General features: G+C 40.6%; 3 protein-coding genes across 6 annotated transcripts; 2 read left to right on the top strand and 1 right to left on the bottom strand.

The window, feature by feature from the left end:
* The first annotated feature begins 1,468 nt into the window (after positions 1-1,468).
* On the top strand, positions 1,469-47,155 carry NUP205 (nucleoporin 205). 2 transcript variants are annotated; one of them, XM_062492338.1, is made up of 43 exons: positions 1,469-1,611; positions 4,454-4,596; positions 5,606-5,777; positions 6,697-6,841; positions 7,706-7,865; positions 9,032-9,260; positions 9,418-9,582; positions 10,343-10,518; positions 12,415-12,531; positions 13,705-13,842; positions 14,872-15,022; positions 15,784-15,989; positions 17,391-17,573; positions 18,218-18,268; positions 18,862-19,071; positions 19,824-19,923; positions 21,443-21,580; positions 21,826-22,015; positions 22,765-22,885; positions 23,387-23,468; positions 23,903-24,067; positions 26,108-26,232; positions 27,158-27,272; positions 28,249-28,398; positions 29,396-29,470; positions 30,200-30,357; positions 31,326-31,406; positions 32,153-32,344; positions 33,936-34,206; positions 34,650-34,748; positions 35,896-36,044; positions 36,760-36,951; positions 37,681-37,802; positions 38,932-39,070; positions 39,296-39,422; positions 40,366-40,442; positions 41,234-41,362; positions 41,913-42,039; positions 42,737-42,903; positions 43,298-43,421; positions 44,240-44,368; positions 45,085-45,158; positions 46,226-47,155. In XM_062492338.1, exons 1-43 carry the CDS (start codon positions 1,584-1,586, stop codon positions 46,376-46,378), a joined length of 6,045 nt encoding a protein of 2,014 aa, XP_062348322.1. In that variant the 5' UTR covers positions 1,469-1,583; the 3' UTR covers positions 46,379-47,155. The 2 variants fall into 2 exon arrangements, with proteins under 2 accessions (XP_062348322.1, XP_062348324.1); XM_062492340.1 differs by having other exon boundaries at positions 10,352-10,518.
* Positions 47,156-47,818: 663 nt separating this feature from the next.
* On the top strand, positions 47,819-53,761 carry ARL1 (ADP ribosylation factor like GTPase 1). 3 transcript variants are annotated; one of them, XM_062491407.1, is made up of 6 exons: positions 47,819-47,909; positions 49,739-49,876; positions 51,178-51,259; positions 52,236-52,347; positions 53,021-53,199; positions 53,388-53,761. In XM_062491407.1, exons 1-6 carry the CDS (start codon positions 47,906-47,908, stop codon positions 53,416-53,418), a joined length of 546 nt encoding a protein of 181 aa, XP_062347391.1. In that variant the 5' UTR covers positions 47,819-47,905; the 3' UTR covers positions 53,419-53,761. The 3 variants fall into 3 exon arrangements, with proteins under 3 accessions (XP_062347391.1, XP_062347390.1, XP_062347392.1); XM_062491406.1 differs by lacking the exon at positions 47,819-47,909 and adding an exon at positions 48,159-48,210; XM_062491408.1 differs by lacking the exon at positions 47,819-47,909 and adding an exon at positions 49,425-49,646.
* Positions 53,762-54,288: 527 nt separating this feature from the next.
* UTP20 (UTP20 small subunit processome component) lies at positions 54,289-117,481 on the bottom strand. The gene is made up of 62 exons (XM_062491409.1): positions 117,437-117,481; positions 116,774-116,854; positions 115,622-115,688; positions 115,297-115,429; positions 114,645-114,833; positions 113,591-113,672; positions 112,386-112,523; positions 111,840-111,995; positions 110,080-110,226; positions 109,454-109,588; positions 107,930-108,007; positions 107,085-107,263; positions 104,985-105,140; positions 104,384-104,472; positions 98,749-98,854; positions 97,419-97,569; positions 96,965-97,027; positions 96,491-96,649; positions 95,510-95,586; positions 94,579-94,658; positions 93,699-93,942; positions 92,931-93,134; positions 91,122-91,212; positions 89,285-89,370; positions 88,556-88,681; positions 87,857-88,023; positions 87,244-87,452; positions 84,381-84,524; positions 81,972-82,051; positions 80,896-81,122; positions 79,813-79,957; positions 79,295-79,382; positions 78,041-78,184; positions 77,373-77,423; positions 77,132-77,284; positions 76,459-76,614; positions 75,936-76,076; positions 74,992-75,129; positions 73,652-73,791; positions 73,096-73,175; positions 71,995-72,284; positions 71,385-71,524; positions 70,764-70,920; positions 69,890-69,988; positions 69,112-69,290; positions 68,259-68,414; positions 67,201-67,342; positions 66,788-66,904; positions 65,843-66,013; positions 65,241-65,369; positions 64,653-64,763; positions 63,323-63,402; positions 62,514-62,583; positions 61,309-61,491; positions 60,338-60,469; positions 59,065-59,197; positions 57,806-58,005; positions 57,419-57,490; positions 56,763-57,029; positions 55,947-56,073; positions 54,965-55,110; positions 54,289-54,611 (listed from the first exon to the last, which is right to left on the bottom strand). The coding sequence occupies exons 1-62, from the start codon at positions 117,479-117,481 to the stop codon at positions 54,456-54,458; spliced, it is 8,382 nt and encodes a 2,793-aa protein (XP_062347393.1). The 3' UTR covers positions 54,289-54,455.
* Positions 117,482-121,062: the final 3,581 nt, after the last annotated feature.

The raw sequence follows: 121,062 nt of genomic DNA on the forward strand, positions 1-121,062 counted from the left end.
AACACATGCATCTCCAAGTTTATCATGATACCTGCCTTTTGTAGTCGTGGGTCTTGGGGTGGCATGTGGGCAGCATAGGAGCAGAACTACAGCTTCACAGGGGAGGATGCAGAGGAGAGGATACAGGAATGCCCCACCCAGGTACCAAGGCTGCTTTGGTTCAGCTGCTTGGGGAATAACTTCACTTATTTTCTACTTTTACCTCTTGGCTGGCATTCTTCATTTCCTAGAAGAAAAATTAACAAATTAGTATCATTCTCATCATTATAGGTCCAGACTAAATCTCAGGGAAATATGGGGCCTTTGACTAAATCAACTAATTAGGACAAAATTACTGAGAACAGATTCATCTATTGAACTCTGAGAATCCCCCCCTTTTCCCTTCTTTAAAATGTCCATTTCTCTCTCCTCTTCTGACTAAAGTGAAACAGTTTCTCTCTTTTCTGTCTCTTTTTTCTTACAGCTACCTTGCCAATTCACTCTCACCCCAGGAGCTCTTTCTCTATTACCCCTTCGGCCATCCCATTATAGCTGAGATCTACAGAAGCAAAGGTAGTTATTTTGCCAATTTCCCATGGGTCTAGTTCATTGGACACGGTTTTGCAACCATGAGATACTGGTTTAATAAGGTTCAAGAGGGGAAACTATTGGAACTAAAAATGAGTACTTTTAGTGGAATCTTTTATCCTAAATGTAATATAGGAGGGAATTTCTGTAAGAATGTTGATTACTACTGGGACAGAGAATGGTAAATTGACTTAAGACACAGACTGCTTCTAAGATAATGATATTTGGTCCTCAGCTCCAGAACACGCTTTTTGTTTTCTTTTCTTAATGTCTGGTACTTTTCTTTCTTTCTTGCACATAATTGAGTTTAAATGCAGCTTTCTTCACAGGATAACTCAGATACCAGAGCTGGCATTTTGGGTTTTTTCTCCCCTACACAGGATTGTAAACTCTAGTTCACATTCAAAAATTATTTATTGTCTCTATTTTTAAAAGACTTCAATCAGAAACCAGAGAAGCTGGAGCCATACTGGTGATTCTTTTTTTTTTTTTCAGTTACAAATTAAATTAAGATATTCTAATAAATGTTTCTCCTAGTGCAGTGTCTGAATTCAGGTATATAGCCATATTCAGTGAGAATTACTTGTAGGGCAGGGCTTAGAAGGAAAGACTTACTTCAGCGTGGCACGGAAAGGAAAAGAGAAAGAAAAACGGACGGGCACGGAATCGCTGCGTTATTTAGATGGGAGGAGCGAAGGCGGGAATGCAGAAGGCCGGCGCCCTCCCTCCCGGCAGTACCGGAGGAGCAGGCGAGCGGCGGGACGGACAGACAGCCTGCAACTACAGCTCCCAGCAGCCCGGCCGCGGGGCTGCCCCGCTGCCGCCGGAGCCGCCGTCCCTGCCGGAGCGGAGGAATAACTTCTGTCAGGAATAACGCTGTTTCCAGCTGCGCTGTCCCGCGGCAGCAAGGGCGGGGGCCGAGGGACGCCTGTCCCGTCCTGTCCCGGCCCGTCGGGCTGGGGTAGGCCGGGCCTTCCTCAGGCGCCGGCGCCGTGAGGCGCCTCCCTCTCCCCAAGATGGCGGCTCCGCTGGCGGTAAATTCGGGTAAGAACCGGCTGAGCCTGCGGCTGCGGCTTCTCCTCCGCCTCTCCCCGCCCGCCGCCGGCCCCGTGCCTCTCCTCCGAGCCCGCGGAACCGGGAGCGGCGAGGAGAGGCCCGGAAGGGCTGCGGGGCGCCCGGCACTGGGAGAGCGGCCTCCCGTGCGGCGGTACCCGGGCTCGGGCCGCGCAGCGCTGCCCGGCGGTGGTGCTCCGCGGTCAGAGCTGCCGCCGTGCCCGGCTGGTCCTGGCGGGGAGTCGAGTCGAGCAGCCAAGGCCTCCTTGTTTAGAGAGGACTGTGGTAGCTCGGTGTACACGTGGTTACGCATCGCTTCGGTATTGCATTGATTTCTTAATGCTGGGTGGGGTAAGAGGCAAAAGAGAAACATATCCAGAATTTTGCCGTGCTTTCTATGTGTAGTGCCGTTCAGTAGTTAGAGAAAACAAAGCCCCAATGCCTCTTTAGCCTTCTTTTTGTAAGACTGAACCAGATAAGTTCTTTCAGCCTCTCAATTCATCCTCTTCTCTGGCTCACTATTTCAGAGTCTAGCTCTGAGAAGCCCAAAACTAGACACAGTATGGGAGTGAAGGACTCTGAGATGCTTAAATAATCACTTGCTTCTGCTGGCTACAGCCGTTGATACAGCCAAGAGCCTGTAGGCAGCCTTTGCTGAGCGTGTGCTGCTGACTGGTGTTCAGCTTCTTGTCTGCCGGGACACTTGGGTGTTTGTCTGTAAAGCTGCTCTCCAGCAGCTCCCTTGGTCCCCCGCCTGTGCAGTGATTCTGTGTTGGGTGCAAGATGTTGTGTTTACTCTTGTTGAGCTTCATTAGGTTAATAGAAGGAGAATGGAAACCCTTATCACTGGACTATAATCCAAAAGGTTGGTAAATAGGGTTTTATATGCCAATAGTGACGCTTAATAGTTCCTATTAATTCTAGCTGATAGAATTAAAACCTTCGTTCCTGTGGCAAGGAAGGAACAAATTTTACAGAGAAGATTTTTTGATCTCACTGGATGGATTGCATCCCTGTAGCCTCACGGAAAAGCAGTAATAAAGCAAAGACTCTTGATAAAAAACTATGGCTTTGTTGAAGCAAAAATTGGAGTCGTTCAAGTGAGACTCTTTTTTGAGTAACATGACAAGGGAGTCTAGAGCCTTATAATTTAAAAAACTAGGGAAAGAAGGAGGTTTTTTTACAGGAAATGTGAGAAAAATTAAAAGGAGATGTGGCACTAGAACTAGTGAAGATTTTGCCTTAGGTTTTAGTGTATGGTTTGTGGCAACAGACATGGTTGAGTCTATCACTTGGGAAAATGTTCTGGTATATAAAGTGTCAACTGCTACTGTTGCCAAGAGAAGCAGCTCAGCCTGTCGTTCCTTGCTATCCCTGATGGGATGGTCAGCCTTTATACAACTAATAATAATAAAGAAAAAGCTTAAGTGGGAAAAATATGTTTGCTGAAGTCCAACCTCTTCCTATCCCAGCTGCCTATTCCTTTCTCTGCAATAATCCATCTTTGTGCCATTGCAGAGCAAACTGCCTTGTAGATGTGATCCTGCTGAAAATAATTTCCTTTTTGGATTAGATTTTGGTTAGAGAATTTAGATATTTGATTTGTTCAAATTCCCTACAGTATATATGTTTGTGCTGGTGCAAAGCAATTATGTGGTAGGGACAAGGGCAAACAAAGGGGCTAGAGAAGTAGTTGAATAGCTTTTGGCAGGCACTGTGGTTTGCTGCTGATGTTTATGGGACTTGGTAATGTAATAAGAGTGAAAAGACGATTTCAAGTGGAAATAAATCTGTGAACTCTGAAGTTATGTGGGACAGCCAGTTAGAGCTGAATGTGAAATTATGCATCCAGTAGCAGCTATTTCTAAGTAGGGGTAACACTGTAGGAGTTAAAACACTGTTGCTCAGACAAAGCTAATTTGTCCCTTTTTACAGGTTGCCCTGACACAGCCGTACTGGCACTGCTAAGTGTGTTGTCTCAGTCATTTGTAAATTCACGTGTAGCTACTCAGCATGAATGGCTTCACCATTTAAGTATGGCAGTCTTTGATCTGACATTCTAGAGGTGCTTTGAAGCTTACAAGAATTTAATTTTGACTGTTGGGAGGGATATCAGTTTTAGTTTGATTAATCAAAGGAGTTTGTGCTCTCCCAACAGACAAAGAATGTTCTTCTCTGATTAGTGAGGCAGGATTTTACACCCCTTCTAGATGACTAGCTCAGTACACACTGGTTCATCTCTGACAATGTAAGAGCAAGAAGGGTGATTTAAATAGCTTGCTTTTGCTTAAACTGATTTTTGGTTTCCCCAGCTCAACTAGTAATGTTTGGAATTGATTGAAACCATTTTTCTTGTGTAGCTAATAGTGAAGGTAGTCCTTTTCTGGAGTGTTCTGTAGAAGTGGTAGAGTTACAGTCCTGGATGGATTTAAAAGACATGGAGATGTGGCACTTGGTGACATGGTTTAGTGGTGGCCTTGGCCAGATTAATGCTTAAACTCAGTGACCTTTAAGGTGTTTTCCAACCTAATACCTGTATTGTTAGTATTCTTGTGAGGTGACTTTCAGCACCAGAATCTAGGTGTGCCCGTCACCTTTTTTGACTCTTTACTTCCCTAAATGCAATTAAGTTTTATATCAGACCATTGTTGGGGTTTTTTTTTTTTGTGCCTTGGGAAAGGAAAATACACTCTTCTTGATGGGTGTAAGAGTATACTGACATGCCAAGAGTAACAGTAAGCTAAAAAAGAGTCTACTTATTGAAGCCAGTATATAAATACTTTGTTTCCTTCCTTTCTCTATTTCAAATACATTGTTTTATCTTCCCTTTTAGCTGCAAGCTTGTGGGGTCCATATAAGGACATATGGCAGACTGTAATGAATGCCATTTGGAAAAGGCAACCTGAAGCTGTTCATCGTCTTGATCAAGTTCTGAAGAAGCACAAATCTGACTTCATTTCTCTCTTCAGAAATCCGGTACTGGATTAATGCTCTCTTCTGGAATGAGCTGGAGAGTTGATGTCTTATATTGTTGTCTTACATGCCATTTTAGACCCTGACCATTCTTTTCATGTGACATTTTTACAGTGCGTAAAACAGATGTATTATACCAGTCTTGTTCTGCTGCAAGAATATAAAGAGTATTTAAGTGGGGAAAAAATAATACACGAATATTACTTTTTATCTTATACAGGATAATTTTATTTACAATGTATTTTTTGTCTCATTCTTTGATTATTATTTTGAAAGGAATAGTAAATGTATCTGATGATCCATCAGTCATGTATTAACTTTTTTTTGTTACTCTTGTGTGTGAAATAAAGCACAAGGCTATTTTGTCTGGTTTTCCTCATGTTTCAATCAGATTAACAAAACACAAAACTGGTGAACACATGAACTTGAAAAATACAGATTGTTTCTTGTTCAGAACGCCAGGTAATATGAAAAAAATCCCTGTTTCTTGGCTGGTGGATCATAAGGTAGTAACTAGAAGTATATCTTCTTTCAGTGGTGATATTTCTCCAATAGTAGATGGTTTTTTTAAATTGGTAGGTCAGAAGATTTAACAGTCAGTTATAGAGTTTCATCAGTGTATTTTAGCATCTCAGTTTAATGGAACAAGAATGATGTAGAGAATAGATGGGAGTAACACAATAGTTCTGATCAGCAACCCAGATGTCTTTCTGACTTGATACCGATTCCTGTGGGGAATTGTATCAAAGTTTACTTTCAACCACTAGTATTTTGAGTAAACTAAATGTCAGCACTCCTTGTATAAGATGATTTTTTTAGGTTTCCATAGAGAGACCACTGCTATCCAAGCATGAGGCATTTTTGGGATGCCTTTACTATCTGTTTAAAAACACTGCCTTTGTTTTTAGGATGACAACTTAACCTGACAGAACTGTATTTGTGAGGAAGGATTAATGTATAAAACTTTTGTTTTTGCCATTTTGAATAACTTAGATGCTTGTTTCTCTTGCAGCCAAAAAATGTTCAGCAGCATGAGAAAATTCAGAAAGCAAGCACAGAAGGAGTTGCTATCCAGGGTCAGCAAGGAACTAGGCTTTTGCCAGAGCAGCTCATCAAAGAAGCCTTTATCCTCAGTGACCTCTTTGATATTGGAGAGTTGGCAGCTGTTGAGCTCCTTCTAGCTGGTGAGAAGGGAAAACATTTAAGATCTGGAGAAATAAAGCTTAAATAGGGCCTTTTTATTTAAGTGTACATTCAAGGTGAATGTGTGATGCAGTGAAGGCCTTAGCTTCCTAACACTGAATGTTCTTCAAAAGAAATTCTCACTGTAATGTCATATGATAGCAGTGTTCTTAACTCTGATTTTTGTACACTCAGTTGTTGCAAAGGGGGTAATATTCTGAGGAGGTTTTATGAGTTATTTTCTGTATCATTGAATTTAAATGTAATTAAAACATGATTGAGAAGTGTTCCCTGAAGCAGTGTAATAGATACTGATTCTTCAAATTGTGTTTTATACATTGCTGTGTGACTGTAATAACCGATCAGTAGAAGAAGTATTCTGGGGAGTGACACATTCTTTATGTAGAAGATTGATTTTAGAATCATTAAGTTAAAATTGTTGATTGTTATTACCAGCTGCTGTTCATTAACGTGGAAATTTTGTTAAAGAAGTAGATTGCAAATTTGTCACCTTTGGAAAGCCATCTTCAAGTCACACTCACTTTCTATTTTGAACTTGAATTTTCAGTGTAATTTCAGATAGAAAATTTAATTTGAAATAAAAGATCTTTCTATGATAATCATCTCAAATTAATTATTAAGATGGGTACAGTTCAGTGGCAAATACCATTTGGACTTGGATATTTATGGACTAGCACTCGAAAAAAAAAATTGTATGTTTTAATAGTTGAGTACTGATTTTACCAATAGCACCTCATGTGGGATAAAAGTGTCTGAAACAAATCAAAGTGGCAGTGAATAACCACAGTTACTCTGAATGCAGTATTTTGTATTTCAGTTGGACATACAAAGATATAGAGCTGTTATCAAGGCATGTATGTTCAGCTTTCTTTGGCCGTTCTGTGCATTTTCATTCACCAGGAGAACACCAGCAGCCTCATTTTCCTGGCCTTACAAGAGGTCTTGTGGCAGTTCTGTTGTACTGGGATGGAAAAAGATGCATTGCCAATTCACTGCGAGCCCTCATCCAGTCACGCCAAGGCAAGACATGGACATTGGAACTCAGGTCTGTATCACGGCAATGGACTGATCAAAGCTCTTTGTTTTGAGTGCTTTTAAAACTACTTAGACTAAAGGGAATATGTTTAGTCTCAAATTTGGTTTTTTCTCGTCACCTGATGCAGCTGCTTTCACGTTTGTTTCTTAAGCATAATCATTTTTTGCACATATTTTTGTTGGATTATAGGGATATCTATTTTACTTTCAGTTCTTTCATGCTGCTTCACCTTTTGGCAGTATTTTACTGCAGACTCTCTTCCAGTTACTGTTGCTCTAACTAGTGGTGATTGCTCAGTATTTGAGAACCCTACTGTGTTCTGACTTCCTGTGTACTGTAAAACAGAACTGTGCTCCTGCCTTTACTTTAAAGGAATGTACTGTCTACTGGTGAACATTATGTGCTAGTATTTTTTTGCCTTGAAAAAGAAAGCAGTGCACTCTGCTTGCTTCAAAGTTGGCTAGAGACAGATGCAAAAATGTGTTCTGGTGTAAATATAAATTTTGAATGTGGTATCTGGACAATTGCATTTACTAGTAAGAAAGAGCCTGTGGGCTTGTGAGTTTTATGTGCATCTTGTATATACGTATGTACTTTTTCCTTTTTATGGAAATCTTAGCTAGCTGATCCCTGTTGTATTCTCATATTCCATGTTCTTGAGCCTACAGCTATCTAAAGACTGTATCCATTCAGCATAATGTTTTGAGAGGGCACTACTTACTGATTAGTGATGCACGTTTAGTTGCTCTCTGTGTATAATTTATTTGTATGTTTTTTTGTCATCAAATACATTTTATGGGATTCTTTATTTTAGATGTGTTTGTGACTTGAAAACTGTGATTAATTATTAAATTTATATTCTTTCCTTTATAGTCAAGAGTTGATTTCCATGACAACACGCTTTACAGATGACCTAATGGAGCAGGGTTTGACTCAGAAGATCCTTACACTTGTGTCTCACATTGATTTGAACAATGAATTTGATAAACTGCAGAGAGAGCGAGGATTGGGCAGTGAGAAACATCGCAAAGAGGTAAAATCCACCAAGCATGGATATTCTTCTGTCTTACTGAGCACGTTAGGACAGAGTTAGACTGCAAAGAGTCCTTTACCTTTGCACAAAGTCTGCTACTGTCAGATCACAGGCACTGCTCCACAGCTTGTGCAGTATCAGTGTGGGATTCACATTGCTTCCTGCATTTCTATTTTGCTGTTGCTCCCACATGCTAGGGCATGCCTTATTTTTAGTGAAGAATTGTAACAGTAAGAATCTAAGCCTGATATTTACACTGTGTATAAATTTCTTTCTTTTTCAAATTCAGAAGACTGTCTGTATTTTAAATTATCAGCCCTACCATTATCCACACTATTGGCATAAGAAAAGTGAACTAATTCACAAATTATTAAAACAGATTGAAACCAAGTTGAGTCAGGTGAATGAGTCTCTTAATAATTCAATTGTGTTGATATGAACAAAAGCATTTCTAATAGTCAAGTGAAAATTGCTTGGAAATACATTTTCATCTTTGTGAGTCTTGAACTTAATTGACACTGTGACTAACTGCAGCATAATTTTTCTAGCAGGAAGATCTTAAACATTATTGTTTTAATTTTTGAACTCCTTTCGAATGGGTGATCTGCCTAAAAGCCATTCTGTATAATAATAAATCAATTTATTTTTCACCGAATAAAGAACTAGTCTTACACTTTTACTATGAATCTAGAAACTGTGGAAAGGATATGTTTCTCAGTTATTTTAAATTACCTTAATTTACCTTAGTTTCACCTGAAGATTCACTTTTTGGGGCAAGGGGAAGGCTGAGTGTATCTGGAGTAACTGCCAGTGCAGTTTGCAATTAGAGACAGGGAATGTGACTTCTGTGTGATACATTTACAGCTATGTAAATTCTCTGTAGGTTGATGTCTCCTGATCTCGACAGGGGTGCTGGGTTGTGTGTATTCTCAGGTATCAACTGGCACCTCTCATGAAATACACGGGAGTATCCGTGCAATTAACAAGCAGAAGTGTCCTGTTGTTGTTTAGCAAATTAATCAAACCTTTATGTAGCTGCTGTTTTTAGACTGATTTTTAGTTTAAGCCAGTCGTCATGATTGACTGGGAAGGACAAACTGAACCTGTTACCAGAATAGGTATGTTCACCACATTGGCTTTTTTTTTTGTTGTTGTTTCTTGTAAAGGTTTCTGATCTCATTAAAGAATGCCGACAGTCCTTGGCTGAAAGTCTCTTTGTCTGGACCTGTCAGTCACCCCTGAGTAAGGATGACACTCTAATCCTCATAAGTTACCTGGAGAAGGTAACAGTGGAAGCTGATGGCTCATTGGATGGCGTGAACTTGTCTCTTCTTATGGCTCTCCTTTACTGCTTTGATGTCAGCTTTCTGGAACAGGGGGCAGAGGATCGTGAAGGTAATGCTGGCAGCTTTCCCAGAGGTCACGTTGTACAGATGGATAAATTGTTGTTTAAGCAATTTTGTTATTGATCAGTGACAAATTGGCAGGATTTCACATGCGCTTTTTTCACACTTGTTTACTGAGGACGGGTTTTGTGTTTTTGTTGTTGAAGATGTGATGCACCGGCTCCCTCTGCTAGCAGAAAGACAGTACATAGCAACGATCCACACTCGACTTCAGGAGTCTCAGCCCTGGAAATTACCAGGCCTGCAAGCTACTGTTAGATTAGCCTGGGCACTGACATTGCGAGGGATATCCCAGTTCTCTGATGTGACAGGTAAATTGCCCCCAAGTTCAGTTGCTGCACACGAGTGTTCAGAGCTTGCAAGTGGTGTAAGTCAAAGGATCTTTTACCCTTCTGAAATGTGTTTTACCATTGTGATAAAATTGCCATTAACACTTCCTTAAAATTTTTCTATATGAGTTTGGTTGTAGTGAATTGAATTGCTCTGAAATGTACACAGGTGTAGAAATAATAATTTATTAAACTTTATTGAAGTGAAAGAGATTTTAATGAGCTGGAAAATTCAAGGATTTAATTGTCAGCTTTAGTATCATTTGAATGCTTAAATCCATAATAGATTCATGATTGTTTTTTTTAACATCTGTAGATGTTAGATCTCAGTATCTTGAGATGATGAATCTATTCATAATTTTCTTTTTTCTTCTTTGAACCTCACAAACCTTCTAGCTTTTTACTACATCAAAATTGAGTCTACTCCAAAATATCTAATAAAGAAACTGCAGACATTATAATGAATGTTTAATTAAAGTTGGTTTGTGATCCTTGGTTGACTGCCTTAGATTTTTTTTGCGGTAAATGGATATGCACTGTAACATTTATTAAAACAGAAAGTTAAGGTCATTATCTGCCATTATTTTATCTTTTTTTTTCAATCTAGTTCTCCTGTACAGTAGAAAAAGAGAGAGTTGATAGAAGCCTGGAAATTTGCATGTCAGCTGTGTATCCTGAAATATATTTGTTTGGTAACAGATTGTTATTTACTTCTTCCCTTCTTGTGAATTTTGTTTCCCAGCTCTAGCAGAATTCACTGAGGCAGATGAGGCAATGGCAGAGCTAGCAATTGCTGATTATGTTTTCCTGTTCCTGACTGAATCTGTTGTGGCATCTGAAAACTTCTACCAGGAGGAATTTTACATCCGTAAAATCCATAACCTTGTCACAGACTTCCTTGCACTCATGCCAATGAAAGTAAGTTGTTTGTGTGAATAGCACTTACTGAAAAATGTGGGCATCTCGTCTGCATTTCTGTTATCTGGACAAGGTAGCACAGAGATTCAGACATGATGCTCTCAGCTTGAGTTCCCACACTTCAAAAAACTTGTTCACTTTTTAGAAGCCACAGTGTTTGGGTTGTGTTTTCCACACTGAAGTAGAATGTGGTTTTTAAAACACTTCAGTGTGGTGAGATTTGCAAAACAAGCTGGTATGGTGGCAGTAGTGTTTCTTTTACATTATTAAAATTTAAATGAATGCTGAAATTCCTTCTCAAGTGAGGTTTTTTTTTTTTTTTTTTTGGGTTTTTTTGTTTTGGCTCAGATTTCCAGTTAATTTCCAGCTAATGCCTGAAGACAAAAACAGGTGTTCATTACAAGGAGGATTTTGTAATACAAGTTATAAGATAAAATCAGGCCATTGACTTGTATTCTAGTTTGATATAGGCCAGTACTAGTTGTTTCACAGGAAATTGTTAGTAGGCAATTGGCAGATAGCTCTACAGAACAACTTTTTGTCTTAGCTGCTGATAGGTAGTGGTTGGCTTATGTCCTCAGCTATTTCTACTGAATCTCAGATTTTAGGTAAAAAGTGTCTGTTTTGCAGGATCTTTGTTTTGCTTTGTTTATCTGTATAACCTTTGTTCAATTTTACTTAAATCTCTAAGTCAGCATTTTAATTAATTTTTCTGCATAGTTTCAGTATTTATGCTGCTTGCCAGTGATGATTTAGGTAAATCTTTTGGTTGCCTGCATTATATTAGTTCAGAACTTGATAAATAGCTTTAATACCTCAAATAATTCATTACTTTCCCACATTGGTTTTTCTTTCTTGTACACTTAGTATACTGATTTAGCTAGTTTGCTTTGACCCTTGACAGTTGTTTCTAGATGTTAATATTGTTTTTGTTATTATTTTTAAACTATTTTTTCCTGATGAGACAATTTATTTTGCTGCTCATTCAGTTTTGCATGTGGAAACGTATTATAGATCATGAGCTAGTCTCTATTGACTGTCAGCATGTTTTATTTTTTATGTGTTGAATTGGTTGCTTACTTCTAATTCTGTTCTTCAATACCTCCTTAGTATTTAACAAGACTTTTAATCTCCTGTCTGTTTACTTTCTATAAGCCTCTTCTGGTGTCTCATGTCAAAAGCTTTTTGAATTTAAAATTAAACATCAGCTGTTTTTTGTTTAGTAATTAGCCTTTTCAACAGAAAGAAGTTTAGGATGCTGATTAAATGGCTACTTTTTAAAAAAATTGCTGCTGTTCTTCTTGCTCTTCTCTCTTGTTTTTCCTGTGGTATTTATTGATATGTGCTAATGCTTCTGGCTGAGACAGAGTAACTCCAAAGTTGCATCAGTTCCCAACTTTTTAAGTCATAAAGTAGCTGCAAGTGGAAGTAGTCTTGAATGGTGAAGAGAGGTGCAATCCACAGATCTGTATACTGGAATCAATATTTTGCATTCATGTTTTCATTTGCATCATGTGTTTCTTTTCATTCCTTGTGAATTATGGTCTCGCATTCTTTGAAACTAAGCTGTCTAGCTTTTAAATTCAAAAGAGGAAAAGGATCCACCTTTTGGAGCAAAACCAAAGTATCTGGTGCAGTCAGATGGGAAAATCTCCCATGGTATAATTTCAGGGCTTTTGCTATGCACTGAGGGCTTTGGCAGTAAGCAGGTGATTGACTATAACTTTGAGTGCCAGCTCTTCTGGGGAGAGAGGATTGGGAAAGTAGAAAATTGAATATTCTTTCTATGTTCATGCAAGTACATTTAATAGGCCATATAGACAATTATTTCTGTTCCATTTCATTCTCAGCTAAATATAGACCACTGTTTCTTTTTCCACTTCATAAATCCTGTAGGTGAAACAGCTGAGAAATCGTGCTGATGAAGATGCTCGCATGATCCACATGAGTATTCAGATGGGTAATGATCCACCTATTTCCCTTCGGAGAGATCTGGAGCATTTAATGCTTCTAGTAAGCCTTATTTTCTTGTAAATTACTGTGACAGATCATGGTTGTGACTTTCATTTGTCATCTGAAAACCTGTATCTGAATGATACTGTATGGTGTTGGATCTCTCCCTCTTGGGATGATTTTTTTTTTCCTTAAAGCACACACACTTTTCTATAATTTTTCATACAAAGGAATTAATTTACTTCCTTGGTTTCTGATGTTAGTGTCATGGGGTTTTTTTGTTGTTTAGAAAGCAAATACTGCGTTGCTTCTTAAGTTTGAAGGTTTTAGAGGTTTTACCCCAATGTTAACAATTACTCTGATAAATAATTCAAATGTTTAAATAGTTCTCATGCATTGATATATTTGTCATGAGAGTTTTGGAAGACTGTTTTGTATTTGCTGTAGAGTAGACTCGGTAAGATGACTCCATCAAGGCTGGTAGAATTACAAATTCCTTTATTTCAGTAGAGTTTTAGCCATAACTGTACATTTAAAAAGGATTTTCTGTCATATTTTATATAAAATAGAATGGTAATAAAATAATTATATTTGTTTAAATATTAGCTATTAAGATTACTTAACTGCACTTTCAGAAAAATCCATGCTGAAAAACAGATTTGCATTTTGAACTGAGGTGTTTTATATTTTCTGGTAATTTAAAAGCTTGTATTACTAGTCTTTTCCAAAGATGCTCCTTTAGGTTATAGGACATTAGCAGGAAATGTTGAAGTGAAATGCTTTCTTAAGCAGCTCAGATATATATAGTTAACTTAAATGAAGAACTAGACATAAAAATTTCTTCTGAGAAATTTGTATGTTCAGATAGCAGGTAAGATTTCTAATTATGATACTGGCTAACTGGTAAAATTAATGTAAAAAGGTAGGCATATGGTTGTTTAAGGAGAAGTGACATTGGTCTTTTTAGCAATTATTTAATCCATAATAATTAAATAGGAAGTTATTAAATTTTCACTGATACCTGCCATTTGAATTTTGCTGGCTGTCTCTAGTTCCAACACTGTTCTTTAGAAGCTCTAATTTTCAGAAAGTTTTAAGAACTGGAGCACCAGCCCTACGATGCTTTGCCTCTTAATATGTGTTTAGCTAATCTAGAAGCAGTGTTTATTCTTGAAGTAATCGTTTTTTCTTCTTGGAATTGATACTTTTCTAACATCTTGCTTTTTCTGACAGATTGCTGAGCTATATAGGAAAGACCCCTTTAATCTGGAACTTGCCCATGAGTACTGGTGTCCGTCGGAGCCCCTGCAGACATCCACCATCATGGGCTCCTACCTTGGAGTAGCTCACCAGCGACCACCTCAGCGCCAGGTTATCTACATTTTCTTAAGTAATCACTAGGAACTTGAAGCCAAAATAACAAAAATCCCTCTAGCAACAAATATTTCGCTCTCTTTATTACTGATAGCCTCTAAGAAGACCTTCCTTACTTTATTTCAGTGACTGATTTGTGTGTGTCCTGCTCTGCATGGCATGGTCGTTGTTGCTTGCCCTAAATGAGCTGCTGCCAGCCATTCATGGTTGTTAATAAGTTTATCAAGAAAGAGGAGTAACAGACCTCTGTGAAAATGTTGTTTGATTTGCTACACTTGCTAAATGGATTCTGGTAGTTCTCTTGTGTTTTTGTCTGATGACTTCTACATGCCTTTTTTGTGTAACTGACAAGTTAGATTCCTTAACAATATAAAAAACACTATCAACTGCAGTTGATAGCATATTAGGGATAAAAAGTCCTAAGAATATATTAATTATTTAATGTCCAAAAATTATAGTCCGTAAGAGACAGAACTTAAAATTAGAATGAAGAAACAATCTAAGCAGATAAAGTAGACATTCCTGAAACTCTTCGGATACCTGAGGTGCTGTCAGCCCTCAGTGCTTCTTGAAAGACTGTGCAGTGCTAGGCAAAACCTTGTACAGACAAATCCCAAGACACACCCAGAATACTGGCAACTTAAACTAGGGCCAGGTGCAATCTGCAAGCAGCCTAATATGACCCTGAAAGGAAGCACTGTGCGTATGTTCAGGTATATGACAAGCACACTGAGCTCTTTACTTAACTTGCACAGTGAGATGTGGAACATTTGGGAGCTGAAGTAAGTTTTATCACTAGAAATACGGAATTGCAGAGTCAGTATATTTTTGCAGTCACATGAGTTGTTTTGTTTAGTTCCTCTTTCAAGCATGTCTGAGTGAATAGGCCAGTCTACAAAAGAACTTGTCTGCCGAGCCCTGATCATGTTAGAATCTGTTTTCTGACTTGTACTGCCTAGTGTTTTCCTATAATACTCAGATTTACTTTTTTTTTTTTTTTTAAACACTGATCTTTATTTGTTCTAGGTTGTCTTGTCAAAGTTTGTTAGGCAAATGGGAGATCTACTTCCTTCCACAATTTACATCCCATACTTGAAAATGCTGCGGGGACTGGCTAGTGGGCCTCAGTGTGCTCATTACTGCTTTAGTTTGCTAAAAGTCAATGGCAGTAGTCATGGTAAGAGAAGTGACACTTCAGCTCTTTCTCAACTCCTTTTCTTTCAAAAAGTGCAAAGACTCATTTGAGATGAATTGTGGCCTCATACTTTTAACATTTCATTGTTAGTACAAAGATGAAATTGGAAGGCTTTACTTGAAACTGTAATCTGAGAAAAAATCTGACAGGTAAGGTAATTAGGTGTTTGAGCACCTTAGCAAGCAATTCACCAAGTGAAATAATGATTTTTTTTTAAAAAAAAACAAACATGTCTTAACACCATAAAAATGCAGAATGTCAGTGTTGCTTAATATAAAACAAAAAATGAGTAGTGTCTTAAAGTTAGCTGTATTTACAAAATATACAACGTAACTCTCCTGAGCTGACTTTGTTCAGAAGCACTTTGTTCAGTTAGAATTTTTTGATACACATAATATAATAGCACTTTCTCAAAGTAAGAGATGCTGGTCGGTCCTGTGTTTTGCATTCATTTTGCATTGGTCAAATTATAAAAAAAACACCCATAGTTTGAAAATATAAATGATGCTGCAAAGATTACAATTCATGAAACTTATTTATTTTAGTACCTTTCTGTCTCAAAATAAACATAAACAAGCAAAAATCCCCAAACCTAAATGATAAATTTTGGATACGGTAACTTTCCTTTGAACTTTACTTTTTCGTTTAGGCAATAAAGTTTTCCTTTCAGTTTTAGCTACCCTGATTTTCACCCTGTGAAAGAGTAGAAGGAAAATCTTGTTGCCTGTTTGCCATTTTTCTAGCGGAAAACATCCAAGGAGCAGGTGGCAGTCCTGTCTCCTGGGAGCATTTCTTTCACTCTCTGATGCTTTATCATGAGCACTTGAGGAAAGACTTGCCAAGTGCAGACAGTGTCCAGTACCGTCACCTGCCTCTCCGAGGCATCACACAAAAGGAGCAGGATGGATTAATTGCATTTTTACAGCTGACCACTGTTATAGTCAATTGGGTAAGTAACCTTTTATTTGGTTTTCTTCATTAGTTTTTTTTTTTTTCCTTGCAAATCGTCCTTGACCAAAAGAATATGTAAAGAAAATGTATCTAGCAGTTGTCATTTTTATTAGTGAACTCCAAAGTATGGGAAGCATAGGGAATAACTATAATGACCAAACACTGAAGGTGTAGGTGAAGCAGAAAGAGATTATGTATTTTCCTGTATTGTTGGTATTGCTGATTTTCTTGCTTTCTTGACTCTGGTGTTGGCAATGGAGATGTCTTTCAGAAGTGAGGTGTATTCACAATAAATCACTGGAGTAGAAAAGTTCTTTGCCTTTATTTATGAGTTTGAAAAACCAAAAGTAATAGTTGAATTCAAAAGGAAGTGGTAGAAATTTGGCAAGGAAAGTGTTCAGCTGTGAAACTTGCCTCCAGGGTTATGATTTAAAATGTCCCCGCACCAAAGGTGTACCATATTTTGAATGAATTGACTGGAAGAGAATTCCAGGAGAATAAAATTGCAGTGTGTAATTTTGTATTGTGACTTGTTTGTGTAATTCTGAGTAGCGTAGAATTCTGCTCTTCAGTACCTACCAGACTTTGCAGCCTAAAAGTTCTGTGATACAATGACATAGCCTTGGTTTTGCTGACACAAACATAAGACAGATTAATGAAACTAAATAGGTTTATTAAAAATCATCTTTGATGATAATGATAATGGGGTGGTCCTGTTTGAGCTGTAATGTTGGCATTGGATATGCATGGAGAAAAGGGAATTCTTAAAACTAAAATATCGTGGCATCATCAAATCATAATCTGAAATGAAGATAAATTTGTTCTGAAGATGCAGGGAGTTGCCATTTGATGAGGCTAGAATCTTGTTCCTTTCTGGTGGTTCTTCTCAGAGTCTATAGTGAGCTTACATGAGTGATGATCCTCTTCTTAGACTAAAACAAGTTGATTGATTGATTGAAGTTCTCAGCAAATGTCCAAATGCAGTGTGAGTTCACAGAAATATAGAGAGATAGGATTATATAGAATGTATGTAATAGAAATAGTAATAAAAGTCCCTCTACTCATGCTTGAAGAAGCTGCTAGAGTGTAAATACTTAGATTAATTCCAGTAATGTGTGTCAACTAAAAAAAAAAGTGGGTTTTTATAGGAAGCTTGTATTATCCAAGTAATTTTTCTGTGTGAATAGGCACAATTTTAGTACTTGTAAATCTTCATACTAGGCTTTTTGTTTGACTAGCATGTTTGGCTTTGGAATTGTCCGGTAAATCTTTCGATATTTTGCATACACCAACGTACAAAACAGTGTCTTTGGTACTGAACTGTGAATTAAGAGATTATAAAACATGAAAAACCTTCAAAGTAATAATCTGCAGTTCTGTTTTGTGTTGAACTCTGTAGAGTGAGAACGCTCGCTTAGCTCTTTGTGAGCACCCTCAGTGGACACCAGTAGTGGTCATCCTGGGACTTCTGCAGTGCAGCATTCCTCCTATTTTGAAAGCAGAGCTATTAGAAACCCTTACTGCTTTTGGAAGATCTCCTGAAATAGCTGCTTCACTCTGGCAGTCCCTGGAATATACGCAGGTATTTTAGGATTTTTGGTGCTTAGAGCTGTAGCATCCTAGTTTGTTGAAATTGCCAGTATAGTGTATTCAAAGTATTATTGTATTTCTTCCTAAATTTTCTTTTTGCTGTTGTTGCATATAATTTTTTAAATGTATTTAGTGCTTTGGAACGATTTTGGAAATGACAGTATCACCTCAGAGATGTCATTGGCTGGGCTTATTTTTTGCATCAATTCAGGTTTCCTAAGAGTCCTGTTTGAACTGTAATTACTGCCTTATTTTTAGTTGCTGATAAGAGACCCTGACAATAATGATATCTCACCACCTTTGCTTCATAATTTATGATATTTCTTAAAATATACTATTGTAAGAGATAATGAAGGAAATGTCTTTCCCCTTTCCAATATAAGATAAAAATCATTAATATGAAAACTTGATGCAGATCTTGGAGAATGGAAAGCTGAAAGCATACAAGTGTCAAACATAATCCGGCCTTTCAGACAGAAAAATCTTGGCTTTTTATCCTTTAAAGGATTTAGAAAGCCTCTTCTTAGAACTAGAATGTGATGAGTATCTTCTTTTACTAATGATAAAAGTGGGGGAGATGCACTTTCATTATGTGAAATGTGTTGGTCTGTTTTCCTTCCTCTTTCTGTTTTGAAGATACTACAAACTGTGAGAAGTCCAGGCCAGAGACAAGCAATTGGTATTGAGGTAAGAGAGTCTCTGTACCTAGGCAGCCTCTCTGATCATCTGTGTTTGCATTTGGGAAGCACTTGCAGAGGCTGCCTCTCCTGCTGTGTCCATAGGAAACTTTTCTAACAGATGCTGTTGTTTCACTGCTTTGTAATTTACTTTCAAGCCTGCTTGTAATTACTGGAAAATTTTATCAACTTTTACATCTAGTTCAGCTTCATATTACTAACAGATCAGCATCTAAACCCTCAAATTCCTCATGAGCATTTCTTCCTAAGATTTTCCTAAATTGGACTCAGTTTTGTTGCATCTTGGTACAGCTCACTTTGCTTCTAACAACAGTGGTAAATTAAAATAAAAGCAGGTAGATGTTGGGGCATAACTTCTAGTAGCTGAGAAACGAATGAATGTGTGTTGGCTGAGCTGAAATAACAGTAGTGATGCTTTTCTGCTATTGATCTGTTTGTGTTGTACTGTAGACAGAAATGCTGCTAAGTTGATTCACTGCGAAGTAATCCACGGATGATGCTATTATATTATTTCTCACATGTTTCTTCCTCCCCAAAAATCTGTGATCTATCTTCTTCTCTTTTTGCTGTCCTCCTGGGAAGGTTGAATTGAATGAGATTGAGTCCCGATGTGAAGAATATCCTTTAACTCGTGCCTTCTGTCGGCTCATCAGCACGCTGGTGGAGAGTTCGTTCCCAGCTAACCTGGGAGCAGGTCTCCGCCCTCCTGGCTTTGATCCCTATCTCCAGTTCCTCAGGGACTCCGTGTTTCTCCGATTCCGCACCAGAGCTTACCGGAGAGCTGCTGAAAAAGTAATTCTTGTTTGAAAATATTCTTAGGATGTAGTTGTTGATGTGGCTTAGATCTGTCTGAGAAAGCTGTGCAGGTTTGATGCGGCAAAAGTAACCTAGAGCACTTGATAGTGTTTTGATTCTGTAAACATGTAATAATTCAACTCATGGGCCAGCATATGCTTCAAAGAAGCCCATTGTAAAGTGTCTTTTTTAAAAGAAGGTTTTATTCCTAAATTTCAATTTGCTGTACAGGATTCTGCAAGTCTACTACATGGCTAATGACTTCTGAACATGACATTACAAAATCTACAAGTCTGATTTGTTCTTTTTTCATGTTGCCTCAGTGAGAAAATACTTCTGACTTGCTGAACCAAGGAATTTGGCTTTGTTTTACAACTTCTGGATGAAAGCACATGCTAAACTGTATCCTGGAAGCTGGCTATTCTTGATCTATTCTTAGCTGTACACCTAATAAAAATTATTTATTGCTTATAGTTACAATATCCTAGTATATAGTTGTATAATAGAGCCTAAAACAGGTAAAAAATCTGTTTCAGTGTTCCCTTTCACTTCAGAAAGCAAGCTTGGGCTTTCAAATTATTTGACATGATGGAGTATAGTGTTATTGGCATGACTATCTAATTTTGAAATACTAGCTATGATTCTGATCCAGTATATCACTGCACTGTGTGTTGTGTTCTTTGTCATCTTGGCCTTGTTGCTTTCATATCAGTCTTTAATCTGTGTTTGATTTGTGTTCTCATTTGCAGTGGGAAGTAGCTGAGGTAGTTCTGGAAGTGTTTTACAAATTATTGCGGGACTACGAACCTCAACTTGAAGACTTTGTGGACCAATATGTGGAGTTACAAGGTTAACCTGTTCTTTTGTTCACTGGCAGAAAGAATCGTAGCTTGTTTTGCTCTGTTGCCTCTATCTTGACATCTTGTTTAATGTTGCAAATAGCCTGGTGGAAAGCTACACTTTGAAATAGGAAGGTGTTAAAAAACTTTCCATGTAGTATCGAGATCTGCATTGCAGTAGTTGCACTGCATGCTTCATGGACACTATTTTCTATTTCTCTGCCTCTGCTAGGAGGACAACTTCTGTCTCTTTCATTTCTGATTTGGTTGAAGAGCAACATTTGACACTTGAACAGCACCTCAGTTTTGGCTTGTTCCTCTGGACGTTTTTTGGTCTATATATAAATCACCACTAATTGTAGGGTTAATTTAAAGGTCATTGTATTTGAGATAACCTTTGCAATTAATATTATTGATATATGAATTATTGAAAGCAGACAGTAGCAGTGGAGTTGTGACCTGAATCATTTAAATCTGAAAGGCTAAATATTTAGCCTTTAAAAGGCTAAAGTTGATTACAGTTGCCTCATTATAGGAAATCTAAGGCTTATTTGGGCTCTAAATTTTTATTTTGTTGAAACAAAGTTTCTTATCATGAATTCAGTCATGATGCCTGTGGATTTTCTTGTAGCAGTGCTGTGAGAACCACTTTTTAATTGAAAACAACTTTAGAGTTGGAAGGCCTCTGTGCCTCATACTTTGACAAAGCTCACAAAATTTGTTAGCTTGTTCCTGTCCTCAGCTAATCTTTCAATTTGTATGATTATTTGTGGGTTCCACAATATATTGGAGAAGTGGGTTCATCTAGTTTTGAGTAGATGCATTTTTTTAACAGATTCAGTGTGTTGCTTCACAGTGGCATGGCTTTTCTGTTGGTGTGTGGTGGAATGGCTGGAATGGCATACATGAAATGAGTGGATGAAGGGCATTTTCAAAGCTGTTGCCAAAAGAAACTGTACCCTTGTTCCCACTTGCATTTGACAAAAGATTCTTACTGTTTTCCTGCTTTTATCTACCACAGTTTATGAAGATCCTAGATAAATTAAAGTATTAGTGTTCTCCTGTTATTTCGTATCATGAAGATCTTCAAATTTTAGGCTAGTAGTTTAATTTTCTCATACACTGTTGTAACAGTCATGGGAGTTTATCCCTACTGTGAGGATCAGGTGTTCAGTGGACAATTCTCTTTGACTTCTGGAAATGATTTTTCCCTCATTCACGGTCTTCGTGCAGGTCCGGGGAGCATGTAAACTTTATCCAGTTTCTTTTGGTTCAGATCTACTTGGGGTTAAATTTTAAATTCTACTATTAGATACTGGAAGGTAATGGTAATTGCCTTTACAACTCTTCCCAAACTTCTAAAATTTCATCAATAGCATCTGTATAAAGAAAATCTCTGAAGGCTTCGTATGAAGGATGTTGTTTAGAACCATGGGGACTGTTATGTTTTGTAGCTTATGCTAACTTGAGTAATAAAAGGGGGTTTTTATTGGAGGTTATATTTTTTATTTTACTCCTTCTGTCTTTAGGAGAAGAAATAATAGCATATAAACCACCTGGATTTAATTTGATGTATCATCTGTTGAATGAATCCCCAATGCTGGAACTTTGCCTTAGTTTGCTAGAAGAAGGGGTTAAGCAGCTTGATACTTATGCTCCATTTCCTGGTACGTGCCTGGAATTCATTTTTCATGTGAAGTTAAAATGTATAGTAAGTAGGATTTAAAGCTCACACTGCATATCTGTAACTTGATGTTGTATCTCTTGCATATAAAAATTGTGTTTTGGGAGTTTTCCTACTGGCAAGCAACTAAGTTTTTTTTCACTTGGTACAAGGCTTGATGAATGACATTTATGAATGTAGTCTATTTACCTGCTCCTTTGTATTTCTCATGTTCTTTGTGCACTGCAGGAAAGAGGCATTTAGAGAAAGCTGTACAGTATTGCCTTGCACTTCTAAACTTAACCCTACAGAAGGAGAATATTTTTATGGATCTGTTGCGGGAGAGCCACCTTTCCCTTATTGTCACACCACTGGAGCAGCTGCTTCAAGGAATCAATCCTCGTACTAAAAAGGCAGATCACGTGGTGAATATTGCTAGGTATGTGCAAAGTACTGAGAAGGAAGGAGTTTTGGAGGCACAGAAGCATTTGGATCCTGGATCCTTTAAGTGGCTTCACTAGCCAGTGCTCCTCTTTACATAGAGCATCTCAATAAGTTTTTTTTGTTTGTTTGTTTTGTTTTGTTTTGTTTTTTGTTTTGTTTTGTTTTTTGTTTTGTTTTGTTGTTTGGTTTTTTTTTTTTTGGCTGAGGGGAGATGTCTTCAGAGGTTTTATGATCTGTGATGGTCTAGTGCAAGATTGGGATCTGTATTTATAGTTTTTATTTCTGAATTTTCCCCCTCTCATGATTTCATAATTTGTCTGTTATGTTCAATGATCGCCTTGCATATAATTTCATTTTGCCCCAAACTTGGGTTGTCACAGAGTGGGAGAGTTAAATTAATTTGGTTGTTTGTCATGTTTTACAGTATTGTCCATTATTTACTGTATTAAATACCTGCAAGAGGTTGTTTTAACTTATGCAGCAGTGTGTAATGTAGATTTTGAATAAAAAGAATGATAAAAATTCCAGGAAAAGTTATTATCCCTACTCAGCTACTCATCTCTCCCACTGGAGGAGCATTCAGAGTTTCATATGGAGTGAATTTTTTTTTAAGCTTTAATGTTACCTCATTTGATTTGTGAATGTTTTAGTTCTAAATGTTGTTTGATTTCTTATCTGTGCATTGCCATCTTGAAAAAGTTAAATTCTCAGCAATTTCATTGCTATAATTTTGTGTCTTTGAAGGTATCTTTACCATGGAAACAGCAATCCTGAGCTAGCTTTTGAAAGTGCCAAGATTTTGTGCTGTATTTCTGATAATTCCAACATCCAGATAAAACTAGTTGGTGATTTCACCCATGATCAGGTAAGTAATCTGTTTCTTTGAATCTGGAAAGATAAACTGATGGAGAAATCTGAGGTTTCATAATGTTTCTTGAAAGGATAGGTTTCTAGGTCAAATACATTAAAAATATATTTTATTTTATATCTACCCACATATAAAATATGTTTTACTGTGGCATTGGAAAAACAATTGCTTCATTAATTGAAAAAAGCAAAATCATTAATGTTTTCAAGAAGAAAAAAGGCAATATTCTTTGAGATAGGGAGGTCTTTTTGTGACTTTATGATCATTAATCTGTGAGAATAATTTAGCATATGTGACAACAGTAGATTTTTTTTCCTGTTTGCTGGGTAATTACTAACTGGTTCTTAGAACAGCTATGACTCTTAACTCTTGCTTATTAAGTAGGTTATCTAAGTTTTGTCTAGAAGTTCTGTCAACTTACATGAAGGGAATTATGAAAAGTATTTTATTTAGTACTCTTAAACCTGTCTTCATTTCCATCCTTCCATTGTTGAACAGAGTGTTAGCCAGAAGCTGATGGCTGGATTTGTGGAATGTTTAGACAATGAAGATGCAGAAGAATTAATTAATCCAGATGAGGGTATGTAAAAGGCTTCTTAAAAGGGCTTAAACAGTTGTCTTTTGCATGGAGTGAAATCAATCAAAGTGGTGCAAAAAGTGCTTATAAGTCAGGGAAAAGATCTTCCTCTCTTTTCTGTGGAATTGGACCTTTAAGAGAATGAAAAGCACCTATGTTTTGTTCAAGTATGTCCACAGTATGATGAGTCAGCTCCAAACTGAGTCCATTTTCACAAGACAAGTATTTTACATTGCTTTGGATATATTATTTACTGCTGTATTAACAGTAATTTGGAATTTTGTTCTTGTATCTCTTTGCAGTAATAAAAGTTTATCCCTCAACATTCTTGTATTTAACTTGAAGACGCTGAAGATTTTTCTCTTAGATGGATTTTTTTACTTCATTAGTCACTGTATCTGCTTTTTTCTCCTTCTTCTTTTCTTTTTCTAATCAAGAGCTGGAGCCAGAAAAGAAGCGGGCACAAATCCATCATGAAACAAGGATCCATATTCTGAATCTCCTTATCACCTCTCTTGAGTGCAGTCCTCCCAGCCTAGCTCTGTATCTCCTGGGATTTGAACTCAAGAAACCTGTCAGCACCACAAATTTGCAAGATCCAGGTATGAAGAGGGGAGGTTGATCTGCCATTTCATCAGTTCTGTTAACAACATTGAGAATATTTATTGGGAAATTCATGGGGAAAAGCAGTTGCTCTTCAGTTTCAGAATAAAACAACAGGCCTTGTTCAAGTCCTCAAAAGCTACATGAAAAGGTATATTAATACTCAAATGCAGCATTTAAACGACTTCAGGATTTGATTCTTTGTTTACATTGGATTTTTGGAACAGACCTGAAATTAGAATTGGGGGGAAAAAAAAGGTAATTTAGAAGTGAAATACAGCATAGCTGTGTCCTAGTACAAAGAAGTTGGTTTGATAATCCAAGTAGTACCTGCATATGACAACATGTGAGCCTACAAAAGAGATTGTCATTTGGAACTGATTTTGCTCCTTGGGTATTGTTCTGTCCTTCCTCAAATTCCTGCTTAAAATTATTTATAGGAAAGAAAACCTCTTGTTTTTTAATGTTGTAGAAGAAAACCTTTTAGAACATGTGGGGTTTCATTCCAGTGCTAGGAATATAGAAGAAATACATTAATTATATATATGTATGCTAATGCAAACTTTAGAAATATCACTGTTGTTGCTTTGAAGCTAAATGGATGAGAATAATAGCATGTTACTATGTGTCTTGTTTGCCTCCTCAGTTTCTAATTGGTATTTTACAAAACAGACTGAGCAAGTCCAGCAGAGATGTTCAGGGAGCTGGACTATTCAGTCTGTGAGGAGAAGCTGAGGGGAGTCTGGAGAAGAAAGATTTTTGAGGGGACCTAATAGAAACCTTTGACCACCTGCCAAGACATAAATGACAGGATAAAACCAGACTCTTCAGAGGAGTATGGCAGGAGGATGAGAGGCAGTGGGCATAAAATGAAACAAGAGAGGCTCAATTTGGATATAGGAGAAATTTTTTCACCAGAAGATGGTGAAGCAGGTTGGCTGTAGAGGTCATGCTGTTGTCATGTTTGGAAGTTCAAGACCCAACTGTCTAAAGCCATGAAAAATAATCTGATATCATAGCTAGCAGTAGTTTAGTGTTGAGATGTCATGGTATCTCTTCCAGTCTGAAATACAAGTTTATTTCTCAACTGTTTTAAAGGATGTTTTATATAAACAAGCTTGAGCAAACATTCAATAATTTTATTTTGGTTTTTTGAGAAGAATGTTCCTCTTTATGTTTGTATTGGATGTTATGGCCCAGCAGTTTTTAGTTCTTCATAGTTCTAAATGAAGAGTAGATAGGACCTGAATTTTATTTCTTCAGGTATTGTGAAATTCAGTAGTTACACAATACAGGTACCTGATCTGCACCCACACAATTTTACAGGGTATCATATGTTAGGTCACTGATGAGGAAATCTGTCTCAAAGGTGTGAGACCTTGCCCACGTCTTTCAATTATCTTGTTAATAATGTGAAGAAATAATGACTATAGGACATTTACCTCAAGATAATGATTTCCTGCTAGAGCATAAATTATACATATTCGAACAGAGAAGGTTATTTCCCCTATAAGAACTCTGGTTATTGATGCTTTTACTGCTTCAGGACCTCTTTCTGGGTCGAATAAGAATTAATTGGCTATAGGAAGAATGCGAAAAGACAGGATTTTGACTTCAGTATTAAAATCTATTCCCTATTCCCCTTGTTTGCAGTGTCAGGTGCCTTCAGGAGAATCAGTCATATAATGGCTGTAGTTTTGAAATAAGATAGTAATTTTAAAGCTGTTCTTCGAAATTGTCAAATGGCTCTTGGTTTAAAAGTATAAAAGCAAGAATTCAAATTGAGTCACTAGCATCTCAAAAGCCTACAGACTAACTATTAATATTTTCATGAGGTTTTTGCTGAAAAATGGTTCCTTCTTTGATGTTAAGTAATGGTGATAAAACTTTGCCAGATGTTTTTGCAGCAGCTGTGTGGAACAGCATAGTGTAGCACAGGGTATCTGAACGACTTAGGTTCTGTATTTCTGTGTACTTGACCTGTATTGGCTGTAGAGGAAAGCAACATCAAGAACATCAAGTTATTTTTCTCTTTTCAGGTGTCTTGGGTTGCCCACGGACTTGCCTTCATGCTATTTTGAACATACTGGAGAAGGGTACTGAAACAAGGAATGGGCCTACAGCAGTTAGGGAATCTCCCCATCTTGCAGAGCTCTGTTACCAGGTATTCAGCATATTTTCTGTTGACATATATTGAGAGTAGACTTTACATTATATTAGCTAGTTCTTGATTGGTGAACAGACAGTTGATGACTCTGATAATAGTTTCATTTTAAAAATGAATATGTCAAGTTTTTTATATACATTTAACTCTTCATATTTTACCTTCTTCTGTTCAAAGAAATATCTTGTAGCATCACAGAAATCAAAGGATCTGCACTCATACTGGAAACTCAGAATTAGGACATACTTATAAAACTATACCTAAATATTTTTAGTCAGCCTTTAAGTCCATTGTGACATATGCCAATATTTTATTTTTAATTTTGGAGGTAGTATGACAGCAAATAACATAAAATTTCAACCAAGCCAATGAAATTCTCTGCTTTATTCTGTAGCTGTGAGAAAATGTTTGTATGTGTGGCTCAGAGAGTCAGGTGGGGGAGACAGCTGAGTTTAGACAGATGTGTGAGGTAGCTGATGCTTGCACTTAAGTTACAGAACCATGTGATTACACTCTTGTATCATGTTGAAAATCCATAGGCTCTAGAAAAAAAAATTAAGCATTACTAAAAGCAAAAGGTAATTCTGTAGAAGCAGGGGAAAATTATTACGTTTCCTGTCTTGGTGGATTTGCAGACAGAAAAAGACTAATTTTTAAGTGAGCTGAACAAACAGGCTCATGTATGGTCATGTTGTGAACAAATAGCTATTATGGTCATCCACATGCCAGTAGTCCTTTAAAATCATAATTCCACATCTTTTACAAATAATATGTCCAGCTTTGAAGACAGCTGATGGAAAACTTACTCTAAATACTGGTAATATTATTTGAGCAGTAGAATAGTATTATACTTCTTTTGATTTGGTGGTTGGTTTGTTTTTAAAATAAATTCCATACATGGATATCTACTGTTTTTGATTGTCAGGTGATCTATCAGTTGTGTGCATGCTCGGACACTTCAGGTCCAACTATGAGATATCTGAGGACCAGTCAGGATTTCTTATTCACTCAGCTTCAGTACTTGCCATTTTCTATCAAAGGTAATCTTTATGCTGTGATAAGATTGTGCATGTTTACAATTCAATGCAATTTTTGGCTCCCTAGGAGTGAAAGAAGAAACATTATTAAACTGAATTGATTGCAGGCTGTGCTTAATCGTTTAATTCTGCAAAAATTGACCTCTCCCTACTTAAGAAGTTCAGATTATTAGTGCTGAACTTTTGGAAAGGAATGTTAGCTTTGGAATGCACCAAGTCTCCAGAACCACGTTCTAATCTATATTGCAATTATCATTGTAGTTTTGTTAGCTCATGCTGTAGAAAAAAAAAATAAAATTGACAAGTAAGAGTGTTATAAAGAACCCAGGGAGTATAAGGCTGATGGTTGTAACTACCTGTGTCGCCCCTTTCTTTGAATAAAGTACTTTTGAGCTCATAGGTATGTTTTATATTTCAAATCAATATTTCTCAGGTGTCTTAAACTGAGCAAATGTGCTTTATCAGATGCTTAACCATCAGTCTTTTGTTCAGTGACAGTAAACTTAGCATTCAAGTACATGAATCCAGCATGTATGAAATGCTTTAGATGATTCTTATATAATTTAGGAATCTAAATTAGATGATTATAGGAAGATTCTAGGAGACACATGTTCTAGTCTCACCAATTTTGATTGAAGTTACAGTTCAATTGGGTAAATGTCTGGTCTGGTTATTTTCACTGAAATTGTAACTGACCCTATTGGCTCATGAAGCACTGTGTTCTTCACAATGACTGTTCTAATAGGTTTTGTCCAGTTTTGTTGTGCATGTATATATATTTATTGCATGTATGTGTATGATTTGTTTTCAAACTAACCACATTTTCATTTATTGGCTTTTATTTTATTTTATTGGCAGATCTGTGTTTTTGTCTCGTAAGCAAATAATAACTAATTACATCCTCTTAAGAGCTTCCTCAAGTGAAGAATGTAATATTTTTTATGCTCTGTTTTCTAATTGTTGCCTTATCCCCATCCAGAACACGAGATTTCAACCCTCAACCAAATGTCTTGGCTAATGAAGACTGCAGCTATAGAAATGCGAGTGACATCGCTGAACCGCCAGCGCTCCCACACACAGAGACTGCTGCATCTGCTGCTCGATGACATGCCTGTGAAACCATACCTGGGTAAGAGGAACTTAGGGTGAGGGTAAATAGGCTGGAATAAATGGAGAATGAGAGACTTCAGTTCTTTGCTTCATAAGCTTGTGACGGTTCATTTGTGGTATCAGGTGTGGAATTGCCACTGGAGATGCAGGAAGAAAGATGATGGTGGTTGTAGACTCCAAAGTGGAAGAAATCAGGGCATCATTTTGTTCATTGCTGATAGAAAAATTAAAAACAGTTGATGAGGCAGGAAGGGGGACATTAAAAAATAATTAAAATTGTAGAATAATTTGAGCTGCCATTCAGAATCATTGCAATATAGAGAAGGTGGAGGGTCTTACATGATAATCAGTTTTAGAGTTTCTCAGTCTTAGTGACTGTCACAAGCTCTCAAACTTCTCTTGCAGAAGACAGTAGCTACTGGTCAATTTTGCATTTAACATTATTACATCACAAAAGTGATATTTCATCCCAATGTGGTACAAAATGCAATGTCAAATGAAAAGGCAAGTTTTCAGACTTTTAGGGTAGAGTTTTAGTTTCAGAGTAGAAGTAAATTAAGAAAAATAAACCCAGATGGAAATAAAACTCTTTACATGAAGAAAGTAGAATAAATGGAAGATTATTTTAATAGGCTACTACAGTATGGTGTTTTCCCTTAATTTTATCAGCCCAAACACTCTTTTCATCCTTGTGGAGATCTGAGCATGGGAAACTGTTCAGATGTGCTATTCATTTTATGGTGTCTATCCAACTGCATTATTCATACCAGAGAGTGAGATGTCTATTTAGGCATTTTTGTATTTTCTGATCTGTATATAATAATTGGATAGCTTTTGTCACGTAAGTATTGTTTTCATTTGATTAACAGTTCTGGCTATATTGTATTAGAGGACTTTAATGTGAAAGGTTTATCAGTTTATCACTGTGCTCTGTCTTTCACTATTAATAAAGTAGGTAATATTTTTCACTTAGATTTGTTTATTGCAATTTATTTAGTATGTTTTATTACCTTCAGCTGATGGTGAAGGAGGGCTGGAAGATGAAAGTCGATCAGTCAGTGGATTTCTCCACTTTGACACTGCTTCTAAAGGTAACTGTTATGACTGTTGATTATTTATCAGTGAAGTGTGTCTTCTCGTGAGTAGGCTGGAGGGCCACGTCCAGAAAGGACACTTGGAAAAAGAAAGTAATAGGTGTTCTAAGCAGCAGCAGTACATGAAACAGTTTTATTTAGAGTGGGGAAAAAAAATAAATTGAAGAACCTTGATAGAATACTTGGTGTGAGTGAAAAACACTGAACTGGAAAGGCAATTTGAGAAGTATGTTTAAGTATCTGTGCAAGGATGAAATGGGAGAGTGGCAGACTATCAAATGTATTGCTAACAGTAGAAACAGACTGCTGCTAAGGCTGAACATAATTGTATTTTCATGGCAAAGAATACAAGTCCCACATCAGTAAATAAATTCAGATTCCATATGGATTCTCAACAAAAGACTGCAATGGTTATAATTGAGAACCAGCCTGATTTAATTTGGGAGGAAAAAATGAGTCTTCTGTTTATAAGTATTGGATGACATGCATGTATAACAGGAGAGCTATACAGTATAAGACATCTTAAGAATTTAAGGCCTTAGAAAGTGTTTTTAAACCTGTTACATAGATTGATAGCACTTTATGAAGATTTAATGTTTTCTTTTGAAACTTTACATATTAAGATGAAGATTTAGATTTACAAAGGTAAATCAGGCTCTTTTTGTTAATTTTTTTGATTTCCCCTTGATGCTTCTGAATACGATTTGGATTGATTTGCATTTCCAGTACGCAGAAAGATCTTAAATATCCTGGATTCAATTGACTTCAGTCAGGACATTCCAGAGCCTTTGCAACTGGATTTTTTTGATCGGGCTCAAATTGAGCAAGTCATTGCTAATTGTGAGCACAAGAACGCACGTGGACAAGTGGTCTGCAATGTCAAGGTTAGCATTGGTTTTGTTTTCAAGTTGCATTTGCTATTTTATACTTTAATAATAATTCAAAAAACAACAATGTGTTAATAATACTTTGAAACTTACTTTTACATAAAAGGTGTATGTTTCAGATATGTATTTCTTTGGTTGCCAGTACACAACTACCTAGCACTACATACATCTACACAATTACATGTTGTTGTGTACTGCAGTAGTTCTTGGAGGCTTTACTTAAGGTTGTGTCACATTGTGATGAGTACTGGACAAGTGCATTATAAATAATCCTGAAAAATTTGTGACCCTAAAAAAATTAGTAAAATTTGTTGGAATCCCAGTCCATCTGTTGCATCTGTCACTACACAGCCATCTCCTAGATTCTTTTAGGAGGTACAAATACATCTCTGTTGTCACTTATCCTAGTTTTGGCTCAAATACCGTTAATTTTCTTCATAGTAGCTGGTATATTATTGTGTTTTGGATTTAGGATGAGAGTAATGTTCCTAACACTTTGATCCTTTAGTTGTTCCTAAGCAATATTTACATAGTGAAGGACTTTCCAGCTTCTCAAACCACCCACCAGTGAGTAGGCTGTGGGCACAGGAAGCTGGGCACAGCCAGAACAACCGACCCAAAACTTGCCCAAGTTCCATACCTTATGATATCATGCTTAATGTATAAATTAAGGGAAAAGCTGTCTGTGGGCTGCTGCTCAGGAGCTGGCAGGGCAGTGGTTGGCAGGTAGTGAGCAATTCCGCTTGTGCATCCCTTGTTTGTATTGTTCTAAATGTTGTATTAATACCCCCTGCTTTCCTTTTCTGTCCTATTAAACTGTCTTTAACTCAACCCACAACTTTTACTTTATTTTTCCCCCAATTCTCTCCCCTACCCCACTGGGGCAAAGAGTGAATTTCTGTGTGGTGTTTATCTACCTGCCTGGTTAAACTGGATCATCATTAAAGTTTCACTTTTAATTTCAGTACGTTCACAGAGTTCTGGTTGCAGAAGTCAATGCTCTTCAAGGAATGGCAGCAATAGGGCAGAGACCTTTACTTATGGAGGTAAGTACAGAAAAAGTTAACTACTGTTTGTTGTTGCTCTTGATGGATTTCATACTCTGTCAAACAGTAAGTTTTACTATAAAAGATTTGATTCGAGTCCTAATTTAGAGTTAGTAATTCCCGAAGATAAAAATCCCAAAATTGATAAGCTAAAGTACTTCTTACCATACTGTTCTCTAAACAGCTGGCCTGGAGTCTGTTTTCTTCTTTTCTTTAACTTCTTCCCTCCCCATTAGTGATAACAATTGCAGCTTCCACCCCACCATACAGAAAGCAGTTACATACTGATAGCAAGATTGGCTGTTGACAAGTACAGTGTGTTAATCCTATGGCCAAGATTATTTTGCCTTTCTCTGAAAGGGGATGCTGATTTATTTCTCCTTTTTACTGCACAGATACTGTTTCAGTGAACTGGGAGATAAGTTATTTTCTGAGTTTTCTGCCATCTTTAAGTTGAAATTGTTTTTGTTTTGATTTTAAAATTCTATGAAATAATTTCCCTGGTAACTTTTTTTTTTTTCCTATAAGATTGAGACATTCATGATGTCTGCCCTGTGAAAAGCAGCTCAGAAATGGAATGGGCTACCTTGTTGAAGTAGTAATAGCAGCTTGTTTCTAGTAAGCTGAAGACTTAACATTTTCTTCAGAAGACTACTACAGAGAGATGAAATTGTCCTTGTGAGGTCTGTCTTTGCAACTGATTTCTTCTAGCATTGTAACTGAGTTTCTTTGTGGTGGGTTTTCAGGAGATCAACACCATCCTGCAGTATGTGGTGGAGCGGAACAAGCTGCTGCAATGCCTCCATGCCAAGAGGCATGCTCTGGAGTCGTGGAGGCAGCTGGTGGAAATCATACTCACTGCCTGCCCCCAGGATCTCATACAGGCTGAGGAGAGGCAGCTCATTATTCGGGATCTGTTGCAGGATGTGCATGACAAGGTAGTGCTCTGCTGTAAATCAGTCCTCTCCTTCAACTTTGTTGCTGCATCTTTTTATGTGAAAGTGCTTCAATATTGATTGTAATCCAAAAAGATTTTGTCTGTATTTAGTATTGTTTTTAGTTTTCTCCTTGCAGTTATGCTCAAGTTGAATGCACTTTGGATAAAGGGGATACTCTGTATTCTTGCATAACTACATATTCTCAACCATATATTGAGGTATTTCAGAGGCATTTCAGTATCATCCAGCACTGTGGTAGTCCGGAAAAGGTGTGTGAAAAAGAAACAGCCTGCTCTGATTAGAAACAAAGAAGAACTTATTAAAGGCTGAAGGCAAACTGTTTTAATTTACTGGGTTTGTTAGACCACTACTACAAGTCCTACTGCTGCTGCCTTTGAAAAATTAAAGAGTTGAATGAAGCTTCATAATAGGAAAACTAAAGATTTTGCAATTAGAAGGGCTTTTGGAAGTGTGAGGGTTTGTCTTAAAAGTCTAGGTGTTTTACTGCAGGGTTATAGTAATAATTTTTGAGACAGACTAGACAGTTACTACAGACCCATCCATTCTAAAAGGCAAAATTTAATGAAGGATTATTGTACTTTTTAGTCTGCTGGGGCACTATTAGTTTTTTGCTTTATTGTGAGAGTTACATGGTTTGTAGTTCTGATTAATAGTTTTGTTTTGAGAAATGTCTATAAAAATGTTACATCTTTTCAAGGAAAAAAGTAACCTTTTTGGGTTTTGATTTTGTTGCTTCCATTATTTTCTTCTGTAGGAGTTACCTAAAAGTTATGTATTTTTAGTGGATTTAAGTTAGAAAAAACAGGAAATAAGGAAGGCCTTTACAAGATGAAGAAATTTCTTTCCTAAAATCTTTACGAAGAGGAAATTCCAGATTCTTAATTTTCTGTAACACCTTGGTGAAAACTTGCATGAAGCTGAGAAAAAAAATTGTTACTATCTATTGAAAATAATTGAACTACTACTCAAATTTACTATATTGCTTAAAAGGAAAGCTCCTTCAGTATTAGTGATAAAGATTTACCTTCTAAATAATAGTGAATATAAACAATACGTGCAAACTTCTTGTTTGTATTTTTCCACATTGTCTTAATGCTCCTTTGATGCTCAGCCCTTTGGGGTTTTTAAGTAGTACCTTCACATTTTCAATGGTAATGAAATAGCTGTATAGCCAAGAAGGTACCATTTGTTCTTTCCCTAGCTTCAGCTTAGATATTTTACTAATAAAGCATCTCAAATGTGAACACATTTCTTCCCTTTCTGCCATCCAGATTTGATTATCAGCCTGACTGTGATTTTAAAAAACCAGAAGGCTAATGGTCTTTTCAATTAAAATATGTTCAACTCAGGTTTCAAAACAAGTTTCTGACATTAGTGCTTTGATGCGTTTTAAATACTGTCATGTTAATGAAATCCTTATGCATACATAAATTAAATAGTAGTGAGAGGCTAATTTAATTGCTTTAATAACTCATGAAGTCAGATACTTTTAAACATTTTTTTCTTTTGCCTTTTTTTTTTTTGTTTGTTTTTTTGTTTTTTGTTTTCTTCTTTCTACTTCTGTATTAAGATCCTCGATGATGATGCAGCTCAGGAGTTGATGCCAGTGGTGGCAGGGGCTGTGTTCACCCTGACTGCCCACCTGAGCCAGTCTGTGAAAACGGAGCAGAAGCAGCCACTTGCACTCCCTGTGGCAGGACAGTCCCAATATGTCTTGATGCTGGATGGTTCTTTTGCCTCATCACCTGGCTCTGAGAGCATATCCATGGGTTTTGCTTCTGTTGGTGACTCCTCTCTCCACATAATCTTAAAAAAGTTGCTGGATTTCATTTTGAAAACAGGTGTGTTTGAGTTTTGCAGGGTGTGTATGTGAATTCTAACTGCTGAGAGTAAAATGGTGGGTTGACCTGCTTTCAGATACTGCAAGGAAGATTTTTGTTACAGTCAGTTAGGTGGATGTTACATGATTAGTATAGATGGAAGTGATCTTAATAACAAAAAAAATAGCAAACACTTTAAAAAAAATCTGAACAACAAACAGAAGAGAGATATGTAAATAACTGTAAAGAGAATTTAATATTCTCATTCTTTTGGAACAGCATGAACTTGCTGAGTATACTCATAAATACATTTTTATGCAAACAGTAGAACTTCACCTTAAGGAATCTAGTTGTTTTATTTATTTCTGTACTACCATAGGAAAGTTAAATAAAGTGCCAGTGGAAGATGGTGTTACGGAATTTCCATTTATTTGGTCGTAAATGTGAATGTTTCTTGTTTACAGGTGGTGGCTTCCAGAGAGTGAGGACACACCTTTATGGATCACTGCTTTATTATTTGCAGATTGCCCAGAGACCAGATGAACCAGACACTTTAGAAGCAGGTATGGTCCAACTGTATTTGGAAAAGAGCAAAAAATAAGTTGTTATTAAACCCTGAAGAGTACAGTTTCTGCATGCTGAGTTGTCTTCTGGAAATAGGTGGAAAACATTTTTCTCCAAGAGCCTCTGAAATGAATTACTTATGCCTTCATATCTTTATGTACATTCATACCATAGTGATCTTATTAAAAAAAAACCAAAACAAAAAACTAACAACAAAACAAATTCCAAAGCAAAAAAAGCACAAAACACCAACCACACAAACCTTGAAACAAACCCCAAGGGTTATTTCGTACCCTTTCTCTTCCTTTGTCTGAAGATCCTCCTGGGGGAGAAACAAATACAAGAGCCTCATACACACCCCACCACCACCTCCTCCCAAAAAAATAAGCAAAAAATAAGCCAACCAGGGTTGCTATTTATCTGGGAGTACTTAAGGTAAATATCACGTTCTTTCCATGAATGCCAAAATACTTGAATTGTTAGTGTTTCTCGTAATTATTTAGAGTTCAGACAAGGACTGAGGAAAAAATCTTGGGCTAGTGCCTGCATGCAGACTTTTACTTGGTCTGTGTTTAGAGCTACAGTAGTAAAAGCAAAAAGACAAACTATGAATTTGTTATGGCCCCTTTGAAGTGTATGACTGACTTCGGTTTTATTCTCTCCCATTCAAGTTACCTTGTTAACTTAGCTCAGACTGAATGTTGTGGTCCCAGTGAAAGTTCCTAGAATGCTAGGATGGTTTGGGTTGGAAGGGGCCTTTAAAATTGATATCATTCTAACCCTCTGCCATGGGCAGGGACACCAGGTTGCTCAAAGCCTCATCAAACCTGGCCTTGAGCACTTCCAGTTTTAGGCCTATTAGTTTATCCATGTAACAAGTGCTAAACATTTGTATTATTTTAAACAGAGTGTTCACAAGGGTGATGGATGTACAGGCCACAACTTTTGCTCTGGCTGATCTGTGTGATATCCAAGGAAGGGTGTATTTGCAGTTCATTTAAAAACCCTTGACCATTGTTTGGGGCATTTCTGTTGCAAGGTATAGAGAGAATGCCCTGAGGGATATAGCATCAGCTGTAGCTAAGCTAATTCTAAGATGCCTGTCTTTGAATATTTTCATTTTTTACTTTATTTGCTTTTTTACAGCTAAAAAAACTATGTGGGAACATTTGACAGCTCCTGAAGATGTATTTAGTAAATTGCAACGGGAAAACATGGCAACTATTGAGAGTTATGGGGCAGCTCTGATGGAGGTTGTCTGTCGTGATGCTTGTGATGGCCATGAGATAGGCCGGGTAAATGAATCTCTTCTTTTAAAATTACTGTTCTGCTTGTTTTGAAGAATATCATCTGTGCAGAGATGGGAGGTTTCATGAGGTAGCACTAGAACATTTCTGTATGTACTGGATCTGTTTCATGTTTCTGTACTCCCACTTATCCTTCAAACTGCTGAAAGGAGAGCCGTATGTGCATATTACTTTTTTTTTTTTTTTACTCAATAAGGCTACGTGTCCTCTTTTTTTAAAAATAAGGGTAGAAAGCTCTGTTGCAGAAGATGTAGGCAGGGATCTCTTTGACAGTTATGTTACTATTTTTAAGTTATGGACTTAGTCACCTTGGGAAGATGTGACTTCATGATGAAGTAATTTCTGATATTAGCCAGTAGGTGACAATCTAATCAGAAGGCAAACTAGTTTTAAATAGTAAGTGTGCTTGAGGCGATACTTCATTGAAATATTTTGCCTTACTTTTTACTCAACAATATTTGTAATGTTTTTTAAAAGAATAGTAGAGAAAGGTAATTGGCTTATACTATATTAGTGTTGAGAAATCCTAAAATATTTTTCACATAAATGATTGCAGTTGTAGTGAGAAAATGCATTCTGCTTATAAAAAGCTGTTAGAAGAAACTGTTTAGCATTTCAAATTTCTAGGTATTTATTAAAAATCTCATTGATCTTACAGGTTGAATTCTGTTTTGATTTGTTTGTTTTTCTTCCTTCATCCCAGATGCTGGCATTGGCTTTACTGGATCACATTGTTTCAGTAGACAAGCAGCAGCAGTGGCTGTTGTATCTCTCAAATAGTGGCTACCTGAAGGTGCTTGTGGATAGCCTGGCAGATGATGATCTGGCTCTTCAGAGCTTGCTCACACCTCAGCCCCCTCTGCTTAAGGCGCTGTACACCTATGAGTCCAAAATGGTAACAGTACTTAAGAAATTATTTTCTTTTACAATGTTTATTTTTTAATTTTACTTTTTAGTAAAAGTTGTTTGTCTACACTTTGCATAGATTATACTCAGAGGTAGTGTTAAGGAAGCTTTCCTGTCTGACCATTCAAGAGCACTCTGGCAGTCACACTTGCACCAGCAGAGACTTTACCTGCTGGGACCAAAACCTCTTCACAGCGAGCGGCTCCAGTGATGACCGATGGGTGCCCCGCTTGACTCCCTACTCTCACCACACTCACACAGACTGGGTTTCCTTGCTGGTTTAACCTCAGCTTTCCCAAGGCAGTCTCAGCCATCTGGATCCTTAAAATGACTTAATTATGGTGCAACAACAGAATAAAGAGTTCAAGCTGGTGCCTCTGAGGAGGAACCCTGAACAAAACCCCTGGGTTTTATTACCTTCAGCAGTCTGTGTGAGTCAGTCTGGGGTCTTCCAGCTGAGTCTTCTGCTGTGTCTCTGACTGTCCTCTGGCAGGTGCTCTGTGTCACTCACACCCTTTGTTTTGCAAAGGGTGGTTCACAGGCTCTTGTCTGGGGCTCCTGCCACCCAGAGCTCAATCTGCGTCTGCACCAAAGGCATTCCTTAAGGAGATTTTACTAAAATAATATATTTGAAATGATGCTAAAATCAAGTGAGAAAGTACACATTATTAGTCTTGTTGTGCGTCTCCAAAACTTAACCTTCTCTACTCTTGTCTAGGCATTCCTCACTCGAATAGCCAAAAGTCAGCAAGGTGCATTAGAGCTGTTGAGGTCTGGTGTGATTGTGCGGCTGGCACAGTGCCAAGTGTATGACATGAGACCTGAGACAGACCATCAGGGGTAAGTGTTGCTTCCCTGGCTGATGCTGAAACCTTAATACAGTCTTCCCTGGAAGCACGTCACATCTTTTTATAGCCTCATGATTTTTGAGTAATGATTTGTGAGTTTATTCTTTGTGCATATGTTTCTTAAATCTATCAGTTTAGTTTAAAGCTACCTTTCATTGAGAGGAAAATTTCAGGTGTGGGTGTGAGGTTGTAGTTGCATGCTGTTTACTTAGACCACACAAAAAATTAATTTGATATCTTCAATAAATATGATTAATGTATTACTATTAAGTAATTTATACTGTAATGTTTGAAAAACAGCTTACACTGTAAACTTATTTTGTGGGCTTTGCAGCTGGTGAAGCGAAGAGTTTGTCCTCCACCATAAAGCACTGAGAGAGCAGTGAATTAAATGGTATTTCAGGAATATTTTATGGTGTATTTAAAAAAAAAAATTCAGTTATATATTGCTTGGCAAGTTTCTTGATGTGCTGCCATGTTAGTATTGCGAGGTGATTGAGAGAAGAACTCAGAGAAGGAAATTCTGTATTTAGGGGAAATTGCCTGGGTTGACTTTAAGCCTTGGTCCCTGTTTTAAACTTAACAGTTCTTAGTGACACACTGGGAGTTCAAGCTCTTGGGAAAAATTAAAGACTCAGGCAAGGTATGCTATTTGAAAGTTCCAGTTAGACATAATATGATTGTACAAAACCTACAGGACATTTGTGGAGAGCTGTATTTAACAGTTGCTTTAGAATTAAGCACAATTCGTCCTAAAATATTTGCGAATACCTAGTTTTGTATGTCAGTAAGCAGGTATTGTATTTCTGCAACAAGGTTACCTAGTTTAGTGTAGCATAATACAGGGGAGTAATTTTCCCTGCTTAAAGAAAATGTCTGGCAGCAGTTGTGTATCACAAATGCATTGTTTTTCCAATATAAACTCCCTTCAGGTCTAGATCTCTTATTGAAATATGAACGTAATCGCTCAAGTAATATGAGTAATCACTCAAGATTTGGCTTGTCACTCAGACTAGAGTAATCACTTTAGATGTAGGCTGAGGCTCTGCCTCATTAGTAGACTTCATTTTTCTTGTACTCTTTATCTGTTTTTTTCCTCCCTTATTTTTAAACCTCCTAAGAATGTATGCAATGAGAGATCCCCCAGTCTTCATTCCTGCTCCAGTGGAACGTTATCGCCAGATTCTTCTTCCAGCTCTTCAGCTGTGCCAAGTGATCCTCACATCCAGCATGGCACAACACTTGCAAGCAGCAGGACAGGTACATTCCAGAACATGCTTGAGAGTATTGCTACTATTGTTCATTCAAAGAAATTATATATGCTTTTGCTCTGATATGTTTTTTTTTGGTTTTTTTTTTTTTTTTTTAAATTTCATCCTTGCCAGTACACAAGGTCTTTTAAAATTCTTCAGAAGCATTGCTTCTTCTCTGCTTGTCATTAAATTTTGAGTCATTCATATTTTCTCTTTTTTTCTTGTGATGCAGGTTTTGCAGTTCCTGATTTCCCATTCAGATACCATCCAGGCAATCCTGAGGTGTCAAGATGTAAATGTTGGATCTCTCCAGGAGCTGGCCTCCCTGACGGGAATAATCAGCAAGGCAGCATTGCCTGGTAGGAACTGCAGTTTTGAAGCCTCAACCCCATCTGCATGAATCTCAAGCTTTGTTTTCTGTAAAGAAACAGCAAGACGGAAGAAAATATCCATGACAATACAGATTCTTTTTTTACATTTAGAGCTCTGAGAAAAATAAAGAAATGTTAAATGATTTTTCTTGAAGTAAATATGGTGGATTTGCAGTAGATATAGTGCTCTTACCCATATGTATCTGACTTTCCGTTTTCTTTTCATCGTGCTACCTCATGCTAAGTACTTTTTGTCTTGGAGGTGACTTGCAAATAGAAGTGCTTAAAGTATCTGTGGTACCTTCAAAAACAATGTCTTTTCAATAATTTCTGTAACAGAGGAAATTAAGAGAGAAAATTGTTTGCCTACCCATTTTTTTAATGTCTTCTCTGCTTTTATTTATTTAAAATATAAAGTTTCCCATATAAAATATATGCAGATTAGCATACTGCCATTTCTCTTTGGTGACTTACCTTCACAAAGGGCTAATAATGATTGTGAGGGATATAGTGGTTTCTTCTGCACATTTACCAGTTCAAAATAACTTGTCTATTTTGATTTAATGGTTTTCTTTGTTCAGGAGAGATGTCTGACTACAGTAGAAAGGGGTGCAGAGCTGTAGGTTAAGCCCAGATGCCTCTTTGCTTACAGTATATAAAGCTTTGCACAACAACTGTAATTTCCATGCCAGCCTCCCTTCCTCCTTGCCCCCATTTGATTACTTGGCAGAGCATTAAGCCACCTGCTCCCATGCATCTCCTGGTAGCTGCATTCATTATCTGAATGTTTTGCTCAAAAAATATGCAAAATGCAGGTTGAATGTTTGGCTGAAATATTTCTGGTAACTCCTTATATTTAAATGTATACACTGCATAAATCTGTTTTAAAAAAACCCCAAAACAGTTATTTAATGGCTGTATCTTTTATCAGGAGTGTTAAATGAGCTGGACACGGATATTAATGAAGGGACACAGATGGAGCTACAAGGACACATCGGGCGATTTCAGGTAATAAAGTCATGTATTTAACCTATGTCCTTTTAAAATTGGCTTTCTAGATGTGTTTCTTCCTGTTTTTTTTTTTACTTTGAATAGTAGCAGTTGGGAAAGAGATGTTTTCCAGCATCAAGAAGAATGTGTTTGAGACTTTTTTTGTGGGAATGGGATGGGGTTTTGGTGGTCTGTTTTTTGGTGTCTCCTCACACTTCCCTGTCCAGTAGAAGAGATAACATTTGGCAACATCAGGATTGCATCAGGGACTTTGTTTGCCTTCATGGCTTAGGCTTATGTGAAGAGAGGAATTTGAAGCCAACACCAAAGCATGTGAAGTAAAGCAGAAACAGTCTGTTACCACTTTGGCCACAAGCATGTCTCCAGCTCAAAAATTTGGTGTATCAGAAATGCTAGGTGGCTGATTTATTTGTTACTGAATTAGTTTTTGTACTCTACCAGACTTAGCTTCAGATTTTGTTTGTCCATGTAGGTAAAGGTGTTTTAGGTGTGGGAATGGGTAAACCTAAACTGCTATTGATACTATTCTGGATAATAGCCTGCAAGAGACACAAGAAAAGTTGTGCACTTGTGAATTGCACTCATTTCTTATTGGCAGTGTTCTAGAGTGCCATTAATTTCTAAGTTAAAACACTAAAGACTTTAAATATTGTTTATGAAGTGCTAGAAGTTTTTTTTCTGCATTGCCTTCTTAATACTGTGTTTGAAGGGACATGTATCACTTAAGTGAAAAAATTGTGCACTTCATTTGTTGAGATGGTAATTTAAAAGTTCATTTCTTACGGCAGCGGCAGTGCTTAGGACTTCTGAGTCGGTTTGGAGGATCAGACAGGCTACGTCAGTTCAAGCTGCAAGATGATAATGCAGCAGGAGACAGAGTGAACAAGAGGGATGAAACTGAGTTGGCCGTGCAGCAGGTAAGGACACAAGATGCTAGGACCTTCAGCACATTTTACCTGCTGTGCAGATTTGTTTAGTTACCATAATTTCATATGATAGTAGTAATGCTCTACACTGGTTTTAGTGTGGTATCTGAGTCCACATTTTATTTAAAGTAACCCTTGAAAATGTATTTACTTACATTTGCATTAGAAACCTTTTTTTTTTTTTTTTTTTTTTTTTGCATAAAAACTCTGTGAATGTTGAAGGCTTACATTGATCTGAAATTTTCAAAATGAAAGCTGTGTGTACAGGTCAATGGCTAACACTGACTTAAAGCCAAAGGGGACTTAAAATTATCCAGAAATTTTAGCTAGCAGGTTTGGGAAAGAGGCAAAGTTGCAAGTCCTAGATTTGCAGTAGAAGAGAGTCTGTAACTGATGAGAAAATAGAATCATCACATTCTGGTGAGAAGAGAGGAGCAAAGCATGTTGTTCACTGACATTTGTCCATTTAAAATTGAATGCTCCAAAGCCTGTAGATACTGTAATTGCCATGCTGTCTTTTTTTCCCCCACGTTGTTGGCAGATCTGTGCAAACGTGATGGAATACTGTGAATCACTGATGTTGCAAAGTGCCCTCAGTTTTCAGCACACTGTTTGTCTGTTTACTCCCAGCCTGTTAGAGTCAACCAACCGTGATGGGCCTCGGCAGGGTGAGATTTTTGACTTTATGTTTTATGACCCTGAACAGTGTGACATTTGGGCTACTAGAAAATGTTGAACCAAAGGCTGTAGTTTCACATACTCTAAGTCACTTCATACAAATACTGTAGCTGCTCACTCTCTCATTCTGGAATCCATGCTTGTTCAACCTAGTGCTAAACCAAATTGGGAAACTAATCCTAGTTAAAACAAACAAATTGTTTTCTCATTCATAGCCTTGGGAAATATGTCAGTAAAGAAATGTGTGTCTGTAAATAAATAGCACAGGACGGGAAGGTCAAGATTTTTTTTTTTTCAGTATTTGTGCTGGATTACATTATTTTAAACTAGGACCTCATTTATGACACGTACAATGTGTTTTGAAGCTGATTGGAACTCTATTATAACTCATCGCGAGAGTTTACACTGTGTTATTATGCAGTTGAATGGCTAAAATATGTGAATAGTAAGTCTTCTAATCTGGTTAAATTTCACATTTTGTACTCAGTACTGCACTAGGCTGACTGCCTTTTAGTAGTGCAGTCACAGCTTTTTACCTAGACTTTTATTCGTGTTGCATGTGACACAAGTGCAAAATACACTTGCCAGTGCTTTCCTGTCTTTCACTAGGTTCTCGACAGAGAGCATAGCTTATTGATTTCTTGGGCTTTTTTAGTTTTGTTTTCTTATCTTCAACATCTTGTCTAGATACACAAGTACCAGTGGTCCCATATTGGCACTTACCTGGCCTGGGCATTATTGTTTACCTGCTGAAACAGAGCACTAGTGATTTCTTCAGTTACTATGACAGCCATCGTCAGAGTGTTAACAAACTGCAAAATGTGGAGCAACTGCCACCAGATGAAATAAAAGAGGTGATTGTTCTTCTCTCTCCGTAGTTTCTGTACTCTAGTAACTTGGACACAGGCTCCAAAGCATCTTTGATAAGCAAGTGGTTCCACTTCTTGTGCATGTTCATTTCTACTGTTGGTGAAGGGGGTCCGTAGAATGAGTGATCTAACACTTTAGGGAAAATATTTGGCATAACTTTGTAAAAGTTGTTACTTTCATTATAGTTGCTTGGAGATGGGTTTAATTTTTCCATTTTTTGGTCATCGAAGTTACGCAAATTCAAAATAGAGAGCAAGGTTTTAAAGAAATAGTAGCTTACAATAAAGTTCTAGATATTAATAAGTAATCTTATTTGCTTATTTCTCTTGATGTTCTGTGATTTGCTACAGTCTTTGTTTTTTTCTCTTCCCATCACAGTTGTGTCAGTCAGTTATGCCAGCTGGAGTTGACAAGATTTCCACTTCCCAAAAATATGTCTTAGCAAGGCGGCGCCTGGTGAAACTAATAAATAACAGAGCCAAGTTGCTCTCCCTCTGTTCCTGTATCCTTCTAAAATTGAAATGACCCTCAAGGTGATGATGCAGAAAAGCAGAGAGATAGAAACAGGGTTTTTTAAACTGGATTTCTGGCCTCTTTGGACAAAATTTTTTTGCAAAAAGTAAGTTTGAGATAATGACAATTTATGAGGGTATTGCTCTGCTATTGCCAGAGTGTAAGGATTTTCAAGTTAGTAATGCCCATTTTGAAACCCAGCTAGGACTGTTTGCAACATGCTAATAAAGGAGTTGTTACAGCCCAGATCTTTTATTTTAGTGTCCAGATCCCATAAACATTCACACATGTCCAAGTGTGGTGGAAGAAATACTTTGAAAAATAATTTTGATGTGCCTGTCACAGTAGGAGTTTCTGGTCTTACACCATAAACCTAAATCTAGCCAGTAATTCTAGGGAAATAGCCAGTCATGTGCAAAAGAGTTGTCTTCAACAGATCAGACTTTTCCTCTGCAGTCTCCCTTGGGAAGGATGTGCTCTTGCACACTTTGCTGTTGTCACCTAAGATGTTACTGCCATCCCGGTTTCATGACCTCAGCTTTAATTTACTGTGTGCAGCTGAGGTACCTTTACAAACCACATGAGTACTCCATACTCTGCTCTCCTCCTGAGGGCTGGATTGAGGCTCTGCAGGGTGATGAGGACAGTGACTGTGAGTGATCCGTCACTGGGCTGTGGCGGTGGGGGAGGTGCCAGGTGGTTGAGCTGACATCTTCAGCTGTTTCCAAGTGTGTAATTATGCTCATACAGTAAATGTACAATCCAAAGACAGCTAAATTGGATTCCTCAACTGAGATGTGTCTGCAGATATCATAGAAATTTGTCTCTTCATTCTTTGGCGCCATCTGGAACACTACCTACTGCACTGCACACCCACTGACTCCCAAGACCCGCTGCTGTCCTCTAGGATGTCATTTAAGAAAGGAAGGCTGCAAGGTAAAATTTCTCAAACATCAAAATGCCTTTGAATAACTTCTGATGGTTAGCTTTAAATCTGGTTTCCTACTATTAATATCTTGCATTTCATATTTAATAAGAGATTTTGTTTGGATTTGGCACACCTTTGGATATTCTACTGAAGAATTGGCAGTACTGATACTGTTTACTCACAGACTTCTGGGTTTTGTGTATTACACATAATCTCCAAAGGAAAGTAAAAGTAACTATTTTTTTTCTGCTCTTCAAACTAACTAAAGTTCTGCTAATAAAATCAGATAAGCGATCCAGAACAGTTTATACGAAAACAGTTTATAGGAAAATACTTCAGTATAACTAAGATGAAATTAAAAAATAAAATTAATATTGGTGGTTTAAAAAGTATTTTAGAATTATAGCCACCATTGATTCACTAGAGGATTTTAAGTTTGTTGAATTTAGTCTTTTCAAAAAATAAAGAAATGGAAGGAAATCAAGGAGAGTGGATTTGCGGAAGAGTCTTTCGCTTAAAGTGCCATGTTGTGTGATCAAAATTATTTATGACTCACTCTTTATGCATTTTCTCCAAATCATTTAAGTAAAAAAAAGGTGTAATTTCTAATGCGCAAGTTTACTTTTGGATCAAATTGGAACAGTTTTAAATTTGTTATATGACTTGACACAGAGATAGTGTGGAGCAGCCAACATAACTTTAACGTCTTGTTTTCTATTGCCAGATTCCTTTGGTTCAGAGCCAAGGTTGGATTTTGGTAGTGGACTGAATCGTGTGAGCCAGCACGATATAGAACAGGTGAGATATGACAGTCTGCTGCAGGGTGCAGAATGCTCCTGGCTACCATGCAGCTATTGGGAGCAAGTCTGATTTTTGTTTTCCCACTTCTGAACAACTTGCAGTAACATCAACAGCATAGAACTTAATTTAGGATTAGTGAAACATTACAAAATTGTTTTGGAAAATACTGCGAAACAGGTGGTAATTTTGATGCTGTGCATGTATCTTTGAATCTTAATATGAACAGTTAAGCAAAAAATGAACGATACTTAGAAAATAGAGGAATCATTATTTTTCTCTTACCAACCAGTAAAATGGTGTTTTCTAATAGCAGCTTTACTAAAGCACCAGATATCCTTCAAAGACCTGCAGTATGAGGGCAAGTTTCTCAATTTTCTGTGATCCAACTGTTCACTACAGGTCAGCTTCAGCTAGGTTATAGAGAAGTGAGATCAAAAGGGTAACAGGAACTGAGGAGACTAGAAAATGTGAATGATAGAAGTAATTTCCACTTACACAGAAATTTAATAGTTTGTGTAAATTTGATGCAGAGGTGGCAGAAAAAAAGGTATTTGTTAATAAATCCCACTGACATTTCTATGGCTTCAGAAAAAAACTGTTCTTCAAAACTGCAGTGCCAAGTACCTTTATAAGATCTAGAATTGTAAGAAAAGTTGCTGTGTGTTTTGTAATGAGGCATCTGTAATTTTTGTTTGTACAGAAGTAAAGTGTACAGTATCATCTTTGTAAAAATACCTCAAATGGAGTTAATTCAGTGACTCTTTACATATGCATTAATGAAAAAAAGTTGTTGCTGCACACAAACTCTCTAAAGCGTGCTTAAAGGACTAGTAAAATTTTAATTGAAAGATGTGTTTGTATGACTGAGTGAAGAACCTGAATTATAACCAGTGATTCCTAAAACAGAATAAGTAGTACTTATTGGAGAAATCAGAAAAACCCATTCTTTGGAAAGCAGGTCAGAGAATAAGTCATAAGTGAAGGGGTTGACAGGCAGTGGATGATAAAACTGGCATTTCAGGAAGATTTTGTATTGATGACTGCATCAATTCTCTGTTTCTCAGCTTCAGATTGAAGCCACAAACAGCTTTGGTGAATCTCTGCAGAAGAAGCTCCTGGACATCGAGGGTTTATATTCCAAGGTTCGCTCACGGTACACCTTTATTCAAGCTCTCGTTAGACGTATCCGTGGGCTCCTAAGGATATCAAGGACCTGAAAGGCACTTGGTACATGCTGCTTGCCCAGTGAAGCTGTGTACTAGGGCAGGCCTTCCTTGGATTTTATAGATCAAACATTTTCTAAATACTGTCAAAATTATTTTGTTACTTTTTTTTTTTATCGCTGTGGATGAGTTTTGTGTATTCTTTCCTACTGCTCCCAACCTGACATAAACAATAAAGGATTGTTTTCAACTGAGTTATGAATAATGTAAAATTTCAAGCAAGAAAATTTTAATGGAGGACCTCAAGGAAACAGGAGGTTCTGCAACTGTGCTGATACTACACTTGTTGATGCTTTCAGAGAAAAGGACAACATCTTTGTTCCTGTTTCACACACAGATTTAATGAAACATGGAGTTGATGTTTCATCACTTGCAGACTGATTACTGTGGTGTGGATTTTTATATTAATTTTGTACTTGAACTGCTAATTTCTGCTCCCTCTCGTTCTGCCTTTTTTTCAGCTGAAAGGAGTACAAGCTGCTTATCTTTGAACCAATTTAAATGAGACAAGTGATAAAAGTAATGGAAGGTAACTGCTATAGGTTTGGTTCTTATGGCTGGGGGAGTAAAGGTTTGTGCTTTTCTTGCTGCAACACAAGTATAAGGACAGAATAAAATGCATGGAGAGGAAGCCAGTAATTGTGAATGGTAGGTTGGTTCTCCAGTTAGATTGTTCTCCTATGAGACATTGATATATCCTTGTATCTTCTGTAAAAAAAGTTATTAAAAAAGCATAATCATTGATTATTGATGTGAGATCTGTTGCACTTTTCCCTTAACGCAGTCTTGAGTCTACGGCCCACTATGTGTGCCTTGTACATTATGCTTCCTCTGAGTTTTTGATGCATAACGGTTCACTTTATGATTTTGTATTTACTTGTCTGCACACCCTAATTGCATGGATGATATCATTTTTATGCAGGGGTGATGACAGTGCTGCTGTCAGGTGAGGCCTGTTAGCTAATCCATAGGAGCAGCTTGCTGTCGGCGTTTTACACAGCTGGACTTTGACTGCTGACTTCAGCCAGCGTTCTCGTTTCTCTGCCACTCGGAGAAAACCAAGGCGCAATCCAAGAAGCGTGCTGGCTCCGAGGCCCCTCCGGCGGCCCTTTGGCAAGCCCGCGGCGGTTCCGAGCTGTCGACTGCGTGCCCCGAGGCTCCCGTTCTCCGTCGGCTCTCGGTGGCACCGGGGAGGCCCCGGGCCGCGGACCCGGCCGCGCTCCCGCCGCCGCAGATTCGTCACGGGCTGGCCCCGGGGGGGGGCCCGGTTTTTATTCTCCGAACCTTTCTTCCCGCTCTGTGCTTCCCGCCCGGGCGTGTGCAGGGAGGGTCCCGCTCTCAGACCGTTTCCCCCGAGCCGGGGGCGCTGCCGGGTTCCTCGTGTCGAAACGGCGGCAGGCGCCGGCGCGGACTTTGTTTACTCGCCGCGGCGTTCGACGTGGAGCCGGGCGGCGGCGGCAGGGCCAGCGCGGCGAGGGCAGCGGAGCGGGGCGGGCCGGAGCGCCGGCGGAGCGGCTCGACATGGGTGAGGAGCGGGCGGGAAGCTCGGAAGAACCCGTCCATCACCACCCTGCCCCGGCGGCCGTGGAGACGGAGACGGGGGCGGCGGGGCGGGCCGGTGTTGAGCCCTGCCGCGGGGAGGGACGCCGAGGCTGAGGGCCGCGCTCGGGCGATGCTCGGCTGCCCTCAGGCCGGGTCCTGCCCTCAGGCCGGGGGCCGGTTCCCGGGCAGCCGCCGCCGGAGCGCCCGGAGGCCGCGGTGGAGCTGCCTTGCGATGGCGAATGGTCCGAGCGGCGGCAGGAGGTTGTGTTCGGTCATAGCCCCAGGCCTCTGTGCTCCTGGCACCTGGCAAAATCAAACTAAATCGCGTCTGTAATGGGCTGCCAGCAAGGAGTGAGTTAGGAGAGGTGGTCTTGCAGACTAGTGAATGAAGTAGAGGGAGTAATGAAGAGAGGCCCTGAATCTGAGGATCGAGTGATTGCGGTGAACCTGTCCTATTGCAGATGGTATTTGAGCACTGTTTTAGTGTGGGAAAAGCATACACAGTAGCATATAAGTAAAAAGAGGGAGAGGTGTCTGGCGGTAAGCAAAGTTACTGATTTGAAAGAATTTTCAAATCTTAGGCCTCCGTGCAACCAGTGGTAATCTTCTACTTGTGATGTTTCTATTGAAATGCCCTTTTTCCATCTCAGTTCTCTTAAGGTTATTTGCCTGTCTGGCAGTAAGAGGTGCCGTGAACAGCACTATGCAGACTGGCAACTAATAGTCCCTTATACCTTCTCCTTGTTTTCCAGGTCTGTAGCATGTATGGCTTCTGTGGTGGGATGGGCTTAGAAGAAATAAAGCAACCTGTTATCAGTCTTAGTTCCTTCTGAAGTATGAGCTCATTGCTCCCTCCTTTCCCTGGAAAGGCAGATGCCTAGACAGGAAAACACAGAAAATAATTTTTTATCAAAACATCTTTCAGTAAGATTTTGGTTGCAAATCTTCTTTAATTTGTCTCTGATATATTTATTAGTGTTGTCAGTGATTCTGGCTTGTTGGATGTTTCATTACCTTTTGCAGGCTTTAAGTGTATTTACAAAGTTACAGTTTAACATTGGATATGTTTATTATAAAAATATTTGGAAAAAATGTAATTGTTACTGGCTTAGGACATTAGTATTCTTTCTATGATTATTTAAAAATTAAATAATTTTTTTCTATGAAAAAAATCTTTCTATGATTTGCCTGGCCACAAGTACCCTTACCTGCATTTAGAAAATAAATGAGATGCTGAGACAAGCCAGTTTTGAAAAAAAAAGAACAATTTAAACATTTAAAATCAGCTCCTAGACTTCTTTGTAGCATTTATGTATTTGATTTGGTGCAGCTTCGCTGTTTATAATGAGCTGATTTAATATGTACCTACTGATTTATACCTAATTTTCAGAAGAAAAGAAATGGGTGGTTCCTGTGGAAGATCATAATCATCTTCTGATGCTGAATTCTTTCAGGCCTCTCTTGGTCCTTATATAGTCTGGCACTGAAAAGGCAGAGTCTGATGCAAGCCAAAAAGAAGATGACTCAGATTCTGGCAAATGAAAGAAAAGGAAAAAACAAAATTGTAAGCACAGTGAGAGAGCTTGATGCTGCTGCAGTGTGGTTTGCTGGAGTGAGCTACCAGGAAATCATAAAATGGCACCATAAACCAGGAGGACATACTGTTGTTGGGCACACAGCCATCTGGGCAAAATCCTGGAGAAAAATGTCTTGTAGGCCAGTAAGAATTGAGGGCCGTCTGTCTGTCTGTCTTTGTGTATTCCCCAGAGAGCTGGCTGACATTGAAATGTCTTTCTCTTCTGGTTTTTGTAGGGGGCTTTTTCTCCACCATCTTTTCCAGTTTGTTTGGAACTCGCGAGATGAGGATTCTCATCCTGGGGCTGGATGGAGCAGGAAAAACAACCATTCTCTACAGGTTACAAGTTGGAGAAGTTGTTACCACCATTCCAAGTAAGTGATCTGCCCATAGGGAGAATATTTGCCTGTAGCCTGTGATTTGTCTGTAGCTCTGACACAAACTTTGCCAGCTGAGCTTACTACATGCTTCCTTCATAAACAGAAGGACCTTGTGTTGTGGGAGCCTTGTGCTGTTGTATCTAATTCTTGGATAAAAGTATTACAAAAGAATATTTTATGCTGCCCTGCAAAATGCAAAAAGCATTTGACCTCAAGATTGTTAGCATGATTTTGCAGGCTATTTGTGATAGGTCAGCATTCAAGAGATGGTAACTGTGGACTGCATAATTCTGTTGTTTCCAAATATAGCTACTGTGTGAATTTCAGAGGTCATTATTGCTGTACATAGGATCGTGTAACATTTTTTTTAATGAGGTTTATATAAGCACTTCTGTTTAACGTGGAGAAGAAATCAGATGATTTTACTACATTCTGTAGAAAATGTGACAAAACTCAATGTGAGGTTTCAAGGGAGAAGATGATGCTTATTTAAAAAAAATGCAACTGATTTCACCACTTGTGGTGGCATTCATGCAGCCACACCCACACAGTGTCTATGCCCAAGTGTTCTGGCTGTGATTGGTGTGTGTAACACAAAGGACAAGAGATGCTTGACTTTTTTATGTCCTTGTCATGTCTGCTGTGTTCCTCCTGAATCTGACTTTGCTCAGGCCTCTGCTACCTTTTAGGAGCCAACAGTTTGCTGGGCCATAATCTTTTTGCCCTGGGGTTTTGCTTATTTCAGCCTCCGTAAATTTTAAGCAGCCTGTGCCCACTGTTCCCTGCCCTGTGTTTATCTGGGCTGGCAGGAAAAGGAATGAAATATGTGATACTGCAGCCTTGTTGCCATCTTTCAGACACTGGTATCGAGTCCTCTCCTGAGAAGCTGGTTCTGCTTTGCTTCTTAAAATGAGTGCAGACCTTGTGTGGACAGAAGGACACATTCCTTAGCGCTCTCTTGCTGTCAGTTGTTTACTTGATTATCACAACAGGCCAGTTCTTTGATCCTTGCTCTGTTTCTTTTGGTGATTTCAGACAGGCTACTGTTGATTTTTAACAACCTTAGCATTTGTTACAAAACTCTGCAATATATTTACAATGTCGTTTTATTAGTTCAGAAGAAATATTTCTGCATTATTTTGAGTCATGTTTGTTGGGGTAGCTTTTCAAAGGGCATGAACTTCATTATGCAGCTACTGAGAATTTTCAGGTCTGAAAATCTTAAGTGAATGCTATGATATTCTTCAGAAAAACAGGAAAATCACCAACAGTGAAATTGTTTAACTTTGTTTCAGCCATTGGCTTCAATGTTGAGACGGTGACCTACAAGAATCTGAAATTTCAAGTCTGGGACTTAGGAGGACAGACAAGCATAAGGTAATAGATTTCTTAAAGTCAATTAACTTTCGCTAAGAAGTGCCAAGTTCTTGGAATTCTCATAGCAGGTACTTCTGAAAATTGCTTAAGTTTTTAAAAGAGCCTGTTCTTAGGAGAGCGTTTTCATCTGATGGAATTCAGTTTGTAAAACCTGTGATGCACTACAGATAGGAAAAAAACAAGCCAGTGTTTTCATCTGTATTCAGTTTTGCTTTGAAAAACAAATTTATTAGTGTAGTAGGTAATTGAATAGCATTCTGAGAAAAGAGTGGAGGGGGTCATAAAAACCCAAAAAGATACTTCCTAGCTTTGCATTCTTAAGCATAGTGAAGTTGGATTTAGGTATAGATGGTAATTTTTTAGCAAGCTTCACAAGTTTTGTAATTAGTTATTAACAATACTCCTGTGTGATCCTCTTGTGATTCCTTTTTCAGTCCTCAGTAGCAAGGTGCCACATAGTTAGCTAGAAAGGAAGGTGCAGTTAGTGAGATAAAGGTTCCTTCCCTTTTTAGTTTCAGTGCAGTAATTCTGAAAAAAGTCATTTGTTTTGATCCTTGTTATTTACTTACCTGTATTAATTAGTCATTTAAGATTTCTCTGCTAATCTTTCTTTGGTGACTGTAATGAAGATGCTTGTATCTTTAAATTTTCTTTGCTTTCCTGTCCTGCAGTCGGATTCCCAAATAAATCTGTCCCCAGCATTTCTGTTCTTCCCCTGTTTTCAAGTTGCTTCTTCATTTGCTTTGTGTTGGGTTGGGGTTTTTTGAGTTGGTTTTTTTTTTTTTTGTTCTGCCTTGGAGAGTATGTGTATTGTCTGTTCGTTTTTGTAGCCTCTTGAAGAAATCTACTTTCCTCCTGGGGCCTTTTACCCCAGAGACAGTTTTTACTTCCTCTGGGTGATCTGCTTTTAATTATCTAGCTAACAAAAACTGCCAGCATGCAAATGACATGACTGGAACTTCTCTCTCCTCTGCAGGCCCTACTGGCGGTGTTACTATTCAAACACAGATGCTGTAATTTATGTAGTGGACAGCTGTGATCGAGACAGAATTGGCACTTCAAAATCAGAGCTTGTTGCTATGTTAGAGGTAAGAAAACAAGGATCACAGTCGTTATCAGTAAAACAAATTGAGACATTAAGACTTTTTTTTTTTTGGGAGTAAATATGAAATTTGATTCAGTGAACAAAGTGAAGCTCAACTTCACTTGTGAAACTTCAGCCCTCAGCACAGCCCATGCAGCACTTCTGACTGAAAAAGCACTGAATACTCTGCAGGGATTCATAGGTTTGTGCAGCATTATCTGGACAGTTGATTTCATGTAGCCTCGTGGTCATATGAAAATTTGCCTGCCTGCCAGGACAGCTGCTCAGTACTGCTGTGTGGCAAAATCAAGCCCTGAAGGATTGACAGTAATTAGTTTCCTACTCTAAGTAGAGTTGAGCAACACTTCCTTTCTCTCTTGCCTTGCCCCTCAAAATATCTGCAAGCTCATTTAATGTGCCTTGTTAAATCCAACTACCAGCTTGTTTCATAACTTTGACTAGCCATGTTTTGAAACTGCTCCTGTAGGGTATCATAATGGAATTGAAAATAGACACCATTCTTTCACTGAAGAATTTTCTACAGAACAGAAATCAGCAAACAAAATAATTGAGAACTTGCTGAAGTTCTTTTTTATTATTATATAGGTTTTCTCTCAAATAAATTCCGTAGAAGTTTCTGCAACAACTTCCACAATTTCCTTTTTTTTTTTTTTAAGGAAGAAGAGCTGAAAAAAGCCATTTTGGTGGTGTTTGCAAATAAACAGGACATGGAACAGGCCATGACTCCCACAGAAATGGCAAATGCCCTTGGCTTACCAGCTTTGAAGGACAGAAAATGGCAGATATTCAAAACCTCTGCAACTAAAGGCACAGGGCTTGATGAAGCAATGGAATGGTGAGTACCAGTCTAGTTATGCTTCATTCATATGCCTAATTTTACACATCTGGGGGAGGCTTTTTATGACTGGATTTGTGGCTAGTCTGACATAAAAGAATCCACGTTCGAATGATTGCTTTTCTGCTGGAAGTATTTCAACAGAATTGAAATGACTGTGCAGTAAACTGACTTAACCTTTTCCCTAGGTTGGTGGAGGCCTTGAAGAGCAGGCAGTGATACAAAACTGACCATTGCAAGGAAGTGTCAGCTATAGCCAGCATCCTCCTTTCTGCAGTTAAGTATTTTCAGCCACAGATACTTGTAAATAGGACAGATTTGAATTTGACTTCTGTAATGTGGATGCCTCTCTTCAGCTGTAAAACTGAAATAAGTGAATGTGTACATTATGATACTCCATTTCTTTCTTTTTGTTTAAAGAATGTACTTATATTAATTTGTACGAAAGTCTTACTGGCTGAGACAGTTGGTTGTTTTTTGTCATCCCCCCTTCCTTTGGTGGTTTTGGTGGCTAGCATATTGGTGTAGATAACACTAATAAAATCTAGAACTGTCAGCTATACCCAGGGGTGTGTTGCTTGCTGCTTGCTTTACAGAAACAAGTCCAAGTGCTGCCAGTTCCAGCATCCAAACACCTGCAGAGGTTCCCTTAAGCTGGTATTGTTCTACTTTGTAACCCTTCAGTGCAGACACACTGTTACAGTGAAATACAGCAAGAAAGCACAAGTGGTGCACCTCTGGCTGCCAACATGGCATTCAGTGGGTGTCTGAAAGGAAAATCAGTGTCTTCAGCACACACTACTGCCCTGATGTGCCAGGGCAGTAACTTCACTTTAACTTACACCTTCATGAGCTGTTGTTCCTGCACTCTCATCTTCGCCAGAAGTGACAGGTAAGCAGCTCAGTATAGCTGCAGAAAGTGAGGGTCAAATCAAAGTCAGGAGGCAGACTTTTCTCTCCAGGCCCAGTGTCTTCACAGGCAGGGATGCAGTCAGCACAGAACCCATTTCTTACAAATGAAGTAAGATTTAATATAAAATATAATAGTTGTTGCCCATTTAACTGTACATGCTCTGGTAAATATACAGGTTTGGAAAAAAATTTAGATGTTTTTATTTAAGAACCTAGATGAAAAATGACATAAAAAAATACTAATAAATACAATTGAAATATGCAAGTACTTTCCAAAACAGTAATTAGTTCTTTAGCTTGGTATTACTTTTCATAAATTAATCCTCCAGGAAGGAAAAGCCTTTTCATTCCACCATTGCCAAATCTTTCAGTGCATTACTTCGATGGCGTTTGGCCTTGTACATAGGGCGTAGAGATTCTATTTTTCTCTTCCTGGTTTCTGCTTTATTCTTATGTCTCTTCAGCTTCCTCCTTGCAGCAATGTCAGGATTTGCTACAGTCTAGGGAAAAACAATACATTGTTAGTTCATTGACAACTAACAGCAGTCTCTGTGAGCATCATGAACTTCCTAAGAAACTGGTGTCTGCTAGGACAACACATGGGTGTTGTTAGGTTCCTCAAAACTGAGGGTCTTCAGGCTGCTTTGCCCTTCAGATAAGCAGGAAACCATCCCTGTGAGCCAGAATCTGCACAACAGACTGATCATACACCACTTCTTCCAAGTTTTGTAAAGGTACTGATAAACTGTCCTAATAAACGATGAAGTTCTTCCTCAAACTCCCCTTCCTGGGAAGCTCTCAAGGCTTTTGGGAAGCCTATTTATTTTTCTCTCAAGAGAAAGTGGAATCTTACCTGCAAAGCCCTCTGTTTTTTCCTCATTGCTCTTTTCTGGTTGGCCTGTTTCTGCACAGAAGAAAAGGCCAGTGAAAAGGCCTCGAGCCCCACTAACTTCTTGAGAAGTTCTATGATTTCTTGGGAAAGGTTCTTCAGTGTTGGATCTATTAAAACAAAATTGACTTACTTAATCTCCGCAGATGGAACAAAAGCCAAGAGTACAATATGGATTCCTCTTTCTTTAATAAAGGATGGCTGCACTGATAAATCCTGCCCAAACTGGCACCCTGTGAAAGCTGCTGGTGCTTCACCAGCTTTCCCAGAGAGTGGCTTTTCAACCAGCAAACAAAAAAAAAATGCTTCTGAGAAGCATACATTTTTTAGAAGGGTAAAGTCGTCCCAAAGGTAATTACAAGTGGCTTTCTATGTATAGCCACTAAACTTTGAGTGAAATAGGTTTTGTTGGAAATAAAGATGATTTCAGCCTTGTTGGTCAGCATCCTTGGTAAGCAAAATAAGGGCTGGCTTAATTGTTGGAATCACTAGCTAGTGGCAATATATTAACTACAATCACTGGGGGGAAAAAGAGATACTGGGAGTGAAAAAAGGCTACAAAGAGGTGCTAAGGGAAAACAGAGCAGAGCAAATACTTCCTTCAGTCTTTCAAACAGTTTTTCAAGTTCCTCTCAGCAAGGACTCTACGTCTTGCCACCGTGAGCTCACCTTTGAGTACTACACTTTTCCCATGACACCACATGCTCAAGCTTTACCCACTTGGACACAGGAGCATGGCTAACTTCATTCCAATCTTTGAACATGCAGGTTTCTACTTGAGCTGACATACATTCTCTTCCCTTCCTGGTATTTTGTTTAGACAGCAAGCAGATGAAATTCAGTGATTACAGTATCAATGTCTCAAAAAACAAAAGGAATTGCAGGTAGTGTTTCTACTAGGGCATAGGTGTGATGCACATTACTCTTTGTGAGGGAAATCTCTTACCTTGCTCTGCATAGTTGCTGTTCAGCTCCCTGTACAGAGGGGTGAGAATTGTTGGAAGGTAGGGCTTGATCCTGTCTTGCCCCAGATCCACCGAGATTGCTCCCAGGAACTTAAAGATGCAGCTTCTCTGTAAAGAAGTGTGTGGGACATGAAGGAAAGCTGGAAGGAAACCTCCTAACTGAACTGCTCCCAGATGGCCATGCATCACTACTCAACACAGCAGGTATTGTTTTAGACACCTGAGTCACAAACTCACTGCTCTTTCAAGGTCTCACTGCATCCAAGTACAGTCTTTAGAGAGACACAACCCCTGTTGTGTGGGCTGGGACTGGCTTGGCAGCTGCCGACACTTTGAACAACATGCTCGTTCTCACTGTCCTCAACTGAGGCAGCTGAAGGCATGAAAGCTCAACCTAACTGCACCATGGGGAACCACAGTGCTTTTTGTAATGCTCTCCCACACATCCCCTCCCTTTCTCCTAGCAAGTTACTCCATACTGCCATTCCCCTGCCTGCATGAGTCTAGCACTCTTGGGCATTCAAAGGCATTGCTCTGTCCCCTTCAGCTTGGTGCCTTGGGGTTTTTACCACTCTTCCACCACCCCCCAGGAGGCTGGAAGCATCAGCAAGAACCAGACTGGCACGAGAGAGCTTTTCCTGAGAACTCCAAAATGGAAGGCTTGTTTCTTCAGCACCTACTAATCCTCATTTCAGTGCCAGCTCACAGCACCCTCTGCACCTTGTCCCTTGAAAGCAAAGAACCAGAGCAACACTATCCAGTAGAAGTAGAAGCAATGGGACTACCACTGTTCTTACCTTTAAAGGGACCTTAGGGGAATATGCTGCTTCTCTCTTCACCATGACAGAGAGCTTCTTCATTAACCACAGCAGTGTGGCTGGCTGGCCTTTCTCTTGTGTGTCCTCTCTTTCTTCCCCTCCTTGAGCAGAAGTATCTCTCTCATCCTCTGAGACCTCCTGCTCTTCCACTTCACACCCGAGTTCTCCATCTGCTTCTTTACCTTCTTCTGAGGCAGGGGCTAGCAAGTAAACAACTTTGGCCACAAAAAGTAAATTCTTTATAACCTGACGTGTGGAAACAGATGAGTCAGTAACCGTGGGTTGCCTCTGTAAGCAGCAGAGCATGTAAGAGCCAAGACTTGATCTGACAGAGGAACCTGCCAACCCAGGAGTCTGCAATGGCAGAAACCCCAGTCCTGCCCTGCCTAATACTCCCGCTTTCTGTCCCTGCCACTCCTTAGAAGACTGACACCACTGTGGGGACTTTCTGGGCCCCCCAAGAGGCTCACAGCTGCTCAGATGCCTGGAGGAGAGCAGCTAGCCCTGAACTGTCTATCTGCCCTGAGCCAGCACCACCATACATCAGCGGTGCTGTCCTGACTAGGACATGGTATCTCATGTGCCAGGGCCTGCTCTGTGCCCTCCTGCAGCTCCAGACAGGCTCCTGCTCTTACCTGCTCACTCAGAGACACATCCAAGAACTTGGACTGCAGCTGATGGCAGAATGCAAATGCGAGTTCCTTCATCTGGGGAGACAGAAAAGGAGGAAGGAATGACTTCACTGAAGGTAGCTGGTAGCCGAGACTCGAAGCAGTATTTTGCAGTCACCAAAGGCAGTACCCAGGGGAGACCAAAGCATCAGCTCAACACAACTTCTGCCTGCATCTTACAATCTAGAGAGGTATTTTTGTGCTGCTGAGAATAAGACCCCAGAGAAGCTCCCTCCCAGCAGCAGACAAGTGACTAAAAGAGAAACTTGCATGTTGAACAATGAACTACTTTTATGTCCCAGTCAGGGAATGGGCATGAGCAGAATGAAGGAGTAGTATAGACATCATTACCTTTTTGTCCAGTTCAGCAGTCAAGAAGACTATGGATGCAGACAGCTCTGCTGGTGCCTTTTTTCTCTTCCCTGACTTTCCTTCCTTCCATTTGTTGACAAGATCTTCTGGCTTATAAGATGCAAATAACAAGCCAAAGATCTCAGTGGCTGTAAGCCAGACCCAGCTATGAGGATACCACAGGTGAGACTGGACATGATCTGGGGAAAAGAAAACCCTTTCAGCAAAGGAGATGGTCCATTGAGAGCAAAAACAGAACCAGGTCACTCCCAACAATTACCACAGCATATGCTGCAACAAAAAGGTGAATGAAATAAACTGTGCTCATCTGCTCAGAACGTAATAAAAGGCTTTCTAGCAACTCAATCCAGCCAAAGCAGAGAGCAGCAAACACCCACAGGTAGCCAAATGTCCCCACAGTGATCAGGTAATTCATGTTTCTGCAACAACTACGGTCCCTTCAGGGACTCAGTGCCACAGCTCATCTGCCCATGATGTCTGGGGACTGGCTGCTGTGAGACTTGTGTCAGCTGGCCCTGCTGCTGATGCTCAAATCAAACCCCTGGAGAGAGGCCGAGGATGCTTCAGAGAGGAAATGGAACTGCTGGCCTGTCTCACCTCTGTCCAAGCTGCCCATCACCAAAGTCCAGGATAACAATGGTTATCTGCTATCTCACTAAAGGCACCTGGCAGGCTGGACACTTCAGTCACTAACTAGCCACATCAGGTCTTCTGATTGCAGCAAATGAAGCAGTTAAAATAAGGGCAACAAAATGCCAATAAACCAGCCTGATATTGTATAATCTCACACACAGGGAAATTGCTTGAATCAAATAACTTGCAGGTCTTCACATCTGGACAGACACAGAGTATCTACAGCACTATTACCATGTGTCCTTTTCTGGCTGGTATGTACCATCAAGGAAATCCCATCTTCTCAGGAGAGCTCAATGTTTAGTCCAATTTTGAGAATGTAATTATGGTGAAACTTGCAGTAGTTTCCAACTAATTGCTCTGGGGGTAGCAGAAAATACTTCCCAGCAACTGAGACAGAGGGTGTGTTGTTTACATCAACCATGTAACCTTTTCCATGAGCAACTTATCTTTCATTGCCCAGTAACTTCTGTGGATTAGCATTTTGCAGAATAGAAACCTTGTATAATAAAGTTCAGTCATTTACATTAGCGTGTGAAAAACCACAAGGCACACAAAGAATCTTTCTTGTAACACAGCTGTAATAATTCCTTAATGATACTTACCCCAGATACTGCTCACAACATCATTGTTCCTGGTTAATTGAATCAAGTTGCACTCTGTGATTAGCTTTTTTACCAGCACAAGAAAGCTGAATAGCAGCCTATCTGCCGCCTTTTCCTCTTCCTCTTCAGTTATCTAATAAAATCAACAAGTCAAGAAAGATACTTATCAGAACCTGAGGACAGTGCTGATTAATCCTTACTAGATAAATTTCAGATCAACTGTTCAAAAAAACCCAGAAGACTGACTTGTACCCAATTCCCTATATAAACAGAACGGAAGCACCTCCACTAAAGCATTTCCTTTGGACACAATCTCCGCAGGCAATTGTATCCAAATAATTCTTGTTTTTCTTACGACCATTACTACAACAAACTGCTGGGTTTCTAAATGCAAGCAATTACGCACATTATGTCTGTGCATGTATTTGTGTGTATTTGATTCTTATCATTAGAGCCCAGCTGAGTGCAGATTTGCCTGTATCACCTGGGAAACACTGAGTTGTTATGACAACACTGTGTATGCTGCCTGTAGTCCTCACCCTGCCTGCAACCACCAGCTGGCTTGAGGTAAATTGTCAGTACATATCACAGCACAGGGTGTGATTACACCAAATTTCTCCTCAGGTATTTTATTTTCATCTCTTGCCAATTTACAGATCCTGAGGTTCTTTTCTCTCTTGTGCAAAGGCAGCATTAATAACATTCACAGCCACTCCCCAGGCACAGTTACTGGGATCCCTTCGGGATTAGCACATGCTAAGCAGAATCTGAGGCAGCCTTGTTATTCTGAGTTAATCACGTGCACTAAAAAGATTTTCCATACAACAAAACCATGGTCTTGAAGTAGAGGAAGGGAACCCTTTTGAAAGTTAAAGCTGTAGATAACACTGCACAAAGCAGGCAGTCACAAGCCATGCGCTCCTGATATGCAAAGCTTACACAGATCTCTGCAACTAGCAGACACGTTTCCCACACTGCAAGGAGCAATGTATCTGCTGGTTACACTGTATGGCTGCAGGCTGAGGCCAGGTGGCCTTGCAAAGTTTCTTTTCCTCTCGTGTTGTGACATAGGACATCAAATTTGGGCTTACAGGCAAAAAAAAATATGGTTCTAGGGTAAGCAAGGTCCTCTTCAAAACAAATGTGTGTGTTTGTGTCTTTCCTCAGTCCTGAACACCAAGTCCAACTGTTAAATCTCTCCTATGCTTCTTCCCTTTTTCAATTTTCTTAATTCTCTTTCCTCGAGCTTCACGCATGGAGAGAAGTTACTTACATTTTCAAATTTACTTGGGTTGATTTCTTTTTCAATCAAAGTGAGGACTGCTGCAAGCCGCCGTTCAAACATTACTCCATCCACTTCAACAAACAAACCACATGCCTGGGCAGCCAACCTCCTGTGTGAGCTCTGACACACAAAAAATAATGCCCCTTGTTAACTTAAAATCAAATCCCACAGCTCCCAAGTGCAGAAGCTGGTAGTAACCTTTACGTTCTGCCTGCAGCAACAGCACCTTAAGAGAAGCTGGTTTTCAGAGTAGATTGAAAAAGGAGATGCTGCCAGGGAGGTATAAAAGCACCTGGCAGCACTAGTTATCCCTGGGAATGCACCTGAAAACTGAATGCCAGAAGGCCTTTTCCAGCCAAGTTCTCAACTGCAGAGATCTGGGAGCTACTTTGCAACTCTTCACAATGCAACAGGCAGCTTACAGTTACAAACCAAAACTGAACATATTAGGATGGAAACCACAAAGTGTTTAAGAATGATAACTCTACTAGTGCAGAGGGACAGAACCTGGGTTCAGCTAGAGGACAGCTTATCACCCAAGCACCCAGATCAAAACAGCAGATTTTTGCTGCCAGGTCTGCTGCCTTCCAGTTGCCAGCAACAGAATGAAGCATGTCTGAGATAAAGTCAGCACAAAATGCTGGGATCAGAAGAGCTTTAAGGAATTTGCTCAAACCTCCAACCTGAGCAAAAACTACACTGTGAAATACCTGAGCCAAAGTGGAATTGTTAGAAAGCCACAAAATGCAGTTGGGAAGAGTCTGTAGGCTGACCTACAGCATCAGCAGGTCCCCATATTTGTGCAGCTTTATGAAGCTGTATCATTTCTTGCTCTCTAAGTCAGGAACAACTAATCCACCAACCCACCTGATCTGGTACTAGCAACCTCTCACTTGCCTCAATCTTACTCAGCCCTCCAACAGAGTTCAGACCAGGTCAGCAAAAACACCAAAGAGTACCTTTTTGCTGTGAAACCATTCTGTGACCAGAGAAAACATCAGATCTTGTTTTTCACTGCTGATCTTACGGAGAAGAGATTTGCATGTCAAAGCTGCCATCTTTTTGCATTTGGCCGAGTCATCATTTATCATCATCATACAAAGGGAGAGAAAAAACAGCCCACAGTATTTGTGCAGGAGATCCTAGAAAGAAATAACCATTATCAACCACAAATACCCAAGGAGCTTCTGGCATTTAAAGAGAAAAAAAAAGGGTATTTGCTGCACTATATTCAGGAGCAGTGTTAGTCCTGAGTGGGATTCATGTCAAGGCAGCTGAACTGCTAAAAAATAGGATGACCCTCTTGTTGGAGCATACAGGTAATGTACAGCAGTCCCAGCCCCTGCTCTGACTCTGACTTGGTACCATATCCCTGGGTTAGCAAGGTGAGTGTGGAACCTTAAAGGGCATTTTCATGCCCAACTCTCGCCGAAACAGGCTTAAGTCCTCAGCATTGCAGCAATCACCCAAATGTCCTTCTCTTAGAGATTGCAGCTCTTTAGTTCCTGGGAACTCTTTAAAGTGGCAATCTGAAATATTAAATCATCAGACAGTGCCGAAGTACAGCTTACTGTGCAGAATTTCTCTTCCTTCCAAATTCTTGCTTGATTGCACTTCTTCCCATGTCCTGAATGCACAGTTAAGCTCCAGCTGCAGAGCTTCAAGGCAGCTTAGGATTTTGCATATGTGACATGCAGTTATTTTTTAGCTTTCATTTTGATCCACCACACTGAGAAGCCCTTCCTCTCAAGTCAGGCCAACCAAACACAACATACCAGTTCAGTCAACAATCTGCCATGAATACTGAAAAACCCTTATGGTGAGGAAAGTCTAGACGTCACTTTCTATTTCTACCCCATTTCCTAAACTGGTTCTGTTTCCTTCCTGGCATAAATTATGACTGAGTTTATCCAAACTCCAGCTGACACAGCTTTATTTTACTTGCAAACAGAACACATTAGGCAAAGAAGTACTGCAGACTTTCCAGCATGTCATTTCTCTTTTGGAGCAAAGCCAGGTTCTTTAGAGATAAGTGAATCTTCTGCTCTTGATAAGAGATTAATAACAACTAGCAAGTGCTTCCAAAATAAACTGCTCAGAAAATGCTGTTACTGCAAACCACAGTAACTGCTTGATTCTTGGAACACCAGGGGGTGCTGGTTACCTGTGGGAACATGTCAAGGAGGTATGCAATCATCTCCAGCGCAGATTCCCTCCCAGTTTCATACTCGTACCTGTGAAGAAATAAAAGATTAACTGTTAGGGATGAGTTAATCCTCCCATGAAGTTGCCTACAGTTTAGAAGGACAACCAATTCCAGAAACACGCACTGACAGGGATCCTTCTACAACAGCTACCAGATCTGGCCTGATACTGTGGACAAGAGAAGCATCAGGCCCATCCACTCTGTCAGAGAAAGAGCACATGAACAGGCCTTGAAGGGTTCCAGCCCACTTGAGTCAGCACAGCCACACTGTGCTGGGGAACCTGCTAAACTGCTGTCACCTTGAGCAAGGGAGGGGTGAAGCTCAGGAGGAGGTTGGAGGCACAACACTCCTGTGGAATGGGCACAGTTGTTGTAACTGTGCCTGCAATTGCACTTGAAACACTGCCATGGGACAGCAGACCCCATAAATGCACCTTCTCTTATTCCTCCCAGATTTTCCACTATACCTGTGTCCTAGGGTGACATTTTGATGATTCACAACCAGTGGAGGTGGTTAACCACTAAGCAAACAACAGAACCTCGGTTTACAAACAGATAAAGAACGAAATTAGCTGTGAAACGGGGATAAGAAAAAAGGATTTTCTTCATCAAACAGCCTGTCTTGGGAAAAGTTAAGTGTTTCAGAAGTAGGAAAATGAAGACTACAGCCATGCCTTCTGCTCATTACAAAGAGCTTTTTGGCACACTAGAGTCATATTTAAAAACAAAGTTCTGTTCTCACAGAGAAGTCAGGAATATAAACTCACTCCAGCTGTGCGAGCATGAAATCCAAATTTGGTTTCAGTTTGTCACCAAGGGGGTAATCCAGAATGTATTTTAAATAAATCTGGAAAGAAAAAACAACAATACAGAGAGGAGTTAAAAACGCTCAGGTAAGTTTGAAAAAGGTAAGCTTGAAAAAGGTTATGAAAATATTTAGTGATGCAGCAGCAAGCTTATGAGAATCATCCCTTTCATCCCATTCCCATTACACAAAGGGTCAACAAGCTGTCAAGCTCTGTTCCTGGAACAGGATTTTTAAAGTACTACTGTGATTTGCACAGGCACCTGTGAAGAGATCCTGCATCCTTCAAAATCCACCCTGTAACTATGAAAGCAGCATTTCATGCTTCTACTGCACCTGTATCCCAATGCTTGAGACAAAGTAACCAGTTCTGTCCTTTGGGTGGCTTTGCCTTGGAAAAAATGAGGAGCTAGAGGGAAGCAATCGTGGATTTGTGACAAATTCACTTACCCTGGGGTTTGAAAAAGAGCAAGGCTGAGTTACATAGGCTTAAAAGCCTCCAGAGGAGGGACCATGTCACTGCTGCTAAGCAGCTCTCCTGTACTTGGCACTGGTGAGGTTGCCCAGTACCTCAAGTATTGTGTTCAGTTTTGGGCTTCTCACAGCAAGAAAGACACTGAGGTGCTGAGCAGCAATGAAGCTGGAGAAGGGGCTGGAGCATAAGTCTTATGAAGAGTGGCTGAGGGAGCTGGGGCTGTTTGGTCTGGAGGAGGCTCAGGGGAGACTTTATCACCCTCTGTAACAGCCTGAAAGGAGGCTGTAGCCAGGTAGGGGTTGGTCTCTTTCCCCATCTGACAATTGACAAGACAAGAGGAAATGGCCTCAAGTTGTGCCCGGGGAAGTTTAGATTGGATATTGGGAAAAAATTCTGCACTGAAAGGGTGGTCAAGCACTGAAAACGGCTGCCTTGAGAAGGGGTGGACTATTTGAAACAGGCTGAAGGCATTAAAAAGAAGTATAGATATGCCACTCAGGGACATGGCTTAGTGGACGGGGCAGTGCTGGTAAAGGATTAGATTCAATGACCTTAAAAAAGCTTTCCAACCTAAACAATTTTACAGTTCTATGAAGGCACGCCACAGTCTCACTATAGACAAGGAGTCTGTGACTCTGCTGTGCACCAGTCTTGAGAACTGAAGCCAGATAACAAGGGGAATAAAGATCAGCAAAGAAGGGGAAATGGAGTTCAGGATTCAGCAGGGCCAAGGTACATGTCTGTGAGAGATAGGATGGCCACACTAAGCCCTCTAGCCTGTTAGACAGCTGTAAATAAAGTGAGACTCTTCACCAACCTGCCTGCACTGGACTCGCACTGGCTCACTCTGACCTGTGATGGCCAGCTGGGCAACCTTCTGCAGCACATCATCAATTTCAGGGACAATCAGCTTCCTGGATAAAATAGCCTGAAATGTAAAAAAGTACAGCTGGAGTCACATCATTTTGCTTACACAGTGTGAGATGCAGTACTGCAACCTGGACTACACCAGTCTCAAAGAGATACCTTAATACTGACTTTTTCACACACAGACAGAGCAACTCAAAGGAAAAAAAAAAAGGATGGCTTACATATCTATTCTGTTTCTTTTGGGCAACACAGAATACCTGGTCTAATAATCAGAGATGTTGATTCTTTAGATCTGAGTATGTTTTTGCTAAATACATCCTCATGTGCACTGTCTATAAAACAGCATCCCAAACAATTTTAAATAGTGACTACAAGTCAAACAGTAAAGCTTTGTTCATTTTCCTCTCTCAGAATAGAGCTTTAACAGAGTTCTGTAGCCTGTTCCTGATGTGAGACTGTACAGACTTTTACCAGGAAGCAGAACCACTGCTATTCCAGTAGCTCACAGAATACCCACGACTGCTGCAAAAAATACCTTGAGAAGGCCAAAGGCAGTGGCTTGGCGTGATGAATCGTAAATGTCTTCTTCAGCAAAGCCAAGCAACACTTGGAGCTGCTTGCTTGTTATCTGACTCTTTGTATTCTTCACAAGTATTGTTACACACTACAAAATCAAATTGCACATTGTTAATACACATGCAGTATCATAAAAGAAAGGTCCATGCCAAAGTCTGACTTGCTTTTTACCACTTCAACTTGAACAGACAAACTGCTGCCCTAGAACATGTGGCCAATGCCTTTCAGATGGCAATTTCAAGACAAAAGTGAACAAGTGAATTGCCCCCTTCCCACGTCTCACTTCAGCTACCAGGATTTACTCAGGAACAAGATACTACTACAATGAAGAAAGAAGGCAAACATGTTCCTACAAAGACATTTCTTCAGATCCAAGCTGTGCATTTTTAAGGAGCAGCTATCTTTAAGTTTGTACTTGGGAAAGAACCAGCAAGGCCACATATTCCTCACTAGCTTGTGATCTCCAGACTACCTCTCCAGGGACAACTGCAGGAGGGATCTGTAACTGGAAGAATCTCATTCTAGAAAGTTAATCCTAAAGCAGAGCTGGGTCTGACTTACTTTGAAACAGCTCACAACCAGGTGGAAATTCTGGCCTTTGGCTACTCCTGTCTTGGCAAACTCTTTCAGCAAGAGGAAAAGCTGCTTGATCAGTGACTCCATATTCGTACTGACAGAAGGCAAAGGGAACTTTAATATCCATACCAAGGACTGCAGAGCACCAGTTATCACCTGGAAGAATTAGCCAAAAGAGAGCACGTGGGTACAGTGACACTGAGAGAACTCTTCTCACTCTTTTATGGACATGGTCAGGCTCTGTACAACTGTGGTAAAAGGCAATTAGCTAACAAACCCAACCTCTTTCAAACCATACATAACACAAATGGCTTCTCACTTCTAAAAGCACTATCTGTGACTAATATTCTATAACTTTGATTTTACCAGGTAAAGAAATTAATAGAGAATTGTTTCAGCAGATGGCAGGAATGCTTTCTGAAGCAGAGCTGCCTTCAAGACATGGAAATCCCCACCCCAAGTATCTAACAGGGTCTATGAGGTATGCCTTCCACTCCTGGGAAACTCAAAGTTTAACAGATTCTCTAGGGTCACACAAACCAAAAGCTGTCCCAAAAAGTGGCTGCCCACAGTGCTAAGAATAAAGACTTTGGACTTGGATCAAAAGAAACCACAGCTGTGACAACTCTGCTACAGGATCTCATGAACATCCTCATAGATAGTTTGCAAATTCCTGGTATGAACATTTTCTATGAGAATTTGCCCACAGTTAAACCTGCAACATGGAGCAGAGCATTCAGTCCTCCATCAGCCACAAGTTTCCCTTGGGATTCCATGTCTTCAAACAACGTAATCTGCACAACTGTTAAAGCAGGCTTGAAAAACTGGCGGCTTTATCTTTTCTTGCAAGTCAACTGCAAGATGACATTTGTGGGCAGGACTCTTCTTAGTACAGCAGACAGAAGAGACAGACTTCAGCTTAGAATGTACCTTGACATCCATAGATTTCAGGCAGTCTATAAGCAGTTGAACAAAAGGGTCTAACATTTCCAAAGCATGTTCCTCAGAAGAATTTACTTTGGATCTCTTCAGGCTCATGTGCAGTAGCTGTCATAGAAAAATCAGGTCATTAATCTCAAAGTCAGTTAGAACATGAAAGAGTCAAGTAAGGTCCCACCACTGTTTCAGGTTATAGTAGAATTTATGCCGTATCCCACCCAAATATTTCAACAGGTTGAGCACTTTTTATATAACTCTCTAAGAGGCACCACTGGAGTTACAATATACAAAGTGAAGCTAAGGCTAATGGCTGTGCTATTAAAACAATATATCCAGAATACCTTCCTTTTCATACTCTTAACAAAATTTTGAATGCAAAGTTTTTGTATCTGAGGAGATCTTACCCGAAGTCCTGAATCAACCAGGATATATGTGTTAGTCCTGCTGCTGACACGTGCTTTCTGCCCTCCTCTTGTGGGAGTGGGCTGGAGCAGCAGGCAGCTCTCCGGTTGCAGCCGAGGATCTGGAGGAGGGGTAGCTTTTTTCCTGAAAAGCAGTGTTTTTATGTTTGGCAAAGGAAAATATTCAGATATCAACCCTCTACACAACAATCCTGCTGCTGGGAATAAAAAGAGGTGAACTTCCCAGCTCCAGCTGGGAAGCTACAGCTACTTCCCACACAGCAAGCAAAAGCAGGTCACAGATGGATCACAATGAAATAAAACCAATTTGAAAGCAGCATGGCAGACAGGACTCAGACTTGAGAACTGTGCCACTATTCCAGAGACAACAAATTACATAATCATTTGTATAACATACTCATTTTTTTTCTTAGTGGACAGATCAACACTGGAAGGTTCCTTCAAGCAAGTACACTTCCTGGCGCTGCCCAATGCTCTTCTTTACTGATATTTACTTCCATTACTGATGGCTTAAAAACACTGCTCCGAGAAGTGTGCAAACAGCTGTCAGACCCTAGGGAAAGCCAACCTATAGAACAGCAAATGCAGCACACCCAAACCGTCGGAGCAGTGCCACCACGAGATACAGACAAAATCTGATGGCTCTCCTCATCTTCTGCCCCATCAACAAAGTGATAAAGTGAAAGTCCATGTTTTTTCTTGTTCCTGGCCCCATGGAAATATTTGCAGCCAGCTTCTATACATTGTCCCTTGTCACTTCATCCTAACATCCAAATGCATGTTATCAACTCATCAGACAGTGAAAAAGCCTTGCTGAAGGTCCTGAGCACTTGCAAGAGTACACTCCCATGAATTCAACAAATGCTAATTCCCATTACCAATCTTTCTCCTTGCCCTCTGACTGCCCAAAAATCAGTTACATTAAAAACAAAAGGGGAATGGAAGCAAGGAAACTCTTATGCATTTGATCAATTGGATTTGAGAACTGCCATTTCTGCAAGCAAACCAATACCAGACCATCCGAACATTCTGGAACTCACTTGGCCTTCTCAGTGAGCAGAGGCAAATTTTCACTGATGAGACCATGACTGAGGAGGAGGAGGGATTCTGCATTCATGTCTGAGTTGAAGATCAGCCCTGCCATGATGTGACGCAGTGCCTCGTGCACCTTCCGGACTATCTTCAAGCTTGTAGTGCTCTCCAGAGTCTGCAAAGGTAAAACCATCAGAATTTAAGAGGACAGCCTGATACCAATTACCTGTTATCTGTGTTCAGAAGTCATGGGAAAAACTAGAGCAATTTCTCTCTCATCATGCTGTCACAGTCCCCAGCACTTTATGTGAACAGCATCCCATTGCCTCAGCTCTGCACCAACATCCCTCCCTTCCTCTCCAGCCTCCTGTCAGCTTCCAGCCAGTTCACCAATTACCACCAGGACACAACAGCTAATGAGCAAACCAGGGTTCCATTCCTGTGTGAGCTTGCACTCTGCTAAAAAATCTGCATCTTTGAAAAGGTAATTACTGAACACAGATAGACCACAGATACATTTTGTTGACATTCCCTTCATGCACAAGAGACTAAACCATAGAGCAACCCTGTAGGACTTCTAAGCTTCAGAATAAACAAGAGTAGGCTGAGAGTGCATGGAGAACTCCAAGTGGGATACTTCTACTGCAGCAGCAGTTAAAAGCTTCCCAAAATGCCACTCCTTGCTCTGGGCATCAACAGTAAACCTTCACTTTATGAGCTGGTCTCACACTGCTTTCCCAAGGAAACATGGGAAGCCAAAGCAAGATTCCATAGGTGATTTTAAAGTAGCCACCCAAAAGCTCTAGAATCACCTTACAGAATTGAAAGTGCTCAAAATTAATAAGAGAGACTCTGGCTGACTTTTCTCTTACCTCTTTCAGTGGCAGAATAAGTTTTGTCACCTGGCCCCTTCCTATGAACTTTCCAAGAATTTCATAGGAATCATAACTTTTGTTTTTGCGTGCTTCCATGATCTTGGAGACAATTCCCTTCACTTCTTTCTCTTCAGCTACATTCCCAAACAATTCTTGGTTGAAAATCTTTGGAAAACAGGCAAGAGAGGTGAATGAAAGAAGCAGGTTCCTCCGGCAGCAACAGAACAACACTATTTTTCCCCACTCAGAAAGAACGATTCTCCAGGTTTCCTACAAATCACGTCTATCTTTCCTTTGTCAACATAGAACATCCTAGTTTAGGCACACCAGATGAGAACACTGTTCTCACACCCTGCCGTGGTGCTATGTTACAAGGAATGGGACTGCAGTCAGATCAGTACATCCCAATATACCCCATCTGTGTGGCCAGCTCAGTTCCTGGGCTCTGTGGACTGCACTGAGCAGATGTCTGCTGACTTGCTCAGCCATTTAGAGTACAGGAAAACCCAGTTAGGCGTCTTATACTCGAATCCATCCCCTTTCAGAATGCAGGGCTCAGCATACAGCCCCGGGGATATTTGACTTCTCTCTTCCCTTGATTCCCCTCTATAAGGGGCTCTACTGATGCCTCCTTCCTTGGCAGTACACACACAACAGTCTGGTTTGCCACCAAGTCAGAGACAACCTACACAAAATCTTCCCCTCCCAGAATATGTCCCAAGCACTTCAAGATGCTTTTTCTTTCAGTCCTGAGTAGCTTTTACCTCAATCAGGATATCTAAGCAGGGGTCCAAATCACCAGCACTGAGCCTGGTAGCAAGGCCCTTCAGTAACAGGTTCACAGTGAAAGTCAGCACATGGAGCTAGAGAAAAAGAGAACAGATCATGTTTCCAAACTTCTGTGCTGACCTCTTTAATCATACTAGATGGGGACACTCCCATACCAGAGACATCGCAAGTCACACACTGCACTTGAGCTCTCATTATAGGAAAAGCAACACTGGGAGGATGAGAATCCATGTAGTGGCAATGGGAAAAGGATCCCTGTCCCACCACATACTGGCAAGAGGGCTGGAATCTCCTCTCTCTCCAGTGCTCTTACTGGTATATTCAGGCTGCTCTAGTTGGTGCTTTCACTGTTATAGCAGCTAGAATCTCATGCTACTGCACTGTGGTAATTCACATGAAAAATGATTTTTAACCCAACTCATGGAAAGAGGAAAGATGAATTAAAAGTCAGAGCCTTGGCTCTGGATCTAGGAAGCAAACCTTCAATTAGCATCACCACACACTGTCTGTGCAGTGTCCGTGGCAACTCCCCTCAGATACTGCTTAGCCCTCATGACCTTACTGAAAGATTTCCTCTAATCTTACTGGAACAAGAAATTCCCCTTCACACCTCAACTCTTCACTAGGAAAATGTCTTAGACTCTCAGTTCTTTGAGGGTACAGACCCTTATTTGACACTTGGCATGGCATAACAAAGACTGATATAGGCATTAGCAATAGTATTTACTTCCATTATTCCAAGCTATTCTACCGGTGCAAAACAATTTCAATATCAACTTCCCTTTGGATTCTCCTCCCAACACATTAAAAAGCCTACAGAAAGCAGAAGTGGAAGATTTTCAGAATTACCTGGTACCCATGGATGAGCGCAGACCGCATCTCCTTTAAGATATACAGAAGGTAGTGCACTCCCAACACTTCCATGATTTTAATGAGGGTGTTACGGGCAACGTCCCGTATTTCCTGAAATCTGTTTCTCAGGAATGTGCAGACTTTCAGAAGAATGCTGGAAAGAAAGACAGACAGCTTTGTCCATCTCCAAGCAGAGCAGAACTAATTACACTGCCAAGGAGGCTGCTTTTCAGGCTTGTTTCACAACCACAGCTGTACTCACAGCCAGCCTCACAGAGAGGTTTTATACACATACACACACACCTACTGTCCTTCAGGACATTTTACTGATTCTCCTTTCTTTCTGTATATTATTCTTTCCCCAGTGCAACCAGCCCTGCTGCAGCACCTTGATTCATAGCTCTGCTCTTCGGTAAGGATTTACAGAAGTCAGATGCTGAGACGCAGAAGTGCATATCGCTAGGAACAGGAATTTCCAAAATAAGTATTTAAGGTCTGTTTGGATGTCCCTCTTGACTTTAGCCATGTATGTAACCACAGATTGAGAAAGGTGCCTGCACTCATTCCCTGCACAATGAACAACCCCACTGGGATTTAAGGAGCCCAACTGGGATTTACCTTGGTAGGTTGGCTTCCATCACTTCCTGGGGAAGACACTGCATCATTCTGACCATTGCAAAAGCTAATGGAACACGAACTACCTCATCATCATTCACAACACTGGATTTCACAAGCTTGTGCTCCTCGTCTCTTTTAACCTTTTTAAGAGAGCAAGACACAATGCACTTTTAATATACAGAAACAAATCCTGTTTATTCTCAGCAAACCCTAGAAGAGGCCAGTATGGTCTCTGATGACTGCAGGAAAAAACCCAGACAGCTAAAGGACAAGTGAGATAAATCCCTGTGTTTTCAATACAGAAACTAGGCTGGTGCCAGCAAGTGGCTGAGAACTCCTCAAGAGGTTGGACAAACTGAATCACTTCACTTATGTAGTTTGAGACAGTTCTCAGCAGGGAAGTTAGGACACCACATCCACACTGACCAGAGGGTCTGTCAGTAATCTCCATGACTGAGCAAAGGGCATGAAGCCTTTTTTGTGCTTTCAGATGATCTCTCTCCACTTGCGCCTATTTTTTTAATGTGCTGCATTTTCACTGGCCCTGAAGCAGTATCCCAATCCTTAAAGTAACAGCCTACAGAAGACCTTTCAAATGTCAACTCCTCACCTTTGCAACAATACACCTGTGCAATTTAGGCAAGATGTTGACTGTAACTGTTTCTTGAATGTGTTTGATCAGACACTGAAGCTCCTCCTTATTTCGGGGTAAGAACGAAACAGGCTTGGGCACTTGCTCAGCATTTTCAGATGGCTCAGTTGCTTGCTCAGGTTCTGCTGGCTTCTCAGAGAGATTCTTCCCATTCTTTTCTTCAACTTCCTCCTCTTCCCCTTCACTCTGCTCCAGCTCCATGGCTTCTTCAGCCTCCACCACTGGCTCAAGGTCCATGGCAGCAGCTTCTATTCAAGTAATTGCCAAAAGTACAGGTAAATGCAGAAGAACACAAAATTTGAGCCCTTAATTGAGACTCTTGTGACAGCTTGGTTCTAGATAATGCTCCTACCTATCACCAGTCACAGCAAATCACCAATAAGCATCAGGCTTATTCTACTGGGTAAAGAAGCTTTGGCTTGCTGATTTCTGATAACCAACCCTCAGGGTTGGGCTTAAAGCAAAGACTACATTACTGTGTGTCTGAACCCTGTAGCCAGCTTAGCAAAGGTCAATGTGCCTGAACTGTAGAGAACTGCCATTCACTTAAAATTAAGAATTTCACAAGGCAAGAGGTACTGACAAGCATAGCTGTGAGATCTCTTTCACTCAAAGGTCCTAACAGAGGTAACGACAATAGTGAAGAAGCTGAAGATATGACCTGGTCCTGTGAAATGATGAGGGAAGCAAGGTGAGGACATCTTGGCTACAGATAACCATGAGAGCAGCCAACATCAAAGATAAAAAACTCAGGTATGCCAGTAGCCACATGGCTGGGTGCAAACCTTGAGAACCACACAGGTTCTGGGCTGTTTTGACTTAGAGATGCCTGGGATAGAGTGGTAATGTGCAGATGATTCCCTATACCTCTCCTGACTTTGTCAACACACAGGAAGAAAATGCGCACCATTCCTGAGGAGACAAGTCAACACTAGCTTCCAGTATGCCCATTTTAAAAAGATGGAAGTAGCTGATGTCAAGAGTAAAACACAAAACTTTCATTAGCTGCATTTGAGCAGTTTGAGGCAGTATTTTTACAAGCAGACACAAAAAGCTCACCTTGGCTGTCAATGGTCAAAAGCTGCTTTTCAAGCGTTTCGTGGTCGAAGTGAAAGGCTTCCAGTACCGTCTCTAACAAGCTGCAGAAGGAAAACATCACATAAAATCAGCCCTCTGCACAAAAAAGATGAGGATGCATATACAAACACAAGTGAAAAATCTTACAAACACTTTTTTTGGAAAACATCAGATTTGGTGACATTGCACTGTAAGGAGGTTTATCCTGAAAAGCCCCAGAAAATAAAAAGTGGTTACTTCCCAGCTACATGCATTCTGTGACCTAGCTCATTGTGAAACCTCACAGAGGGTGATACTGGAGCAATGGAGGTGTCTCAAGAGCAGGGACAGCTTGACAGAACTGCTGCCATACATTCAATGACACATGGAGGAAGAAAGTAACAACCTGTTAAAACTTCATAGCTGCAGGCAATGAGCCATGCCCACAATCTCTCATCTCAGGGAAGAGGCTAAAATCCATGTGATGCTACTAAAACCACTGAATTGTGCCTAAGCAGTCTTTGGAGAAACCCAGAGCAGCATTGCTCATGGTACCCACCTGACTCCCAGCTTCGTACCAATCTGTCCTGTTTGCAAGACATGGATGAAATGCTTTAAGTGGTACAAGTATGCTGACCATGAAAGATGTCGGCAGACAGCTCCAACAACTTCAACTGAGGCTGTTACCATATTTTCATGCTGCTCAAAAGAGAGAAATTCAGTTGCTGTTAGCATTCACAATGGTCATGTGTTTAAAACATCCTTTACTCAAAGAAGTAATGTCTGTCTAGTTGGGATGCTTGGGATTCAGTTTTAGCTCTACTCCTGAGCAGCAAGTTAGGAAAAAAAAAAAATCACAGTCCATCAAGCAGATCTCCAGACCCACTTCCTCCAAAGTTTTCTGCACACGTTTACCTTTTCTTGCATACTTAAACCTATGGGCTCACTTGTGTTAAGAACTAAGAACAAGAACCAGTCAAGGCATCCAACCACAAACACATGGTACATTGCTGGGTTATGCTGATCAACTATAAACCCACTTAAGATGTGAAATAAAATCTGTCTATTTCTTCACCAAAGTTTTAATCAACACATATCACTGCCCTCTGGTCAAAGAGCTACTCAGTCACTCTACTGAGGGGCACAGCCTGCACTGCTTCAGGGGCTGGGTTCTGTGCCTGAACTCCAATTGTTTCAGCTTCAGAAGAATATTTCTGACAGTAAGCAAATTAGACATTTACTTGGCTTCATAGAAGCAGGTCTGCTGCTCTCCTGGTGGTGTGCAGGGAACTACAGAAGTGTGAAACCTTGCTTTTCAGAGCCATGCTGACATTACAAGTAATTTCACTGAAAGTGAAAGGGACTAACAAAATGTCACCCTTCAAATTTTAATTACAAAGCTGCTATTGATTTCCAATGTTTTCAGCGAATTCCTGCAGTTTCCCTCTAAATCCAGAAAAAAACTGTATTTGTTCCCACCTCTGTTACTAGGCACAGACTATATTCCCACAGTCTACTGTCAAAGAGTAACTAATCTTACAACTAGACAGAAGACAGAAGTTTGGATACAGAGGAAAAAAATAAGAAGCTGACTAGTACAAAAAATGAAGACAAATAAAACCCCAAGTAAAAAACTAAAACAAAACAAAAAACCTAACCCAAACAGTCAAGAGATTAACATTTGAGAAGCAGGACAAGTTTAGGAGATACAGGATTGGGCTCAGATGGCACCTGCACTCTCCAAACCCTCTTGCTGCTACCAAAACCAGTACAGCACTTTTGTCTACAGTGGAGATATTCACTGCACAAACATATTAGTTGTCTAAAGCAGTTAGGTTTTCAAGGAAAATGGTTTATAAGAAAATACTCAAGTGGATGCATTAAATTAAAAGAGCCTACCTTAAGCATTTTTTCACTGAAAATAGCAGTTGTAGCATAAGGCATGATGTAGTTCTGGAGGGATTTGGAAGACAGCACAAGCTTTTCTTCAGTGAGCTGCTTTGCCACCTTCCTCAGAGCTCGTGCTCGCCTGTGGATCTGAGTCAGACATGGGAGACAGTGAATGAGGTGTTGCTTGAGTCACAGCTAGCATGAGAGAGCACCTGCATCCAGCACTTCTGAAAATCTCCCTGTTTCAGGTAATGGCATAAACATATTACAGTCATTTCCAAGTCATGCCTTATTCCTTAAATCTCTGGGCCTTCACTAGCCTTTTGCCTCAATAGATAGTCCAAGTCAATGGCATTATGGATTCACAATCATAAGACTGTGCTACCTTCAGGTGTAGATAAGGGAGGCAACTGCAAACAGCAGTTGCTGCAATGAGATGCAAAGACTAGAGAAAATTACAAGTTAAAAACTTGCAACTTTACATATAACTACAGATACAGCAAAGACTCTCTCAGATCACATCTCTGAAAGCAGAAGAAATGTATTTTCATACTGCTAGAAAAAACAGGAGATCAGACTTCATGCAACATTTATATTGCAAAGGTTTGTGAATGGGAAGGGGCTGCAGAACCTCAAGACAGAGAAGCAGGGAACAGGTCAGAAAAAACAGAGACACATTTCATGCCTGTATCAAGAAGGATCTTCAGGATCCTAATGACTGTGGGCTATCATAAATCCAAGACATTTCTAGACAGAAACATGACTTTGATTCCCAATCACTCCTGATCATGTCCACATCCCTGCTTTTTGTAACAGTATCTAATGACACAGGTTCAATTTCTCTGCAGACAACACACAGATGCTTTGCAAAACATACCCTCACAGTAAGGGGCTTTTTCTTAAGGATTTTACTTGGCAGGGTGGGAGAGGCATTAAGAAATGCCTGCTTTTACCTGCATGTGTTTCATGTTCTCAAAGAAGTCCATGTCAGGATCATGGTGGTTTGTCAGCTGGACCAAATCCTGGAATTCAGGATTTGTTGGGAATGTCTGAATGAGGCAGGAAAGCAGTGATGTGTAGTCCTGCTGGACGCTCTACAAATAGCAAGCAATGAATGTTAAGCATCCCTTGGAGAGGCTGCCACACACTCCTGAAAACAGCAGTGCTGTCATTTACAACTGTTTTAATCAAACCTCCTGATTCTCAGTAATAACAAATGCACTTATTATGGACTGCATGTAAATTAAAGCCTCCCCTCCAAAGAATGAGTTACAACTAAGAAAAGCTGAACAACAGCAGAGAAACACTGTTAATTTCTGTAATTTTTTAGAATTCTGTAAGGTTTAAAATGAAGGGTAAGTTTATAGTGGGTACCTGCACTTCTTATCCCAGTAGGGGACTTCGAAAACTCATCCAAAAAATGCCTCATTACCCTGAAGATAGCTGGAAATGTGTGATCAGATACCACTGCCTCACCTCAGTCTTACTCTTCAGACCTCTTCTCACAGACTCCAGGAGAGTGTGCTGGATTAGCTCCTTGTACTCATCTTCTGTGTGACTGATTTCTGCCAGTCGGTGGATGAAACTGGTCAAGCAAAGGCTTGCATTGTCACTAAGAGCCATATCCCCGAGCTGAGTGGATGAAGAAATAGCACCACATGAGTCTGGCTATGACAACTTTTTCTTCCCAAAAGCCTGGACAGAACAGTAGCACTGGACACAGCATAATGAGTCCTGTAGAGACTCAAAAACTCTTGAGAGCATTCCTACAGAAGTTCTAGTCCCAAATTAATGCCCACCCTACCCATCAGGAAAAAATCTTTTAGATTTACCAGCAGGCCCACACAACCAGACCATGCTGCAACAATTGGAAAATCAGCCTTTCAAGCCTGGAATGTGCCTTTTATCCAGCAAAATGACCAGAGTTCCAGGGATCACTGACAGAAAGTTGTGCTGCACTGTATTTTCCTTTTGGGATACATAGATGAAAAGGTAAACAGACAAAACTTCAAAAAGTTGCTCATAAGAATACCTAAAGGTACTTTCTGAATGTCCGTGGTGCCAAAAAACAGCCAATGGAAGTAAGCTGAAAGTTAGATTCATCATGGACACATGGTCAATAGAGCAAGAGAAGGAATACTCAGCCAACCTGGATGGTATAGAAGCAGTTGTGCATAACAGGGATGAGGAAGTCAGTATCCACTGTTTGCATTTCCTTAATGTGGGCTGTGATTGACTGAAATGCTGAGAGACGCACATCGAAGTCAATATCATCCAGATGTCGCTGATCAAAGGCATTCAGCTGAGACAGAGCAACAAGGTGTTAATGAAAAATGACAGAAACTGATCATACCGTATTAGGGGGAAAAGGGAGTAAAGAAACTGCATACCTTAACAACATCAGTAATATACTTCAACTTAGTGTCCAAGTCAGATAAAGTCTAAAAAGAAACATTAAAAACCCACTTAAACTCATAGTTGTTAAGAATTTGGATAATTCAAGACTTCACCACTTGAGACAAAAAAATAAACAAAGCAGCAGCATTAGTTTTTCTCCTATTAGAACCTCCGTAAGAGCCTTTCTTATTGAAGTTGGAGATTATGTGTTTTAAATTCCTAAGTTTTTAAATACCTACACTGAATGTTTCCTGTGTTTTACTGCTAAGAAGTTACATTAAGTCACTTCAAAGTAATACAGAACAGCCTATTATAAACTGAGAGAAGAATACAAATAAAAATCATCTTCAAGACACTGAAATCCATTCTTATTTCATCAACATGCAGGATTTGTTGTAGCTAAGTGTTTTACTTGGCTTCTCTTACACTAAAGATCCCCATGAGGCTGACATCAACCAGGCTGTAAGCCAAAACTTTTACAAATCTTTGTGCAGCTCATTAATTTCTATCACATATAATTCTTTTATTTTCACTTCACACCAGAAGAATATTAAAAAGGTTTTCAAAGTCATGTGCAAAGATAAATAGTGCTATTACTTTGTTGCTGATCTCTTAGAACAAATGAAAAAAAAAAGCATCGAAAGATGTAGAAATGCAATACCTGAAATACCAAGCACAGCTTATTTCGAGACAGTTTGTTCTGGATGACAGAAAAAAGCCTTGCCAGTGGTTTGAGAAAGCTTGTAGGGTTAGAGCAATGCTTCAGCAAGTTCTGAACTGTCTCCAGAATGTCAATTTGTGTACCCTGAAAGAGACACGTAACTTTCCATAAGTATTGAAACCTCACAAGATTATTTCATTTTCTTGGGACATATTTCAAGACACAAAGTGAACACTGCTGTACTTTATTCAAATCAGAGACACTGAAGGAGAACAAAGAATTAGAAGCATACAATGCAATCATCAAATCTCTCAAAAGTACTTGCAAACTTTCACTTAGAAACAATACAGTGTTAAGAGATGACTATCAGCATGATAAAGACTTCTTTTATGTGTCTTTCCCCATGACTCAAAGGTCAGGAGAACTAACATAGCTTTAAAAAGTAGTCTTTCTTGAATATGTGAGATGAACATTAACAGCACCTTATGCTTCATAGAATCACAGAATGGGTCAGGTTGGAAAGGACCACAGGAGGCCAGTCTGGTCCAAGCTCCCTGCCCAAGCAGGGTGGTCCCAGAGCACACATCAAATGATTGCATCCAGATGGTTCTTGAGTATCTCCAGTGAGGGAGACTCCACAGACTCTCTGGGCAATGTGTGACAGTACAGTTACTGCACAGTAAAGAAGGTTTTGAACGATCTCCCTCAACAGAAATCACATGTAGTCCCCTAATGATTGACAGATTTAAAATCCTTATTTAAAAAATAGTACTGTATACAGTTTGCCTTTCACCCTTCAGCAGACTAATGCAGCACTGCCCAATACACCACACATACTACATACTCAACCACATGTATTCACATTGCTGTCTAGATGCTGTGGCTTTGGCTTTGGGGTGCAAAAAATCCACAGTGAAGAACAGCAATTATTTCAAACACTGCAAGCAATTTGTTGGATTGACTTCAGTGACGAAGAAAGTAAAGACTGCATTATAACTTCTGCAGACTTTCCCCATTAAAAGGGGGAACAGAATCAGTCTGGGCACTGGCACCTCTGGGTGAATAGTGCACATCAACACACAGTAGGGCATTCTGAGCACCCTAAAAACACATGAACACTTGACTGCAGGCTAATAATAAGAAATGGCATATAATCAGTAAGGCTTTTAAGTGTACCTTAAGCAAACAAATCTATTTTATTAAAAGAGGAATGTATGTTTGTTTAGTAGTGGGGAGGAAATAATTTTCCCTTACCTGTTCCATGTTACTCTGATAAAGGAAAGGGAGGAGAAGGCTCACAAGCACTGAATTCTGGCTCTTTTCTTGAATAAATTTGCTGATCCTGCAAAATTGGACAAGGTAACTTACTCTTTTTTATAATTTCAATCACCAGTAGAGAGCAAAGAAGTCCATCAGCACTAGTGTCATTTCACAAGGCTTTGTCAGCCTATTCAGGCTAACAGAGCATACTTACCAAATTCATAGTCCCAGCCTAAGCATTCAGTTTCACATGACTACAGGCATTTCTGCATCTTTTTCTACCCTCATTAGGTTTGAGTACCAGCAATAAAACCAGCTAGAATCAACTTGAGAAAACTTATCACCTCAGTAACCAGCAACTTGCAAGTCAATGACAGATCCAGCTATTTACAACCGTTGTAAATTAAAGTTTGAGACACAGTGTTTTTAAATTTGGAAACTATGGCAATAAGCCTGTTTCTTCCTCCTTCCTTTCAGCTTTTTAACTGTTTCAGGCTCTAAGAACCACTTACTTGGAAAGTATACTCAGCTCTTTGCTGACTTGAGCTCTGTACTTCTTCTTTTTCACCTTTTCCACATTTAACATTGTTTTGCTGAAGTACTGAAGTATGGCAGGGACATGAGGCAGGACCAAGCGGCAACCTAGGCTGAGGGGCTCTGTAAGAGATGAAACAGTTAGCAACACCCAAGAAACTGCTGCAAGAAACAGAAGAGAGATCCAAACCCATACAAAGGGGAAATTAGGATAAAGGAGACTTCATTAGTGGAAGCAAAAGTAAATGGGAGCTATGAACGTGCAGGGCAGCTGGTAGCTGGGAAGAAGCACCAGCACTAGCTGAGACCAAGTCTAACATGTCTGAGATGGGATCAAGGAAAGCACACACCATTCTCCTCACAGATTTCAGTAACAGCCCTTGTAAGTCTAGGCTTATCAGAAGGTACCAAGGGTATTCCTCAACAGTAGTAACATCTCCTAAAATGACTGGAGCAGTTGTAGATGTGGTTTTCTTTACTCCACCACTGACCTCTTGTGTAAAATCAAATCTGCCATAAAGGGTACATGCTCCTTTCCACTAGCTTTGAGTGTAGCAGGTGAAAGATGTCTCCACAGCATCGAACACATCAAACACAACTGTTCTGTTTACTAACTCTCAAAGACACCGGGTCTTTCCTGTCAGGGAGCACAGACTAAACATCAAAATTATACAGGATCATGTGCATATGTTTTACGTTATAAAGCACATACATGTGCATTATATAAAACATGGTGTTAGGTGCACAGCCAAGTCAGCAATGCAGTTCTTGAACTTGTCAATTAAAGCTTCACAGACAGAACAGGTCAACATTTCCCTCTTCATAAGGAATCTATCAATGTTCAGGACCCTGACACTCAAATGTGGATCTCACCAGTTATCAAACAAGCAGGACTTTACAGTTCTTGAGCACAACAAGACAAATTCATACACTGATGTTTCCACCTCTGTCAGGAGATCCTCCTCCCCGGTATTCTTAGCTAGAGTAGACAGCCTCACTATAATCTAACACCTCCATCTAAGGCACCCAACAGGTGTCTCAGAACTCTCAGGCAGGCATACCTTCTGTCACGTCTCCAGTGGCCATGACAACACAGTCAGTCACGCTCAAACTGGAAACCTGCTCCGTGGGCTCAAAATCTGGGCTGTTGAGAAGGCTATCAGCAATGTCCATCACAAGGCTGGATGTGGCCTCAGACAGATTCTTGGCTGACAGCACAGCAAACACATTTGTCAGTATATCGCTCTCTGGATGATCTGGCTGCTGCTTGGCCAGCAAAGGGAAATACCTGGGAGAAAGATTATAAAAATATTAATTAGGTTCAGAATTTTCAGCTGATAATTATTTTGTGTGAGAAGTCACAAAAAAAAAAAAAAAAGACTGTCTTCCACTTCAACCAAGATAAAAGTGCACAAAAACCAGAACCCAGTGTCATGAAAAATATAATGAATGGAGGCTGAGAGGTTATCAAGTCCCTTTTCTAATCCCTTCTCCACAGCCTGGGTCTCTTCTTAGTCTGCTCCTAACCTAGTGGTCCAACACCATTTATAAGGTCATAAGGTCTTCATGCCAACCAATGAGAAGCACTAGGTATTTTAGCAAAGGAAAAACACTGAGTCTGTGGAAGAGACAAAAATCACTCAAGACAGTTGACCTGGAACTTCTCAGTGTCTGAATAAAAAAACCACTCTTTTACAACTTTCAGTAACACTCTCAGTTACAGACTCTGTGCTGAACTTGCCCATTACTCTTTCATAAAATAGAAAGAAATAGAGACTCACAAAAACACAAATGAAATTATATGTTGCAAAACTGACTTTTCACCTCGCAGGACTAAGAAGTCATTGGTTAGACTGACATATCCTAAGACGTCAGACCTCCTCCTCACCTGTGAGCTGGGTTTGGGCTGCATATGTGCTTAGTTATTAACACATGGAAAAAGCCATTAAAAAGTGAGTTCTTGCATAAACTGGAAAGCTTCCCAGCTGCTTTGACAGCTATCAAAAGAACAAGAGTCTAATGGAAGAAGAAAATATGCTTTTGGACATAATTATTCACAGCCTGTTAGTGTGCCCTTTTTTCCTTGTGTTTTAGGTATTCAGAAGTACTTGGGCTTCTTTGCCAGAAGAACACTTACCTGGGGTTCTTACTCCAGGTGTGAATGAGTTTGAGCAGAAAAGTTGGAGAATACTGACTCTCTGAAGCCAATCTGCAGACCTAAAGGAGAGAAAAATCAGATACCAATGCAACACAAGTAAGTAAAGCTACTTAAAAACCTCATCTCTAACAAAGACCTCACATTCTGTAGTTTACCTTTTAAATAAAATAATTTCAACCTTTTATAAAGTAATTTCCCAACTTCATCAATGTTTGTCAAATGACTCTTAGATCATCTCAGTCCTGTTTACACAGTATTCCAGCTGCCATTTTTGCCCTCCCCTTGAAACTAGATTCCCATGATGCCTCACATTTTCCACAGAGACTCAGCAACCTCTCCCAGACATACCTATGAAATCTCAAGCACAGCACCCAAAACTCACTCCTCCCACACTTCTTATGCCCTGACCAGCACCTGGTCTGTATCCCCATGGCCTCACTGGAGAGGCTGGAACATTGTACTGCATCCCAGGAATGGGATCTCCTAACAGGGTTCTGTGTCCAAAACAACCCCACCTCAGAGGTGCCTAGCCTGAGCCACACAGAATAGCTGCTGCTCCTTCATGACTGGACACAGGCTATGGTGACCTAGTGCACCCTCCTCTCTGCCATTCCATGATCCAACAGGCTCCACCCAAGTCACACAGGTGGGTTTCCACTGTGACCAGGGCTGGACTGTTTGCAGGGCACCACCAGTGAACACAGAGGCAGAGCAGGCTACAGTACATTCAGGGGCAGTAGGCAGAATGGTGCATGTGGGGTTTGGACTAGCTCAGTGTGCTCAAGACTTGAGCATAACAGAAGATAGGTCTGGCCATCATAGCCAGGACCTTAGAAACCTTCTCCTGTCCCGAAGGCTGGTAATACTATTGCCCTGCATAAAACAGAGATCTCCTGAATGATATACAATGGGGAGTAAACCATTAAACCAATCCTGCAGGAATGCTGCTGTGAAGGCTAAAAGCCTCTGCAGCAAAATCCTGGGCTACGAAGAGTAAACTCCAATTGCAGGTTCAACAGGCTTAAAACAATTCGCTCTCTCCGTGAGTTTTTACACACCTCAGTTCTATAGTTCTAAAAAAGGAAAGCACACAAGTCAAAACGATTCTTCATCAAAATCAGATCTTCATGAAGTTCACCAGAAAAGACTCCAGAGGGAGCTTCTGGATCATACTACCATCCAAGCTTCAAAATCATCTGTCTTCCTGACATATGTAAGGACAAGAGGCATTCTAACTATTTAGTAACAACAGTACATCTTGTTCAGAGTTTCTCAGTATTTGCAGAAACCATGTTCCCTGCAAGCTTTACGTGCTTTGCTGGCTTAAAGCCTGAACTGCTCTAGAACTGCAATAAATGTTCACTGCTTTTCCCACACAGCACCTGGCTGTAAGAAGACTCCATGAACAAACCAGGAACATGCACTTACTTCCCTGTTGCTCAGCCCAGTGCAATACAGAGCTATATGCACTGCCTAGTACTATTTGATCTCCCGTTTGTCCATATAACCATACCACACCTCACATATTGTTACTGGTAGAGCAGAGAAATAGTGTAGAAGTAAACAAACACAATGTCTAGAGAGAAGCAGCTCTGTGGTCACAGACTACACCAGTGCTCTTTAAGAGGCTTTTCTGCTGCAAGGAAGTTGGACATTTGGATATCTCAAAAGCCTCTGTGGAAGAGCACTCTTCCCTATTACTCAGTTAACCTTTTCATGGACTCAACTGCTTTTAGAGCAGACAACACCCAGCAGCAGGTACAGGCACTCCCTGACAACCCCAGAGCAACTGCACTGACAGAGACAGCACAATTTAATTTAAAATTCTATGTTCTCTCTCCATCTCACAACAATGCATTTTCCAAGCTCAGAGGTGATCTGAATTTCTCTGATAAAAGCCACAAGCCTGTGCTTTGTCACTGTGCCCACATGGAACCTTGTCAGGCAGGCATTAAGACCACATAGCCCACTGACAGCCTGTGCTGTGTCCTTCCTTTCCTGCAGCAGCATTTGTTTCTGCAGTCCCCTACACAACACCTGTCACACAGAAAAGTAACAAAGTGCACCTAGAAATCACTTGTATTATTTATCTCCCCTGAAGCATCTAGGGAAGAAGTCTGCTTTTGTGGTTAAAGAACAAATAAATGACATCCATTTTACCCAGATGAATTAATTTGTACTTTAATCTGTGACTTGATTATTCCAGGACTAATCAGACACGAGCCAAGAAATTAGCCTTGCACAGACACACTGGGATGCCAGAATCTGTCTAAGGCCACATACAATCTAGTGACGGACATAGCTGACATGATGGACTCCAGTACAGCTGGAGTTTTCTGCATGGTACACGTTTCAAACAAGTTCTTTGGAAAAATAAGGAATACTTACCTGAGGCCATACCACTGCATGGAAAACTGCATCAATCTCTTCCACACTAAAGCTGTACGTCTCATAATCAGAAAAAAACTCTGCCACAAGCTTGAGACCAAGACGTCTCAAATTCTTCAGTGGATTAATCAACCTAAGTTGGACCTGTAAAAAAACATACAAAAAACCAAACCCTGTAAGACCTTGGCAGAACAACTACTAACTACTTGCTCTGAAATTAAATTCAGCAATTGACTGACCACATCCAGATACAGCCTTTGCAGAAACTTCTGTTTTCTCTTGTAACTTGTTCACAGCAGCAATCTACATCAGAGTTGACCTCAATTATTCTAAAAAGGGCCTGCCTGTTCCTGCATTGAGTCCTGCATTACACAGGACTCCTACACCTCATAAAAAAATCCATGCTGATAGGTTTAACCCAGTAGCATCTGGCCACCTTGACACTTAAACAATTCTGTTTTACACTTGAAAGGACCCAAATCAGCTCTCCAAAGTCAAGTTGCACTTTGCCACTGAGATGTTCTGGAAAGAAAATAAATCAACAGATGAAGAGAAGGGGGGAGAAAAAGAGAAGGTAAGAATGTGAATTATGTCTTCCAGCAGAGTAGGGTGGGGGCTATAGCATTTGGTTACAGGAAGGTGCTTCCTGTACCCATTTAGTGCTTATGTTCCATAGCCTTTCCTGGGAGAAAAAACATTTCAGTGAGGAAATTCATGCACTGCTGCATTCTGACTCTCCTCCCTGAGAGGAGTCTTGACTTGAGTAACGTAAATTATTTCCATACTGTGCAATGCAGCTCACAGCACGAGCACATGAAGTAGCTCCACAGTGCAGAGGTAATGAACTTCAGCCTCAGAAACAGCAAAGCCAGATGAGAGCAAATAACAGCCACTGTCTGATACTGGAGCTCTTTTGGGTGTCCAGTTCATATCATGATCCACCACAGAGAATACAAAATCACAGGTAAAAAAGACAAAGAGGAGATGGTGGAAAAGGAACTGATCAAGCTCTTGCAACAGGACCTCCCAAGCTATGCTGAATGTGTACTAATGGAGTGCAATCAGCCTCCAGGTGGCAAATGAACTGTTTGAAAGCCCAAAGAAAGTACAAACCAGGATACTATATCTAACGGTGACCTCCAAGTGAAATAATTTTGGGTTTCCCACTGTTCAATCACTGTAAGAGTTCTTTGAGATTAAGCCTTTGAGAGGACAAAGAAACTCAACAGTGAACACCATAAGTAGGAAATAGTAAATTAATAACTTGTCTCAAAGTAGTCAGAGTTGATGTTTAAGTGTCCAGGCAGTATCAGTCTGCAATGAATTACTCTCAAACTCCAAGAATGTCTTCTAATTATTAGTCAAGATAAACAGATTTCTCACACTCTCCCTTGAGCTTTTAACAGCCCCTGGGCTAATGAAGTGCTAAATTAAATTCAGAGAAACAACGGACTGTCACTCCTGACATTACACAACCATGACAGGATTACTGCAGCAACTCTGGCAAAATGCAGCTTTCACAGAAGTTAATGAAGCAGCTTTTAGAACTCCTGTCCTCATTGAAAACATGTAGGCAGATGCAGTGCACTGCTGAAGTCAGACTGTGGGATGCTGATGTCCTCAAATTTGCTCATCCTCTTCATAAATTAAGACAGTTACAAGGTTCTGTGAAGCTCACAGGCAGCTATGAGACCTTGGATACTGCCTATTGCAAGGACTTGCTTTGTTTGATGGATTTTTTCAAAGCAAGTTCTAACCTCAAATGCTAACAGCTGGGTCTTGGCAAGAACACACTCATGGTGACAAAACATACACTCCCATTTGCTCAGTCCATCATCTCCATCATCATAATTGCTTTCAACACCACAGTGATGATGATGACTGTGCACTTTGCTTATTTCCCACCTAATATATGAGCAGGCTCTGCAGCAGGAAGACAGAAAAGCCTGGCTCAGTGTTGCAGTTTCTGAGCAGCTGCCAACAGATCCCAAGAAGCCAGTAAGAGCTCAGGGATGCCTGTGCTGCTCCCCTGTGTACAGGACAGCAATAAGCCAACATGCCCCACCTTTAGGTGCAACCAATCTTTAACTGGATGTTTTCCTCACCTGACCCCTTCTGCATGTACAGCCATTGCTCAGCAAGGGAAAAAACATTTGCAGTGCTCTTCAGATACCTGAATAAGACCCAAATGGTAACACTGGTTCAAGTACGACTACTCCTGATACAGAGCTGAAGATGATTTCAGTATGCTGAAAGCATGGCTGGTAGCCATGTCCTTCCTGTGTCCCATGACAGAAGACACCCAGGGAAGATAATCACTGTGATCATCCACAATTCTGAGCTCCCCTGAGGTCTAGCATTGCAACAAAACCCCTCACGGACAAGGTTTGTCTTCAGGCAAGGAACTTTAAACCTCTCCTTCCCCTGCTCAAATGTTTTATCCTTGCAGCCAAGAAACTCCATATTTAAGGCAAATTTTAACTTCCAGCCATAAAATCTTGTTACATGTTTACAACAGAACATTTCTCTCTCTCTCATGCCCATCTCTCCACAAAACAGGTAGGAACAATTCAAAGAGATCACCTCCAATTCTCTTTTCAGTAACGTAAACAAAAACACAGTTCAAATCAGTATTCTAAATACATTAACTCTGCCTGCACTGCTTGAGCCCTGCAGCACTTTCAGACAAGTACCACTGGCCTCCAATTTTGACAGACTTCTAATAGCTAAGTTTCAGTCCACAATGGCATTCAACTTCTCTTTACCTAAATCAGTAAAGATCTGTTTATATATGTAGGCACAGAGAAGGAGGAAAGAAAGAAACTTAATTTTCATGTTTGTATATTGTTTGCATATACTGTACCTTCTCTCTTTGCTGGAGGATGCAGGATACCACAGCAGTCATGCAGAGAAGAATCTGTAGAATTTCAGGCAGGTATTGCTGGATCAAATGTCCCATGTTTTTCAACACAACTTCGAGACCATTGAAGAGGCTATGCTGACGTCCAAGAGGCAGGACTTTAGCTAAGTCCAGCTCTGACATACTTTGAAGGACTGCAGTCTGGCAAGGCCCTGTGATAGGCAAAGTTACAGCAAATTATCTAGGGAGGCACAATGAAGACACTCACTATCAAGAATATCTTTTCAGTGAAAAATAGTGGAATTTAGCCCTAAATTACAGACCTTCACTGTCATATTTTTAAGTAAGAGCTCTGTGTCTCCATCTCTCTGATACACAGATGTCTCTCACTGCTACAGAATCAGAGTACTTTACAAGCTCTCTTTACTGCCACAATACTCAGGCCAGCCTACAATGCCAGCCACTACCCACACCTGGCCTGCTACAGCTTACATGCACAGCTGTGCAAGTTGTTCAGTTTTTCTGACCTTGGACATGTAAAACACAGTATTTTTATCCTCCCACATCTCTACAGGTCAGGAAATACCACACCCCCCAGTTTCTATGGCCTACCTACCATTACTAAATTGCTTCACAGCTTCAAAGAGTAGATCCAAGAACATCCGTATCTCTTCTGGCAGTGAGCCAGCCAGAAACCGAAGAACGATGGACATGCGAGTGCTCGCTGAAGACTTGCCCTGTGTTTTGCTTCCTGTTTTGTTTCTCATTCTGCCATAGAGAATTCTTGAAGAACCAAAAAGAGGTGGTATTAACTTCCAGCAAGCTATCTGCTTTCCAGCCTCTTATTCTGCAGGAGAAACTCTGCCTAAAAATATTCTCTAGTGAAAGTTCTTCCTTCAGGGTCTCCACTGAACTACTGTATATTGTCCAAAAACATGTTAGTGAAAGATCACCTCCTGCTACTACAATGGAAGCTCTGCTGGAAAATTCAGGCACAGAACTCGTTACTTTGCAGGACAATTCACATCACTGCCAATAGCTGGCAGTACTCAGTGAACTGAAACATCCCCACAGTTCTCTGTAATCCTTAGTAGAAACAGTATGTACCAAAATGCTGTTTTTAAAGAAAACACCGTTTGCATAACACATTACATAAATGTGTTAATAAGGAAACCATAGAGAATATCACAAACCAAGTCATCAAACAATACCATTAACCATGGGTTTCTCTCAACTGTTCAAAATGAGAAGCAGCATTACATGCTGCTTATGGTACTCTGCCATGAAGCTTTTGAACTCACACTTCAGAACACACCTCATAAGAACAGGGACGAGATCTGGTCGATGCTCTGTTTTTACTACTGTGGTCTCCTCAGAAATACTGAAATGAACTATCTCTTCTTTAAAGCTCTTGTCTTCCAGTAGCCTTTGCAAGTTCTCCCTGAGAGTTATAATAAACATTATTTGAGGGCAGGTAGGCTTATAGAAATAGATAGACATACAGATGCATCTATATATAATTACCTATCTATCCTTGCTGTATACAAAATGTTAAAGTACTATTTTCTCACCCTTTTATAAAAAAGTTTATTTTATTTTTTACTTTATTTTACTTTTATTTTAAAAGCCAGCAAGTTCAAGCTAATTATGTAGACAAATAAGTCCTGCATATATTCCAAAGAAATTATTTAACCACAAACTACAGTTTTGTGCTGTCACTCTCTCTGAGTGGTAATTAATCATCAGTACAAAAGACACATTTGTTAATGATGGAACTACTAACATTACTGACACTATTCTGGGACAGAATGGAAGTGTTGCTATTTTTCTCTAAACAAAAAAAGAGACACTGATCAAACTCAAGACCTGGTTTCCTCTCTTAGATATAAAACATTCAGCTGGCTAAAATTAAACTTTACATATACTTCATATACTACATATATTTCAACAAATACAGAACCCCAAATGAAACTGACCCCAAAGAAGGCTTCTGATATGACAGGAGGTTCATTCACCAATGCTAAAATAATATAAAAGCCTTTACCTGTATGGCAGTAGATGAGGATGCTTGTATGTCATTATACAGTCAAGAGCTATTCTCTGTACATTCTGGTCTTGATGAGTGAGTAACTGCAAAGAAAAGAAAGAAATTGAGTTCCTATCTAGGAGGCAGTAGTGAAACAGTGAAAAAAATAGTGAAACAACCCAAAGGCTACAAGCTCAAGCAGGTTTTGGACTAACTTATTCAAATGGAGGCAGAATGTATGTGTTGCCACTACAAAGCCAAGATGCACATGCCCCTTGTAAAAAGGGGCATGGCTGCTGATAGCCCATGTATACTTTTCCTTCCTATATACATAGGACAGTTATAATATTTGTTTTTTCATAGTTGTCTTTTGGACCACTAGGAGTTTGCATTTATCATCAAAATGCAGTTACAGTTATCAGCTGTGTATCTAAGAAGACTGGATTAAAAAGCATACTACCCAAACCATTCCAAGACACCAGCACTTCTTTCCTGTGACAAATACAAACTACTCAGAAGACTTGGTATGCAAAGTCTCACTGAGATTTGCCCTCTCTTGAAGATGACTCTTCATAACCTAGGCCCTAAACAACACCAAGTAGTGGTCATTGCACCAAGAATATCCGAGTCGAAGTGTTTGCACAACGCACTCAGGCACATGGTTTGACTCTTGGGGTGTCCTGTGCAGGGCTAGGAACTGGACTTGATGATCCTGTTGGGTCCTTTCCAACTCAGCATACTCTGTGATTCTGAGATTGATTAGGACAGGGAAAAGAAATTGAGAAATACAGATCATTTTCCCAGACAGAATCTTTATCAGTTCTTCAGTCTCCTACTAAATAGCACAGGCAAGTGTCATCAAAGGTCACTTTGCCATGATGTCCCAATGCCAGATGGACACACCAGCCGTGACAATCCATATACTAAGGCGCAGAAATACAAACAGTAAGTGATGAAGTAATCTTTCTTCTTGTGCCAAACTGTTCTTCCCACAGTGATTTGACCTTTACACGGCTGTCCAATATTTTGCTAAGAACACAAGCAAGCAAACACATGGATCAACTGTTTTTCTGAGCAATACTCTGAGATTAACTGAAAGAGAGTGGATGTCTGTTTGAGATTCTCAAATTCAGGGACTAAGGAATGGAGCTTTCAACACCCACAGCCTCAGAAAACACAAACTGGGAACAGTGAGAGCAAACTCCAAAGACTGGAACAAATCCACAAACTGGGAACCAACATAAACCTCTAAAATAAAAAAAAAACCTAAAAAAAAACCCAAAAAACCCAAACATTTTAAGGATTGTAAAATAAAGACTTAGACTCCCTCTTTGAAGTCATACTTTCGACAATTCTTTCACAAAATCCCTCAGAAAAGAACCAAGCAAACTCAATATTCTTCAAGACGAAATTCCTTTTTTGATGCTGGATGATCTCTTGTACATACTGGCCATACTCTTAGTACACAAAACACTACAGGAGAAAGACAAATCTCCTTAGATCTCACCCAATCCTTGGATTCTAAATCCTCCTCCAGATCCTGCAGGAAGTGTAAGTGAAACATATATCCTCTGCAGCCACTCTTCTACCTTGCCAAAGACTACTAGTCTGCTGTCAGATCTGTTTGCAAGTGCCACTCCTGGCAAACTTAAGCCAGGTATCTTAAACAGGTCTTTTGCCTAAGGGGCTCATTTCAAGTGAAGCCTGTTAGAAAGTCCTCCCAAGGACAGCTCCTTTTTCAGCTATCACAGCTGAGTTCAGAAAATGACAGGTTTCCTCAGTATTAGACACTGCACTCAAATAAGAGCGAGTTAATTTATTAGTAGTAATTCCAAAAGTAAGCAAATAACCTCACCTGGGTATACAAGGCATTCAACTTCTGCTCCAGATACAATGCACGAGGATTTGAGAATTTTGAGAAAACTTGTAAGTGGGCTATTAGTTGCCTGCAAAACAAAACAATTATTATTCAAAATATCCAGGAGACAAACAGGAAACTTTAATTAAATTTCATTAACATGAAAGAAAACAAAAAATAACACAAGAGGATCCCGTGTTTTCAGCACTATTTCAGACACAGTAAGAGGTGTCCTGCTCCCTAAGCAGCTCCTTCCAGCTGTCACTTCACTGCACAGAGAATGCCTTTACTTCAGTAGCACTGGGTAGGCTCAGCTTTTTCCAGAGAAAGGGGTACAGCCAGGATGCAGCTTACTTCTCTCTGCCAGCCCAGCCTAGAACACAAAAATTCTGTATTTATCTCTTTGTTTATTCACTTGTCCATAACTGGTGGCCATGTTACTCCTACCAATGTGATGGGCTGCATTCAGCCACAGACTGCACTGGACTTAACAGTGGGCTCCAAAGACAGATAGGAGCCAGTTCCTCTAGTGCTGGCAGGGTCACCTCACATCTGCCCCACCTCCTCTTCATGGAAAAGGGCAGAGACCAGGATAAGGATGGTGTGAGATCTCCTCTAGCATGTGTGCTGTGTGACTGGTAGAAGTTGTCATTCAGTTGCTCCTCTGCTAATTTACACTGAACTCTCCAGACACTTGAGCTGGGCCACCCTCCTCCATGGCTGGGCACAGACAAGGGATGAGTAGGATGCCTCCCAGGAACCCCACAGGGAACCTGGGGCAGGTGTGCACCCCTGTTTCAGCCAGGCCTCCTGGGACACGGGGTACAGCCCCAAGGTGGAGTTCTCCCTGGCACAGGCCTGACCTGAGAAGGAAGGTCACCCCACAACTCATTAACACACGCCTGGTAAATCCTTTATGCCTTTGCTACAGCTACTGAGAGCTAATGTTTCCACTTCACTGCGTGGATGACTTGAGATGGAGGCTGGGAAAACAACAAAACATCTTGGACTGTCACTGTATTTTAATTGCTGATAACTTGCAGATACAAGCCAGAATCTGGGGAAAAAATGAAACACCCATAGGACACCTGGGATGAAAAGACACTTTAGGTCACATATCAAATACTTGTCTAGTTCCAACATATAAGGTGATATTTTGAAATTCTCTGTCATTACAAGAGCCATCCTTTGCAAAAGAAGAGTCAGAATATAAATCTTTGTGCTGTATTGTAAAGAATATTTGACAGAGGTCATCACTAGGGAGAATTAACAGAAAGAGCAACTTTCTTCATGTGTTCAGCACTGCAACAATGATATTCAGCAACACACAGCTTCAGTCTACCAAATAAAAACCTTGGTCCCTAAGAAGACAAGATTTCTAAAGGGCAAGAAATGGTGGAATCCCAATATTAGGATACCTAAACAAATAGTCTGATTTTTAAAAGTGTTTGGCAGTGCCCACAGCTTTCAAAGACTAATAGGTATACAAAGAGAATCCAGGGAATTCAGGAACAAAAGTCTCCAAAAACTTCAGAACGGCTTCAGAATACTACACATTTTTTGCTTAAAGTAAAACACGCCACAGACTGATCAGCAGGTAACGAGATAATGATAAAACCTTGCCAATGTATTTCAATTTTTAGTACTGTACAAGCAGAATTTCTGACTTGTAATCCACTGAGAAAAGATGAAGCACAAGCAAAAGAAGAAAAAAATGCTATATACAAAAACACAGCTTGTGTCTCAATGTGAGCTGCTGAATCTGCCTTTCCATGAAAGCACTAAGGGAAAGCCAAAAATATTTACTTAGCAGCAGCTCTTCTTGTTTTCTTTTTCGGTACTCCTACATTAACTGGTTCTTCTTCTTCCTTTTCTTCTTCCTCCTCCTCCTCCATAGCAACATCATTCACCTCTTCAGCAGGTGTTTGTTTTGTTGCTATGGTCCCACTAATTTTCCTTCTGAGATCCTGAGATGGAGCCACTAAGGAATCTGCTGGGTAGTATTCATTCCTGTGATTAAAAAAAGGAAGGAAGGAATTAAGAAGCCTAACAATTTTCAAGGTTTCAGGGCAACAACAGCAACTGAAAACCTCACCATTCTTATTATAACATTTTATTATGCCCATCATACAGTCTGATATGTGCACACATATGCAAGTACACCACTGCTCTCCCTCCAGGAGAGCAGGAATTTGAATCAGCCTCTAACAAAAACAGCACTTTCTCCATCCTGGGGGAAAACACTTTAATTTGGAATCACAGAATACCAAAGTGTGTATTTCCACTGAAATCAATCCGTAACTGAGTACCCAGACTGTGACAATGGCAAGTCAATGAATGAGAGACTGAGCAGCAGAGACCTGCTGAAAGTTTCATTTCTGCTTCAGCAGAAAGCAGCCTGCTTCATTTCTAACCAAGTCCACATTCCAATTAGAAGGTTATCTTAACTGGAAACAGACACGTCATCATCCACGCATTCAAGAAATAAAGTCTGTAATGGGGTAGCCAATCTTAAAGCTCAGCAGCACATTGAAAGCAATGTGTCCACGCAACTGAAAAATAAATCTTACTTACCGAATGAATCTCAAAAGAAGTGGAGAAAGTTCCCTTGACCGAGGTTCCACTCTGTCTGGAAACTTATCCAGTGCTTTCCACAGTAGGAAACGGTAATTTGTGTGGTCCAGCCTTTCACTGCAATCTGTTCTACTCCTCAGCTGCTCCAGAAAGACAGTCCCCACCTCTCCTTCGGGCATCTTCTCACTTTCTGTTTCAGCAATGCTCTCCTCCTGTTCATCTAGCTCATTTTGTAGCTCCATTTCTACAGAAGAGGTAAGAAAATCTTTTCAGGTTATTTCATAACCACCAGTAGCAAGGAATCTATCCCCCATTACAAAAGTAATACATTTGGTGACACGCACCTATTTAGATGCAATTTATTTAGCACTGACCTGAAAGACACATTGTTTAGAAAGCGTTCTAGGACGCCTTGAAACCCTGGCACTTCTCAACTGGGCTCAGTTCCCTTGAATAACAGGGAAGTTCACAAATGGCTGAACACTTCTGACTCTGTATTGAAATATTAGATTATATATTCCCATAGGTTAACCTCAAGAGCACATGCAAAGACTGTCTGCATCATTACCCAGGTTTTGTCACTGCTCCTGACCAGTCTGAGTAGTGCCAGCCTTAAGCCTTAAAGATCAAACTGTAGCATGGTTTCCCACAACCTTCAACTCCTTCCTGTAATGCAGGTAGCCTTTTAAATCTACTACTTGATGTTTAGGACAGGAGACACAGCTTCTTCCCAAGCCTCTCCACTCCTGCCCTGGATATGACAGTTGTACTGGTCCTGAATTCACCCCCCACACATAAATTTGGGGCACATGAAAAACAGCCACATAATTCACCATCAGCTGGGTTACTATGATAGCCATGCTTAGGAAAGATGACATACCAGCATAGGTAGCAGCCCTCTCCAAATGTTCATACAGGACCTTCCAGAACTGTTTATTCTCCATTTCCTTTGCATGAGAACTAACAAAGCAGAATACAGGACAAAATTAGAAGGAAGATAAGAAAAGGCAAGCATCACTCAGCTAGTTAACAACTACCACAATCAAATGCTTTGATCACTGCTTTAATGTGGCTGTCCAGATACAGGACATCTGCACAATGCAGCTGTAGCACTTCCTTGCCTTTTCTCAAGAATTGCAAATGTCAACTGTTATTAAAATAATCTGGTTGTATCCCATGACTTCAAATAAATTCATACCGAGTAAAAATGTTCTCAAGCTTTCTACTGACTTCTGTATAGCAAATCATATAGGATCAAAGGAAGAATTACCATGGATATATCTTTAGAAGAGATATTTTTTTAAATTAATTCACTGGTTTGAAGAGGAAAATCCCATCCTTTTTAATCGCACAACAGAGAGAGGAAAAAAAAAAAGGAAGATAAAGTCAGGCTGAAAGAAGTCACTAATTTTTTCACCATGGTAAGACTTTCCTACTCTTTACTAGGATTTAGAAGTTTTCCAGTAAGGACAGTAAAGTTGGCAGATGAGGAAACTGAGAGACATATCTTGTTCTTTTAAGCATTTGTGAAACATAAATTAAATCCTGCCACCTCTGACTAAAAAACTCTGATGCTATTTGACTGTATTTGTTGGAAGTTCCTTTAAAGTAGGAAAAGGAAGTAAGTTGAAGAATCTACATAGGTTGAGATTTGAGAGATCAAAGTAATTTCAGAAGATCTCACATGAAGGTTCTCACGCACAAATCTCTCCAAATTGGACATTTTTTACCTCAGCTTCTGTTCACAGAAGAATGAAAGGAACATCCCATGAGATAACTACAGATTACAGCATCCAACTGCATATACTCACGTTATAAGTTCAATTACAGGATCCCAGAGGGGGCTGAAGTTAATATAAAGCATTCCCAGTAAATACCGAAGAGGCACCTAGAATGACATATAACACCATCTTGTTGAGATGCAAAAAACAGTAGTTAAAGACCAACCAAGCTCCTCTAACCTTTCTTCCTCTCCAAGAGGAAACTTTGATCATGGAAGTTCTCAGGAGTGCTACAAGAGATGAAGGAAGTCACACACATAATCAATCATTTATTTTCTCATAGCTTCATGTGGAAATCTAGAACCAATTACTGTAAGCTACACTGAGATCTCATAACTATACCAAAGTAACTTGAATATGGAAAAACCAGTTCAGCACAGATGATCTGGACTGTCTCTCACTCCAACTTCAGTGCTGCCACAGCAAAAAGAAGGACCTCAGAAAGATGAAAGTTTGCCCAGAGGAGCATTCACTGCACTAGGCCTAATAGCATGTTCTCTAGACTGGCTCCTTGCTGAGCTACATGGAGGAGGAGTAACCTATAATCCTTCCTTCATGGGTGTGAGGCTCCCGTTAGCTCAGCAGCAGAGGAGATTCAACAGTCCCAGGCATAAAAGAATTTCCTTCCCACTGAAGCAAGATCCAGAAGTGAGGTCACCAATGGCCAGTGGGAGTCCTACCAATGTTCAACCACACTGGCAAGGTCATGAGTTTAAATTTGCTCAGAACTCACTTCTCCCTGGAATCATTTGCCTGCCTTTCCATCACATCAAACCCGGATTAATCTGACTGTGGGCCATTTATCTAGATACCACTGTTGTTCTACTAAACACAATGCTCTTGAGGACAGTAGGAGCTGTGAACCCTAACAAGTAAGTTTTCTAAAACATAATCTGTGAATTGATTTTGTGATGCACTCTCATTAAAAACTCTGCAATCCATGTGATGGAATAAGAACATTCTCTTGGAATAAAGGAATGTGACAACTGCTTTTTGACAATAAATCCTTACCTCCTGCAAAGATCCACTTGGAATTGCAGGCTGCACTATGTCACATCTTAGTTTCCTCAAATGGAGAAGTTTCTCTCTGTAATCATTCACTGTTGCTGGCACAAGTTCTGCTTGGAGCAATATGGTAAATACTGGCTGGAATTCCCCTGTGCCATCACCCTGAACAAGCAAGTGACATGGATTCTGTTAGAGTACCTTTATCTCATTGAAAAGTACTTTAAAAATGCTATGCAGACTCACGGCCATTCTAGACAAAAGAACAAAGTCAAAGGACTTGCTCTGATTTCCACCATTTAGGCTCACATCTGAAAACACCAGGAGGTGGGGGACAAAGAAATAAAACTGGAATGTAAAAGCACAAAAGCAGAGGACCACCTCTACCAGATACATTTTGTATTCTGTGTGAATAACATTTCACACAAAACATGCAACACAGATAGCTTTGAAATGCCAAATGAAAAGTTTTAGCCCTACCTCAATCTGTGCAGAGGGTGGATTATCAAAATGGTTTAGAATTCGAACCGTCAACAGCCGGACCTATTCCAAGCAGAAACATATGTCAGGCAATATAAATTGACACATACACACCTACAGAGAGGTTAATGTCTGGTACAGCTCACTGATTTCACTAGGTTCACCTTGGAGCTGAGAAACAGATGAATTCTTGTAGTCTAGAAGGCAATTAGAAGTGAATGCACTATGGTCCTGCCCTGATTTACTTCTAGGGAAGAGGCAAGGCTGACAGGGCTAACAGTTAACCTCTGTTAACTCATGCCTCATTGACACAGGTCTAAGCAGACACTATGGAAGTAATAGTTTTACACAGTCTAAATGCTTCTCCCTTCAGACTTTATCATTTAACTAAGTTTACTTATGTCCTATTGTTAAAATATAGATTTCTTTGTGTGCGCTCAAAACAGCAGATTACCTTGGAAACACCAGTTGAAATATTAGGATGCAACTTCTCAAACAAGTCCATTAGGTTCCCTTGGGAAAGGGGTTCCTGGCAGCCACATAATGCCAACCTCGTGTAATAGAGATCAGCCAACAGCAAGGCAGAGGGGTCTGAAGGGAAAGTGCTAAAACAATGGATGATTTTATTAGCATAAAGCAAGCACTGCAGCAACACTGGTATTTAAAAATAAGGCAGTAGTGATGACTACAACATTAAGGAAAAATACCACTATTGCAGACTGTGGTTGCACCAGCAGGCCAGTGAAGTCAGACTTCACCAGCACAATGAATTGAAGCTGTAAAACCCATTACAGACCAAGCCATGAGATTCCTCCTTTGCATTAATCAGGCTTGTCAAGCTGAGACTTGCATGCTGGACACACAGCTGCAGATAATAAACTGCATAGGTCACACAAGGGCTTCTGCTACTCCCCAGGTGCTCAGTCAGTGATCAACTTCAACTGAAGAGAAATAATCTAGTCTTAGGTGAGAACCCAGGAATCCTGTCTGCTTCCTTCTGCTACCTTACATCCCTTGCTCCAAACAGGTTTCACATCCCCTGTCCAGAGCTAGGAGGAAAGCATTAGGCTAAAGTTCACTGTCAATAATTCCTGCCTGATCTGGGCAACTTGTTTTATTTCCATCATGCCTCAGATATGAGCACCATAACTTCCTAAATGAACAGGATGTTTTGAAGCTCAAGCCACCAAAGACTTGGAGATGCTAGAGAGAGATGAATGGTCTTCCTAAATCCCTGCAGCCAGAAAGTTTTCTGTGCTAATTATAAATTAAATAGAGTCAAAATGAATAAAACTGAGTATACAAAGTCTCCTCCCACTGTGGAGCAAGCACAAACATGGATATGTAAGGACATGGTGGAATCCCAAAACCATGAGCAAACTCTGCCTGTTGACACAGCTCAGAAAGTGTTGTTCCTGTCTCTTCTATCATTATAATGTAACACAGGATTACTACGTGTAGCATTCCAAATTAAAACTAGAACCAGTGTAGCACTCCAATGTAAAACTAGAACCAACTTATCTGACATACTACCCTGCAGCTAAGAAAGCATCAGTTTACAGAGAAAATGTTATTGAACAGGAACTACATTTACCTGGTTCTCCAAAAAAAGTGCCTACAACTCCACTCCATTACATAACCACAATACTGAAGCAATGCACCAGCATAACAGAATGGGCAGCATGCAAAGAAGCATTTAACCAGCTCCTATATAAAAGCAAAATAAAATTTTGCCCTACCAAGGAAAACCATGAAGCACCACAGAACAGGCAAAGTTTACTTACGTCACCAAGCTCTTGACACGCTCCACAGGTAACAAATGGAGTACTTCAGCAGACTCCACCAAACTAAGTAGAGTACTTACAGCTTGGCAGGCCACGAACAGGTTTCCTGGAGCAGAAAAAGAACAAGAACATCTTGTAAATTTACTCAGCTCTCAGTGACTTGCGCTTGTATGGTGCTTGCCCATCCTGAAAGGCAGCAGTCAGAGAAATAAGGTACACAGAACTAGCATGCGTATTTTCTAACCATAACACACAATCATAACACATAAAAGAAGTGCTTCCCTGGCTATCAAAGTGCCTCCTCCAACAAGCCAGCATTGAAAGCTGTGACAGCTTCCAGTTTGCATGTTTCCATCACACCCATGTGTGGAGAAAGCAGGGATCTGGAGCTAAGCATTGTGGCAGGAGTCACAGACAGCACTCTGCTAAAAAGAAAGAACTGTTGCCAAATTGGTATGAATGTAAAAAAACCAAAGCAAAAATATATACTGGTACTACCACCACACAGGTGCCTATAAACTCTGGAACTTTGGCTGTGCAAGATCTTCAAAACTGTCCCATGTACCTAAAGACTGAGTATATGTTAGTGAATGGCATGTGGGTTTGCTGAATTCTGTCCCCTTCCTAAAACTCTCTGACTCCTTTAAGGCTGGAGAGTTTCCCAGAAGCACATGATAGCCAATGCCCTGCCAGGCAAGAAAGGGCAATTCCTTTCTCCTCACACTTTTAAGCTAGCAAATTGGTTGCTTTAAAAAAAAAAAAAAATCCCCTCCTTCGTCTCTTCTCAGACTGAAGAAATACTGTTCCTAAACCAGGTAAATTAAAGAAAGTTTTTAAAAGATAAAACTGTCTTATATGCTACCAATGGAAAAGAAAGGGAAGTGAGCATTCATATCCTATTTATTCCTCTGAAAACATCCCTCTATTCTAAGTTGCTAAACTCCCCAGGTATGTGCCAGATCCTGCTAACCATTAACCTCCATAAGGAGCTCCTCAAAGAGAGAAGAAACATCAAGCACTATGAGGAGGAAACTTTCAGTATCTATAGTGTAGGGACAGCTCCTACACTGCAATCTGCATGCCCTTTGGTAGCAGTGTGCTCATGCTGGAAAAAGATAGCAGCTTCCACCTCACAACAGATACACCTGTGGGAGCAATAAGGAAACCACTTCCATGCTGGTTCTGAAGAGCAATAACTTGCTCTGACCCAGTTTTCAAGCCCGTTTCCTGGCACTCCACAGCAACCAGAACACCAAAAACACCCAGTTCTGGAACTTGCACTTTGCCTCAGGGCTCAGAGGCCAGGAATGTCAAATGGAGCACAGGACTGGGAGCTTTGCACAGGCAGTGAGAGGAGACTGGAGTCCTAGCAGAAGGTGAAGGTATTTCAGGAATCATGGAGGTGTAAAGAATGCCAGAGGATGAAAAAAAGCATCCAGGAACCCTAGTTTTGGAGAAGGGTGAAGAAAACCAAGCAAGTAAGTGTAATACGGAGGCATGAGTACAGGACTGAGGATGCATTTATTTTCTTTTCCCTTACCAACAAAGGAAGAAGTAGCAATGTGCTTCTGGCAAGCACAAAGAGCCTGAGAAGAGCTGCTACCACTGTCAGCAAAGATGAGACCCAAGAAAAGAAATTTTAGATATTCCTTTTTTAGGCTAAGTACATTACCAATAAAACAATCATGACAGCATGAATATCCTGCAAATATAATAAAAGAAAGGCCTAAATGAGAAAGAGCCATGCTTTACAAAGTTTCTTTAAAGAAGAAAAAGCAACAGAGATGATTGGTGGATATGTTTAAGAATATTAACAAAGGTATTATAAATGGAAAATGACAGCCCTTACAAACAAAGGAACAACAAACACTCAGCCTGGGGCATTCTAAAACTTGTTTAGAGTTTGTCACATGGCCAAATACTTTCTGGCTCTTAGAGTAACAATTCAGAGTCTTGTACTACACAGGCTCAGAGAACTGCTTTTTTTCTGGTCAGAGGAGGAAGACAACTAGTGACCATCTATTCCTCGAGGAAAGATGAAGCATTTAGAATTGATGGTGTCACTTGGGTCAGAGATAGTATGCTGGTTTTGGGTGGAATTTTCTTCATAGTAGCTAGTATGGAGCTCAGTTTTGCATTTGTGCTGGAAGCTGCTGCTAACAGAAGGATGTTTCTGTTACAGACGAGCAGCACTCACACAGCACCAAGGGCTTTCCCCTGCTCCTTTCCTGCTTCTCACCCCATTTCACCAGTAGGGAGACTGGGGGTACACAAGGCTTTGGGAGGGGTGCTGTCATTTAACTCCAGCCAACCACCAAACCCCCTGCAGCCACTTGCCCACTCCCTCACCAGCAGGATCAAGGAGAGAATCAGAAGGGTAAAAGCCAGAAAACTTATGGGTTGAGATAAAGCAAAAAGCCATGCACACAAACCAAACAGAGTAAGGACCTGCTTCCCATGGGCATGAATGTGTTCATCCATCTCCAGGAGAGCAGGGCCCCATCAAATGCAGTAGTGACTTGGGAAGACAAATGCCATCACTTTAAATGTTCCCTCCCTTCTTCCTTCTTCCCCACAATTCATATACTGAGCATGAAGTGAGAGGGTCTGGAATGTCCCTTTGGTCAGTTGGGGTCACCTGTCCTGACTGTGCCTTCTCCCAGCCTGCCACGTACCCTTAGCCTCCTTGCCAGTGTGGCAGCATGAAAAGCAGAAAAGGCCTTGGCAGCAGCAGTAGGCTCCACAGCAACAAAAACATCTCTGTATTACCAACCATGTATTCAGCACGAATTCGGAACACAGCCCCAATACTAGCCACCATGATGAAAACTAATTCTACCCCAGCCAAAATCAATGGAACACAGCTGAGACAGCTGACCCCCCTGACAGAAGAGATATCCCCTATCACATGGCACCATGTTCAGCATTTAAGACAGGGGGAAGAAGGAGGCATGACATTTGTCTTCCCAAGTAACTGCTATGAGTGATGGAGCCCTACTTTCCTGGGGATAGCTGAACATGTGCCTGCCCTTGGGAAGTGGTGAATGACTTCCCAGTTTTGCTTCACTTGCACACATGGCTTTTGGTTTACCTGTTAAACTACCTGTATCTCAACCCATGAGTTTTCTCCCTTTCACCCTTTTGATGCTCTACCCTCATCCCTGCTGAGTAAGCAAGCAGCTGTGTGGGGCTTAGTTGCTGGCTGAGGTTGATACAACAATCCTTTCTGGCACCCAACATGTGGCTTTCAAGGTTAGAGATAAGACAGATTTGATTGCAATGTGCCAGATTGAACCCTGGTTGATAGCTGTTATTGCTGTTTAACTATTAATTGGCAAGCTTCTGTGCCTGCCATAGGCTTTGCATGTCTTACTGTATATTAGCAGCCACTGACCATCAGTGACTGCTTTTTGCTTTCACAGGTGTAGTGCTGTATTGCTTATCATCCTTCTCTGCTGTACCTGGGAACATTTTGATAACAGCCATGGCAATGCACCCAGGTGGGCAGGTGGCCAGGGCAGTGCTGCTATTTTTGTCCTGTTGTACCACCCAGGCTGAACTCCAGTGCGAACTTGAGTCAATCAAACTGGGACCTATGGATGAGTCCACACAGGAGCAGGACACCCCAAAGCATCTGTGGCTGTGGTTAAATCCATGTCAAAGTAGCACGTACTCTCAAAGCTTTAGTTATGTCTATGCTGCAGCAGGTATACCTCTGAAGGAATTGTGACCCAAGGATAAGTCCATGCTGGAGAAAGTACACCTGAAGCATCTGTGCCTGTGGGTAAGTCCATGCTGCAGCAGGTACACTGGGAAGCATCACCAGCTATGCATGCTGGAGCACCTCAAAGTGTGTGGCCACAGACTAGTGCACAACAGAGCAGGTACACTCCAGAGGGAGAGCAGCCATGGGCAAGGCAACATTTGGAGCAGCTATATCTCTGAAGGCACTGTGGTGCATGGATAAGGCTGCCCTGGAACTGGTGCACCCCAAAGCACCTGTGGTGATGGAGAAGTCTACACCGCAGCAGGTATACCCCAGGAGAATCTGGGACTCATAGGTGAGACTCCACCTGGAGCAGGTACTCCCCTAACGAGACCGTGGTTAAGTCCAAACCAAAGCAGGGGCAAGGGAAGGAGCTCATTGCAATGTTAAGCCCTGTGACCTGGCCCAAAGGGACTGGGGTGGAGACTATAACAGACAAAACTTTAAATTATTGTAACCTATTTTAATTGCTTGTTGTAGGTTTAAGTTGCATGTTGTAGGAATTACTATAGCAGGAACCACCCAAGCTGGTGGGAGGACAAGCTTTACAAGAAGCAGTGAAAGTGCAACAGTGAATTAACATGAGCTGACTCTGGTGGAAAACAATTCCACCCAAGACACCAACCATCCTGTCCTGGGTGACCACTGTAACAGATGGAGACCAGATTTATGGACTAAATGAACACAGTGGATATTCTGCAAATATTTTACAGGTGTGGTCCACAGACTAAGAGAATGATATTACATCAAAGGATGAGAGGGGAAGGGGTGGACAACGAGGCTGTATTGGATAATGTGCTACCTGAGCATGACATAAATGGTATTGACTAACAGGCAGTGAATATGCTGGCTTTGGCTGGCATAGAGCTGAATTTCTGCATAGTAGCTGGTATGAGGCTCTGGCTTGGATTTGCGTTGAAAATAGTGTTGACAACACAGGGATGTTTTTTTTATCAGTGTGCAGCATTCACAAGCATCATGGCCTTTTCTGCTTTTCATACCAGCCCACTAGTGAGTGGGCTGGGGGTGCACAAGGAGTTGGGAGGGAACACATCCAGCTGACCCCAACTGACCAAAGGGATATTTCAGACCACATGGTCATGCTCAGCAGATAAAGTGGGGAATGTTCACAGCAATAGTGTTTGTCTTCCCAAGTCACCATTATGCATGGCAGAGCCCTGCTTTCCTGAACGTTTCCTGCCCAGCCATGGGAAATGGTAAATGAATTGTTTTGCTTTGCTTCAATACATGGCTCTTGTTTTACCTATTAAACCACCTTCATCTCAGTCTACAAACTTACCCACTTTTACTATTCTGACTCTCTGCCCCATCCCACTGGGCAAGTATGAGCAGGTGAGCAGCTGTGTGGGGCTTAGCTGCCACCCAACATGGAGCTCAAAGGGTTTGAGACGATGGCATTTAATTGGAGTATGCTAGATTGAGTTTATAGCAGTTATTGATGTGTGGCTATTAAGTGATAGAAGGTAATGTACTAAACTTTGCACTATACGCTTGAATTAGAGCTTAATGAGTCAACAGTCTCTCCTTCACTTGACAGCTTCAGCCTGGATTTGGTTGATATATTTCCTTCCTCTTTTTTCCTCACTTTCTTCTTTTCCTTCCCCATTACCTCTATTTTCCACTATGTAGGATGCCCATCACCCCACCATTATTATGAACAGCAAATGCAGAATTGTTTCCTGGAGGTTTCCTCCCAGGCTTTGCTCTTCCAGTTTTAGTCAAGCTGGTAAGTAATTTTGGATACAATAATACCACTATTCATTTTCACCTTTTTGCAAACAGAAAAACTGCTCTTATTTTTTTATATATCAACAAAAAGCAAATAAACAGGAGGTAACTGTAACTGACCTTTGCAGAGGCTTCCTTTGTCAATGGCTGTGAAGAGAGAGTCTATAAAACTTGTCACACGAGGCAGAATGTGGTCTTTGTTCATTGGTCTGTTCAAAATAAATAGGAACACTTTTATTTCTGTTACATTGACACCTACGTATAACAGCTTTCTATCACATTTATCTCTGTTGGATTACAGGTAGATCATTCCAAGTTTGAAACCAGCACCAAAACGTTTTTGCTATTTCTGCTTCACAATTTAAATTGTAGCATTCACTCCTTTCTAACTAGTCCTTCAATAATTACTGAAAAAATACTGTTGAGAGAGGATAATGCTTAAAGCACACAAAATGAAATGTGTCAAGAACATCTCTATACTAAAGCACCACATTTAGTGAGTAGGCAATCAAGAAGCTGATATTCTATTTCTGTCTTTGCTGTTGACTCATGGTATTTCCAAACAGCACTTGTTTTTGTCTTCTAACCCTGGTCTCCTAAGCCTAGCACTAGTAATTATTGTTCTTTACTTATTAAACTGATTTCTTACAGAAAACCAGCTAACAGGCAGTAAGAAAGTAGACAGTATTACATGACAACAGTACCTTAGAATATCCCTTACCTAATATGTGGCAGTACAACCAAGGCAACCCAAGCCTGTGAAAGGTCAGTGATGTCTTCCTTCTCTGGTAAATGCATTAAAGACAGTACATGATCCAACACTGGTACTTCCGCCTTTTCTCCTTGCCTTTTACTTGTTTGTTGCCTTGTATTAGAGCTAAAAATAAAACCAAACATTTTAGTAACCCACCACTGCATATCAGAGATTGCTCCTTTTGCTTCTATGATATTCAAAATTACATAGTCTATTTCGAGCAAAAAGGACTGGCACAACACAAGGGATCTTTTTCTTCTCAATAACCACTACTGCAGAAAACATCTAGTCATGCTGAAGAGCACAAAACATGACAAGAAATGTCAGCTCTTTATTTCAAGTTCAAATAATATTTATAGAAGAAAAGACACTGCTTCTCAGTTGGACACCCTCACAACTGGGACATATAGACTCTAGGAACACCTGAGAGTCATCTCCACAGCTGCTGTTAATAAACCATGATAACACTGACTTGGATGACAAAACAGTGAGGTGAAAGTTTTGGAACTTAAAAGGAAACACAAGGCGAGCCCAAATCCACAAGCCTATCTGCAGGCAGAAAGGGTTGACACCATACTGGAACATATGAACAGGAGTCCTTCACACTCCATGTGCAGCACCCAGTGCTTGCAAGATCATAGGTTAGAAGGCTGCATAGGCTTCACCCTTCAAGAAATACAGAAGCTCATAAAAAGCCAACAGTAAGAATCATTAGAGGCTTAAGAAAAAACATTTATGAGATAAACCTCAAAGAATTAGAATTGTTGGTCCAGAGAAAGAAGATCTCAGACCTGACTGACAATGAAAGCCTTTTCTATTTTTAAAAGTTTGATGCAAAGAGTAAGAAATATTCTATTCTTTATGCTTCCAGCAGATAAGATAAGCAGCAAGGGTTTTAAACTGCCATAAAGAAGGTGTAAGTTACACACTAAGAACTGGGGGAAAAAAGCCTAACAACCCAACAAAATCCCCAAAAGCCAAAAAGCACAAATAAATCAAAAACCACCTGTGTAAGTATAAAGATATCAAAGCACTGGCACAGACTTGCCAGAGGCAGCTCAGAAATCTCCAGAATCAGAATATTTAAAACTAGGTAGGAAATGGGGTATGCAACTCTTGAGATGTCTCCTGGCTGTAATTTACACCCCTGACATTGCAAGAGCACAAAAAAAAAAAAAAAAAAAGTCCAAGGAAGACCAAGGTCCTTGCAGCTCTTTACTCCAAACCACTGGAAAGACAGAGAGATCAAGAAACAAAGAAAACAAGGGAAGAAAACCAAATTTAATCATTTTGACTTGGCTTTCTGGTCCTGAAACCTCAATGCTTTCACTATTATTAAATAAAAAATAGGAAAAAATCACAGAGTAGACTGCTTTAAGGAAAAATAAAACCTTACATAAAAGGCAATACAAAGTCAAAAGTTTTGAATTAGCTGAGTTAGAATTACTAGAAAAATCACTATTATTAGATGAGCAATGGTCATTCTGTGCTTCAGTGGTTACCCCTAATTTTCCCAAAGAGGCTCTGGGGAAAACAACCATTTAATTGCAACCAAGCTAGGTTTGCAACTAAAAGCAGTCAAGCTGTGCCAGCATAGTGCTGCTTCTGGATTAATTATATGTCCTTTGATATCCAGCTGTGCTCTATGGCAAGACTTTAGTACTGCTGCCAAGAAAGCTCCTGGACAAGACATACGCATACAGGGAAAAAAGCTGGAGCACAAGGCAGGAGGTTAGTAATGATGAGAAGCTGAACTGCTGCACTCACTACAAAGATTAACTGCCAAGGGATGCAGTTAGCATGATGGTGTAACAGATCCCCATCGTACAGGCACCACGACACTGTTTGTACCAGTGACCACCTCTCCAAAGTGGCATCTTTTCTCACATAATTTCAAAGAGGAAAGTGATATCCTACTATATCACTTGGTTTGCAAATCTGCCAGCAATGCTGCCATTTGCACAACTCCAGAAGACACTGGAGGGCAACTTTTATGTGCTCTGCACTGCCTTCAGGCCTAGAGCCATACAGACACATCTAGTGTTAGCTAAACTTGAGAAGTCTCACCTGACAGATGCTTCAGTGAAAACAAGAGGATACTTTTCAAATGCCATTGAACCAATAGTAGGAGGCTCTGCTTTCACCAAAATGAGTTTAGCCAGAATTGCCACAGCCTCGTCCTTTGTGATGGCATCTGTGCCAGAGAAGCAGTGTTCAATGTATTCTAGAAAGCATGGGAGAAAATGCTGAAGAGACAAAAAAGAAAAAACTGAAAAGTCAAAGATTGGCAAGTTTCTTTAATCATCATCAAATCCACAAAAAAACCAAACCAAACCCACAACACCAACCACAGGGAAATCCAAATTCTCACAACTAAGCTAGAAAATCATCGGACTTACCAGTTCTGGTGCCCCTAGACACCAACACGCATATTTTCCTATCCCAGCAGGGATGGCAATTTAATGCAAAAACTCACTCTGCACCAAATCCAGTCGTCTAGGACATTCCAGATCCTCGTTTTGGCTTTCACATCCGACTCAATTTAATTAATTTGTTTCCTCCCAGATTACCAGTGATAGGGCTTATTCTTCATTTCCACTTAGTTTCTCCAGAACTCAATTCTCTTCCTCCCATCCATAACACACTCACCCTCTTCAAGTCCCCAGAGACAAGCTTCTTTTTGTGAACAGACACCTATCACCTCCCCCAACTCCGAGAACCCTTGCACAACTTTAATACAATAGCACAAGTAACCTCTTTCCTTCTTATCAGATCATGCCAGAAGTTTAAATAAACATCATGTCAATACACAACAATCCTTCAGCATACAAGGCAGGTAAATATATTGTGGATTGTCCAGTTGCTCCCTTTAGCAACAAAAATAAACATAATGCACAATCACTTCCACCTACCCTCTCAAACTGTTTCATTCTGAACATTGCTTCAGAGAAGTTGAAAAGAAAATGGCGTTCAAATCCACTTGCAAACACCTGCAAGATGCAAGTGGGAGGTTGCAGAATCAGAGACATTTCATAATCAGTTCTTCAGTACCCATGAGACATCTTTTCTGATATATAAATCAAGCATGCTTTGAACTCTGAGATACTCTGGCTGTCTCTCTTGCCAATTCCAGCTCACAGAGCAGCATTGCTTCCAAGTGACAATTCAGGTACAGAAATGCAGTCCTTAACAAACCCTACTGACACAACCCTTTTTGACAAACCCTGCTGGATCGTACAGTCTCTGTGCAAAGACAATTGAGCTATCTCTCCAGTGTGATATGGAAAATATAAGTTCAAAGTTCTAGGACTGCAGCAGACACACTAACTGCTAGGAAAAAGCTTAGACCCAAAACATATTTCAGCTCAGCATTTTTCCTGTGTAGCAGGTTGCAGAAAGTTTACTACCTCATGGGCAGAGCGAACCTCTTGTGCTTTTGAAGGATCTAAAACAGCAACAGTCCTTTGAGGTACTCAGGATCAGTACTCCTCAATGCCAAGATAAAATATACACCCAGATCTCTGTTTCCCAGACCCTTCAGTACACAAGGACAGCTTTAAACCTCCCCCAGTTTAACAGAAGCCCACACAAATATCCTCAAATGTTTGAAGAAATCTCCTGAGAAAAACTGGCCTCATGCCACAGGCAGAACCAATCTTACTTCAATACAAGTCAACACTGAAGACCAGAGGAAATCTGATCTTTTTTTAAACAATTTTAAGTCTTGCTTTCCTACTGTAAATGGCGTGGCATTTTTGTTTCAATTATTTTTTTGCACACACACTACAACTATGGTCTACACCGTTAATTGCAAAATTATAATGTACTGTAACAGGAAAACTAAAGAATCAGACTCCATAGTGCAATCACCTGTTAATCTTTGCAACACTACATTTGATAGGAATGTATGCAGCTAATCATGTCAATGTTCCAGGAGCAAAGGTAGTACTGAAATATGCCCTGTACCCTGTACTTTCTAAGTCACAACTGCACTTGTGTGAACCCTGTCCACAAGGCTAAGGCATGCTCATTAAATGCTCGGAAAAAATGAAAAATGCAATTTTTTTTCACTAAGTTTGACTCAATGATCTGCTTTATCACCAGAACCAGGATGTATTTCTTCACTGCTCTCCTTCCTCTCTCTACAGAGGCTGTAGGTGCTTAAATCAGAGCCTGGATTTCATTGCAATGAGGTTTGCCATGGTGGCATTGCTATACTGACAGCCTGTGTAATACTGTCGGGTAATCCCAAGACCTCATCAGACTTTATTTAAGACATTGGGCAGCTGCTTCTTTCTTCTGCACATTATCTGTGCAAAAAGGCTAAAGGGAACCTTATAGCATAATTCCCAGCTTGAAATATAATGTCCAGAAATCACCCTGCTCTAGGGAATTTGAAGTCTGGGATTTCTTCCATAAGCAGCAATCCTTTTTACCTTCTGAATAGCTTCCCTGGTCAAAGAATCTGGCAACAGAACATTTTCAGCCAGTAGGAATGCAGAAATGGTGCTCAGCAGCATCTTGCAGCAAGATGATGAGAGATACGGTGTTTGTAACATTTTTATCAAAACCTGAAATGAAAAGGAGGGAACTCGTATTCGTCCATGAAGATAATCATTATCTGAATGGCCTGGACAGCCCCTGTACCAGAAGGGCACAGAGCTCCAAGCTTCTGCCCACAGAAATGAATCCTAATAGTCCCACTGAACTTTGAAGGCCCTAAATCTATCCTGATGGGGTCAAATGTTTGTAAATCTGGCTGAACTGCCCTATATCACTGATAAGGGGGTGGGTCTCAGCCACAATGGCAGGAACAGACTCTAGAAGCAGTAGCCCATTTTCCCCATTGCTCATTTGAAGTTGGGCTACATCAGTATTACAATACAGAGGTAAAATCTCACAGGATCAGAGGCAGCAATACTCAAAATACATCTCTGTTCACTCAACTCAAATCCTAAGATAGGTGATGCATCCAAAATGTGTACGAATGCTTTGGCTGAACACACCTCTTCCATATTCAACCAATATTTCTCTGACACATCTTAGTGACAGTCTGACCTACCTGACAGACATCTTCAGGCAGTGAGATTTTAGATCCATTTGCATGTTCCACTAAGATCAGATAAGCTTGCAGAATCCTTTCCATCTGCTCTGAAGCCACAGAGCAGTTGACCTTAGTTATTTTCCTCTGCAAATCTAAGATTGACTCCTGTTTAAATAAAATAGGAAAATTAATTGCTTCAGATAAATGAACAGACTCTGTTTTACTTACTGCTATTTGAAGGACATTATTTAAAGAATCAGCATCTCAGCTGCCCAACAAACTATTGTTTGGTCTCCCATACATATTCCACAAATTAAACCTTGCAGAAACACTGTGAAATTCCCCTTACATAAATGCATATCCCAGATTCCTTGGTCAGAAGCACAGGGAACTCCTAAAATGAGGGTCTCCAGAAAGGCCGACACTTGACATACAAAATAGGAAACAAAAATAAATATCGGGCTCCACACCCACAATGGCTTGGCAGCACCCAGCTTTCACTGGAATTATCAGAATTTAAGTACTTCTACACTTTATGCATCATTTGCTAATGTGGATAATGAGAGATTACTCATACAATATACATCCTACATTAGTGTCTCTTTCTGCCCAGAAGATATAAACTCCTATCCTTAATCCAACAAACAGAACCCAATTTAGACAGCTATCACAAACTGCATCAATATTTCCCCCTGAGCAAGATATCCCCATGTATCCACCAGTTCCCAAGGCAAAAGGAAAAGCCTCATTAAAAAAAAAAAAAAAGAAAATACATCACGAATTTCCAAGATTTTGCAACAACTGCAGATGCTGAGTCAAATCATCAGGAATACAAAATATTCAGTGATAAACAAATTTGTAGCTAATGACAGTCAGGTAAAAACTGCTTAGCATATGGGTGAGACCACAGGAACAAGATGGGATTTTCTAGGAAACTGGTTAGTCACAGGAAAGCAGTCTCTATGAGGAACCAGTAGGAATTATTTGCCCATGCTGGAAGGACTACCCTAAAAAAGCTCATGTGAACCATTTCCTGCAGTTTCCCATTTCATCCCTCATGTGAGAAGCACAACTGACAGACTGTTGTCAGTTGCAAGAGGCTTCCATGCCCCTTAGCAAATCCCCCTACCAGATGTCTGCAAACTTTTAAATATTGGTCAGGTAAGTAAAACACACTGCCAGGCTGTGTCATTGCTGATTATTCTACCCTGATCCAACACAGCACAGCCCATGGTACTCGGCTGTGCTCCTTCAAACCAGAGTGTAACCCCCAAGCAGCAACACAGGAACACCCAGACTGAAAACATTCTCATTTTCAGTACTTGGCTGCAAGGTTCAAACTTCGATTTCCAGGTTTAACCCAACTCTTTGCTTTAAAAATATCTGTAGGGCAAAAAGCTTCCCTTTTACTGTCATAAAGTGGTTTTGAACCACCAATAGTTCAGCAACATAAAAAAAGCACTGCAGTCCAATGAGGGTCCTGCAGTATGTGCAAAGGCAGACTGTACAAACCACCCTTGCCCAGCCACAGGACTGAGTTCCAAGTCTCACCTGCAGTAGTTCCTTTCTCATTCACAAAACCACCACCAGGGTAACTCTGAAGTAAGAAAAGAAGGGTGGAATTTTCCCCATGACTTTGTATTTTAAGTTTCCAAAGCAGAAAAAAAAAAAAAGTTCTGGTCCAATAAAACACAAATACTTTCCTCAATAAGTGCAAAATTTTTTCTCAGTCACTCATGAATAAAAAAATAACAGCAAGAAGAAAATAATCAGAGTACCTCCAGGCACTTGAAGACAATGTCAAAATGCTCCTTATGGATATGCACTGCAGCTGATCTAATCATTTGCTCAAAGGCTTCTCCAACAGCTACCCATGGTAGCTCAATTTCTTTTTCGGTCATAGGCCCCAGTTTCAACAGAATTAACTTCATAGCCTGCACAGGAAAACAGCATATCATGTTCTTACACTCTGAAAATAAATCTAGCAATCCTAAAACTAATTAGTGCAATATATTGCTAAAATAGTCCAGTGATCTCAATTCTCTCTAGAATGACTACAGGGTATAAAATAGGCTACCACCTAAAATCTGAAATATCAGCAAGAAGTTTGATTTCAGCACACAGGAATATTGCAAAGGAATTATTTAAAACAACCTTTCTGTCTCAAAAAATATTCTTAGAAGTATTTCAGATCCTACCAAGTAATTACCAACATGCTTATCACCAAGGATTCACTGAGGTGAACGAGAAAACACTCGATGATTTCAGTGAGCACTGCCTAGGGCCCATTACAGTAATAATTAAAGCAGCAATTTTGTCTTTACCGTCTCTGCACAGGAGTGGAACATGCTTCGAACACCCTTGCACATCTCAAAAAGCAGCTGTCCTACACCTTCCACCTTTTCAGGGTGCTCTCCCAGGTCACAGAGCATTAAATTGAAGAGCTCATTTTTATCAGAAACCTACAAAACGTAAGGAGAAAAAAATGTTATCTTCTATTCAGAGCTGCCAGATGGATAGAGGCAATCAAAAGGCTCCACAGCATCATGCTGTTCTCCTAGTCCTGCCTTCCCACAACAGTTCAAACTCATTATTTCTGTGACCACACAAGGAAAGAAGTCACTACAGGTCCCCACAGCCCCAGAATGTGCCTAGGTCTGCTGAGGTCACTGCAGATTAAATATATGGGTTTAATTCTTCTCATGACTTTAAACACATGCATAAATGTGTTGTTAAACTGGTCACAACTGAAACAAAAAAAGTCTCTGTCCTGATGAGAAAGAGACATGTATCAGCTGAACACAGAATCCAGTCATCCTAAACTAGAACCACACTTGAGAATACTGCAGGGACTTCTGGCCCAGTATTTCAACACCTCCATTTCTGAGGATTTGACTTAAAGTTCATAGATTTCCAAAAACAAGCAATCAAATGAACATGCTTCATTAAGCATTTATTAACATTTTCAACTTAGGAGAAAAATGAGGATACTCAAACTTGCTAGCCAGTCTAAGAACCCTGGTGTTTTTATGTTTTGACTAAAGAAAACCCAACAATTACCACTCCATGAAAGGCTGGTGTCTGATCTAGGCTGATCTGCCTGCGAATGTTACATACAGTGATGCAAAAACTTCACAAGAATTTCAGTTTTACAAAAACCTTTAAGCATTCATCAAAAAGCCAGTGGCAAACGTCCATATACAAATTCAAGCCTCCCTTTTGCAGAATTTCCTTACTATTTCTAGATAAACCAACTACAGACAGTTTAACGTCTCTAAACAGAGAGTGCTAAGGCCTCTATTTGCCACTACTGACACAGAATGCATGACATTCTCAGTATGACAAAAAAAACCCAACCAAAACCACAAAAAACTCACCCCAAAATGACAAAAAAAATGACAACAGAGGACATGCCATATGCCAGTCCAGGTCTTGTTAACCCTCCTCTGGAGAAAACCTAAGACTGAGCATTGAATCCAAAAACCACCTCAAAATGAATACAGCACCAAAGTACAAATATCCCACTTACCTTTCTCATTAGAAAGACAAAACTTTCAGCAGCAAAGTTTCTGATGTGGAGTTTGTGATGAGCCAGCAGGGTACTGTAGAGGCTACAAAGACAAAAAATAATCCATTATCTTAGGGGAAATGCAGGAATTGCTATCAGCTGGTTACAAAAATTGTTTCCAGTTTACATTACCACTTTTTACAAACACTAAGAATCTGTCCTTCTAGAGAGGGCCAATACCTTCCCTCATCTAGATTCCTTTCCACTCTCCCTGCATAAAGAACAAGAGTTTTGCAAAGAAGATCAAATGACAGTGCCCAGCAAATTAAGTCACAATCAGAAATACCCTTGAAATCTGCAGATCCATACAAATTTAATTGCAGCATCAAGATTTTCAAGATATATGTTTGGCAGCAGTAAGTGAAACTAAAGTTGATTTATATGTCAAACTTCTATTTCAGTTGAGCCAACAGGCTCTCCTGTGCACTTAAAAGTTTTGAAAGATTCAGTTTGCAAGGCTGATAAATATTTGCAGTTTGATGGTATCAGTAACAGTGGCAGTTGGCTCATCACAGGTTCATTGCAGAGGGAGTGGTGCCTCAGATTCTCTCAAACTAAACAGATCATTTTTCAATATGTTCAACACCTTAGCCTGGGCTGGGGAGGAAATCTGTAACCATTTTTTTGCTCCATCTGTTCCAAACTGAAATTAGGAGGAAGAAATATGGTACCACTGTCTATGTCAAAAGGAAGAGCCCAGCTGCATCAGCAATGTAAGAGTGAACAAGCAGTCACACTGGGTCAGGCCACAGCAGCTGCCAAAAGCAGATACCTGGGCAAGGTTTAAAAACACAGCAAGCACATACAAAATCAGCCTTTAGCCACCTGCAGGCCAGGAACTCCCCAAGCCCAGAAGTCCCTGCAATTGGTAACTCCCTGGAGTTTGGCCAGTTTCCCTCTGAGAAAAGCTGAGAAAGCATGCTAAAAAGTATACTGAGGCATTAAGCCAGGTGTTTGTGTGGCATTTACACTTCTACAGCTGCTGATCAAGACAGACATTAAATATGTCTTTTACCTGTAAATGTTGTGTATGTCCTTCACCATCAGTCTCCACAAATACTTGTAGAGATAGGAAAGAGAAGTAAAAGCCCATTCTAGCAGCTCTGTGTCCTGCGTATCCAATAATTTGGTGATGGCCAGGAAAAAGTCATGAAAGTGAGGATAGAAGTCAGCCTGAAGATCTCGAGCCAGCTGCACCACCAGACTGTGTTTCAGAAAATACAACAGTGTTAGGGCACTTCAAAAACCAACCAATAAAAACCTAGTCAAACATGGCATAATCCAGCACAGTCTCTTTGGAAAGAAAGGCAGCATCACTTTTCACTTTTTGAAAAATACCACCTACTAGGCAGCTGTGGAGGGCAAGAATCTTAAGATTTTCAAAAAATCAACCAGACAGCAGTGAACAAAAAAAAATTACTACCATCAAACAAAGCACATTAATATAATGTCTGACACCCAGTAAACACTCCAGCTAATTTGTTTGCCTTGTCACAATATATTTTTTTAAGACTTAGAACCATAAAGCTCTATCAGGGAAATATGACCACTTTGGGCATCTCATTGCTTATTTTCTTCAGGCACAATAAAGAACACCTACAACACAACTCATACTTAACTGTAATACCATCAAGGCTTATGACTACTTTTTGTGACCATATACTTACTTTAATAGGGGTTGGTAAGCAAGACTGCCTTCAACTTGCAAATGTGTCTTCAAGCTCTGCACAACAGAATTTTGGTAATAAACCAGCTGGTTGAAGGACTGGCATTTGTTGGCCACTTCACTGTAGAATTGCACTGTTCAAACAACAAAAGAGAAGCCCTGAAAATTAGTCCAGTCCCTGGTAAACATTTAGGGTGTTAAAGAATAACAGTGCTCCAGAGACCAGTCCAAAAACCAGTCCATAATCTCCCATTAGGCTCTGGATGAAGAAAAAACATATTTTAGCAGTCTAAGGAAAGCAGGAAACATGAATATAAATGACATACCAAAATGCTGAGTGAGGTTCAGTTCCTTCCACTTCCGCAGTCCTTCGAAAAAGTAGGTTTCAACCTCCTGCCAAAACAAAGATTAAGAATACTAACCCTAATGAATGTGCCCTGTAAAGATGAGATGTTCAAATGAAGTTCTTTAAACATTTAAAGAATAGTCTAAGAAATCTCTGACTAATTTCAACAGGAGTTTCCCTGAAAAGAAGTCTTTCTTTCAATATTCAAAACACATTTGAAAATATTTTCTGGTGACAGGACTTGTTTACATATTTGCTTCTTATACCTCTGTTGACTGGCCTTGATAATCTAAGATGCTGTGCCATAGTTCACCCAGCTCAATGCCTTGGGACTTCTTCTGGCATCCTCACAGCTATTGAGGGGGAATTTCAGAAAACAACCCAGTAGGCCAGGTGGCAATAACCTACAAAGCACTAGAATCATAGATGATTTATGTGACACACAGAAATGACCCTTGTGGTCCATAAAGATACATGCTCATGCTTTATACAGATGCTGCCAGCATGCGGACGTCGATCTCTTCTCCCAGGCTACAAGTGATAGGACAAGAGAAAATGGCCTGAAGTTGTGCTAGAGGAGGTTTAGACTGGCTATCAGGGAAGATTTCTTCACTGAAAGGGTGGTCAAGCATTAGAATGGCCTGCTCAAAGAAGTGGTTGACTAATCATCCCTGGAAATATTTAAAACTAGATGTGGCACTTAGGGACATGGTTTAATCATGAACTTGACAGTGTTAGATTAACAGTCAGACTCAATAATCTTAGAGGTCTTTTCCAACTTATGATTTTCAAATTCTGATTGTATTGCAACCACTCAGCACCTGCAAGTCCTTGCAAGTGTGGTCCTAGGACTGCTAAATGACACAGGAGGATCTTTCATGCTCAGAAACAGGCCCACAAGCTACATTAAGGAAGACATTAAGGTGGTACTGCCTAAGTGCCTCTATGGCAATACTGCAAACCAGGTAAAAAAGTAAGAGGAAACAAAGCATGAAATGAGACTCCAGAAAAAGCAGTTCTTGCAGGAGCTTCTTTCCAATTTCCTCCTAAATAAATTTCTTAAGTGACTCTTCTGTGGAATATATCTACCTGTGATGTGATTTCATAAAATAATCACAGTTGCTACTCTCACCTCAGCATAGCTCCCAGTTCTGTCAATCCGATGAATAATATCAATATTAATGTTGCTTAGGCGCTCTGAAAAGGTAAGAAACTGCAAAAGAAAAAAAAAATACATTTCTTGCTCGATTCTGAGCACAGTCCTCATAAATCTCTCTCCACAGCACGCACACCGCAAACAGAAACCCCACTTCTAAATACGAGCTGCCAGATAATACCCCTCAATATCAGCCCTGCCAGAAGTTCAAGGCAAAACGCCCAGGAGCGGGACTGACCCTGTACCTCCCCACTCCGACTTGCAAAACCGAGGCTCGCAGCCCACGCGTCTGCACATCAACGATGAAAGAGATGCAGAGAAATCTACCTAGACGTCAGCAATCCGCCCCGCTCTCAGCCTTCCTGAACGAAGGCCCCGGTTAATTTCATTGAACTGCGCCAGTTTCCCACACAAGGGCGGCGGCGCGGCCCCTGCCCGGCAGGGCCGGTCCCGGCTGGCGGAGCTGCGGGGCACGGGGCAGCAGCCGCACTCCGGCCCCGAGGTCTCGGCCGGGCCGGGCCCCTCGCAGCGCTGAGCGGCGCCTCTTCGGCAGCCGGGCACGACCACAGCGCTAACACCGACGGCGGAAGCCTGAGCTCCCTTCCCCCGCCCAGCAGCCGCGTTCGGGCGGGCGCTCACCCGGTGAGTGTTGCCCGACTTGTGGGCCGAGGGCTTGCTCTTCATGGTGGCGGCGGCCGGGGCCCCGGAGCGAGTCCCACACGTGCGGCCCTAGGCGCCGGGCGCCGCCATGCCGGGAGCGGGCTGCCGGGAGCAGGGGCGGGACCGCCGGCGGAAGGGGCGGGCGGTGCTGGGCGAGAGCCGCGACCGGAGCGGGAGCGCTCCCGTCCCCGGCTCACCTGGGCGGCGAGCGGGCATTGATTCCCTGCGAGCTGGGGGCGGGGCGGGCCCTCTCCGCCGCTGTCCGTGTGCTCCGGTGCAGGGTGGCGGGCTGGGGCGCTTCGGTACCAGGGCGAGGCCGCGACGGTGCCCAGGGAAGACAGTGCAGCCCACAGCATGGCTCGTCCCGAAACTGCCGCTGCCCTCTGATCTTAGTAGGGATTTTTGTCGGGACCTCAACAATTTAAACAAAAGCGTCCGCGTGCAAACCAAGTCTTCGCACAAGAGCAAATGGTTACGGACTGGTCGTCCCTTGCAGTTACCGCGGCTTGCGGGAGCTTTGCCTGCGGCTGCGGTCGCGGGAGGGGAAGCACGTGTGAGTGAGGAGGGAGATGAAGCTAAGGTTGGAGGGAGCTTTGGTGTGGGCAGGGGTAGTACAGACGGCTCAGAACCACGCGACGGCGTCTTGCACAGCTTGAGAATTCGGCCCCGCCGAGGCTGCCTGTCCTGCCTGCCACGGGCAGCTCACGGCCGCTTTCAGAAACCAGGCTTGCAGGTTATTCAGACGGAAAGAACATAAAGGTGGGTTTGAGCACCTGAAGTTCACGATGAGGAGCACGTAGGGACCCTCAACTTAGAACAGACCGAACAGGTTAAACGCCGCCAGGTGCATCCAGCAAGGCTGCCCACGGGCAGGCAGCAACATGATAGTCATCTGGGCAGGCAGGGGAACGTGCTTGCTTCAGCACCTCTGGAGTCAGCTACCGAGACAGCTGTTAGCTTTAAACCTTACTCTTCTGCTGTAGGAATAGAAAGGACTTCTGGCGTTAGCATTAGGTGGGAAGAGAATGCCTAATTAGGCATTTAAGTTTGAAAAGGTTGGCTTAAGTGATTTCAAGGCCAAATATCTCCATAGAAAGTGCAGCTAAAAACGTGTTGAGAGGTCTAGATCCACAAGAGCTTAGGCACCAATATGCAACTGTTTAAGAGCACAAATAACCTTCCAGAAGGGGTTTGTAAATTCCGTTACTGTGTATCCTACATATTGTATACTTAAAAAAACAGTCCACAAGGTCTTTTTTCATTATGAATAGAATCTTCAGCGCAGCTGTAGAATTTTGTGGGATGCATTCACTACAAAAATCATCCAAGGAAATGATCAAAATCTAACATTCGTATGAAGCAATGGGGCTAAGAACTCAGGTGTGCTCTGGCTGCTGCAGAAGTCATCATCAGCAAAAATAAAAATACCTTAGAGGAAGTTTTTAAAAGGCTAAAAATGCGTTTTTGAGTTTGTAAACTGGCAGTTTCTCAGAAGATTGAGACGGGGTAGACCTGCAGCTGCTGATGCTCCTGAGAGTTTCTGGTTGCAAGAGCTATTCACGGACTGCATTTCAGCCAGCACTGAATACTGCACTTGGACATACATCTGAGTGAGCCTCAGGCTAGTAGCCCAGATATCAGTACCAGTATGGCCAAGACAGTAGGTCTGGTGCCTCAGCTGGCAAGGTTCAGTGACCCAGAAGGGTCGTTCCCCACTTGTGTATGAGCTGCAGCTATGTTAACAATATCTTTACTACATACACTCCCCTCTGACTGCAATGCCTCAGGCCTGATGTTTTTACTTTTCCAGTAAGAGATGTGGTTTTCCCATCTGTGGGAAGGCCCCAGCTCCAGCACCCTGTGATTATCTGATGGTCCCTGCCAGCAATTCTCCTTCAGAAATCTATGCTAGAGGCATTAAAAATTAAAACCAGATGACCTTCTGAAGAGCAATGGCTTATTGGTAGCAATACCTGTAGAGGCACACAGGGGAAACCTTTGTAAAGAAGTGCATGAATGTCTACCAAAGTAGTCATCAACGTGGATCTGACTTCTTCATACACTCAGTGTGGGCTACAGCTATCAGTCCTTAACTCTAATCCATCAGCACTTCTGAAACAGGTCTAAAATTCCTAAGTCTCCTCCACTCCTGGGCTTTTTAGTCCAGCAGTTCAAAATCTACCTGCTGGACTCAGCAAGAGCCGCTTTTATGTAGAAGCAAAGCAGGCTTGCCTTCTGGTAATGTGTAGTTTAGCCTAATAATAGTAGTTGGGGTGAAATACCTCAATATTTAACCAAGGATGCTCGTACAGGGCAGAATTCATCTCAGATAACCTACACATTTACAATGTGTGTGTCTGCCTTTGAGCATCAGCTTCAGGCTCCTTTTATATTCAGTGAAGATCTAGACACGTTCTTGTACTCGAAACATCCGTGTTAGAATAGAATTGATCCTAGAACTGGTAGTCTCAGGAAGTCTGGATGACCCCATTATATGTGCCTGTCTACAACTGCCCCTTTGGATGCCCCCCACATGTCATGGCTCAATAACTACATAAGTACAGAGTATCCAAACTGTTATCCAGTTGCCCTACTTCTGTCATGCTTTCATGTGTATTAATCACAAGCACAGCATATACTCCTGAAGCCTGTATGACACTGAGTTTCTGACTTAAGGGACATGTTACCTGACACAAGACAATAAGCAGCCAGGTCAGCCTATTTTTAACCAGAGGATGTAGATTGCATAGATGCACAGGTGTAAGATAAAATTTTCATTTTCCTACCATATTCATAGAGGCATGGTGGAGTTTGCATAGGTAATTATATTGTGAGAGGATTTTCCCTTTCAAAATGAAATGTAACAGGCTAATAGATGAACAGAAACAACTGTGAATTAGACCAAATGACTTCCAATCCTGGATGCCCAAAAGTAGGGTTGCTCAACCAGTATTAAAGACACTAAACAGTTATCTGAGCTGGTTGTGAACCCAGAAGCCTTTCTCTTTGCCTGTCTTGAGTCACCACACAGGTGGGGTGCAGGGCCTGGGTGGATGTGGCTGTAAACCTAACTGCATCACAGGAGCTCTTCAAAATCCTCCTGCAGGGGGAAGGTGGCAAGAGTTGAAGACATGTTATACAACTGTATCATGCAGTTCAGTGTATTCTTTCAACTGAAGGAAACACATGTATATTTTTTTTAAAATTTGTCTGCAAAGTAAGATGAGCTCTTTGTAACACAATGACATATTTTCACTGCCAGTTTCCTCCTCAGCTTCTAGCTGGCATTTTGCCTTGCCTTGTGGGAGAAAACTCAACAAGATTATGTAGGATGTTGTAGAAAACGCTTCAAAATCAAAGCAGACAAGATTCTGGAATCCTGTTCTGCAGTCTGGTGGAACTGTTTGGCCACATTTTTTTCTAATATGCCTGAAGCATAGAGATTCTGCAAATAATGCAACTCCAGGTCAATGCTAGCTGAGTCATGGGGAGAATCTTGTCTACCCTTAGGTTTGCTGATCAGAGGGGGTTAGAACAAGGGGCTGGAATACAGATCCCAGATTTTCTGTCTGAAATATCCTGAATTTAGGGACTTTCCTCAGAGA

This window comes from Cinclus cinclus, chromosome 4 (assembly GCF_963662255.1).
Source record: "Cinclus cinclus chromosome 4, bCinCin1.1, whole genome shotgun sequence".
NCBI classification, from domain to species: Eukaryota; Metazoa; Chordata; class Aves; order Passeriformes; family Cinclidae; genus Cinclus; species Cinclus cinclus.

Coding starts and splice junctions, on each gene's coding strand:
- NUP205 (XM_062492338.1), top strand. CDS start 1,584: ATGGCGGCTCCGCTGGCGGTAAATTCGG. Junction 7,866..9,031: donor GTGAGAAACATCGCAAAGAG/GTAAAATCCACC, acceptor TTTCTTGTAAAG/GTTTCTGATCTCATTAAAGA. Junction 44,369..45,084: donor TAAGAAAGGAAGGCTGCAAG/GTAAAATTTCTC, acceptor TTCTATTGCCAG/ATTCCTTTGGTTCAGAGCCA.
- ARL1 (XM_062491406.1), top strand. CDS start 48,159: ATGGCGAATGGTCCGAGCGGCGGCAGGAGGTTGTGTTCGGTCATAGCC. Junction 48,211..49,738: donor GTGTTCGGTCATAGCCCCAG/GCCTCTGTGCTC, acceptor TGGTTTTTGTAG/GGGGCTTTTTCTCCACCATC. Junction 52,348..53,020: donor AGCTTGTTGCTATGTTAGAG/GTAAGAAAACAA, acceptor TTTTTTTTTAAG/GAAGAAGAGCTGAAAAAAGC.
- UTP20 (XM_062491409.1), bottom strand. CDS start 117,481: ATGAAGAGCAAGCCCTCGGCCCACAAGTCGGGCAACACTCACCGG. Junction 66,014..66,787: donor TGAAATCTATGGATGTCAAG/GTACATTCTAAG, acceptor TAATTCTTCCAG/GTGATAACTGGTGCTCTGCA. Junction 64,764..65,240: donor CTGCCTTTGGCCTTCTCAAG/GTATTTTTTGCA, acceptor TTTACATTTCAG/GCTATTTTATCCAGGAAGCT.